This window comes from Poromitra crassiceps, assembly GCF_964638095.1.
Source record: "Poromitra crassiceps genome assembly, chromosome: 2".
Taxonomy (NCBI): domain Eukaryota; kingdom Metazoa; phylum Chordata; class Actinopteri; order Beryciformes; family Melamphaidae; genus Poromitra; species Poromitra crassiceps.
Genome location: NC_139624.1, coordinates 86,263,872 through 86,408,050, shown reverse-complemented (window position 1 = coordinate 86,408,050; position 144,179 = coordinate 86,263,872). Strand labels below are relative to the sequence as shown.

The following is a 144,179-nucleotide window of genomic DNA, read 5'->3' as shown; positions in this document are numbered from 1 at the left end:
CCGTTTACATGTAGAAATTTCATCTGACTACTAGTGTAATTGCACCCCCAGTAAAATCACCAGTGACCGGGCGGTTGGCTCCCTCCGGGTGGACAGCCTCCTCCTCCCCAAGGCAGAGAGCTGGTCCGGGTCTCAGTGGCGTGCCTGACCAAGTTGGTGCCCTAGGCAAGATTTTTGCTGGTGTACCCCCCTCCCCCCTCCCCCAAAGAAAATATAATAAAAATGATATCGCAGCTAATTCCACCACTGCAGTGCAGGCTCAGAATGGCCCTTCCCCAGTGGCGCTGGAAGTACTTTTAGGTAGGGGTCCTGGGGGTGCTGTAAGAAAGGGACTCTCGGTGCTGCCCGCGAGGGCAGCGGCGAAGAAAATTTTACGTTTTTTGGACTTTCATCCATATTTAGAAGAATATTTAATTTTAAATTAACATTAGGATTATACTGTTGTGATGTCATTATTCAGTATCTTCTCCTTTTCTCACTCACTTTCATGTAAGCACCTGCTCTCCCTTTAGACGTTTTACACTACAACAGACAGCAACACAGGCATAAACACTGAACTTATTATTATTATTATGGAAAACCAGATTATGATGAAAATCAAACACTTTTGAAGAGACAGCGTATGAAATAAGATTAGAGCTGGGAAGCACAAACTGTTTTTTAATGCATCTTGTTGGTGGTATAAACACAAGACAGCCAAATCCAACAATTTCGAAAATCCCATTTCTTGCCACCAGGGGGTGCTGCAGCACCCTCAGCACCCACCTTCCAGCTCCCTTCCCCCACTCTGGGGAAAAGCTCAGAGCAGGTAGAAGGGGGCCCGGCCGCGCAGGGGGTGGGGTGGTATGGATTAGGGACCATGGTGAAAGTGCTGCAGCCCAGGTAGCCAGAAAGCCAGAATTAGAAAAATGATTTCACTATTATTTAAAGACTTAAGACGTTGTTCTGCTTATTTTTGGTCTACTATTGTAAAATAATAGTAGGCCTAAGGCCTATTATCATGAAAAAGTATTTGTAATTTTTTTTTTTTTTTTTTTTTTTTTTTTTTTTACCCTCTCTGGCGCCCCTAACGGCTCAAGCGCCCTTAGCATTTGCCTAGTTCGCCTAATGGATGGCACGCCACTGCCGGGTCTTGAAGCTTGTGACCAGAGATGGGCAGTATTTGAAATACTTGTATTTGAAATACGTATTTCAACTACTTTTTTGTATTTTGTAATTTGTATTTGGCTGGGCAGAGAAAAATGAGATGTAATTTGTATCAAGATACTTTCAGATCTTGTATTTTGTGTATTTCAAATACATAAAATACATTTTTCTTTTTATTCTCAAATTGACACATGTAAACATTGACACAGGTTTAAACTAAAGATGGAGAAATTAGTTGTACTAAAAACAACTAAGTGAACTAAACTGAAACCTGATATGAATAAACAGAGAAATTACTTGTACTAAAAAACAACTAACTGGACTGAACTGAAACCTGATTTGAATAGGAGAAATTAGTTGTACTAAAAACAACTAAGTGAACTAAACTGAACTGAAACCTGATATGAAAAGATGGAGAAATAAGGTGTATTGAAAAACAACTAACTGAACTGAAACCTGATGTGAAAAGATGGAGAAATTAGTTGTACTAAAAACAACTAAGTGAACTAAACTGAAACCTGATATGAATAGATGGAGAAATAAGTTGAAAAAACAACTAAATGAACTAAACTGAAACTTGATATGATTCAGAATAGATAGAGAAATAAGTTGTACTGAAAAACAACTAACTGAACTAAACTGAAAGCTGATATGATTCAGAATAGATTGAGAAAGAAGTTGTATTGAAAAACTAACTAACTGAACTAAACTGAAACCTGATGTGAATAGCTGAAGAAATAAGTTGTACTGGAAAAACAACAACTAACTGAACTATACTAAAACCTGATATGAATAGATTGAGAAATAAGTTGTACTGGAAAAAAAACCTAACTGAACTAAACTGAAACCTGATTTGAATAGGAGAAATTAGTTGTACTGAAAAACAACTAACTGTCATAAACCTGATTTGAATAGATGGAGAAATTAGTTATACTGAAAAACTATAACTGAACACCAAAGTACCCTAATGAAAATCCAAAATTTCTTTCTGTTGCTACAAGGATGTCTGAGCTTCACTGTGCATAATGATGGCTGTGCAGATTTTGACACTAGAATGGTGTTACCACTGCTGATAGTGGAAAGGTGTATTCAGTGAGTGATTGTTCGTTAGTAATTATGTTCTAGATAGCCAGGTTGTTTTGGATTTTGTTTATGAAGCAGAAGGAGGGGAAGTCATTTTAAGGATGTATGGATTTGAACAAGAGTCCAATTTCATGGAAGGCCTTTTTTGTTTGAGATGCAGTTTCTCATCGTTCCTCTCACCGATTCACAATTTCACAACCTTAGACAGGATGTGCATCAGGGCATTCAATTCCTGAAATGTAACCTTTTCTAGTTGTATAAATATGTTTGCACGTTAAATAAATACTGTGACGACAAGTTACTGACATGGTGGTGAATGTGAAGTTGTTTAAAGGGGACCTACTATGCCTTTTACCTATTTCAGTTATTTATATATTGTGTTATGATGTCAGATATCTATGGCTAAACATAGTCAAAGTTCCAAAACTTGAGGTTAACATGCAGAAATGCTGCCTTTAAGTCAAAAGCCCTCACAGAAGGTGATTAACAGCTGAGCTGAAGGAGAAATTAGTTCTACTGAAAAACAACTAAAACTAAAATGGAAGAACTGCAGTGTGTTAGGGAGTAGGCCTACACATACTGTGACAGAGGACTAAAGAGAGGATTTACTGTCTAAGGAAACCAGAAAATTTCACTTTTGAATAGCTGAAATCAGAGAATTAGGACATTTTCCTTAAAGAAATGTCTCTAAATGATTAATAGATCATCAAAATAGGCAATTAATTTAATATTTGGCAATTCATCTATGAATTGACTAATCGTTGCAGCTCTTTATAAGTTTTTATAAAATGTATTTTCATGTATTTTCAAAATACAAAATACGTATTTGTATCTCAAATACATTTTCAGACAGGTATTTTGTATTTGTATTGTGATAAATTTTTTGAGCAAGTATTTGTAATTTGTATCAAAATACTTTATGATGTATTTTCGCCCATCTCTGCTTGTGACCAGCCGTGGTAAATAGCAATATTCCTGGAATTCGAGTTAACGAGCCAATTACATGTCATTTGCATCTACATTAAATGAAGAGTAGACATGACCGTTGATTTTTATTTTGTATGTTACATTCTTATTGGCTAAGCAGCATATTAACATTTATGGGCTAGCAAAGTCTGCCTATGTAGGCAGCCATGTTGCCTGCTCGGAATTTTCTTCCAGCCATGAAGATTGATTGACAGCTGTCATGTCATGATGTTATTGGTTGAAATTGGTACACTGTAGATTTCATTATGAATGAAGACAACATGGTTGACTTTTGATGTGAAAAACCAAACAAATTAGATTTTTGTTACTTTTTTTGCATACATTGTTAAATAGGTGCATTTTATGAGGAGGGATGTGATCTAAAATAGTTAAAAAGTAATTTTTCATTTCAGCTCGACTTTAAAAATGAGAGAGCAGCCAAAATACCAGAAAATAAGTAATTGCCCAAATGTTTTTGGAGCTGTATCTGGCACTATATGTTGCCAAATTCTCCTGCCATTCAAGTAAATCCAGATGATACACTAACTCTCCCTTTTTAAGTGCTTGATCTGAAAGCAAGTATTGTTGAGAATAATAACGTGGATGTGTGCTGGATAACGCTGACAATGAATTAGGTGACCTGAATGCAATGCAGTAGCATGCCCTCCTTTCCATCCAAAAGATTGATGTCACATTGCACATATTGGTGGATTACTGGCTAGTTCAAAGAGCTTAAGATGAGTTCCTCTGGTGTGCGATCAAGTCTGAGCAGTGTGCCTTATAATGCACCACTAAAAGAAGAAAAGGTCCTGTCACACACACACACGCACGCACGCACACACACACACACACACACACACACACACACACACACACACACACACACACACACACACACACACACACACACACACTCACTCACTCACTCACTCACTCACTCACTCACTCACACACACACACACACACACACACACAGACACACACACACACACACACACACACACACACACACTCTCTCTCTCTCTCTCTCTCTCTGCTCTCAAGGTCTCTCGTCGGTCTGAATGGCTTTGTATGACAGCTGGAGCTACACTGCCCTGATTGCAGACAAGCCAAATGGTGTTACCATGGAAATGGCATCCAGGTTACTTCTTTTCTGCAATGCCTTGTAGCAAACTATAACAGTCATACCTGCAATAAATGTCCACATTCATAGCTGCAGGTTCAATGCACAATTATATACTTGCAGTAGAAATGGTAGATTCCCTGCCTAACAACACGAGGGTTGTAGGTTAGCGCCCCCGTGTTATTGTACCTCCGGCTTGGTTGGGCATCCATACAGGCAGGATTGGCTGTGTCTGCGGGTGGGAAGCTGCACTAACACCTCCTCTGGTCGGTCGGGGCACCTGGCCCAGGCGGAAGGGAATTGGTGGGAATAGCGTGATGCTCCCACGTGCTACGTCCTGCCGGTGAAGCTCCCCGCTGTCAGGTGAAAAGAAGCAGCTGGCAACTGCGGATGTGTCGGATGAAGCATGGTGCTAGTCTACAGCTCTCCCCAGATCGGCAGAGGGGGTGGAGCAGTGACCAGGCAGCAGTGGGGTAAAAAGGGCAAAATACAATTGGGGAGAAAATGGGGGAAAATCAGAATAAATAATAATAATAAAAAAATATATACTTGGAGTAGAAAATATGCCTCACATGCTAATTGGCATCACTACATTCTTCAGGCATATTGCTTCATGAATTTAATACGGATCGGATATATATTTCTGAAAGCAGATAGATTAGAACAGTGGTTCTTAAAGTGGGGTCCGGGGACACCCAGGGGTCCTTGACGGGCTTCCAGGGGTCCCCAGCAATTTGATGAATTGTTAAACTTCAACATTATGTAGAAGAATGAGTGTTTTGATCATAGTTTCACTGTTATCGCTCTACCTACAATACAGACGGTCAGAATTCTCGACAAATTTGATTATAATATATATATATATATTTTTAATTAAAAATAATAAAACATATTCTCATATTTGAGTTTTCAGAGACAAAATTCATGGGTGTAATGTGGACTAAATTAGGGGTCCTTGATATGAAAAAGGTTGAGAATCACTGGATTAGAATATATAAGATTAAATCAAACAATCAAACAACCCTATGAGAGCACATAGGATTGATCATGTCATACCATTAGACACACAGGTCTACTTAATGGTGTCCACAGGTCTCAAGTTCATACGTTTGTGGATGTAATCCCCATATTAATCATTTGCATTCCAGACAGTGTGAATATTTACCTTCGGTCTGAGCAATGCGTCACCGAGACGGCCACTAAAGAACACAACAGCATGTCATCGTTGAGTGCCTTATAAGTCATCACTAGCCATGCTTAACATGATCTTGAATTTGGAATGCTCTGTTTGAAGTTGTCTGTGGGAGAGAAAACGTGGAGGGACAATTATCTTGTATGTCCTCAAGAGGTCTGGCATTGTGGAGGAAAGGCTGAGTAAAAGAGATCAGAGAAGGAAGGTATATACAGAATTACATCTGAGGGCTTCGTAGATCCCAGGTATTACCAACTGTCTGAATTAACAGGATACACATACTTGACAGAACAGTCAACATGTCACGTCTTAACAGCGTTCGGCTTCACCTATGAGCCAAAATTCTTACATGAAGCCCCATGAGCCCCTTTGCTGTTTCGCAAGCTTAGATGAGGTCTTAAGCTTCAACAGAAGATGAATGCCGAGTGCTAAATTAATTTGAGGCATTTTCTTTTGTGCGCTGACAAAAGCGACCAGGTTGGTGCTGGTTTCCATAGCTGATGACAGATCATTGGGCTGCAGTGTTTGCCCAGGTGTCAGGCCTCCTGCTGCAGACAGCAAAGGGTTTGTCCAGGTCTCCGAACTTCACGTTGCGAAGCTTCTGTGCACTAATTGTACAGATTGCCTCATTCAATATCGCACCATTGAAAGACCTCTTTAAAAAAAAATATTGTGACCATAAATGTGACGAAATAATAGTGCTCCTTGTTTAAATTGTTTAAACATGCCACAGATTCAATACAATTCATGCTGCAGATAGATAGGAAAACTAAATAAAGTTCTTTCAAAACAGTGTGTTCAAAGCGCTGCTTCTAAATAACCATCTGCTCCTAAGCAAACTTGCTACCCCTAAGCTGTCATGATCTGATGCTTGACTAATATCCTGTTTATGTATTGTGTGCGCAATGCTTTTAAGCATGGCACTTATACTCTTTCCAAACAACGTTAATCATCAAGGACACCATTACCCTAGCACGGTATAATTTCCCTACATTGTATAGTGCTGAAATAAGGTGTTTAATTGCTTAGTAGCGTATAAAAAGCCATGCCCTCGGGCATTTGGCAGATGACTCCGGTGTGGTGTGGTCAGGAATTTCTTGATACATAAATATCAGATGGGAAAGTAGTATATTAGTATTTCTATGGTTTGATCTGTGTGTGATTGAAGTTTGAACTGTTTGGCTAAGGTTAAGCTTTTTGTGTCAGCTATATAGAGGCCAGTCCAAAATTTGTATCCCATCAGTCAAGCAGCTTGTTATGTCTGCATTTGGAGGGTTGGGCGGAGTGATTGCTGCACAGCTGGCAGGTAACAGTGTGTCTGGTGTTGAGTGTGTGTTGATGTAACAAACCCAACATGCTAACCCTGGCACTATCTCGCTAATCATATGAAACGTCTACTGCTAATCCATGACGTGTCATGATTTCATACAGAGTTAGCTGCATATTTGTGGGCGACTTTTTTAGAGTCAAGCTATTGCAACGTATGAACGACCATTGGGCAGGCAGGCTTTGAATGCACATTGTGCTCATGTAGTGAAATCACAGGTGCTCTAAATCACCCTCTTTGCCTAGGTTGAGGGAGTGTCATTTGCACTTCTCCCACAGTCGGTTTCTCCTATGATGTTCAGCCCTTTTGAAAAACACTCACCTCGGACCCGATCGTGTGCTCACACGCTGCGCCTGCAAGTTTATATTTGTCCCCCTTTTCACTCTTAGAAGTTGATATTAGAAAAAAAAGGAGAAGAAATTGACAAAGTTGAAAAAGCGCTAACGTTTCTCTACATTGCTATGGCTTACTGGACAAAAGAGTGAGGGGATTCATTTTTCCACAAGACGAACGGGGTAGAATGAGAAGCCTCCGCCACTTAATTTGGCGGCTGAGACTTACCCTGCGAAGTTTTGTTTTTCTAAGCCTCCAACATAACAGAGTGTGCCTCGCCGTCAGCACCTTAAGCAAGTAAAAGCGCTTCCTTTATGAACTAAACCCGCCAGATATTTGCTTTGCGAATCTTAGTGAGAAGAAAAGAGAAGGGTTCGCAGTGAATAACTTTTAAAACACTGTGTGTACGAAGGGAAAGCGGCAGGAGACATGAAAGAGCAGGAGAAATGAATTGAATGTTGTTTTTTTCCAACTCTATGAAAAAGAGGGCGATGGGATCTGAAGCCTCCTTTTCCAAAAGCCTTAGCCAGGTGATTCATCACAGCGCTCTGTCAAAAGAGCTTTCCACAACATGACACGAACAATGACACTGTGATTGCAAGGACAGGAGAGCTCTTGATTGAAAGATATCAGCTATATGTTCACCTTCCCAGAGAGGAGGCCAAATGCAAAGGGTGGGGTGGGGGGGGGGGGGGGGGGGCAAGTCACAGATGAAAATCGAACATCTTAACCCTTCGACATGGGTGTCAAGAGTGCTGTTTCGGGTGATCTTGCGTAACGATGGAGAGCTTCTAGATATAAATTAACCAAAACAATTTAACAGCTCCTTAACCGTGAACAGAGGAGCTGCCAGGCAGATTGATTGGAGATGTAGCAAAGTACAGCAACTCTTAGATTGTGTTCTGCTCCTCTGTGACGGTGAGGTCTCAGCTGTGGAGTGATGCTGAACAGATCATGGATCCGTGCCAGGTCCCTTGATCGCATATTCAGATCTGGTGCAGAACTACCTACCAACATGATTCAGAGGAGACAAATAGACGTAGTAGCTCCTGTGGTTTCAGAACTTCATAGTAGATGTTGTACAAGCTTCACACCTGGCTGGAAATAATAGTGCGGCTAATTGTATTTCTCCTGATATCTTCACCAAGCATTGCTTCTTCTGCAGTGCACATTTGGCTATACCATAAAGATTGTGCTTGCATACAGCTTGTATTATATATTTCTCTCAAACATTGACAATAGCTGACAAGCAATGAAGGATTCGACAAACACTTCCAGATGCCTCCCTGTTATCAGTTCTGTTGCTGGGCAATCAAGATGAAACAAAAGCAGCATTAGTTTGCTCAGACTGTGGCCCTCCCTCCCATGTGTGGTTTGCAGGGCAGCCTCAGACTGTGGCCCTCCCATGTGTGGTTTGCAGGGCAGCCCCACACAGTCCCATGTCAGGTAGGGCTTCTGCCTTCACCTAAGTGCTTCTCCACCTTTTTCTCCACATGATAAAAGAGTAAATATCACCTTAGATACTATTTACACTCAGGGCCGAGGACTACCATTACCCTCCCATCAATATCAGCACTTAAAGTTCATAAAACTGTGAGGTAGACCTCCAACCTGTAATTTTCATAGTCCTTAATTCATGGTGAGAAGAAATAATATTACAGGGTATTCAGCTAAATAGTGATGATACTCACACATAATAAGTGGCAACAAGTATTTTCACTGCTACGTAAGCCTCAATACATTGAAGCCTATGTTATGAAAGGAAGTGCATGCATCATGACAATAGAGTTAGGAAATTATTTATATGGGAAAATGCTGGGTGGGTCATAAACACTATAGACAGATATGCACTTTTCCTCTCTACATACGGAACAGCCTGTTTACACACACAGCTCCATCCTCCAGACAATGAGTCAGCATGCAAAGTATACAGACAGTGTTGAGTGGTTTAGTTACTATTCGACTAAATGTTACAATGGGCATGAAGGTGTGTGATTTAAGTGACTTAGAATGTGCAAAAGGCCATTTCAGGACACACAACTCATCAAACCTTGAATCCAAAAGGCTAAAGCAAGAGAAGACCATGCAGCAGCAGCACCACACGTAGGCTACTGGCACCAGGCTGGTGGTGGTGCGATGGTAAGGAGAATGACACCAGGCTGGTGGTGGTGTGATGGTAAGCTCGGCCGCTGCTTGGCCTTGTGGCCTGTGTGGCCTTGCCTGCCCTATTGGCGCATGTACAATGTCTCCTTCAGTTTCTCTCTCCCTCAGTCTCCTCTCTCTCTCCCTCTCCCTCAGTCTCTCTCATGACTTTCTGTGTGTGAGTGAATTTATGACATCACTGATGATGTCATCAGTGGGATTTATGACATCACTGATGATGTCATTAGTGGGACTGACAGAAACAAACAGAGCCCTATAGCTCCCATTTATATACTGACTGATGATGATATATTAATCTAGCACGCGTGGGTGGATACTCTAGAAACAACCTTTTCCCCTTAAGCCTTGAATACGAGGGATCATCATTTTGGTAAACAAACGGCGTCACTGGGTGGAAACGGCAATGGGACCCCATGGAGCCTGAGCTTGAGCACTCTAGCCGGCTGTGCTGTTTACATTTTAAAAACTGCGATAGTTCATCAAACTCTTGAGCTACTTCTGCTCTCACTCAGAATGTAAAAATATAAGCGTTGTGATGTATAGTTTTTGAGATATTAACGTTTGTTTGGAATTGGCACAACTCATACTACTTCACTGCTGCGGGGTTCCGCATTTCTGGGTGGTTGTGACATCACACTGATTCGTCCTATACTCCCACCACTTCTTCTAATGGTTTTCCGGCAGACTCGATGCTATACTCCCACCACTTATATAGCCTTAGCCAGGAAGGATTTATTGCATCACTAATGACATCACTATTGCTCGAGTGACATCACTAATGACATCTTATTGCTCAAGTGACATCACTGATGACATCACTGTGACAGACACAGTACAGTAACGACCCGGGAGAATGAGGTGCGAGAAAAAGGAGGGAACGATCAGGTTTTAGATAATGTAGGGAAACAGTGGATGGATAAATCCAGAAGGAGGCGGTAATGCAACATAAAGGATCCCAACTGCCATAAAACACACCAGAAGAAGAAGAATCACTGTGACATCACTCCACACACCACTGACACAGACAGATAAGATTCCTGAGAAGGAGGAGGTTTCCACTGCTCACATTGAAGAGACTCCCAATGAGATAGTTAGAAGCCCTTACTCTTTCCACCACCCAATGGGCAGGACGTGTGTCTTACAGTTTTGTGACGATCAGGGATGAAAATATGTTGCAGGCTCTGACAAAGCTCACAGGAATGAATGTCTTATTGATCCTGAATCCTGGCGTGCTGATATAATTGATAACATCTCAGATTAAACTGTAGGTATTTTATATTGTGATTTACTGTCTATAGGCCTACTGTAGATCATTGTGCATTCGATCCTTTCCAAGAAATATTAAGTAGAGTAGATAACAAACTACAACTTGGCTGAGAATATGTGACCTGGGGTGATTCCTACTGTGCAAGGAAAGTACTGACAGCTTTCTGATTGGTCCAAATGAATGAGTCTGAGAGCCAATTGAATGCTACAGCAGATTCAAGTAGAAAAGTAAAAGAATATTCAGGCTATGACTTGACCATAACATGATATCAGCATGATTTATAGCTAGTATATATTGAACTGTTAACAAAAATCATACAGAATTTATTCAACTATGCAACGCTTAGTTGGATGCATGCATTTGTTTATTATTTAAAAACAGGAAATGATAGCAAACTACCAATGAAATTGATATTGATTTTAATTACATGTACTCTTCATTAAATAAATGGACTTGTTAGAGAGTATTTGCAGTTTAATTATGCACAGAGAGACCTTTCATTTATTAGATACAATTTCAGGGAAGCTGTATTGTGTAACTTGTACATTGGAGGCTTACTAAGCAGGGATAAGTAAATATTTGCTGTCCTGGACTCCAATATGTAGAATCTCCATCTTTATTGCTTATGCAACATCAGTAAACAGCTGCTGCTAAGGTAGAATTGTATTCCCTTTTTCAACTGTAAAGCAGGAAAGTTACTAAGCACATTGGTGAATTTTTTTAGTAATAAAGATGCTCATAAAATATGAAAAGTATAAGCTAGGTTAGGTTTTCAGTCCTCCATTGGTTAGCATATATATTTCACTGTTGAGTTAGTAAGTGTTATAGCTATGATACTTGCAATTCTTGAACAAGTAATGTGAGATTTATAGATTCGATTTATAGATAGGGATTGACATTTACTAGCATAGCAAATCATCTGCATAAGTGTAACGGCAGCCAACTGGTAGTGCCGTGCCGTAAGTAACCTCACTCTTTGAGACCTCAAGAGACGCTCTAGCGACAGATGCTAGAGCTCATGGTCTTTTAGCCTCCTTGCTAGAGCACCCATGCCGATCCCCAGCTGTGGGGGGACTATACAACGCACATTGATTATACAAGTCATAAACAGCATTTATTTGTGTCTGTCTCATTTTAAACATATAGGCTAAGAACATTGAATACTCTTAAGTGTGTTATGACAAAAAGAGGCCAACACTTTCTTTACACCAGTGTGAAAACAATGGCCCAATTACATTTTCATCCATGATATTCAGTCATTTTCCAAAGCACAGCATTAATTATTGAAATGTGTTTTCGAGGAACTAATGGCCGTCTTTTCCCCAGACATATGTCGATATGGAGGATAGAGAAAATAGATGTTGGACTATAAAACTGTCAAACAACTCTTCAGGGGATCTAATTGCTTCTTCCTGCACCCTGGTCTTGTCATTCCCACCCATGCTGTAGAGACATTGAAAGCTTCCCCATTTCCCCCAAAATCCAGCGATCCACCAACAACTTACCAAACTCCTCTAGACTATCCTGCCATGCTCATTTTTCCCACAGCGTTACACGTGATTGAAAAGCATCTGCTACATCATAAGCGGTGCCATCGTTGACAAATCAGCACCACATTCAAAAGTTCTGAAAGGCTGCTGAATGGCAACAATGGACACTGAGCAGCAAAAGTGTAATTATCCTAAATGTGTGTTTGTGTGCATGTGTGCGCGTGTGGGTGTGTGCGCACGGGTGTGTGCTCTCGACCCAGGTTTAATACCAATGATGTAATATTATGTCTGCGAACGAGCATTACATCATCGACACCTCTGGCTTACAGTCACACTGAGGCAGAGATGCTGCACTGACACTGGGCTCATCAGCAGGGAGGAGAAGCCCAGCCAGCCACAGGAATCAGTTGCGGTAGGCTACCTGCAGCTGGCTGCTCTCCAGTGGCTCCCTGTGGCTTTGACAAAAAATTATACAGAAATGAATAACGGTTATTTTTACCATCCGTGACAGTGTGTGGCTGGTATTGTTTTCACCTTGTGAGTCTGGGGTGTGTGCGTGCGTGCGTGTGCGTGTGTGTGTGTGTGTGTGTGTGTGTGTGTGTGTGTGTGTGTGTGTGTGTGTGTGTGTGTGTGTGTGTGTGTGTGTGTGTGTGTGTGTTCAACATGGCAAAATGGTTCCTGAAGACACCTATTGTAGCGGGAACTACGACAGAAGCAGTTTTGAGTACTTTGCCAAGTGTCTGTTTTTGTCTGTGGACAGATTTTGTGAACGCGACCACAAGACTGCAGTCATGAAACTTTACATGTGTGTAAAGTGGTAGCACTGTGGTATCACTGTCGTCTCACAGCTAAAAGGTCCTGGGTTCGATTCCCGCCTGGGACACTGTGGGTGCTGAGGGTGTGTCGTGTCCTCCCCATGTCTTCAGTGCCTACTGACAAGGTGGGCTATCTCGTCAAAAGGGTCTTCCTGTGTATTTGCATGTTCTCCCCATGCTCCCCTGGGGTTCCTCCATACAACATCGGTATGGACCCCCACTAAAAACATGCACAAGATCGTCACATGTAGGGTTGCCAACCGTCCCTTAAAATAAGGAATCATCCCATATTTGGAAACTAAAAGACGTGTTCATTATTGAACTGATGAGGGATGCACTTTGTTCCGTATTTTGGGGAAGCAATCAATGATGATGTCATCAGTGAGTGATGTCACCAGATGATGTCATCATTGCTCGAGTGACATCACATCATTAGGTAATTAGGGCAATTAATCTGACCTAATTACCTAATTTAAAAATCCGGGGCCGTTAGGAGTGGGTGTGCCGCGTGTGCGCTTTACACTTGCTGAAAATGTATGTATAGAATTGGTGATGTTACCAGTGATGTCACTCAAGCACTCAATGATGATGTCATCAGTGATGATGTCAACAGGTGATGTCATCATTGCTAGAGTGACATCATGATTAGGTAATTAGGGCAATTGGAAGGATTCCTCACCGAAGGCCGTCGAGCAGGATTCGAAGCAGGAGCCGTCGGGCAGCGAGGGAGGTCAGCCCACTGGCACGAGGGCCGAGAGGTCCAGGAAACGGCGGTCGAAGAGGAGAGCGAGGCGGCCAGAGGGAGGAACATTGAAGAGGGGGCGAACCCCCGAGTCTGGAATTTGTGTAATATTCTGTGAGAGGCAGCAATGTGCCGCAAGGCATTCAGTCTGCTGGAAAGCCATTAGAAGAAGAAGAATTACGGCAATTAATCGTCCCTATTTACATAATTTTAAAAATCCGGCCCCCGCAGGGTTGCTCTTTACACTTCCTGAAAGATTCAGCCTGATCACACGTAAAATGGCATAGCTGTGGCCGAACACAATTCCACTCACAGACACTTAGCATTCTTATTATAAGATCATAGACCAGAATGCAAATGCAGCCACAAGACATGTTACGTTTTGAGTGAGGAATGCGACTCACTTTTTCTTCACTGTAAAAACTCTTAGTCTTTCGCTGTTACTCTGCTATTGCTATCACTATCGCTCTAATAAAACCAGCAGCTGAATGCAACAAGCTCATGCCTGCTCTCCGTGGGGTTGTCGAAAGGCATTCTGGGAAACGCAGGCTGAGGGAAAGTGGGTGCAACAAAAAAGTTAATTACGACACTTCATCACAAAAGAACTCCTGGAATGCAATGAACATCACAGATTATGATATATAACAACAGTGTAAGAGGATCCGAGGGGGGGATTTCCACACAAAGGCAGAATGTGTAAGGATGACTGTTTTGATCAAAGGTTCACTGTTATCTCCCAACCTACTGTATTGACAATTATCCACCCCTGCACTAAATCATATCTAAGTATTTTCTGGCCTAATCAGGTCAAACCAGGGTCCGTGGTCAATTGGTACGTGTTTTGGGGGCCATGATGTGGGTGCTATAGGGTGCTCTGATGTCTGAGGAAGGGGCTTTGCCCCGAAATGTCACACGCTTTTTTTGTGGTCTCTAATTAAATATTTGGGAGCAGCTACCAGTGTGCGGACTCTACGCTTTTATCATTCACTTGCACTGCGGTCCTGCACCTGGTTTTAACTCTTCACTGCTGGATGTGCGTGCCTTTTTGTACCTTTTGCTATAGGGTGCCTCAGCAAATTTGTGTCTGACCCCAGGAAGACTAGCTGACATCATGGCGTTAGCTAATGGGGATCCTAATAAACGAATGGAAAATGCCCCCTTCCGCCCCCATTCAATTTTTACGTGGAGGGAAAGGATTCAATTATATTTCGATTCCTAGGGTGGAGATTCTGGAGACAATGCGCCATGGCTGCAGTTTGGAAATCGCCTGCTCCGCGGGCTCCCAAAATTGTGACTGACAGACAGACAACAGACACTGCACACCCACCTAGGCGGCATTGTGCAACTGTGCGCCATCGGCTTATACTACATCACAATTTGCTCGAGTGACATCACTGATGACATCACTGATTACATCACAATTGCTCAAGTGACATCACTGATGACATCACACTGACACCACCACAGACACCGCCGCAATAGACACCACCCACTTAGCCAATTTTAATTAAGAAGAATAAGAAGATACTACAGTATAATAGAAGAAAAATAATATAATATTGTTCTAATTGCCTGTCAGTTAAAACGTCATCACATTCATTTTCATTGTTGACCTGCTAGTGGTTCGCCCCACAATGTTGCAGTTGCTGTGCTCCGGAGAATTGCCCCTGGTGTGGGTAATAGTCTGGAACAATGTTTTATAATGGAAAACATAAATATTGAATATGAAGAAATTAGAAACGATTTGAGATACAAATGTAATTATTGTTAACCTATTACATTAATAAAAGTAAGGAAGTATGGTACCAGTCAAAAGTTTGAACGCACCTTCCCATTCGCTTAAATGAGAAAGTGTATCCAAATGTTTGACTAGTACTGCATTCATAAGTTGTATGGATGTGGGGTTTTTTTTTTTACATATTAGTATTGTCAAAGGGTTTATAAAGACATATTGCAATAGGGGGGCCGTAGGCAGAGGTTAATGCTATTTGGATGTCCTTGGCATGGAAAAGTTTTGGAACCCCTGTACTAGCCAATCAGGATGGCAGGAGGCCAGGATGGAGCTGAGACTTGGGGACCTGGAGGTGATCATATGGTACCATGGACCTGGTCAGGAGGACATGGATCTGTCAACAGCAACACCCAGCCCAAATCCCTGACTCCATCTGACTAACAATCTCTGCACCTCTGTCCTGCTGAATGCATCTGTCCCTACCTTGTTCTCTGTCTGTCTGCCTCTCTCTTCTCTTCTTCATCATCAAAGACTGTCAGAGACCAAGAGAGAGAGAGATAGACAGAGAAAGAGAGAGAGGGAAACATAACTCTTGAGACACGTTTGACAGAGGAAGCTGTTCGTCAAGGAGCCTGAAACTGTCTCTTCAGCTCCCGTATCGAGTGACAATCTGGCAAAGTTACAAGAGGCTCCGCGGCTCTCCTGCCCGAGCGGAGGAGGAGGGGAGGGGGAGGGAGACGGGAGGAGGAATGCATCGACTCCAGAGTGCAGCTCACTGCTTCACACCTGCCTCACTCGCACCTCAACCATCAAACAGGAAATGAAAAAGTTTGATTGACATGCTCTGATCTCACTTCATTACCGAGGCAGACGTAACCCTTCAATGGCAAAATTAATGCAATTCTCAAGAGGGCTGGGCAAAGTTGGGCAAAATGACACACACATACGCACAAACACACACACACACACACACAAACGCACAATCTCTCTCTCCCTCACACGCACACACTTATTTCAGTCCAAAAACTGCTTTGTCATTTATTATTTCTGCAATTTATAATCCTTAATATACTTTCCTCTTTGGAAATGCAGAGCAATGGCTTTAACTAAGGCTTTCACTGAATTATGAGCCGAGCAGAAACGGTTTTAGAACTTGGCTCAGATTAAGTTTCGATGACCTCATTACACAATCTAAGTAATCGCTGCAACTGACTCGCACACATTCAGAATAATTTAATTGGGAATGTAATATTGGAAAGTATCGATCTTTCATTTTAATCATTTGGTAAATTTGGCTCCAACATAGAGACATAATGATTGGACAGACTGTGAATGAAAATGGCTATGCCCTGAGCTAATTACTTGACTGAGAAAGACATCCTGTGTTCAAAGGTTGGAGTGAAGAACATAAAAAAAATCCGGCATGATCATCTATGTAAAACTTCACAGGGACCCTTCATCTATCCGACAGCAGCCAGCTCTACTTAGTAAGCCACAAGAAAGTGTGGTTGACAGTGTGCAGGAGCCCTCCTGTAATTCCTACTGATACCTGTGCATTAAGCCACCTCTCTCTCATCCATGGAAGAACACATCAAAAGGAGATTAAAATTAAAACTAAGAACAAGGTGATCCAATGTATAGTTAAGTCAAGGCAGATGATAAGCTCTAGCCCGGAAATTCAAAACGCAACCAAGAATTCAAAATCATTTGATTAGCGCATGGGAACAGTACAAAACTCTCGCCCCTGGTGAACCACAGAGCATGCGTCGTTTGTTTGTTCTACAGGTGCCATGGGTGGTGATGTCATGTGGACAACCACCAAATATCAAATAACTCTATTATCATGAGATAATACAACCAATTCAGGATTTAGAGATGACGCAAAAGATCAGAGAGAGAGGAAAGGGCTTAGCAACACAACATGTTTGCCTGGTGAAGTGGTGATCTGATAGCTGGTGCAGCACACTGGACTCACAGAAAGGCTCATTGTTATATTGTGAATAAAATAATAATAATAATAGAAAGAAAGATGTAATGTTTCAGGGTTCGCTCGTATCAGCATCATCGCAGGCCGTAAACATGCCCCGTCCTGCATCGGACCTCAAACATAGCTACGATGAATTATGAAGGGCAAAAATTAAAATGCGCTGCCACACTGATACCCCAGACACCATTCAACCACACAGCTATAATTAATACTTTATTCCCAAGCACTTGCCTTCATGAGAAGCAGATGCAGGCAAGATGACCTGAGATTGGGAAACCACATGTGAGGAGGCAGCATGGAAGCACAGTATCATGTTTACTTTCATAAATATGGCACCCCCACCCTGCACCCACCCCCATCCTCGCTCCACCTAGCAATTAAATCCAGTTAGAGATGACATGCGCTCTCAGCTGCATCCCACTCTTCTTCACAGGAGTCTCCACAGCCAGCGTGGCCCTGATAATAACTATGGTCTGCAGTGTTTCAGCGTGGCCCTGATAATAACTATGGTCTGCAGTGTTTCAGCGTGGTCCTGATAATAACTATGGTCTGCAGTGTTTCAGCGTGGTCCTGATAATAACTATGGTCTGCAGTGTTTCAGCGTGGCCCTGATAATAACTATGGTCTGCAGTGTTTCAGCGTGGTCCTGATAATAACTATGGTCTGCAGTGTTTCAGCGTGGCCCTGATAATAACTATGGTCTGCAGTGTTTCAGCGTGGTCCTGATAATAACTATGGTCTGCAGTGTTTCAGCGTGGTCCTGATAATAACTATGGTCTGCAGTGTTTCAGCGTGGTCCTGATAATAACTATGGTCTGCAGTGTTTCAGCGTGGTCCTGATAATAACTATATGGTCTGCAGTGTTTCAGCGTGGCCCTGATAATAACTATGGTCTGCAGTGTTTCAGCGTGGTCCTGATAATAACTATGGTCTGCAGTGTTTCAGCGTGGCCCTGATAATAACTATGGTCTGCAGTGTTTCAGCGTGGCCCTGATAATAACTATGGTCTGCAGTGTTTCAGCGTGGCCCTGATAATAACTATGGTCTGCAGTGTTTCAGCGTGGTCCTGATAATAACTATGGTCTGCAGTGTTTCAGCGTGGTCCTGATAATAACTATGGTCTGCAGTGTTTCAGTGTGGCCCTGATAATAACTATGGTCTGCAGTGTTTCAGCGTGGCCCTGATAATAACTATGGTCTGCAGTGTTTCAGCGTGGCCCTGATAATAACTATGGTCTGCAGTGTTTCAGCGTGGCCCTGATAATAACTATGGTCTGCAGTGTTTCAGCGTGGCCCTGATAATAACTATGGTCTGCAGTGTTTCAGCGTGGTCCTGATAATAACTATGGTCTGCAGTGTTTCAGCGTGGTCCTGATAATAACTATGGTCTGCAGTGTTTCAGCGTGGTCCTGATAATAACTATGGTCTGCAGTGTTTCAGCGTGGCCCTGATAATAACTATGGTCTGCAGTGTTTCAGCGTGGCCCTGATAATAACTATAGTCTGCAGTGTTTCAGTGTGGTCCTGATAATAACTATGGTCTGCAGTGTTTCAGCGTGGCCCTGATAATAACTATGGTCTGCAGTGTTTCAGTGTGGTCCTGATAATAACTATGGTCTGCAGTGTTTCAGCGTGGCCCTGATAATAACTATGGTCTGCAGTGTTTCAGTGTGGTCCTGATAATAACTATGGTCTGCAGTGTTTCAGTGTGGTCCTGATAATAACTATGGTCTGCAGTGTTTCAGCGTGGTCCTGATAATAACTATGGTCTGCAGTGTTTCAGCGTGGTCCTGATAATAACTATGGTCTGCAGTGTTTCAGCGTGGTCCTGATAATAACTATGGTCTGCAGTGTTTCAGCGTGGTCCTGATAATAACTATGGTCTGCAGTGTTTCAGCGTGGTCCTGATAATAACTATGGTCTGCAGTGTTTCAGCGTGGCCCTGATAATAACTATGGTCTGCAGTGTTTCAGCGTGGTCCTGATAATAACTATGGTCTGCAGTGTTTCAGCGTGGCCCTGATAATAACTATGGTCTGCAGTGTTTCAGCGTGGTCCTGATAATAACTATGGTCTGCAGTGTTTCAGCGTGGTCCTGATAATAACTATGGTCTGCAGTGTTTCAGCGTGGTCCTGATAATAACTATGGTCTGCAGTGTTTCAGCGTGGTCCTGATAATAACTATGGTCTGCAGTGTTTCAGCCATTCATTTGATAAAGTGCCTTTCACCTTGCAGCTTTCATTATCCACACACGTGGAAGGGGTGTTGGTGTGTGTGTGTGTGTGTGTGTGTAGCCTATGTGTGTTTGCGTGTATAAGTGTGTGTTTGTGTGTGCGTTGGCCTTAGAGAGTCAATTAAACGAGCGTTGGCATCATTATTGTTTAATCAATTTTGCAATTATGATTCAGGCTCTGCATTGCTGGAATTGCAGGTTAACTCACATCTATTAGTGGGGGAGCAAGGTGATTAGAGATCTCTGGAAGCTATCCAGAGAATAGAAGAGGGAGAAAAGAGTGTGAGACTTTTTTTTAAGTTAGATCGATCCTGTTGACTGAAACGGCCTTGGTTCATAACAGACCATGTCTGCTAGCAACAGCTTAGCTGGTCCACTGAGGCGTCTGTCCGCACGTCTTTTGGTGGGTTCTTTAAGAAGGTGACTAAAGCAGTCTCTCTGAGAAAGCAGAGGGGAAAAAATGTTTATTGTGATGACCCCGCTTGACACTGTGAGGCTGCTTCCATGGTACGAAAACATGCTACTCCAGGGCTAGACTTTCAGGACGAGGGCTGTCTGCTAAAGATTGACTTCTACCATGTCAACATGGCATGCCTATAGGCTATAACATGATTGCCTGATTTTTCCATTCATGTAGTCTATATTCATTTAAAGTAATAAAGGGTCCTTAAATGACTTTCTTTCTTAGGCTGCTTTCGCACATGGGAACGATTGCCCCCTCTCCCCCGCTGGTCAGCTTTCACATTACAATATTTCTTCCACGCTCGGAAACGGAACAGAGTGCACTTGCATCATCAACTATGCCTGGAGTTTATCCTCGCCCATGTGTTGTCTATGTGGTTCGGAACGGTTGGCTTTCACACTCGCAAGTTTTCCGTGCCCGGGCACGCCAAGGCGCTCCCCAGACCACCTTTTCAAGTGGATCCTGTCACAGTTCCCTCTTGCTCACCCGGGCGCGGAACGGAACGCAACGTTCACACTCGTCAAAATGTTCCGAAACTGGGGTCAATTTGGGGACAAGTGTGCTCGGGAATGGTACCTGGGCGCCAGTGAGAAAGCACCCTTACTCTACCAACCACGTTGATGAAAAGTATATCCCAAGTCAAGTATACGAAATAGCAGCCATTAACATTGATCATATCTAAAAGAAAATACCATTTCTTACAGGACTGAAACATTATTACACTGGAAAATAAGTTAAATAGGCATTGCAATGTACACAAGAGTTACCTAAGGACTCAATCTCTCACAATCCACCACACCCACACATCTTCCCACACACACCCCAAACCTGTAAATAAATCATCTTAAAATATATCCGAACTAGTACTGTGGACTTGCAGTCTGACTGCTGGTCAACCTGCTGCGGTCCAGGGCCAGCTCTCCAACCCTGAAGTCCGGATGTCGGACACCTATCCAGTAGCCTGCTCCCACCTGCAGACCAATCCTCCGGTGCCAGCTGCCCTTCCTGACCTCCAGCTTTGTCACCGACCTCCTGTGTGGGCCAGCTCTCATCGCCGATCTCCTGAATGGTCCAACCAGCGTCCAGGCCAGCCTCCTGAATGGTCTGGCCTACATTGTCAGCATCTAGTACTTGCATCCAGGCGGTCGTCCAGGGTTGCTCTGCCCTTCAGTCCTGTGGCCTGGCCACCCTTCAGACTTGCTGCCAAGGAGGTTCTATATAACTGGAGGCTGAATGGAAAAATGGATGCATATATTTGAACGTAAGCTGCTGAGCAGCGCATGAAGCATTTTGAAGGGTTTTTCTTCCTGGTTTTACTTCTGTGATGAGCAGCCCTATGTCATGTGCTTGCATTCATGAGCGAGCCCAGACCCAGGTAGAGTTACAGTGGTCAGAGCCATAGAGAGAGAGAGGGAGCTCCAGAGTTACAGTGGCCAGAGCCATAGAGAGAGAGAGAGGGAGCTCCAGAGTTACAGTGGTCAGAGCCATAGAGAGAGAGAGGGAGCTCCAGAGTTACAGTGGTCAGAGCTATAGAGAGAGAGAGCTCCAGAGTTATAGTGGTCAGAGCCATAGAGAGAGAGGGAGCTCCAGATTTACAGTGGTCAGAGCCATAGAGAGAGAGAGCTCCAGAGTTATAGTGGTCAGAGCTATAGAGAGAGAGAGGGAGCTCCAGAGTTATAGTGGTCAGAGCCAAAGAGAGAGAGGGAGCTCCAGAGTTACAGTGGTCAGAGCTATAGAGAGAGAGGGAGCTCCAGAGTTATAGTGGTCAGAGCTATAGAGAGAGAGAGGGAGCTCCAGAGTTACAGTGGTCAGAGCTATAGAGAGAGAGAGGGAGCTCCAGAGTTACAGTGGTCAGAGCCATAGAGAGAGAGAGGGAGCTCCAGAGTTATAGTGGTCAGAGCCATAGAGAGAGAGAGCTCCAGAGTTATAGAGAGAGAGAGCTCCAGAGTTATAGTGGTCAGAGCTATAGAGAGAGAGAGGGAGCTCCAGAGTTACAGTGGTCAGAGCTATAGAGAGAGAGAGGGAGCTCCAGAGTTACAGTGGTCAGAGCCATAGAGAGAGAGAGAGAGCTCCAGAGTTACAGTGGTCAGAGCTATAGAGAGAGAGAGGGAGCTCCAGAGTTATAGTGGTCAGAGCCATAGAGAGAGAGAGCTCCAGAGTTATAGAGAGAGAGAGATCCAGAGTTATAGTGGTCAGAGCTATAGAGAGAGAGAGAGAGCTCCAGAGTTACAGTGGTCAGAGCTATAGAGAGAGAGAGGGAGCTCCAGAGTTATAGTGGTCAGAGCCATAGAGAGAGAGAGGGAGCTCCAGAGTTACAGTGGTCAGAGCTATAGAGAGAGAGAGAGAGAGCTCCAGAGTTACAGTGGTCAGACCTATAGAGAGAGAGAGAGAGCTCCAGAGTTACAGTGGTCAGAGCTATAGAGAGAGAGAGCTCCAGAGTTATAGTGGTCAGAGCCATAGAGAGAGAGAGCTCCAGAGTTATAGTGGTCAGAGCTATAGAGAGAGAGAGGGAGCTCCAGAGTTACAGTGGTCAGAGCTATAGAGAGAGAGGGAGCTCCAGAGTTATAGTGGTCAGAGCCATAGAGAGAGAGGGAGCTCCAGAGTTATAGTGGTCAGAGCCATAGAGAGAGAGGGAGCTCCAGAGTTATAGTGGTCAGAGCTATAGAGAGAGAGAGAGCTCCAGAGTTATAGTGGTCAGAGCCATAGAGAGAGAGGGAGCTCCAGAGTTATAGTGGTCAGAGCTATAGAGAGAGAGAGAGAGAGAGCTCCAGAGTTATAGTGGTCAGAGCCATAGAGAGAGAGAGAGCTCCAGAGTTACAGTGGTCAGAGCCATAGAGAGAGAGAGAGAGCTCCAGAGTTATAGTGGTCAGAGCTATAGAGAGAGAGAGAGAGCTCCAGAGTTACAGTTGTCAGAGCCATAGAGAGAGAGAGAGCTCCAGAGTTATAGTGGTCAGAGCCATAGAGAGAGAGTGGGAGCTCCAGAGTTACAGTGGTCAGAGCCATAGAGAGAGAGAGCTCCAGAGTTATAGTGGTCAGAGCTATAGAGAGAGAGAGGGAGCTCCAGAGTTATAGTGGTCAGAGCCATAGAGAGAGAGAGCTCCAGAGTTATAGTGGTCAGAGCCATAGAGAGAGAGAGCTCCAGAGTTATAGTGGTCAGAGCTATAGAGAGAGAGTGGGAGCTCCAGAGTTACAGTGGTCAGAGCTATAGAGAGAGAGAGAGCTCCAGAGTTACAGTGGTCAGAGCTATAGAGAGAGAGAGGGAGCTCCAGAGTTACAGTGGTCAGAGCCATAGAGAGAGAGAGTTCCAGAGTTATAGTGGTCAGAGCTATAGATAGAGAGTGGGAGCTCCAGAGTTACAGTGGTCAGAGCTATAGAGAGAGAGAGAGCTCCAGAGTTACAGTGGTCAGAGCTATAGAGAGAGAGAGGGAGCTCCAGAGTTACAGTGGTCAGAGCCATAGAGAGAGAGAGTTCCAGAGTTATAGTGGTCAGAGCCATAGAGAGAGAGAGCTCCAGAGTTACAGTGGTCAGAGCCATAGAGAGAGAGAGCTCCAGAGTTATAGTGGTCAGAGCTATAGAGAGAGAGAGAGAGCTCCAGAGTTATAGTGGTCAGAGCCATAGAGAGAGAGAGGGAGCTCCAGAGTTACAGTGGTCAGAGCCATAGAGAGAGAGGGAGCTCCAGAGTTACAGTGGTCAGAGCTATAGAGAGAGAGAGAGCTCCAGAGTTACAGTGGTCAGAGCCATAGAGAGAGAGGGAGCTCCAGAGTTACAGTGGTCAGAGCCATAGAGAGAGAGAGGGAGCTCCAGAAAACAGCTCTTGGTGGATTCTGGAGAAAAACTGGCTCATAAAGTAAAACTTGATAACTCAGAGTCGTTTTTGACTTTGAGTGACACCCAGAGTTTTACAGCTACTACTTTCCCCATCTAAGTGGACAGGAGTTTCTGTTTCTGGGCTGCAGGGCGTCACGTGACTTGCAATACCGAGCTTCATGGCCACCATGTTCAATTTGCTTCATGGCCCAGAGCTGTTTCTTCCGCCTGATGTGACCTACTTGGCCTCTGCCTGCCCTCCAGGCTGTCCGGCTAATTGAGTTGAGCTGGTTAGCGGAAACGTCATCTCAACACCAGACCCATGAGAGTTCTTACACTGATACACTACTGCATGCTGCAGATCTCCCTCTGGGTCTGGGACACTCCTCGCTCCAAACTGGTGTGGAATCCTGGCCAGTGATTGGTGGGTTCGGAATGCTGAACCCACCCATCAGTAACGATATCAGCGATTAGCGCACCCACCGCCCACCCAACCTGACTCTGTTGACTTTTGAAAATGAACCGCTCACTTATTGGTGCTATGACCTGTCCGTCATTCATTTGTTCTCCCCTCAAAACAGCAACAAGGGCTGTGAAGTGGCAGAGACTCATTAATATGTAGTATGCAGAGCGCAGCGATTCAATGTAATATTTGTGTCTGGGGTCAGTGGGGGAGAGGAAACTTTTCTTTATGGGGTTGCATAATGTCTCACTTTCCTTTGTTGTTCACTCAGACTTCCAACTCTTCTGCTCACGGTAACTCTTTTAGGGGTACGTATTGGCTTTGTGAATGCGGGGGCGGCTGTACAAAAGAGTTACCTAAGGACTCAATCTCCCACAATCCCGCACCCCCACACATCTTCCCCTTTGAGCAAACACATTCTTTTTAATTGTGTTTCGCACACAAAACCTGTGAATAAATCATTGTAAAAATATATCCGGACTGGTACTGTGGACTTGCAAACTGACCGTTGCACCAAATGGTGATGATGACTACATCTCCGAACCTCTTTTCAGCAGGCATGCTTAATTGTGTATTGGTTAAATTTCCTCGGGTCTTATACTGGCATAGTCTATCACTCAGTAAACCTTCAAATCAACTGCAACAATAACATGATTCTTCACTGTGCAGGAAAGGCTCTGATGTGGACATGATGTCCTAATACTGTACTGTAGTAATATTCATAAAGCACTTCACACACGTACAATGAACTGGGTGAAGGAGTTTATTCTTCAAGAAGAAAGTTTTATCTCTGCATAACAACAAGATCTTGAAAAACTAGAAAAAGAAAAGCTGAGAAATTGCATTTATACACAAACACTGTACTTTGGGGTTATCTGAAGTTCTCTGGCTTGTATGTATTGTATGTATGTATGTATTGTATGCTTGTATGTATTCTCTGGCTTGTAATGTACTGTATGTACATTGTACACACATGCACACTCACAGGCGCGCGCACACACACACACACACACACACACACACACACACACACACACACACTCGCCTCACACATTTACCTTACACATACAGTACTTCCCCTGAGAAATGCTGCGCACTGTACTGCCATGAGTTAGCAAATAATTGCTAGTCAGGGGAGGAGGTAGCTTATAATATGCATAGGGAATTTTAATCTTGACTTTTAATAAGCTTTTGACCTTCTCGTGTCTGCGGCCTATAATTAGAAATTCTGGCTGGGCCAGATTGACAGAATGCTGTGTCTTAGGGGAGGTAAAACCAAGTGCGACTGCGGTCAGCAGACCTTCTAAATCATGCGGCCCGCATGAGAAATGTTTAATCTAACAAATTGGTTTCTGTTTCGACTCCTTTTTTTCACTCTTTCATGCAGTAGGTATTCTGAATATGGAGGTGATGTCATCATCTCATCCTTTTAAGAGTGACTGTGGACCATATATTCTGAGGGGGAGGCAGAGAATCAGGACCTAATGGTCTCTCCTCCTCCAGCCAAATCTAATTGTGCCCTTATCTGCTCAAAGTTTAACAACCCCATTGAAGAGTATTGAGCTCTCAGTAGTTTAACTGTTGAGTTGCCTGTGTGTGTGTGTGTGTGTGTGTGTGTGTGTGTGTGTGTGTGTGTGTGTGTGTGTGTGTGTGTGTGTGTGACCTTTTCAGAAGTTGGTGACTGTAACCCTCTGGTCTAGGGTGCACCGCAGTATTAAGACGGTGTGCTGTGTGGGTGCTTGATTTTGGGCATATCTAACCTGGTTTGAACCAGCACAAATAGCAGCAGTAGCAGTCTTCTTGTGTGTGAGTTAAACTCTCTCTTCTTTGCCCAGGAGTGGGCCATTGCATCTGTCAGGCAGCACTAAATTTAGCGGCTGGCGTTTATTTACCTTGTGTCCTTGCTGGTGTGTCCTTGCTAAATGAAGGCGAACAGAACTGTCACCATCCAGAGGACAGCGCTGCCCGGCCCCTCGGGAGTTGATGGATAAGGTGGGGAAGCGTGTGCGTGCGTGTGCGCGTGTGTGTGAGTGTGTGTGTGTGTGCGCGCGCACGTGTGTGCACGTTGACACAAACAAGAACATACATGTGCCTATGTGAGCAAATAACTTATGCATGCATGCACATACACACACACCCCTCACTTGGCAGAGTTACTGGTTGCAGTAATCCTCTCAGGTATTACAGGAGGCAAGGTGTATGAGCAGCCATCATACGTTTCCTATGAACAACGGGCCTGTGTGTCCCGGTATAGCGCTGTTTGAGTTTGCAGTGTGTGCAGGTATTTGGAGTTCCGTGTGGCATAGTGGTATTTGCACCTTTGGTGTTTCAGTGTGTCGGTGTTGAGCGCTACACAGCCCTATGGATCAGTGCCTCTCTATAGAGCCTCTGGAGCAGCCCTCTTGTTGCTTTAACATTCCAGGTACATCCACAGCCGCTCCTTCCTGTCGCTCCCCTTGTGTGGCGCTGATTGACAAGCGTCCGCTTCTCTCAGGCGCGTAATCAATCTACTAATTGGTGTCCGAGGGTCGGTTGCTGTTGAAGCGTCGCCCGCTCTTTCTTTGGCTAATTTATCTTTGTCACCGCACACTCACAAGGTACATTAGTTTGGAAAGTTCAGCCTCTCCTCCAGTCCATTCTGTCTCTCTCTCTCTCTCTCTCTCTCTCTCTCTCTCTCTCTCTCTCACTCACTCACACACACACACACACACACACACACACACACACACACACACACACACACACACACACACACAGTTATGCTACTGTGCTTTGTTCATCTTTCTTTTTTTTACAGCAGTACATCACACAAAAGAGTAAGGGTAAATGTTAGCCTTGCACCGTTTCCATTGGTAACCACAGCTCGGGAGGGAGAGAAAGAGAACAGGTCAGCCTCCTTCTCTCTATTCAAGATAATTGCTTACATTAATGTGCCGTACCAGAAACCATAATTCACTGTAGCGGTGTAGCCTACGAACATACTTCAGATATATCACAGGAGCAGAGTAAAATTATTATTTAGTGGAATGGCTTCTCGAAGTTACATTCCGTATGCAGCCCACAAATATAGATAATGCACAGATCTTCAAAATTGTTCAAATGGTATGAATAGGTTTAGTGTATAGATAATACTCAGGGGTGTAGATTCAGAGGTGGGTAAACTATCCATGGTGAGGAGTTTACCAACCTTGTTTCCCCTCTGATTAATATAGTTAATCTGAAAATAGGTGAGTAAACTCGATCAGCCTAATTTCAAAAGGTGTGTAAACTGCGTTTCCTTGGGTTTACCCCCCACTACGCGGCTGATAATAGTGCATCTTGTGTATTAAAATGTGTGTCATTCCACTGGCAGAAGCACTGGAGCAGCATCTATGCTGGCATGCCAGAGAGCTGACTTCACATCTGATTGTTTTACAAGCTCTTTCTACCCATGGTGCCAATCAAGCTCTGATTGGATGTCAGTGACTTGTTGGAATTTGACTGGTTTAGACAGCAGATTGATAGCATGAAGCCGTTTGACGCCAGATGTATCTCTTCAAATGACAAGAGTCTTGAAGTTTCATCTTTCTCGGCTTACCAGTTAAAAGCTTCCCTGTACGAGCGGTGAAGTACAAGAAGGCATGTGTGCCACTTTCATCAGGACTCACTACCAAACTTGTGGATTAGGCCCCCAGTGCCCCCTATTGGCCCCCAAATCATCTGTTGATCCTTTCACACACTCTTACTCCACTCTCCTCCACCCTGATCACAAGAAACAAGGGTGCACTTTGAACAGCTATTTGAATTTTGTGTGACAAATGATAGCAGGGCCGCTGAATCTGATTACATATTATTTAATGGTCATCTTAACATAAATACACCTCCAAATGCTCTTTCCATTTGACTATACTGGGATAAAATAATTATGTGTTTCCTGTTGTCTTCTGTCTGCATCTCCCTTCTTTGTCTCTTCATCCTTTGTTCCGCTGTTCCCCTCCCTCCTCTCTGATGCAGTGATGTATAGGTGCAGCGAGGTGAAGTGCTCTGATGAGAGGGAATGATGGCAAACAGCAGGGGAGAGGTCCATATACAGTACTGCCCCTGCCTGCCTGCTGGCTCACTACACCACAAGAACACCCACTCTAATTCTCACACATTGATCACAATCCCATGAACATTATTCGCTTTCTCTTCTCCCCTGCTCTTATGCTTTCTTTTCATGCAATCTCTGCTCTCTAAGTCCTTCAAGCACCGCAGCAGACTCTCCGAGCGGTTAGCAACCACCTTTTCCACAATGTCGGAATTGTCAGAAAATGATTTTATGCAAACTATTTTCCATCCAGATCATTCCTCTTACATTCCAGACAAAATATACATTTTAGCCTCTCTGGTGTTTGAGAGTTTTGGGCTCCTGGTATTCCAAATGGACCTGAGAGGCTGATAGCACATTCGTATTTGCTCGTTTTTATTGTCATTCAAATCCTGGGAACAACAATCTCCCAGGACCTCAGGTGGCAAAAGAACATCACTGTCACCACCAAGAAGGCCCAGCAGAGGATGTAGTTCCTGTGGCAGTTGCGGAATCACAAACTGCCGCAGAAAAGCCATCAGCCATCGGTCTATCAGGACCAGAACCTCATGCTACCTGAACAGGTTCTATCCCATGGATGTGAGGTTCACAAACAAGCCCCCTGCCCCCCCCACTGACTCTGATACTTCCAAACCCCCCCCCCCCCCACTCTGTTACTCATACACACACACACACAGACACACACACACACACACACACACACACACACACACACACACACACACACAATGCACTGTGCTCCTGCACTGATGTTGCACCTCCCACCACCCTAGGCAGTTAACATGTGCAATACAATGCAATTATAACCTGTGAATAGAACCTGTTAACTCTTATTTGTATCGTGTATATATTTTGCTAAAATTGTCAACTCTGGAAACTGTACTATTGCCAACCTTGTACTTATAACTGTCACTTTGCCTTGCTTAATTTGTACTCTGCCACATTTGGCTGTAAATACTCTGTCCATATCTTGTATAATGTTTATATATGTTTTGCGTGTTTTTAATGTTTTGCGTCTTTGAGCTATGGAAAAGCGCTATATAAGCCCCATCTATTATTATTATTATTATTATTATTATTATTATTATTAAACATATGCCTATTTATTGTGTTATCGTATTTTTTTTGTATTGTACTGAGTGGTTTATATCTCATGTAATATGTGCACCTTCTACACCAAGACAATTTCCGTGTATGTGCAAACATACTATGGGCGAATAAAATAACTGATTCTGATTTGAAGTTAGTGCCTGACATGTCTTTTCAATGCAAAATAAGTTTCTATAGTAACATAGTTCAGGGATCAGGCCCAAGGAATACTAGTCAGTCTGATCCTTACATTATAAATCACAGTTGTCATGTGAAAACCTCTCAACTTCCAAGTTTTAATTTTAATTGAAGGTTATAGGATCTTCTCTGGGTTGAGTAACGTCATCAATCCCTTTGGGCCTAGGAACCCTTTTCAAAACCCACTGGATTCAAAATGCATCATGGTCAATCTGAGAACAAGGGTGTTTTTCTATTCTGCATATCATTTCCTGAAAAGTTGACATTTGGGAGATAGACGGTTTTCACAAAATAATGCCCAATCTCCAACATGCACTTTCAAAGCATGTCCACTAGATGTTGAAATCACAAGTATTCCTCTCAAACAGTAGGCACTGAGTACAAAAAGAGAAGGCAGAAATGGAAAATACTTGTGATGATCAGATCTCCACCATCAGATTGTGGGACAAGCCTGTGTCATTTTAATGTAGTCACTGAAAACGGCTTTCAAAAGGAAGTCAAGGCGCTTCCTGTCTCACATCAAATATCCATGGAATTGGATACAAACGACCTCAGACGCCCACAGGTCATGATCAATGCTAACAGGCCAGATCGCACCAAGACAGGTCTCATCGGTCCATCTGTAGTGCTGTGTCGCACATGGGTCCGCTGTGCGTCACGCTGCACGTTGTTTCAACCCTGACCCACACAGGCAGCCGGACAAACACAATGACACAGACCGAGGGAGAAGGCTGGTGTGCAGGCTGAATCTGAACACAACAAAATGGTTGTTTTTCTGATATCTTCCCCAATTTAAGCAGGTTTAGTGGCGTTTCTCCCACGACGCTGGGCCAGCGGGCCCCACCGGGATCAGAGGAAGGAAAAGTCAGGACACTCACTCACTCAGTCATTCACTCACTCACTCATGGACGTTTAGTGAGTTTAGTGGGGTAAAGGGGCCGTAGCTTGGGTTAGGAAGGTGGTAGAGAGTCAGGATTCGAGGGGTGGGTATAGGGGGAGTATATGGGGATGTGGGTGGTGGTTGGGGGGCAGCGGGGGGGGTTAAAGGTTTGCACTTGTTCATGTTTTTAGACCAAGAGAATATGTTTTGGAAAGGCTTTGCTTCTTGTCATTTTATAGCACAGAAGGTCAGTTCAGCTAAACTGCAATATGACGACAGAGAAACAGCCGAGTGCTATTTCTGTCGTTATAACAAATCAATGTCATACCTGAGTGCGGAGCCTGTCGGGACAATAAGCCCAAACTGTGAGACACAGTCCCCTCTGTGTCTCACAGTCCCCTCTATGTCTCACAGTCCCCTCTGTGTCTCACAGTCCCCACACAGTCCCCTCTGTGTCTCACAGTCCCCTCTATGTCTCACAGTCCCCTCTATGTCTCACAGTCCCCTCTGTGTCTCACAGTCCCCACACAGTCCCCTCTGTGTCTCACAGTCCCCTCTATGTCTCACAGTCCCCTCTGTGTCTCACAGTCCCCTCTATGTCTCACAGTCCCCTCTGTGTCTCACAGTCCCCTCTATGTCTCACAGTCCCCTCTGTGTCTCACAGTCCCCTCTGTGTCTCACAGTCCCCTCTGTGTCTCACAGTCCCCTCTGTGTCTCACAGTCCCCTCTGTGTCTCACAGTCCCCTCTGTGTCTCACAGTCCCCTCTATGTCTCACAGTCCCCTCTGTGTCTCACAGTCCCCACACAGTCCCCTCTGTGTCTCACAGTCCCCTCTGTGTCTCACAGTCCCCACACAGTCCCCTCTGTGTCTCACAGTCCCCTCTGTGTCTCACAGTCCCCTCTATGTCTTAGAGTTTCTGTATTTGAAGAAAAGCATTTGGGCCAGTAAATTCAACACAGTCTGCGCAGGAGCTACTTGACAATGTAGCGAGTGGGTGAGTTTTTACGCACTCCCCTGTCACTTTTCAGGGAGCTTCGCAAAACAGAGGATGTGGCAAAGTCTCACACCGGCGGCCCCAAACGTCCCGAAGTCCAGAGCTGGAAACGGGCCTCAGTTAGTTTGCTGAGGTTAGAAGTCCAGAGCTGGAAACGGGCCTCAGTTAGTTTGCTGAGGTTAGAAGTCCAGAGCTGGAAACGGGCCTCAGTTAGTTTGCTGAGGTTAGCGGAGGAACAGAACAGGAAAACACCTCGGCAGCACTGACTGTCCGTGACATTGATTCAAACAGGCCATAAACAGCAGTCAATCCATCTGACTAATGCATAACATCCGGAACTCCAGAGCTGGAAACAGGCCTGTGTTAGTTAGTTTGGTGAGTTTAGCAGAGGAACAGAACAGGATCGAACCTGGAAAAAAGAATAGTATAGGGAAACAGCTCTGCAGCATAAACTGAGCATAAACATCAATTTGAGTCACACTAAACAGCAATCAATCCCTGTTACTATCTAATAATGAGAGCCTTGAGTGAGATCCTCTCTGTGAGATGTGGCTAGAGATCATCCCGGGAAACCACTGGGAATAAGTCCGTTTCCGGTGCTTTTTGATCTGCAGATATAGTCTTCACACAGCTGACAGGTCATGTACCATATGATATTATGTTCGTATGTAACACGCCGTTAAAACAGCCTTCGGTACACTCCTCAAACACACCGCACCTGCACGGTCTCCTCTGTGATCCCCTAGCCTGTGATCTAAGCCTTTTATAAACTTCACCCCCCCCTCCCTCCCTCCCTCCTCCACCCCCAGCAGCCTACAGTAAGCACTGTACAAAAACTTTCCAGCAAACTCCTCCCTCCTCCCTCCGCCCCACCTCTGTTCGTGATGAGGCAGCCTTTTCTCCAAGGCAATAAAGATAAAGGATGGGGTGTTTCCCACCTGCGAAAGGGGAAGTAGAGTCAAGTTCACTGGCACTGGAACTGTCACTCCCATCAGTGATTATCCTGTCAGAACCATATCCTATCCAATGCAATGCCATTTCTCTGTTGTAACTATATGTTTGTGAGCTCCCATAGCTGCATAAGGTCTGACCTTTTCTGATGATACTAAGAAACATGGTAAATATGACTTGTATGACGTCTGTTCTAACATGCCCGTCCCATCCCCTTCCTCCTCTACGTTCTTCCCCACCTGAAACCATGTTCCAATTTGTTGATTGAATTGTTGAAAATGTATTTATATTTTATTGCCGTCTTGTTTGTCGGGGCCACCGCAGGATTAGTCCCAGCTTACTGAGCTGTAAGACACAGTGAGAAGGAGGAGAGGCAGGCACACACACACACACACACACACACACACACACACACACACACACACACACACACACACACACACTGCTCTAGACTAAGATCCCTGCCGGAGTGTGAAAGAATGTGTCTTGGCTTCAGTCTGGAGGTATTGTGAAGGGGAGTTGGACAAACAATATTAACAGAGGTATCAATGGTAGAAGCCCTGGATGGATGGGGGAGAGAGAGAGAGAGAGAGAGAGAGAGAGAGAGAGAGAGAGAGAGAGAGAGAGAGAGAGAGATTTCCTCTTCATGGGGTTATTTTTAGCAGCGTAAGAGGTGTGGGTCTATTTTGTAAATAGAGACACCTGACAATGATGCTGCAAGCCTGTTGTTGTGTCTGCATGTCTGCATGTCTGTCTGTCTGTCTATCTATCTATCTATCTCTCTATCTATCTATCTATCTATCTATCTATCTATCTATCTATCTATCTATCTATCTATCTCCTTGTCTGTCTGTCGGTCTGTCTGTCTGTCTGTCTTTCTATCTATTGTTCTGTCTGTCGGTCTGTCTGATTTGTTTGTCTGTCAGTTTAATCTGTCTGCCTGTCACTGATCAGACATCAAAGGAGTTGTAATGCAGGTCACTGCCCCACATTTTCTCTGAGGGGATGCAAACAGAAGCTGTTACCACATTAGACAATCAATGCAGAGCCACACAACCACACAAGTTCAACAAATAATCAAAGCAGGTATGAGAGGCTGATTGTTTGTCTGGTGTTTTATGAAGCATCATAAAGGGATTTGGGTCAAGCTGCGTTCCATGTGAAGTTTCTCTGAGAGTTTCTCTTGTAAAAACTGAAGGCGAGGGAAGGAGTCGTCTGTGGACACGTGGTGGGGAAGGCCTGGAGGGAGAGCCTGTTATCAGTGTTGGGGAGTAGTGAACTATATATTGTTGAACTACGTAGTTTAACTACATTTTGCAGTAGCTTCCCGGTAGTTCAACTACATTCATATTTGCGTAGAGAGTCAAGTAGTTAAACTACTTTTTGGTCATTTTGTGTAGTTTAACTACTCAAACTACAAACTACAATTTTGGGCAATAAAATGAAAGGAATATATATTTATTTATTTGACCATTATGTTGAACCAGAACCCCCTTTGACAGGACAGTCCCTATTTCTTTCGTCCTGATTGCTTTGAAGGCAGCATAGACAGTGAAGGCACAGAGGATCCCACTAATGTTACTGTACTTCTTGACAAAACACGCTGCCTCTGATTGGCTTGCCCTGATATTCTTACCCTAACCTTAACCAATCCTAGTCAAGTATTTACTGGCCATTTGTCTGATAAAACAAAACCTAGAAGAACCCAGATTTGTTTACAACTAAAATATAACATTGAATGTATTGGGTGTCAACTATTGCAATAAACTCAATTGAAAGGCATATTTTTGTTGGCATTGTGCTTTTTGTAGGCTATTGTATTTTATTTCATATATCACACATAGCTAATGAGTAGCTAATGAATAATTTGTCATTAGTCAATCACTAGTTAATCATAGTTAATGAGTAGGTAGTCATTAGTTAATGATTAGTATCTAAGTTCCTGAGTAGAGTAGTTAATCATTACTTAATGATTACTAAATGTCAGCACGTGAATATAGTAGTTAATCATTAGTTACTGATTAATTGGTCAGTTACTTGGTAGAGCCATGCTATGGATCTGTAGAGCCGGAGACCAAGTATTATAGTTTTGAAGGTATATTCCACCCAAATACTACTTTCTATCCAAGTACTTATAGTTTTGAAGGTATATTCTGTGCTTTAAAACACAAGTACTTAGACATAAGTAGTATTTGGCTGAAGCATACCTAAGTACTTGGACATTAAGTAGTATTTGGATGGAATATACCTTTAAAACTATAAGTATTTGGAGAGAAGGTAGTATTTGGGTGGAATATATCTTCAAAACTATAAGTACTTGAACAGAAAGTAGTATGGATAGAACGTAAGTTCTAAGTACTACTTAGTCTCTGGCTCTACAGATCCATAGTATGGCTCTACCAACTAACAGGCTGGTTAGCTCAGATGGTAGAGAACCAGACTTACAATTTAACAATCTTGGGGCTGAGGGTTCAAATCTCACCTGGAGCAAGTGTTTATTTGATAAGGATATCTTTCACTTTATATTAGGGTACACAAAAAGAGTAACAAATCGACAGGTAATGATTCAGTACTCATAAACTGCTGAGTATGATGCACCACTTTACAATAGGATACACAAAAAGACTAACTAATAGACAGGTAATAATTAAGTAATGAGTAACTAACAATTAACTATATACTCACAAACTGACCATTGACTAACCATTAACTAATGAGAACTACTCTACTAAGGAACTAACAACTAATCATGAACTAATGATTAACTGCTATACTCACAATGTGACCTTAACTAATGATTAACTAATATATTCACGAACTGACATTTATTAATCATTAACGAACGATTAACTATTCTACTCATGGAACTGACCGACTAATCAGTAACTAATGATTAACTACTATATTCACGAGCTGACATTTAGTAATAATTAAGTAATAATTAACTACTCTACTCAGGAACTTAGATACAAATCATTATCTAATGACTACCTACTCATTAACTATGATTAACTAGTGATTGACTAATGACAAATTATTCATTAGCTACTCATTAACTAACTAGTAGTTAATGATTAGTTTACTAGTATCTACTACATTATTTGTGTACGTTGTTGTAAAATGTTACGCTTTTTTCTTCTTTTTTTACTACAGTAAGTAGTTTGAACTACTTTTTCTGCATGCGTAGCTTGTAGTTTCCTATAAACTACATTTCTCCCAGGGTAGTTTTGCTGTAGTTACTTCTAACTAATTCCATGGTGAAGTAGTTGGTAGCTCCTATCCACTTTTTTATACAGTGTCTTGTCTTGTTTTCCTTGTACTGACTTGTATTGACGTGAATTTGTGGACAATAAAGTACAACTAACTAACTAGCTTCCTAAGCTATGCTTTCAAAGTAGCTTCCCCAACACTGCCTGTTAGAGCAGTGAATCTCAACCTGCTTCATATCAAGGACCCCTCATTTTGTCCACATTAAAGCCATGGACCCCTGTTTGTTTGTTTGTTTGTTTGTTTTTTCTCTCAGACCCAAATCTGGGAATATTTTTTCATTATTACTTGATTTTGTTCAAGTTGAGCTCAAATGAAAAATGACTTTTCTATTTTTAGATCACATCCCTGGTTATACAGCGCACCTATTTAACAATGTATGCCAAAAAAGAACAAAAATCCAATTTCTTTAGTTTTTCTGCTCACGCGTTGTTCCCGAGGCACAGATCACCGCATTATTATCATGGATGTATTATGGATCCCACTCGATTTGGGGGCAGAACACACGCCATCCGCAGCATTCAAACGCCAGGATTGGCCAATGCCAACTCCAGTCCCTAATCTCAGACACGCCCACTTTACAACTGTCAAAGCAAACTCCTCCACACGCTAATGTCCTGCCTCTCTACCCCGTTTCAGTCAGAATACGTCATCACAGACCCTGAGATCTCATTTCACCTCGACTTTAAGTATTCAATGTAATGTAGGTAGACGGGTAACAGAGAAACTATGGCCAAAACAGTCATTCAAATACACTCTCTAATTGTGTTGTCTTCTTGTAAATGAAATGGTGAAGTTTGACAATTCATCAGTTTACTGGGGATACCCTGGAACCTCCTCAAGGACCCCTGGTGGTCCCCGGGCCCCATGTTGAGAACCACTGATTGAGGGTGTCGGCAGTGGCGAGTGGCAGGGGTCACCGCCGAGTGCGAGCAAGAGGTGCGGTGCAGTCTGGGTGCTAATCAGACTCATCCTCTATGAGTTTGAGCGTTTGACATTTTCCATCAACGCTGGCTCCCAGCTCGCTCTCCTCACCTGGGCTCCACACTCCACTCCCAACCAGACGGCCTTCCACTCTGTTGACACAGGCAGGCCGCTCCGTCACTCACTCGCCTCATTAACTGGCGTTTGGCTGTTATTCTGACTGCTACAGTCATACACACACGTGCCTTCACATATACACACTAACACATTCACAGAGTCAGAGTTTCCCCACTCACACTCACTTTGCACATTTTGAAATGTTTTGACGTTGGCCGTTTTGCCGCTATAGGGTGAATGACGTCGACGACAGCAGCAGCCATGGTGTTCTGTCCACTGACCCCTGATCACATGCATTGATCTTGGAGATCCAGCAGGATAATGGGGCATTCCTTTTGTATTGGGAAGTAGGAATATCCCAGTTGAGTGACATCATACCCGAGTTGACTGGGTTCCAGTAAAGCAGACAGGAAACCAGCCAGGGTTAGCTGTAGCCAGGCTAGCCATTGTTAGCAATAACAGTTGATAACAACAAACACCATAGCAACATGTCCACAGATAGAAGTTAGTTATGGGAGCACGAATTTGGGTTCAGCAGGATAATCTTCACAAACGTAAATAACTTTTATGACTTTTGGAATGTAAATGCGTTTTTTTTTGTAAACGCGATTTTTAGAAAACGCTTCAAAAGGCATAAAGGTGGTGAACCCAAATTTGCGCTCCCCTAAACTTTTGTTAACCACAGACCTTATTTGATGCATTTAAAGCAGCTACGAGCAACTTTTTCGATTGTTATTAAACAGTATAATTACAATATTGATGCATCACATCTTACCTATAATAGTAGCTGAGACCAAAGCCGTGTGAATCGGAGATTGCTCCCTTAGGTGATTATTAAGTCTGTGTCTGTCTAAACTCGCGTCAACAGGGGGCTCTCTCTCTCTCTCTCGTTACCGCCGGACCGGCTAACCCGGAAGTGAAATGCGGAAGTGAAACCCGGAAGTGAAACGCAGCTGCGCTGCCTAGCAACATAGCATAAACAATGTGAACGCCACGCATACTCTCGGGAACATCTCTCGTTATATTCTAACAGGTTTTTTGGAAGTTATTTTGTCGTTATGGCCGAAGTGGCTGCTGCAAACCGTTTCATTTCACTTCCTGATCTTCCCTGGCCACAGACAGACTACACTGGCCGATTCACTCGGGGTTCAAGCGAGACTACTCTGCGTTGGTCTCGTCGACTATTAGAGGTAAGATGTGATGCATTGATATTAAATTTATACTGTTTAATAACAATCGAAAAAGTTGCTCGTAGCTGCTTTAAGTGAAATCCCCATTCTAAAACCCCATAGACTTTTCTCCTGACGAACCAAAATGGCGGCTATTTCTGGTTAAGCCTACAACTGTATTTTTGCTACTTATTTGTATGTGCTGGAATCAAAATCAAAGCACAAACATTCATGTAGATAATTGAGCTCTGGTCAGCATCTAGTTGATGCACAATTAATTGACATTGTAGTTAATAAAGAAATGGGTGTCAGAACCAAACAGCCAAACCCAAAATCCATTTGCATAATCCACATGTCTGACAATAAATCAACAGGTATACTTTGCATATTAGAATAAAATACGTATATTATTAGTCATGCTCATCTCTATCATTTCTGTTACTTCAGACGCACAAAGGCTATCAATCAAAATGCACCAGCACACTGTCAGCCAAATTTATAGCTGCTTTCAGTTTGAAACGCCATCAAATATCCAGCTGACAGAGATGGTGTCCATCTGAAGCCACAACTCATAATAACACATGAGTCAGCGTCACTTTTGTCCAGGGAAATGGCTTCCTTGTTCCTTTCAGGCAATAACTTTGATCGGTGGCAGCAATTTCCAGGATTAGTAAAGTTTGAATGCATGGACAAAGCAGGAAGTGTATGTGATGGAACTGATCGCTATCAGCTTTGATTTAACACAAATTGTGCGGGTGCCAACACTTCCTCTATTCTGGCAAATTATGATATCTGCAGCAAATATGTTTAAATTGAAGAGGCCTTGTGCCAAACTATAATACCAGGTCAGGGCACACTGTGGGAAATTATATTTGAATCGTGTATAACAGCTTACTAAGGAAATGAGGCAAAATGGGAAAAACGCAAGTTTTTCAAATTTTACGCAACCAAACAAATAAGGACGTGTTTTTTTTTGTTTGATGACAGACACAGTGTTTCTCAGATATCATTAAAGGCAGATGAGAAAGAGCTGATTGAGAAGAGGTATGCCGGAGAAGCATGCTAGCAAATCATAATTGACTCTCAGACACAGAGGTGGTTAGTGTGGTTGGGATGGGTAGAGTCGTCGCCTGCTACTGGGGCATGATTACAGTAGTGTTTGTTGTGTTCCCAGGTCTCATTTTACTCAGAGGGGAATTATAACCTCCATTTTCTTGGCCTGGGGTAAAATGGCACACACTTAAAGCACTCAGGGCCTCATTAGAGAGATAGAATCAGTGTCCTCGGTTTGATGAAAAACGTCGATTGAACAGTTCGTGTCGAAGCAGATTGCTCACCTCTAACAGGTATGGTATTTGCATAGCCAATACTCTCACACCAATGTGATTATGTTTGCTCTTTAGTCAATATGCTCGCCTGACATTACACAACACGGCTTATATGCCTCTGAGTCACTCTGCTGTTTTGATCTTGAAGGTTTCCCTACTCTCTGAGTAGGACTTGTATTAAAACCCTTTCTGAGAGGAATAAACCAGCTGTACTGGACAACATATTAGCAGGGGCCTTTGAGCTGACATTCTGTGGTTACTCGCGTTATGCAAATATCTTCCGAAATGTTGAGTCGAGTTATGAATACAGCTGAACTGAGACTCACGTCAGCCATATTGACATGTCAGTCTGTGGCCCTGAACCCTTCCCCTCCCTGTCACCGTTGCCTAAGAGTGCGACGGTGTTGCACCGGTGGACATGCGCTGACTCACCTGGTGAAATATCACACACAGGCCCCCGCTCCCCACTCGCCTTCCCCTCCCACTGGCTTCACCCTACACTGCAGTTCAAAGTGGTTTTGCCTGTCTAGCCTTGGCGTTTAATGTTTAAGTATTGGGAGCGGCTGGCGAGTGCAAATAAAATGCCTTTACAGACTTCGGGGCAGACTGAGGGCTGTGATTCTAGATACTGTATTGTGAAATTCCCATTGTGCTCCCACAGAATAGCCTTGGGACATCTGAATCTGTTCACTTCAGTTTGACTCTTTACTTCTTCATAATTCTCTGATGCATTGCGGCTTAGATAAACCATTTAGAGTGAGATCATTCAATCTTCATGTGTTAACAAAAGGGTATGTTCGTGGGATAGATGGCAATGCGTCCGTGCTATAAACTGCTTGTCAAAAGTTCAGTGCAGGATAAAGATTTGAATGCGGACCCCACCTGCAAGAGAAAACCACAAACAACACAATGTCTTGTGGCAGGGATGGTTTTCTATTCGGCTGGGAAGAAAGGAACCCCCGTTTGGCTGCAAACAAAAATAACACAGAGTCCTGATGCGACTTATGTTTGTGCGTGATTATTCTGTAGTCCTAATCCGTCTAACGATGTTACAAAACATTCAGACAGGAGGAGGCATTAGAGGCGTAATTGAGGGACTTACACATGGCAAAACTCAGTCCAACCACTTCTAGTTGCATCTCGCTCGTGCTTGATCAAGACTGTGGCACGAGAAATCAAACATGGGCGTGGATTTGAGTCCAATGCTAAAGTGTATCTCTTAATTCCTTCAAATGTCAGGCAAACTGACATTTGAAGGAATCAGAGTGTGAGAGAGAGAGAGAGAGAGAGAGAGAGAGAGAGAGAGAGAGAGAGAGAGAGAGAGAGCATTGTGTGTCAGTCAGATGGAGGGGTAGGGGTGACATGATGGATGTGAGGTGGTGGTGGGGGGGAGTTTGGAGTCTGGTGTGATCTTAAAAACTGATGAGTCATTGGCCATTTTCACGCCTCACGTTGGATTAGCCATCACATGCAACAGGCTTCCTAATATATTGAGCAATTCCCTCAATCCCTCCTGAATGATTTCATCAAGAGAGCCTGCGTTCTGCAGTGTCACCCTCATATGCAATGGCCAAGGAATATGAAGGAATGAGAGAACATCACACACTTTGTACACATCTGGGATTTATTGTATAGTAAAGGCATGAAAGACTCAACTTTGTTTCTTATATCAGATGATTCCTGGGCCTGAGATGAATCCCAGAAATGGTAAGACTTAGACTTTACAATAAGGGTTAATTAATTAACAGTGAGCTTAATAGTGCTTAAGCATAAAATTAACTAACCCTTTGGGCTGGTACCCTAACCTTAACTAACCCTAACTCCCCAACTACTAACCCTAAACTATTAAATAATGTATCAATTAATACTTAGTTTATTTTTATTTTTTTATATATATATTTTCTTTTTTACTGATTTTTTAAATCCCATTTTTACCCCCCATTAGTGCTAATTTTAATTTATTTATCCTGGTTCCTGCTCCACCCTCTGCCGATCTGGGGAGAGCCCGAAACTGGCTCGATGCTTCCTCCGAGACATGGGCAGTAGCCACTAGCCAGCCGCTTCTTTTCACCTGACAGGAGAAGCTTCACTGGTAGATCATAGCACATGGGAGGATCACGCTATTCCAACGAGTTCCCCTCCCTCCGAACAGGCGCCACTAACGACCAGAGGAGGCACCATTTCAGCGACCAGGATATTGCATGTTTTGGTGAGGGGTTCCTATATGAAGGAAACCCCCAGGGGGCACGGGGAGAACATGCAAACTCCACACAGAAAGGCCCTTTTGACGACCCCACCCGGGCGGTGGGCACTCGAGGACATGCGGACGGGCATGCACTCCTTCAGCGCTCACAGCATCCCAGGTGGGAATCGAACCCAGGACCTTCTAGCTGTGAGGCGACAGCGCTTACCACTGCACCACCATGCCCCCCAATGAATACTTAGTTAATATGAACACCATTAGTAAATGATATAGACACATTAGTTAACCGTTAATTAAGGCTTAGTTATTAAGGGTTAGTTCAGACTATTTAGCATTAACTAACCCTTAATTAATGTACTCTTATTGTAAAGTGGTACCCAAGAAACTATTGCAGGTTGCAATCAGGTTTATAGGTTATCCCTAAATAAGTCTAAATATCTCTCTTCACCAGGAGATATGCACATTGTGACCAGCTGCTAGCAAATCTGGGTCAAATAGTATAAATAATTCTTAGTGTTTATTTTAAGATGGGTGGGGTTTTACCACATCAGGACATTTCAGGCATTGTTAGATATGTTTTAAACCACAGAGACATATACTAAATTGACGTCAAATATTTTTGATTGATTGTCTAAACAGCCTGCAATGATTCGTATTGCCCTTTGTGAATGCCACCCATCTGGCAGTGAAGAAAGCTAAACCAAACAATGAAATGTAATATTTGCAAATACTATTTGACCCTGCAGGGCTGGCTGGTAGATGGTTGGCTTCCAGTTTGGAAGACTCAAGTTCAAATCCAGTCGGTCACACCAGCACACCTTGCTCCTTGGCTGCATTATTAATCGCTTTGCCTGCATTATTCATTTTGCTTACAATTTTACACATTCACACATTTTGTCAAACAATTTACAAGGAGTCATTCACAGCTCTTTTGGTGTGATTTAGGTAGACTAAAGCAGTAGATCTCAAAGTGGGGTCCGGGGACCCTCAGGGGTCCTTGAGGGGGTTCCAGGGGGTCCCCAGCGAAAAGGGGAATAATTTGTCTTCACTAATTCCATCCATAAGTAACACAATGACAGAATGTATGGCTATTTTGGGCATGGGTTTACACTTTCTGTAATACAACAGAACACGTCCTTGACGTGAAAAGGTTTTGAGAACCACTGGGCTAAAGTGATATGGATATATGTACATCATCCATAGAGGACGTATAGGACGGAGAACTGAGTGTCTCACCGCCTCCCCTCTTCCCTTCTCTGTGGTTTTGAGACGTTTGTGTGGCATGCCAGGTTTTTATCTCAATGCTGTGATACCTGAACCAAGACTCTGACCCCAGGCCAAACAGAGCCTCCGGTGCCCTCCAGGGTACCACCGCCACTGTCAGTGCTGTTTGAACAGGAGACTGCTGAGATGACTGTTGAAATGTGGCTGAAGAAGACATCTGGAGAATTTTGTCATGACATTTCACAAGGGAGCCAATTCAGTTACTTGTACACTGCCGCCTTGTTATTTTATTTCTTCCATTCCAATGCTGTCACTGGAGGTGTCGATATAGAGAGATAGCAGCTTACCAAGTGTGCCGGCCACAGTGAGTGGCAGGTAGTCTCACCTGCCCCGGTAGAGGGGCCATAAGCCTGGCACAGACTGAACGCCAGACTGGAGTGAGTATTAATGAGACCAAAGCCACACCAAAGGCTGTCATATCTGTCCTCACTTTAGAGCACCTGTGCCACACTGTCAGTCTGATGAGAGCTTACCCTAAAACAGACCCTTTTCCTGTAATTATTTTAACAGGTGGCTTGTTATCACATCAATAATTGGTCGTTGTATTATCTTCCTGTTTCCATGACACACTTTAGATATCTTGTATGTCTTAATTGGCTATAATGCCTGAATGGGTTTCATGGGTGTTTCATGTATGCTGCTGTGCCATGACAGTTCATCATCAACATCCATTTCACACATCAACACCAAAACATTTCTAAGCTACGACAGCTTTTATCAGACGAATACAAATATCTACATGTCTGTCTTTAAAATAGACTGGAAGGCTGATGACTGACATGCAACCTGATGAATCCCCAGCATAGCCTATATGGGTATTGATTATCCTTAGTTCACCATGACCATTGTGGACAGTACCCACCAAATCATATTGGGTGCAGAATTAATGACAAAAGTCTTGGGTGAAAGAAGAGGTGTTAATATATCTCCTGCCATCAGTTTAGGGTCCAGCCCCTCCCTGCAAACGTGCAGGACAAGAGAAAGTAAGACAATTACGCACATACCTCGGCCGCTGCTATGGGCCAGTGAATACAGTGGTTACCATGGCTTAATCTGTCAATGAAGTGGACTTTAGGAAGGAGGGAGGGTGTGTGTAGGTGATCCTTGGCCTAAACAGACTCACTCACTAAATGTGTGTACACTAGTAAACATGCTAGTTCCAATAAGATGTGGCCCAGGGTGAGTCGGAAAGGCCTGGGGGGGAAACAAACTTCTAGAGCCTCAACTACTTTAGATCTGTCCCCGATGCTCTTTTTCAAATGGGAAACTTCATGATGTGGGTCAGTGTTGTTACAACATGCCACCATTTGTATCATAATGTGTATAAAGGCTTGGATGAAAAACGGGGATCAGGATGGAGTAAAAAAAAATCGCATCCATGTGGTGACGCACAACGGCGGACGAGGTGCGCACAGTGCGCGCATGGCACAAACACTATTTTAGGGTTCGTTTTTTAAGTTTCAGTCAACTTCGATAGCTTTGTAGACTTGTCCTTAATACCAAATTGCAATAGGTGGGCAATTCCGTTATGCTTGCCCAGAACTCACGAATTGGGGTGCGAGACGTCTCCAAACGCACAATCACATTGGCATATAGGCTATAATAATGACATGAGAAACGGCGTTAGAAGCAAACAGAATTGAAATCCACCAATCTAATAATCTGGTGATACATCTCAGTAAATTATCCGTTGTTTGCTTGTTCCTCTAGTTCACACCGTAATGATCCAGCACGCGTTCACAAGCAGGTATTCTCCCAGGAAATGTATTCTGCACAGAAAGTTATTCAAGGCGCATTCAAATCACCGGTCCTCAAGTAACTATTGCCTCATATTTGCGCCTTTCACTCTGCCGGTGCTTTTCTGCCTATACCTTTCCTGTGAAATCTGGAATATGGGAGGGTGAGGGGGGCGAGACAGCGTGTAATTGATGTTTTCCCATGGAGCAGCCCCTCCTCCCTCCAACACAGACAGGCTAACCCTCAGGTGGAAGAAATCTTTTAAGATTTTTTTCTGGGATAACATCAGGAGGGTTTGTCTAGGCGAGCCAATCAAGTCCCTCCCCTGCTATAGATCGGGTGCTATAATACATAGCAGTAAAAGCGGTCGCCTCACACAAGCGGCTGCAGCTCGACTAGAGATCCCGTGGCTTTAAATCCCCCTCACTACTTTTTTGTAGCCCTCCTCCGATGTGCCCCGTTATTACCGTTTGTCTGAGGCGTTCATTTCCGCACCTGCCACGGTACGGTAGACACCAGGCGAAGGCGAAGTAGAGGAGGAGACAAGGACATTGCGAGAGCCAGGAGAGATAGACGGTAAAGAGACAGCCGCAACGACTCGGTTGAGATATTAAAGGACAAGAACTAAATAAAATAAAATGCTGCTCTGGACCAGAATCGCCTTGGTCGGTCTCGTCTGCTTGTCCTTGGTGTCCTCGGGGATGGGATGCGGACCGGGCAGGGGCTACGGCAGGAGAAGACACCCGAAGAAGCTGACACCTCTTGCGTACAAGCAGTTCATCCCCAACGTGGCGGAGAAGACCCTCGGGGCAAGCGGCAGATACGAAGGCAAGATCACAAGAAACTCCGAGCGATTTAAAGAGCTGACTCCCAATTATAACACAGACATCATATTCAAGGATGAGGAGAACACCGGTGCCGACCGGCTAATGACTCAGGTAAAGAGACCGAATAACCTGTTTTCCTCCACTGCCTCCTAACGCACCATCACTGCGCACTGCAACATGATTGCGCACCATAAGTGAAGTCAGTTTCACCCGGTGCTGAACTCAATAGGCTACTACTGCGCCTATTAAACTTCAGTGTACGCTTTGTGTAGGCTATAGCATAGGGGTTTTGCGAGGTTTCAGGCTTTAGGCGAATGTATCCAAGTGGAGGCGTGATGTGCGGGCAGGCGGATAGTCAGGACACTCGGCCTTCATGGTTGTGGCAGTGATTTGAAATATTAATGTAGCTCTCTCCTCATATCTATATTTGTATCCGCGTGTGAGGCTCTATTTGTTGTTGTATAGACGCACATCACCGTGCATGCAAAAGGCTATATTTCAGGCGTATTTCAGCCTGTTTAAGGTTCACATGCACCTTGTTTTATTGTCTTTATTCCAGCCCTGCAATAGGCAACAGGGATGCGAACCGCTTCCAACAGCCGGGCTTATTCATGCGTGGTGTGGCTCATTCAGACATCTTCTCGCTACTGTAATTTAGCCGCTCGCATGGTGTGTATCAGTGCATGAAAACTGTGACATTTCTTTGAGTGTTAATACTATCAGGACTTCATAAATGGGTGAGACTTGGTCAAGCAATGCGCACGGACTGGCTGTGCCTTATAAAAGGTATTTTCTTATTAAAGATGACATGGAATGACATCATTTTTTATAATATAGTCAGTGCAATGGCTATCAAACCTTACAGCCATAAGAGGAGACTCGCAAGACTTCGCAGATATTCTTTTATTTCTTTTCTGTCTGCAGGATGCCATGTCTTTTAGCACTCAGATGTTGGTGAATAATTAAAAGCGCTTGTGTGATATATTGACTCGGTAATAATAAAATGCCGGTGGCGGTGATGAAGCCAGGCGCGCGCCGGAGTCCCTGAACCCGTACCTCGCGTCATGCTGGGCACGAGCCCCGATGAAATATTCACTGTGCGTGCGGTCTCAGCATCCCTCTCAACGCTCCCCACGTCTCCTCTGTGATACAACTATAGCTTATTTGAGACATACAGAAATTGGCTAGTCTGATGGTGTCCAAAGTGGGGTCCGGGGACCTGCAGGGGTCCTTGAGGAGGGTCCAGGGTCGCGCAGCAGAACGAGGGTTAATCATGTAAAAATCCCACGCTTATTTCATTCATTTGAAGTTAGGACCGAGAGAGAAGGACATGCATGGGAATGTCTGATTGGATTGTCGGTTTCACTTTCACCAGTGATATCACCCCACCTACAGTATAAACAGGTGTGCATGCCTGTATCAAATCTGTTCAAACAACAAAATGGAGATCCCACTGAGAAAATATAACCAGATGGGGGCCTGTGTCTATTTTGTTGGCCTTGAAATGAAGTATTTGGGAACACATCTAATTCTCTAGACGAGTCTACACGCTCTCTGTTTTACAGGTTTATAAGAAGGGCAGATGAAGTAGCTTCTGATTCACCATGCGTTTCCTATTCAGCTTCTGAACATTAAAAGATAACCTACAATACAACAGGCTCTCAGTGTGAGGGCGCATGAGACCTACATGAGAGGATTTTTAGACAAGCCTCACTGGGTCTGGGCCACAATATGAACTTATGACCTGAAAAGAGAGGCCAACTTAAAACAGTCGAGACTTGCATAAGATATTGGGACTTGGCTTTGTGAAGTCTGATGTTTATTACGGGATTTGCAAAGCCACCAAATGAAGGCATGTAGCCTACCTGGAGAAGAGGGCAGCAGTAGCTGCTGATATAAGCATTATCACGTGGGGGTTTATGCTGTGCCAGCGGTCCTTGTGCTGCTATCCCACGGTTTTACGCACGGATCCAGGGGGCTTTTACGCACAGATCCAACGGGGTTTTACGCACACATCTTTTGGACTATTTCCACTGATACATGTCCAGTTCGTTATCATCATAGGTTTCACTACACAAAGGCGACGATGTTACGGTTATTTGTCAGACCGGGCACGTGTCTGCTGTGGTTTCCTCAGATGCAATGCATGAATAACTAAATAAATAAATAACTTCAATGAAGAAAAGTCTAGTCAAGCCAATAAAACTTGATACCCGCAGGCTGATTTGAAGGATCGTTTGAACCATTCATCCAGTCCCCTAAACTATTAAGACACAGGTCACTTCGGGGAAAGTTACCAAGAGCGGCGTGTTTACAGACATGTAAGCCTACACACACCATTCCCCAAGTAGCCTAATGGAGCCTGACGTGAATACGAGCATCACTTTGACGGCTGCGCTGCAACAATGTCCATCTTAGCAACGCATTATAGCCTCAGACTCAGTCTTAAAATGTTTTAAAATAAGTTATAATTTCTTCCAGTGGAGAAGTGAGATAATTCCACTCGTTTCCAATGAAGTTTCACTTGCCAATAGTTTAAGGGATAAGGCGAATCAGCACCGGTATCAAGAAATTAGCTTACTCTAAATTCAAGATATCTAATTAACGAGTTGATTTACATTGAAAGCAAGTGGCATTGTGGTAGATCCATAGCCAGGTTTTTTTTCACGTGCTATAAGAAGACTCAATATTAAACAAGATTAAAAGGTGCATGTAGGCTATAGTCCAGTGTAATCGGTGAATCATGCATGCCCACTGCGCAAACGAGGCGGAATAAAGATGGGCTGGCGCTTGCACTGACAGGTAGCTGAGAAGTGTTCCCTCTAAGCAGTTAATTTGTGAACAGATTAAGAGGGAGGCTGTTGAACAACTTTACCCTGAGTACAAAGCGCACAGCGACCCAGGCGTCCTGCTGGGCTTCACGGTGGCTGAGCAGAATTTGGCGTGATTTGCGGCACACGACCTAATGAATTAATAAATAGGTTAAGCTTTACGGCTGTTGACTCCGACAATCCCACTCAGAATGTGGGAGGTTTTTGGCCCGTTTTTGCCCACCACATTCTACAAGTGGGGTCCGCACAAAACATCTATTGCATGAGGTCTGTCAAATTGTTTTGTTGTAGCCTATGCATTTCTAGGTCTGTGTGAGCATTGCTTTTGGACACATACCCGAGTGGAGCAGGGCAGAGGGTCGCTCATAAACGTTCGTGCGCCCTATAGCCTACACACTATCCTTGAAAGATATTTCACAAGTCTGTTTAACACCGACTTAAGGATGCATGTCACGTTTCCAAGACTTTGCAGGAGAAGAAGAATGAAACTTTCCCTCTCCGGTTGGACTGAAAAGACTCTTTGTGATGTTTTATTTGACTTATTGCTTGAGTGTTGAGAATAGTTGTCTTGGAGAAGGCCAAGCATCTTCCCTGAGAGAGCAGAGAGGCTGTGCGGTTGGGATGCGACGCTTTATTTATAGGACAGACTCCAGATATGTCAACGCAGCAGCAGCTGCTCTTGAAGATCATCTTCATATCATCTGCATATCAATTATTTATTTAAAGAAAACAGACAACTTGCGACTAACAAAATTCGCATTGTTAAGGCCTAATTCAAACTAATTAATTTATAATTCCATTAATTTATGCATATGTTGAATGTAACGTTTCTGAGCAGCTTTGAGAGTGAACGACCGTGGTCGCACCTTTCTAAGACCACAGATCCATATGTTATAGGCCAGTGAAGCGAATGCGGTGCCTTATCAATATTTCATTAGCAGCTTTCTTATCCGAGATGTGCCCTCTGACGCTGCTCCTCTCAGAAAATAGCTTGCAAGCTCAGGCTCAGTCGGGATCAGAGCGTGTCCACATCTCATACACTCAGTGATCCACCTCAGCCAAGAGCAGGGGCGTCAGGGAAAGACAAGGTGGGCGAGTCTACCATGTGAGTCAGAATGTCCTAGCTGTTTGTATTATAATGGACATCAGAGATCAAGCAAAACTGCCACAATCCATTGGGAAGCCATATCTATAGTAAAGCAAATCACATCAAGGAATCATCCTGCGCCAGTGTTCGTCTATGCGTTTAATTGGTGACATATAGATCTATCTAATCAAATAATTGTTCACTTTTATCAAATATCATTTTATCAGTAATCTGCTTGTCCACTACAGACATGTAGCCAATTGATGCGGGTTTGGTGGCAAATGATGATGGCTAAGTTGGGACTTTGCCATTGTTTAGTGCGCCCTGGTGTATCTGCGCGCTATATGAATTGTGATATAGGCTATAGGCTATATGATTAGTATGTGACTAATTGATCCATTTGCCACGCCTGCAGAGATGTAAAGACAAGCTGAACTCGCTGGCCATCTCGGTCATGAACCAGTGGCCCGGGGTGAAGCTGCGGGTCACTGAGGGCTGGGATGAGGACGGACACCACTTCGAGGAGTCGCTCCACTACGAGGGCCGGGCCGTGGACATCACCACCTCGGACAGAGACAAGAGCAAATACGGAACTCTGTCCAGGCTGGCGGTGGAAGCCGGGTTTGACTGGGTCTACTATGAATCCAAAGCCCACATTCACTGCTCTGTCAAAGCAGGTATGGCTGTAAGACTTCATTGTCCCCAGAGGAAATGTGTGATGCGCGCTCTGATTCTTGCCACATGAGAAAATCATCAGACCAATTAAAGCGAGCGATTATAAGGCAGTATATCATTCACCAGTGCGCAGCATGTGCGTTTAAAACTGTTTAAACGGACTCAAATAGCACATGCACAAACGCTAAAGGCCTGGGGGGGAAACGTTTCTGCTGTTTTCAACTATGGGAAAATGTCCAAAATTAGGTGGAATTTAATCAGTCTGTGAGCCGGACACGAATTATAATGAAAGGAACCGAGTTATAGGCTAAAGAGAAAAATAGAATTAGGATTTTGGTTAATTTCCAAGTGTGTTTTGGGAAATTCAGCCACCAGATGATGAACTCAATAAAAACCTGATATCAGTGACATTTCAACTGGAAGGAGTGGGCTGGACTAAGTCGTGCAAATCTGAAAAATGTGTTTCATGGATTTCAGATTTTATTCCGCTAATTTCATAACGAATTCGGAGATAAGTGGCAATTTTGGTCAATTTGGTCAGCAATTAGCCTATAGGCTATCAATCAATCAATAAATCGATTAACAGTGACCTTGCAATATTTAATTAATGATCTCAAGTAGAGTTTTAGAACGCAGACATTTTGGAATAATTTATTTTTTTACCAATTTTGTTGCAATATGCAACCTTATATAAAGGTATATTTCAACTGCTGTATGGAATCATCCCGCCCTATGAGCATTTGCCATGCAGTTTATTTCCTGATCTTACATCGCCCCACACTGTCTCCTGGTGGGAACCACGACCGCAATCTAACAAGGCTCCTCGGTGTGACCTAGAAAAACAAATCATTTTGTACTATTCACTTGCACTGCACCAGCGGCAGCCAAAGCTGCAAGTTATGTTGGGGTTAGTTTTAAATTAGCTATTAAAATAAAGATATTCAAATAGGCCTATCTCTAAGAAATTCAAGAATTGGCCTATTCTACCCCAGTTTTGTCAAATATCAATCAGAAATCCAAATTTCAATTTAAAGAAACCATCAGCTTATGCTATAATAGCGGGGCACCTATTGGGCTTGGAAATTATTCCTTAACTGAAAGACAAACGATGCCAGCTTCTTTTCTCGCTTAACTCTGAGTTTATTGATAAATCCCTTATTTATAATTCAACGCACACTTCTTGAGATCACAGTATATAGGCTGGTCCTACGTGTCATTAGGGTCATGCGACTTTACCAAAAGGATTTGGCCGAACAATGTTCAATTGGTTGGGCTAAATCTGGTTTTCAGTTGTCACCTTATTTCATGCTCGGGAATCTTAAAAGAAGATTAAAAGCCCAAATTCTGGGGAGGAACCCCCCCGCCCCCTTTCTTTCTGTGTGCTGGACAGTGTGATCCTAGAGACTGGTATGTGAAGAGCTCCACCAAGGCCAAAATTATTGTCATCAAGACTGACAACAAAGCAGGGAGAGGTGGTAGAAAGAGGGACATTGATGTTGCACAACAGAAAGCATTTAAGAGTCTGGGCCCTCATTTAAATTCAAATCTACAACTCGAGAGGCTCGGAAAAGTGGCTCCACTGGGTAAATAGTAGTTGTGAGTCGCCTATTTGTGTGAATTGTCACATGGAGGTTTCTGCACCTGAGCAAATATGGAAGAGTAGCTGGGAAAGGCGTAAGTGTTCTTTACCAAGAGTAGCTCGATCCACAAGCTGATTTAGAATAACAATGCCTGCTCTTTATTGGGTTTTTTAATTAAGAATAGATGAGCCAAGCCAAAGCTTTCCGTTTTCTCGTCTCGGACAACGTGGGCCAAGCCAATACGCATTTGGCACGGAGGAGCCGACACAGGCATCATTATGCAAAATGCATATGGCCCACCGTGATGTGGAGGCAGAGAAATACAAATAGACGCAAAAGGAGGGTCCTTCAATGGTTCTTTGATTAGGAAAGTGTACGGTCCTATAGAACTGTATTGACTCAAACAGAACTCTGATTATCTATTATAAAAACAAAAATAAACCCCAAAGCAACATGATTTCATGCGCCATTGGGCTCTTTACAGCAGTGGTTCTAAATGTTCAAAGGACCGCTAAACTGACACAAATTAGACCACGGACCCCCCAATTGATATGATTTTGTCCCAGGATATATTTTGTCCCATCTCATATACGATTTTGGCCTTTATTTTATTAGAGAAAGTGTATGAACTGCATTGTCATTGGATGGAATTATAGTGAAATAAATTATTCTTGCTGGGAGACCCCCTGGAACCCTGGTGGTCCCTGGACCTCAGGTTGAGAACCACTGCTTTACAGAACCAAAGTGGGTTTTGATATGGTACAAGTATACGGAACCATTTCGTGGTGGTATGGTATCAATAACCTGTTTGTTGTCAAGAGTGCTACCTGTTCACTCAGCTAACAGCATCATGTTTTATTTCAACAGAAAACTCAGTGGCAGCCAAATCAGGCGGCTGCTTCCCCGGCTCCTCCACCGTCACCCTGCCGGACGGGAGCCAGAAGGCGGTCAGAGACCTGCGGGTCGGCGACAGAGTCCTGGCCGCGGACTCGGAGGGGAACCCCGTTTACACCGACTTCATCATGTTCGTGGACCAAGACGCGACCACCAGACGGCTCTTCTACGTGATCGAAACAGACTCCGAAGAGAAGCTTGCCCTAACCGCGGCGCACCTCCTCTTCGTCGGCCTCAACTCCTCCGCGGATGACCGGATGACCGCGGTGTTCGCCAGCCAAGTCCAAGCCGGGCAGCAAGTGTTTGTCTTTGACGATTCAACGCATCAACTCAAGCCTGTGACCGTAAAACGGATTTACACGCAAGAGCACCAGGGCTCCTTTGCGCCCGTGACCGTCCAGGGAAGCGTGGTGGTGGACCGGGTGCTCGCGTCCTGTTACGCGGTGATCGAAGACCACGACCTGGCGCACTGGGCCCTGGCACCTGTCAGGCTCGCCCACTGGGTGTCATCATTGCTTTATTCCCATCGCCAGCCTCATGTTACTGCACAGAAAGACGGAGTGCACTGGTACTCCAATATCCTATATCAATTAGGAACATGGCTCTTGGACAGCCACTCGATTCATCCACTTGGGATGTCAATATACCCGAGTTGAAACCTCTGCTACAGGAGCAGACAAGACTAAATGTAGGACAAATGAACAATTCAGTAGGTTGAAAATAAAATAATAAAACAAAAACAAAAAACAAGACAAAGGCCCCAGCGGAGTTGGGATATTTATTTCAGTGACTTTTCCATGATGTGTCCCCTTTCAAAGAATGAATGGAGCCTTAAAAAGTTTCTCTTTGAATAATTTATTCTCATGCGAACTCGCTGGTGTCACACAAATGGACTCTGAAATGGTGTGACCAGCAAACTGTGCATAATCTATTTTTGTATATCTCAAGTTAAAAAAAGAAAAGGCGCAAAGAGAAAGAAGACCATGTAGAAAGGAGTTAACTTTCTTGACAGGTTGTAATGTTCATATGTGCATATATGTGCAACTGACTGTTATATTTTGGGGAGAACAAACTTCGTGGGGTTCCATAAATTATATTTTTATACACAGAATTGTAAATTAGATTTTGACAGATCGCTACCGAATCACATTTCGTTATTTGAAATAGTGTAAGATATGAGAATATATTTTAATTTAAATACAGTAGTTGGGAAAGTATTGGAAATCTTGTACTGCTTGGTTTATTAAGAATTTTATTATTTTGGAAACTGTTCGTTTAAGTTGTCAGACTTGGACAGATATTCTGCCTCATGTCTGCATCCTCTGCTTTTTGTTGTTTCTCTTTTCTATGTGTTTTCCTCTGAGAAAATATAAAATGCACATTCTGACAATTCAGTAACAGTAAAAGTAGCCTAGTACAGAAACAGTTTTGTTGAATAAATTAATAAGTAACTCCTGTAAATTTACTAAAATGTATTTTTCTTTTCATATTTTGTAATAGGGAAATAGTTTTATAGAAATTACATGCGGCAGATGCACAGTTTGGATAGTATATAGCCAGACCATTCCAGTTAACTTTCATAACAGGGCGATGTGTCAAAAATGTCTAGAGTTTATTATTTATATGTTTATTACAAAATGAGATAAAGAAAATATTCAAACCTGCAGTTGTTACATGTCTTTGTCTCAATTAGCTCCACAGGTAGCCTTTGAAGTGTTCTGGCCAAAACAGTTTAGTTGTGCATGAAAGCATTTGGAGCAGATCAACTAGGCCTATATCACTCAAGAAGGATCAACCAGGCCAATAAAAAAAAAAAAACATCAGTCCGCCAATAATCTGTATTTAACGAATGCATCCGTGTTGTTAGAAACAAACCATTCATTCAGTGTAAATCCAAATGAGTTTAGGCCAATATAATTTCGTTCTGTTTGGTCGCTTTATACCTGAACAAAATGGAGAGCTTTGAACTACCTATTGCATGCTTGCGAAATGTTGAGAGCCCATGTCAAATTTAACGAGGTTTGCCCTCCGCAAATAACTTCTAAAAAACTTGCAGACAAATTAAACAGAAGTGTGTTTGTTGGCCCTGAATCGCCTTCACGGCGGCGGTTTGGTCTCCTGGCGAGGTCAGATTGCTCTATCAAAAGGCTGTCACCCTCACTCAGAGTTTGGACCTGTATGATATAGACTGCAAATAGGCTTTTATTTTGAAAAATAAACAAATAAATGCATTGGCCAATTCTCTTTGCATGGTTCCCGTCTGGTCCACAAGACCAACTTCTGAGTTACCAAGGAATCAAAGTCTGTACTCAACAGTGAGTACTTTAAGGTATTTATATCTCCTATGGTATCACTGTAATATTCATTTAATATCCCAATAGAGTTTTGTTGTGGTATTTGTATAGTACCCCTCTCAAATCCATTACAGCATCGCCTGCTTTATCGCAGTAGGCGTGATATTAAGTTGTACAAGTGCGACACCCAGTGGAAAACAACTGGTAGGGTTGTGTGACACTGGCTGGATTGGCTGTGATATTTGACAGCTGAGTGTTGTGGTCTTGTATGGAAACTGACTGAAGCCACAGAGGAATAAAGGGACAGTAGCTGCTCTGTATAAGGCAACTACCAGATCACCATCACGACTACATTAATATAAACCAAGAAAAGTGGCATTCCTTTGAGATTTAGGGGTAATCATGAAATTGCAAGGGCTCTCACTTAAATTGATGATATCCTGAATGCAACACTGAATAACTGCCCAAGTCTGGTGAGTAACAAGTCATGGAAAGGAAAACACAAAGTAAATATTTAAGTAATTCAATTAGAAATTCATGAAAATAACTAATACCTCATCCTACACCCAGATTGATCAGAGGCAGAAAGGGGCCCGTTGAACCTGGGTTTCTGAACACTGTTGCAACATGACTAGGAATTCCATTTCCTTCTCCCAGGTCGCCCACATTGTGTTTTGTTGTTGATATTGTGAGGTGGAAACTTGGGAGGGACAAAGCGGCCCGTCTCTGCCGGCACTGTGACCTTGGGTCCCTGACAGATACAAAAGCGTCCGAGCGGGGCGGCATTCCTCAGAGCAGGTAAACAGAGCCTCCTCTAATCCCTCTGGGGCCCTCAGTCTGCTGCAGCTCAACAACGGCTTCTACAAATGTTGACATTTGCAAACATGAACAGTCTGGCATTCTGCAAAACAAAAACTCCCCGTTTCTAAGGAAATTCTGCTAATGGCAGCATGCAGGCTATCTCTCGCCCTCTCTCTTTCTAGTGAACATCAGATTTGTCTGTGGCAAGAGCCATGCGAGTGCTCAAGCTGTAAGTGGTCAGTTGTGGCAGAAAGAAAGAAGGTCCAAAACAAGCCATTACAACTTTCCCACTGTATCCTCACTCACTATGGTTGAACTCCGACCAGCCATATACCAGCTGTATTTTGAAATAAAAATGCAAAGATGACAGAATCTTGATTTAGTCACAACCCAAGAGTGCTCAAATCAAGAACATAAAAAATATACTGTATACATTTATAGAACATTATTTGCACTATTAATCATTGAACAGAGAATCACTGGGCTTTATCAAACGAAGTATCGCATTTACAAGATCAATGTATACTAATTCTCCAAATTATGTTGTGGATCTAATTTCATGCCGAGACAACACAAAACATGAAGTTGTTTGCTACATTCTCAGTTTTTTGCTGCTTTGAGTAGAACACTGATGTCAGAATATCGTAGTTTTTACATGGGTATACTAGTCTTTTCTTGGCTTCAGATAACACTCGACTAGATGTGGACTGATGTTTTGATTAAAAAAAAATCAATGACATGGTGCGTTATCAAAAAGTTTATTTTCCTTCAGTTTGTGGTGTCAAACAAGTTACAAAGTTTCCATTTCTTCTTGAAAAATCAGTTACAAAGTTTCCATTTCTTCTTGAAAAATGACAGAACACACAGCATGGAAAACAGATTGTGATCTCAGGATATTTCACACAAAACATGGTTGCTTCATGTCACAAAACATCACAGTGTGAACACAGAACAGGTAGGATTGACAACAGTTGCAATCAATATTAAGAGGTTGGATTTTCAGCATATTTCAGTCATTATTATTTAGCGCATCACATTGTTCAAGATGAGGAAATGTCTTTTTTTCAAAATCCAACCAAACAATGAATGTCAAGGAGCTGGTATGACCTTTGGTGGAGTGGAAGCCTAAAGCGGCTTGAGAGTTTACGTGTCTGCTCTGTGCACCCGGCTGTCGTCACACAGATGGAAACCTCCATCCACTGGGCTAACAAACAATGGTAATCCAGGTAGGCCACCCTGCTTGATATAGAAGTAAGTCTTAAGTTCATTCAACAATGGCACCATCGAGGAAAAGGTGAGCAACTGTTAAACATATGGAAGTTGTAAGGAAAGATGACAGCTGAAAAAGCAGTAATGAAAGGAGACATAGCGGTCTGTGAATGCAGCAACATCTATATAAGTGAGGGACATAAGCACAAGTTAATTCATGTCTTCAGGATACGCTCCCGGGCCACGACGTGCCTAGAGGACCAATAATGTTAGAATTGAGAAAAGGCAGGTGAGCCACAAAGCAGGATCACTTCTTCAGCTGGGAAACAACCTCCACCCCCCCCCCCCCCCCCCCCCCCCCGCATGCTTCCCCTAAGGTTTTAAATGAAATGAAAATGGATACAATTGGAGGAAGGCCTTTGGATGAATGGTTCCCTCGGTCGCCAAAGCTGTCCAACACAGTAGTGTAGTTTTTGTGTTGTGATTGGCTCCAAACAATGGACCCCTCTCTCTCTCTTGGTTGTAATCCCTGTTTTAAGCTCATTCAGTAGGATGTTTAGTCATACGGAGCTGCATCTACAGAGCCATTTCCACCATACAGTAGGCACTGGCCAAAGGCAACCGGTCTTTATCTTTATTTGGTGGTTATTTATCGTTCCGCATTGATCCCACAGGGGGGATATAGTATAATATCGTAGAAAATAGACAGTGTGGGAGTTACAGGATGGAAGAAAGAGCTCCAACACACTTTTTTTTCTTCTATTTTTCATATAACAACAAAATGTTCAAGTAAATGTTTTTGTTCTATGTTCTAATAAAGCCGAAGTGCCACTTTAAAAAATTTAAATAAAAAATACAATCTACCTACAATTTAAGCATTTGTCATGCTCTTAAAAACTGTAATCACATAATTACAATTAATTTTGTTGTGAGCAACTGACAGTTTGTGAACGTGAATGAAAGTTACATAGGCCTACTGCATTAGCTAAATAGATAAAAAAAACTGCAAAAAAACATACAGGTACCGCCCACCTTCACATGTGCAAGAAATGAGAGCACGATGCTTAAATGGTGGACTTAAGTCTTCACGCTCACCAGAAAACTTGGACATAATGCAGTAGCTATGTGTGTGCCTACAAGTTAACTGTAATAGTGCATATTCTTGATGTAGCCTTCATTGGCATTTATTTTATTTTCAGTGGTTTGTAGCTACAGCAGGATGGAATATACAGATGGTTGAGTAATGTCAAAAAATAAACCATTTATGTTATTCACGTTTCATTCACGTTCACAATGTAGGCTACTGTCATAGCCGCTGCAAACTCTCAAACATTCAGGGCGACACATCAGAGCATGAACGTTGTATCGGCCAATCATCAGGCGGAGCTTCTTTTCTGAATATATTTGTCACATTTTCTCCCCAACTGTACTTGGCCAATTTCCCCTGCTGTCCCGGTCGTTGCTCCACACCCCTCTACGTTCATTTGGGGAGAGCCGTAGACCAGCACATGCTTCCTCCGATACATGTGCAGTCGCCAGCCGTTTATTTTCACCTGACAGCGAGGAATTTCACCAGTAGGACATAGCACGTGGGAGGATCACGCTATTCCACCCAGTTCCCCTCCCCCTGAATGGGCTCCCTGAGTCCTGCGACCAGGACTCGTACCCCACCGGCTTCCCACCCGCAGGAATTGAACCCGGGTCTCCGTGAGCTTTAGATTTTAGAGCAAAGATTCATCGATTAGTTGTCAACTATTAAATCAACCGCAAACTATTTTGATAATCGATTACTGTAATCGGTTTGAGTCATTTTTTAAGAAGTGACAGTAAACGGAGTATCTTTGGGTTGTGGATAAAACAAGACATTTCAGGATGTCGTCAACATTTTTCAACATTTTATAGACCAAAACTACTTATCAATTAATCGAGAAAATAATCAGACAGATTAATCAACAATTAAAATAATCATTAGTTGCAACCCTAGAGTATTTATCTTACTATTTATCAGCACTTTGTAACTTTGTGCTATATAAATAAAGGTTATATACTGTATATGTTGAGGAGCAGGAATTTAGTTGACTAACAAATGAAGCGATGTATTCTTATTTTTAAGCCTGCAAGTTCATTTATCCTGCTTTGTGACACTGATCTGTTGCATCAATGAAGAGGATGTGACCTGAAGAAAATGGAAATAGTGAATTAAAGATTACTCCAGCCATGGACCTACAAAAAAAAATAAAAAAAAAATCAGCACGCTTTGCTGTCAGATGTACCTGTAAAAAAAACAACTTTATAAGTTAGTGTTGTGCGGAGACCCACCGCTAGTATAGCCATTGTGAACCTCGTAATTGGCAGCCATGATGAAAGTCTCTTAAGCAAGCACAAGAAAAAGCTCAACTGAAAACAACTCATATCACCTATTTTGACAAGACAATACATCCTTTTGAACCAAGTAGCACAATAACCCACTGTAAACTATAGGAGATAAAGTGGTTTGAAAAAACATCTTGCTAGTAAAACAGCCGCCTGTGAAGCAGTCAGAAGGAGCACTGTTGCTCAAGAATAAATTACTGAGATAAACAGAACAGCATATCTCTAAGTTCAAAGTACATATAGACTACCGTAGTTTCTTAAAAGTAAGGTACAAATAGATCCAATATGAATCTGTTCAGGCTTTACAAGACCATTAAGTCTTATAACGATATCACTAGAAGTGGCATTGCCGATACTTTTTAAAATCCACAGGATTTACTAAGGCACTAAAATTAGATAAGAGTTTTGATCCCAAGTGTAATAATGCACAGCATGCAACACAGTAGATAGAGACGAGTCACATTAGGCACAAGAACCTCGACATCGGATTAACCCAAAACATAAAAGGAATAAAACATGGCAAACAAAAAAAGTCCAATTTTAGGAAGCCACCAGGTAACATCCCCAAAAATATGGCTACATTTTCAGAGACCTCATGTATCCTCATACCCTTCAAACTTAAAGTCGAGCTGAAACGCCATTTGCAGTCGTGATTTCCTTATCGTATCGACGTATTTCGAGTGAAACAGGGTAGAGAGGCGGGACATAGCGTGTGGAGGAGTTTGATTTGACCGTTGAAAAGTGGGCATGTCTGGTACGAGGGACTGACTGAAAGCGAGTGGAGTGCCCTGCTGCAGTGCCTCGGAGCAGAAGGAGAGTGGAGACAGCAGTCCGCTTAATAATGTATTTTACCGGACAAATCTGAAACCTACCAGTCACGTTTCAATAACAGTCTATGTTACAAACACAATACAATGTAAATATGGTAGTACAGCAGTGCGTGCTCGCAGGCTGCCTCAATGCACCGAGCCCCAGAGCAGGAACCGGCGGTCGGCTCCCTCCGGGCGGACAGCCTCCTCCGAGCCGAGGGAGAGAGCCGGCTGCCGGTCTTGAAATGGGCACGAGCCGCAGTAAATAGCAATATTCCTGGAATGTGAGTTAACGAGCCAATTACATGTCATTTGCATCTACATTAAATGAAGATATTATCGTTAGTTTTTTTTTATGTTACATACTTATTGGCTAAGTATATTAACATTTATGGGCTAGCAACGTCTGCCCATGTAGGCAGCCATGTCGACTGCTTGGAATTTTCTTCGAGCCATGAAGATTGATTGACAGCTGTCATGTCATGATATTATTGGTTGAAATGTGATCGTACATGCTGACGTAAGCACACTGTAGGTTTCGTTATGAATGAAAACATGGTTTAAATTTTGATGTGAAAAACCAAAGAAATTTGATTTTTGTGACGTACATTGTTAAATAGGTGCACTATATGACCAGGGATGTGATTTACAATCGTTAAGTCATTTTTCATTTCAGCTCGACTTTAAAGCTACCTGAATATCTAGCGACTTTTACTGGTGAGGTTTACACTATGTGCATGTGCAGTCTAATTCAACTAAGTAGTCATTTAAGGGGAATACCACTCAATGTAATAATTAAATTCACATTGTGCCGTGTAGGCAAGCCCAATCAGTAATTGTGAACATGAAGAACTCTATCCCAAGGCTCAAAACCACAGAAGCGACAGTCTAATCTGTGATGACGTCCAGATGCACAGCCTGGAATTTATTTAGTGCCAATTAACCCCCAAATTAACTTTATAGTAGGGCTTTACTCAAATCTACTCCTATCCCAGGCAAGTTTTTTCAGGTGATGTTACAATGACTATCCATCTCATGTCCCTTTGAGCTGTACATTAGTATGACATCACAGGACATATTTATCTCTTATTTCTGACTGTGGGAGACAGTTGTGAACGTTTGCTCATCTCACACAAACTGAACCTGAACCATTAAGTTATAACAAATCATTTCAAAGCCAAAATTCAGTGGCATTCCCCTTAAACAACCTAAATGAGGTCGTATTACCTGCCATTAAAATATTACCTTTGTTTAAAAAAGAATTGCGAGTAGAAATATAGTGGAGTTTGTAAAACTGGCATTTTGTGCAAGAGGATACCCGGGAACTTACAAAATACTTAAAAACAAATTAATAAAACCTGGCACAAATAATAAACCTATGTAACCTTAAAAGCACTGGACCGATGGACATCACACACAAACACACATTTGTGGGCTAGAAAGTTTAACCGGCTTCACATACCTGCATGTTGACGGTATATTGGCCATTTTTTTATTTTCTCGTTTCCTCTTAAAATGTTTGTCAAATATCTTATGAACACAAACGTAGCCCAGTCATTTTGCATTTTGTTTTTTACATTCAAATGAAATACTTGTAAAATGATTAATGTCCGGACACATCAGCATATTCCTATATAAAAAAGTTAGCTTGATACATACAACATGTGTAAAGGACAACTCAGATATTTGGAACAGGGATAAGCATTGGGATAAAGTTCTGGCCTACTTATTTACATGAACACTAATACACAGATAATGGTTGCCCCCTCACCTTCTTATGAATTATGTACAGCAATCTTGCATCTGACATAACTCCAGTGAGTTACTCTTAGTACTTACACTTAACTTAGAGAACTCTCAAATGCATTTGTTTTTTAACATTTAAAAACCCATAATAGACAAAAATGCCATGTCTTGGGAAAAAAAACAGCGTTAGTCAGATATACATATATAAAAAAAAAAGTGTAGATAAACGACAGATACCATGTGCTATCAGGGAAAAACTAAATGCGCTGAATTTCTCTATTAAATCTTGATTAGGTTTCATCAAATTTGGAGAGCCATGGACTTTAAGAATTTAGGCAATTTAAGTTATCCTCAGTAATGTGATCGCACTTCCTAAACATGGGTGCATGCTCAGAGAAAACCAAAATGTTAGAGGTTTATCAAAATAAATTGTTCTGATGCAGCATATGTGGAGATGCTGTACAAGTGCCTGTAGTGGCTTACAAGCTCTTCTTGAAGCAATTTGTCCCCATATGCATATATGACATCATCTAATTTATGTATAGTTTGAAATATACATTAATATATCAATATGCCGAAGAGCTTGAAACTGAAAGGGACACTCTATATTTGGGGAAAAGCATTTTGGAAATTTGTTTACCTCTTCTGGTCTTCTACACATGCCAAACATCTACATTAAGAGCTCAGCATGAACATAACTTATTCAAAGTACTAGTTCAGGTATGCTATGCAACTCAAAACGCAACTACGGTAATTGTCGATTGATGTCACAGACTCCGATCAATTATGCCAGCCAATATGCACATTTATAACCTTGCTCAAACGCTACACAAATGTGTGTAAATCCTGAAGGGAAATGTAAGCCATCCTTACTGATCTATCAAAATGTGAAATTATGATGTTAAATGGCCAACCATGCACATTTTTAAGTTCTACTCATAAAACACCATCTACAAAATGCACATACAGTCAAAACAGAACAGAAATCTAAATAGGTAACTATTGCAAAACCAAAGACATACAACTAAAAGATTAATCAAAAAATCCTAATACCAGCCGAAACACATTCCAAAATCCATTCGAGGTAACAGCTAAAAGCCCGTATTACATTTAGAACAAGGGGCTATTCTGTAAATGACCAAGAGAATCTACTATAGGGCGATAGGTGTAATTAACAGATAACCTGACCAATTTATCGGAGGAACAGCACTTTAACTGAAAAGCACCAGGGAAATCTATCAAACACAGTCACAACATTCACCATTCACCAAAACCACTTTCAAACAAGAAAAAAATATCCCATGCATGTTGCACACTATGCCAAATGCATGTCAGTCTTTCAATTACTAAATGATCCTAAACACAAACTCAGACGAGCACTGTGCCTGTATACAAGTTATCCACTAGGCAGTGCCATTCACCCAAAAACTGCTTAGAGACTGGTCTCTACCTGAAAGCCATCTCGAATGGGGGGGGGGGGGGGGGGGGGGAGGATATAAGACCCCAATAGTGATGCAATACTGCCATCTACAGGGGGGAAAACACACTGCCAAAGAAGAGCCCATGTGAATAGGCTGGCCACAATCTGCCACAACCGTTCCCTGCATCCAAACCAAACAGCGAGCCGCAAATATAAGACGAATCGGAATGACTACGTCAGAACAACGTTCAGCTCTCAATCCTTTTCGTTTTTCATCATGAATCTTACTACTGAGGGGAGCAACCATTATCCCATGTAAACTGCTACTTAGTGTCCATGTAAGATCCACAAAACAGTATTCAAACTACGTCAAAGTAGGGTTAACTGTCCAGTGCCTCTCCGGTGCCATTGAGCAACATTGGACAATGGTAGACAATTTCAACCATGGGTATGTTTGCAACTAAGGTTGATGCATTCACTGTTCCAAGTCGGTAGGCGATGGATGAAGATCGGTGTTGTGTGCCGAGCAGATGACTGTCAGTGACCCCAAAGGACTGAGGAATTGTTCGTATGCCTTTCTAGAGCTGTGCAGAGGACTCCCGCGTCAGCAGAAAAGCACTTCTTGTAAGCGGACTCGCTTTGTGCTATTGCTCTCCTCATCCATCAATCAGCGATCAGCGAAACATCAATGTGGGACAAATCAATCATGTGCCTGTGTGGTAATTGTAATAATACTGATTAAAAACACTGTCTCAGTTGAGTTGAGATACTAATAAAACACTTATGTTGTGCTAGTGCTTTAAGGATTTCGTACTGAACCCAAATTCAAAGACCATCAAAGGGCCAAAATATAAGGTGCTACCAGAATCTAAAATGATCTTGCTTAATTATCAGCAATGAATATCCATGTTTACATTTGAGATGTGCATGATGAGTGTTTTGGGGTGTATGTGATCATTTAACTTGTAAGTCAAGAGGGGAAGAAGTGTATTGATTACCTGTGGAAGCTCACTTGAAAACTGGCGGCATGCTGGGGGATGGAAAATGTGGCGATGGCTTTCCGCTGCTGGGGCATCATTTGGAACATCTACAATAATGCAAAACAAAACACGGAGTCAAATAACGGCGTGGCATCACTGATCACTCACTGATGATGTCATAGACATCATTGGCGACCTGGCCACTTTCTTTTGTGGGGAGATAGAACTGTATGACATCATCGACCTGGCCACTTTCTTTCTTGGGGCCACGTATGACATCATCGGTGATCTGGCCACTTTCTTTTGACAACCTGGCCTCTTTCTTTCTTTCTGGGGGACATGCATACGGACAGCCTCTTTTAAAGACGTCTCGACGTATCAAAAAAAAAAAGATACAACCAAAGCAGGGGTGGCCAAACTTCGGCATCATCATGCCGGGTAATTTGAAGAAAGAAAAAAAACCTTTGACCGTGGTCCGTGACATTTCATTTTTAGTCTGCACCAACAGTGACTGAGAGTGACAAGAGACGGTCTTCTCTTGGCCTAGTGTGGCACGCTGTGGATTGAAAACCAACCACAGATATTCAGAACGCAGTAACATAGGGTATCTCTTACGTAGTTCTCTGGCTATAAGAGGCCACGATTTGTAAGACATCTTTTGTTTCAATGAAGACATGAAGACAGAAACAGGAGTGCTCTACTGTGTGACACACGACATCACTGTAGAGGTGCACTTTTTCTTTGGGGGGGGGCGGGAATTATAGACTTTGGGGGGGGATTTTTTCAGCTGATACTATAACCCACAAATATCTGCTTCTCCTGTCGATAAGCGATAATTTCACATTTTTGTATTTAAAAAGGAAGTTCTTAGACTAAGACTAGCAGCCATAGGCTTTGGGTTCTATCAAAGCCCATATTTTTGTATTGGGTGATACACTTGACTAAAACACTCATCATATTATATGAGACGTTCTCTTTGTTTTGTGTTCACAATAGTAATGTCAGTTAGATTTGGTTAGGTTAGAGCTATGGAATATTAAATCCTCCATCTTTGCTCACTACAGCTGCCTTTCTTACAGTCATGTTACTGGCAACTAAACCTGTTTGAATTTTTGAAATTTGCATTGGGGTGTGTTCTATTGAAGTGAATGGGCAACATGGAAAGTCACACTATAAACCATTACCTGTCATTTCACTTTTTATTGAAAATGCTTCCACCAGATTAAAGAAATAAATATGTGATGTTGACTAATGTTTTTATGTAAATGTGTTAAAATAAATAAATAAATTAGTTTTGCTTATTGGTCTCCAAACAGATCATGGCTCTGTCTAGCAGCTGCATAGCTCAACTCAAGCTCCTGTTTGGTCTCAAATAGAGCTAGATTAGCTAACTAACTACACCACGATACATGAGCGAACAGGGCATCAGTAAATATCACATTGTTTTCTTTAATCAGGTGGAAGCATTTTTCAATCAAAGGTGAAAGGACAGATATGATGGTTTATAGAGGGACTTACCCTGCCCGCAATTTAACGTTAGCTCCAGGTTATCACTGTAACGTTAGCTGGTTGTTTTTTGAGCCACCGACCAACACAAAACCTGGACGTTTCATTTCGGGGTAAAACATGAGGGGTTTTTATATGGATTTGCTTTGAATGTGGGGACGCTTGGTCACAACAAGTGGCTTGCTTGCAGAGCGGGGAGGCTACACCACTGTCTGAGCTAACGTTCATTAGCCACAAAAGCAAAGACGATGGGATTGTAATGGACCATCTCTGACAACAGCTAACAGTCCACCGTGTAATGTGTCCGACGAGTCATCTGTAATCAGCATCGTCCGTTCTGCACCTTCGGCTTAAGATATAGACATTGACGCCAGGGATTCCGTTAGCCTGTAATTGCCGGCTTTTAGCCGGTATTTGTTGCCGTGGGCTGTCAAATTGAAAGGTCGTCGGCTCAAGTAGCCAGTTGGAAATGTGCCAAATAAATAAATTCCTTGTATAAAATAGCCTAATATTGTGTGACCTATAGCCAGTGATGTTGCCATAAACTACAACTTAAATAGACTTAAATATATTATATATTTTTGCCCCGCTGTTATGTTGAGTGTTTGGTGAAAAAGGGGGGAAAATACAGCAGACGCTCTTTAACTGTAACGTGCCATGCAAAAGCACCTAGAGCATCCCGCGGCTGACAGCGCTTTGGCTTGACACAAGAGACCGAAATGTCAACGCAGAGGCGCAGACATCCCGCGGCCAGTACTTTTTATCTAACGATGGTCCAGAACATGATCCAAAAAACCATGAGAAGCCGCCTCAGCGAGGGAAAGTTGGGTTGATAAGAATGGCAAGTTGGCTTGAGCTTTGCGCTTATCAGTGAAGAAACTGCTGCGGGAGTATTGCGAGAAAAGCCGCAACAGAGAGGTCCTCTGACAGGTTGTAAAGCTTATTATTATGTCAGTTAATTTAGCCTGCCAATGTCAACGTAGTTTCAGCATAAATAGCCTACTATAACCTCAGTTGATTTGCCATTTAAGGAGGAGTATTTATTTATTTTAGCTTTCATTTATTTGTCTGAACGACTTTATGGCGCATCATCTCAAAGCTCACAACACGCAACAATGGATTTCGTTCTCAGATGTAGGCTACAGGTATCACAAGGCTAATATTCTTTGCCCTTCGGTTTAAAGTAAAGCAAATATTCTCATGTTGTGAAGTAGGCTATAAGCCCGTTCTGAAAGCGAGTTGGATGCGCGCATGTCAACCAGTTGCAGTCGGCTTTTAATAACCTCATCATCATTGTCAATAGACCCGCTTCAGAAAATATAGGCTACTAGCTGAACGCAAGTTCGCTCTTAAGTTAGGGTGTAAAGTCCACACTAACTGCTACGTTCAAACTACCGTAAATTCCGGACTATAAGCCGCGGCTTTTTTCCCGTTTTTTGGCCTTTTTTGCCCCCTGCGGCTTATATAACGGTGCGGCTTATCTATGGATTTTTCCAGCAAACGGCCACTCGGGAACCTCCAAAATCTATGGATGTTGGTATGAGGCAGAACGAGAGCAAGACAGACATTATGAGAGCGAGACCCTGATTGGATGATGTTGCAAAAAATGTGCCTCGCGACCTGATTGGAGCACTGTGCCACTACTCTCTCTCAGCCACTACGGTAAAACACCCTCCCTCCTCCCTCGCTCCGGGGGGAAAAAGGCAGCGATTGAGCCTGAAAGACAGTCTGAATGAAATTGAATGTAACATTCCCAATTCTATGTATTACATTCTAAAAAACTAACAGCAACATTTTGGAAGGCTAAGCCACACAACTAGCTCGTTGTAATCTAACATCATGCTTCAAAAGATGGAGAACTGGCTGTGTTACGACGATGGCGGCGATTGAGCCTGAAAGCCATGTCTGAGACAGTAGCGAGACAGGAACAACAACAGCAGCAGCAGCAAAGGATCATGCACAAACCCGAGACGAAAGGGACTGTCCGTCAGGGCGCGGACGACTGTGTCAGCAACTCCCTCCCGACTACCAGGAGAAAATTACAAACTTCGGCGAATTCACACAAAGAAAGATCAAGGAATATTCCATCGGACCGGAGCAGATCATAAATATGGATGAAGTGCCTTTGACGTTCGACCTGCCTCTCACTAGGACTGTTAACAAGAAAGGTGAATCGTCCATCACGTTGAGAACCACAGGTCACGAGAGAACGAATTTCACTTGTGTTCTTGGCTGCACAGCATCTGGAGTAAAGCTCCCGCCGATGGTGATTTTTAAGCATCTCACAATGTGTGATTTTGTCTGGGGATTAGTGACCTGACTTTTGTTTTATTGAAATGTTAATAAATGGGAGCTTCCCCAAACAGCCATCTCTTTCCCGACAATCCCCTCTGTGCACGAAGCCTTACATATGGTAATTAAACATCAAAACACCCGCGGCTTATAGTCCGGTGCGGCTTATATAAGAAAAAAATAGTCAACTCTGAAGGTGCGGCTTATACACCGGTGCACCTTATAGTCCGGAATTTACGGTAGTTAGTTTGACACTAAAGTTGTGTCTTTGTTTAGTTGCACCACGAAGATGTAAGGTACATCTTAACTAGTAGTCCTTAAACCTCACACTAGCCAAAATAGTGTCGCAGAAAATGACGTGTACAGTATCTGTGACCAATCAGTGAAAAGCACGGTGGAAACGGTGTTTATTTACCGTTGTTTAATTAAGTGGAATGAAAACAGCCCCCACCGCAAATTGGTGCTTTCATATTTCATCAACACTAACCAAATGAGAACGTTATTGAGTAACGTTCGTTTACATGAATTACGTCATTTGGCAGACGCTTTTATCCAAAGCGACTTACAATAACACGTTTAGGTTCATAATAGGCTACTGTTAACGTTTATCTGTGAGCTCTTCATCAGCATTGTAGGCTAATTTACATCCTGCCTCGCTAAATTGTTGCTGTTATTTTAATTTGTATGCAGTGACGCAGCTTGTGGAAAACAAAAGCGTGAGTCATAAATATCAAAGGGTGTAATTTATCACGGAGAACACGTTACCGACGCAAAACAATGCTGTGCCATGGTGCCAATATTGCCAGCTGTGCCAATTACCTACTTTACGGATGACTTTACACCTAGTAAGACGTAGGTGTAAAATTTAAGTTCTAACTTATGCCTACGTTGTAACTATTTCACTTGGTGCAACCCAAATATTTTTAGTAGTGCGTAAACTCGGACTTAAGCGCAAATGATGCTCGAGCGAAATCAACGGCGCTGACTGCGCCGAGGGCGTCGCCGCAGCTGGGCATCCTATCGGCAGCTCGGCGTAGGGGGCGTGCAGCTCCTCAAAAATGTGACTCTGTGGCGTCAACTCCTTGTTGTGAAGAATGAGGAAATGCCATTTTCTCAATTAACAGTGCTTGTCCCTCATCTAGCAAAGCCTTCTGCAGGCTCACCGGAATGAGTTTTGAAATGGAGGGACAATAAAATGTCCCCCCACCGACATGATTGCAAGTTCTTGGTAAACGACACGATAACGTTTTGGACGTGTTTTGGACGAGTTACATTTGAGTATACACAGTCTCGCTGTCGCCGCTCATCGGCGGCAAGGCTCCAAGTCGAGGCTGCGCAGAACCATGCCGGGCGCTTAAGTGAGAGTTTACGCTCAAACTAGGTTACGTTTCAATTTACGCACAGCTGGTGCAACCCACTGCTGGTTCTTAATTTAGATTATTTTTCAAGTTATTTAATTTCACGTTCGGATGCAAAGAGACATTTAATGTAGGCCCGCCATTGTCTTTCTTTAGGCTTAATTAAACAGGAATATATGACAAACTGTTCAGTTCACAAAGTTTGTGAAGAGTTCATTCACTATAATAAAATACATTTGTTGGACGATTGGATAATAGCTTTTGTTTTTTGTGTTTTATTGTTTAATCTTAATGGGTCTGCAAACCCGAACCGAGTTAATTAATTAAATAAGGAGCGGTGTGCGGCTCGCTCCCGTTGCACTCGCAAGCACAGACACAGTGAATAGTAAGATAATTATTTTGAAATAAATGCCAACAAAAATGATTTAAAATGAAGATTTCGTTTGCTAAAAATATACAATAATATGTTATGTATTTAAGAAATGATTACATCTATCTTTTTTCAATACATTTTGACTGGGCCAGTAAATATTCTATAAGGCCGGAATTCTGGAATGTTGCCAGCTCCATTGGCCCTTTAGAGTTTGGCCATCCCTGAACTATAAGATCCTCTCATCCACAAGAGGCAATGGGGCAGTGAAGAGAAGTTCATTCATTCATTTTCTGTAGCCGCTTCACCCTTAAACTACAACAGAGGGCGCTAAAGGACCATAGAAGGGATATTTCATTAGTGCCAATAATAGACAGCAGTGGTGGGTAAAAATTAACCTCTAGTCTTTACCAAGGGGCACTTCTCCTAAATATAAAAATGATGGCTAAGTATATGGTATGTTTACAGTTTCAACTCTTGGGTGACAAATAATTGTTACTGTTTCCACCAGCTCAACCAACACTTTACAAACTAATTCTTGATATAGAGGCTAGGCTGAATTTGCCAAATCATCTGAAAAATATCAAGCAGTGCGGCTGGTACCTACTTCTATGGGACCGATGGAGCTGAGAAGGTTTGTCAGCTGCACTTCAGTTGTGGATGAGGAGAGGCCCTCTATGGACACTGTGCGGGGTTCTCTGACGGCACCCCTTTGGTTCTGTCTGGTGGCCATCGGACGACCTCGTGCCATCTGTCCAACCCCTGGCCCTGCACCCCCTCTGCTTCGGCCTCGTCCTGGGACAACCACCTACGCCCAAAACAAGAGGGAGAAGAAAGGGAATTCAACCACGTGGAGAGGAATTATGTGACATAACTACTAGGGTCTACGGTTTCTCAGCACAAATGAAAATGAAAAAATCCGACCCGACCCCCCCCCCCCCCCCCCAATACCTTTCAGATACCCCAAGGTCTCATTTGATTGACTTATCACATTTCTACATAGAACATCAACATCAGAACATGGGTGTGTGGCATGTGCATAGGTTGTATCTTCATATGAGCTTGTGATGGAGAGGTATGTTTCTTCAGCTGCAGAGGAAGAGGAGGAGAGAGAGATCCCCCGAGGAGAGAAGAGGAGGGAGCGTGCGAGAGAGAGGGGAGCCAAGCAAACGTTATGGTGGGCTGCCTTACCCCGTCAGCGTCAGTGAGTATGGTGACTGTGACAGCAGCCGGGTGGTGACAGGCATGCAGAGAGGCCAGGGGACCCTGTGTAGCCCCACGTGTTACACTGCTTTCAGCTTGTCAATACCCCAGCACCTGGCATACTGTCCTGTCTTATTACCACTGCTGCTCGATTGGTATGTCTACTGAATGCCAGGGTAGCGCCAGCGGCACAGGACAACTTTACAGAGGACATTTCAGCTTATCTTATTTCAGAACTGCCATTACCACACAGTGTGTACCATTCATATTTTTAAGGTGGAATGGATGCAGGTATCGGCTGTACAGAGGGTGCCAAGCGCTCATTCACGACATACCCTGTTGTGTTGTGGGTTGCCCATGCCCCCTCGGCTAGCCTGGGGTGTCATAACCTTCCTTTGGGGGCCCTGGTTGAGCTGGGATATCGTCCGGATGCCCTGCTGTTGCACAGGAGCGCTGGCCTCGGGCCCCTTTCCACCCTGGATGGGGATGATGGAGACTCATTTAGCACCTCAAACAGCATTCCAGCCTTTATCGCCATCTGATCACAAATTCCACTAACTATTTAGGCAAAGTGTCAAGTTTACGGACAACAGGGAGACATGCGAGGCCACATCCGCAAAGCAAAGTGAAAATGTGCTGGCGTCGGAGGTGGATCCCTATCGGACAGGCTGTGTTCAAAGATTAACCCAACAAGGTGATGGTCTCATTATCAAATAAAGTCACAGCTCAGCTGTGTCGACATGCGGGGAGGAATTGAAGGTCGTCTCTTCTGCGACTCTGCGGAGAGATGTGACAGATCAATACAGGGGAAGAAAAGCAGCCATATCTCCCACCTGTCCCCAGTTGAGAGTAAATGGATTAATCCCTCCTATAGAAATCACAGCTCCTGATTGCACCCATCAAATGCTAAGCTGTATTACGCTGGAATGACAGCAGCTTGATGTGTAGACCATCCCCCTTACACCACCAGCCCCCGCCCCCCCTCCCCTCCACCCTCGGGCTTTTGTGCCGCACGCTGCTTTGTATTATTCCTGGTGAAAATATCATTTGCCTCTTATCTGTGTGCCTAAGCTATACAAATCCAAATCCTCAAAAGTGGCAACTTTCTTACACAGGTATTAGGGTGCCCTCCCACCGAGGAAGATTAATTACAAGGGTCTTGGACTGGCATTCTTTTGTTGCCTCGCACCTGAGAGATGAGTTGATGGAGAGAGAGAGAGAGAGAGAAAAGAGAGGAGATAACATTGTCAGGCTGCCGTTGATGACAGAACAATGTGGAAGAGGGCGCATCTGGAGCATCTTTTCACCCCACAGCTACGGGCCTGAGCTCTTTCTCTCCGTTTCCATCTCTCTCTCTCTCTCTCTCTACCTCACATCCCACCCCCTCTTTTTTTCTCAGAGATGCGGCACATCAGATAGCTCTGCACAGGTTTCCATTAACGCAGCGACACCCGGTTATCTTCATCTGCAGCCAGCCTCCGATTCCGCCTCTGCAGCTTGATCCTCTGGGATGGAGTGGGAAAGCGGCTTATTCCAAACACTATCACATCTCACCGACGTGCCTCATCAATGACAAGTATGCATGTTTAACATGCGCGCCTTTGTGCTTTTTCAATAGAGATTAATGTGTCATTAAGGCCACGGCCGTAACTTATCGAATGAGTGTGAAATAGCCGGCAGTGACAACTTAAAGGGGTGGGAATTCTGGACTTTGTCGGCGTTACTGTCGTTCTTGTTTGAGCCTCTTTAAGATAATACTCTTCTGCCCTTAAAAAGAGGACACCAACCTTTAAGAGTAGCAACGAGATGAGAGTCCAACTCTACAGATAAATGTCATAGCGCTCTCTTTAATGTCTACAGCCTTTCTGTGGTCTAAAGGTAAGATGTGTGTGAAGGCATCTTGGCTTTAATAACAGTTCCCCAAGCTTAAAAGAGGGAACTCTTAATCGATCAATTTTGTCAAAATGACACAGACACCACCATGTGTCATTCGCATAGGTTAGAAATCCTCTAGATTACAAAACACAAGACACTATAAGGGCAATCAGTGGCATTTCAAACCATTTCAAAAATTATTTTGATTGAGATCAATTCCCTCATGTGTGAATCTGTTCCACAGTTATCACATCATGTGGGACCGAAAAAAAAGTGTCAGGTGAAAGAGAAAGCATACGCTCACCGCTCCTGGAAGTTTGACGACTCGGACCTTTTGTGGAATCTGCAGCAGGCCGTCACCACTAGCGCTGCTGGCTCGCTGCATCACAGTTCTTTTCACTCCAGGTTTAATCTCTTCAGTTTGAGCCTGAGCCTGAGCCTGAGCCTGAGCCTGAGCCTGGCCTGGCCCTGGACCCACTGAGGTGGCACCCTGCATGGGCATGCGCCTTTGGGAGACCTGGGTAGTCTGGATCTGAGCACCGGGCCTGTTTAGGTTCTGCGGAACACTGTTGAGCCTCCTCTGTTGCTGCTGCTGTAGATTCTGTTGTTGTTGTTGCCACTGCTGGTTTGGACCAGGCCCAGGACTCTGTTGCTGCAGGCGTGTCTTGACATTGGGGCGTGGTGAAGGGGTCTGGGGGGTGCCGTTGGGGGGGAAGGGAGAGCCTTGGTTAGGGTTCATTTGGGGTGGTTGTGGTCTGTGTGGAAATTGTCTCTGCTGTTGGTGCTGTAGTGGCTGCTGCTGTTGTTGTTGTTGATGTTGTTGTATGGGGCGCGGGGGTTGTTGTTGTATGGGGCGTGGGGGTTGTTGTTGTATGGGGTGTGGTGTTTGCTGTTGTATGGGTTGTGGTGTTTGCTGTTGTATGGGGTGTGGTGTTTGCTGTTGTGAGGGGGGGATCTGGGTGGGAGCTGGGCCTTGACTCTGGGAGTTTGACTGGGCATTCATCCTCTCCAGCAGCTCCTTCTTTCTGACGCCAGCCTGCATCTGCCTTCGCATCTCCTTGTTCTTCAAGACCTCAGCTCTTAGCCTCTTCTGCTCCTCAATCTTCAGACGGTACTGTCGCGTCTCCTCATCCTCATCAGGGTCCTGTGACACAAAACACAAATTGACAATATCACTGCCTATCTCCTCCGAGTGGAACGGGAGCTGTTGGCCATTGCTCTCTATTTGCACCATATTACTTGGCATGACACTCAGTTGTAATGAAACTCAACACCCCAGAGAAATATGTGATAGTATTGATCTTTTCTTGCCAATGGACTCAAACCGCTGTCATTAACAACCTTATGATTGGACCATTAATAAATGGGAATCCTTTTCCAGCAAACTAATAAGCTTGGTCGAGCTTTCTGATTCGCTGAATTTAACAGAGAAAAAATAAAATAAATAAATTGTTGAAAGTAACTAGCATACTTCCCAGTGCCAATTTAGAAGAACATTTAAAAACATTAATGTACAGTTATCTGGCAAAATGTCAACAATTCTAACATTTTTCACATTCCTTCTTTGTGCAGGAGTGCAAAAAGCTGACCTGCGGTGCCGTGTTGGATTGTGCGCTTGGGATTTCCTTGCAAACCACTGTCCTGCCTGGGGCTGCTACCCCAGGCTGTGATGCAGTCTTGGCAACGACTTGGCCTCTTCCTCTGCCACTGCCAGGCACTGGTTGAATGTTCTGCCCGGGTCGCACCCCTTGTGTTGCCTTGGCAACAGGCCTGACGTTAGAGGCAGGGGGGGCAGTGGGGCGGGCATTGTTCATGATTGTATTGCCAGGTGCCACAGGGAGCTCCCGCAGGTTGCTGTTGCGCTGAGGAAGGATCTGCATTTGCGGATGCTTGGAGGCGGGTGGGCTCTGTTGAAAAGGCAAAAAAAAAAAAAAAAAAAAAAAAAAAAATCATGTTGCGTCCAAAATCAATCTACCGTATTCTTAATATAAATTCTGTTATATCTGATTTCCATTATGTTTAGTGACATCTTTAATGAGCAATGATGCTGAGAGAACAATGCACAGTAATTAGAGTCAGCGATTACGTACGGACCCAATTTGACCACTACAGTCATTATCAGTGTGGACAGAAAAGAGATACATCTTATATGTTAATCTCTCACCATCCTCGGCCTGTTGGAAACATTGCGCTGCTGGGAGTTCTGAGGGCGGGAGTTCATCTGCCTGGGGCTGCCATGCGCCTGCTGCTGATGGAAGGGGTTCTGGCCGTGGTGCATCATGGAGCGTTGCTCATTGAGACTGAGTTGGTGCTGGTGATGCTGCTGTTGATGGTGCATGTCCTGCCTGTGATGTTGCTGCTGTTGGTGCATAGCCTGATGAGATTGCAGCGGTTCGTGATGCGGGAGCTGGGAGGGAGGAGGGCCATGCATTAAGCCCTGAAATATCAGAAAACACAACATGATTGAACGGGCAGAATGAGAATTCATGAGCACCGAAGCACAGAATAATGCAAAAATGTTCATATATATCCTGTTTCAAACAAAAACAACATTATCAGTCCTTATGTATGCTTTTCTCACTACTCCTGGATCAGGAAATGTTCTGCATATGATTAACCTCCAATGGGTGTCCTCATATAGCCGCATAGTAGTGCTACTACAACAGTGACTCAACCACTAGAGGGAGCCCTTGTCTATGCCTCTCAAAAGCAAAATAGAAGGGGGCCTCTAAAATAAACATGAGTCTTTCTCCTCAACGCTTCACTAGCAGCGAATATGGAAATAGTCTGGTTTATTTATATGTTCATTACTCTAGTCTCAACTATTTCAATAATCTAGAGCAAACCCGGCAAAATTCATAAATTCATGATAGAGGATGCATGCGTGTTGTTTTCCAGGTGCCTTTACAAGAATTCTAAGAGGCAGAATTGTGAGGAAGCTAAGAAAACATCATGGTAAAAAGGATAAAATTATTTAGCAGGCAAATTCATGCAGGATTGTGAACAGACAAATAAACAGCACGTCATTTGTGTGTAAACATCACAAAGCACAGAGCACAACACACACACACCTATTGCTTATAAATATCACTTACTCTCAGTCGTACCTGCATTCCAAACGGGAGTTGTGGAGGGGGGAAAAGGCCTCCCTGCTGCTGGCCAAAGGGCTGGCGGGGGCCCATGAAGGCCCCCTGGTGGCCCTGGTGGGGAGGGAGGTTGGGTCTGGGAGGTTCCCTCTGAAACAGGCCTAGCGGGCCCTGGCCCGGCTGGTTGAAGGATGGCCCTGGTTGGCCAAAGCCCATGTGGCCCTGGCCGGGCAGCTGCTGCTGCTGGTGGAGGTTGTTGCTGCTGTTCAGAGGGCTGGGGCTCTGGTGGTCAAACATGTGCTGGCCAGGAAACCGTGGCTCTGTGCCAACAGCAGTAGAGATCCAACATCAATAACAACGCAACAACAAAGATGTCAATTTCTTGTTTGCTGCCTTGAAGAGCCAGTTTCAATACATCAGTGACTCCCTCTCCAGGTGTATAGGGTTATGGCACACAAGCCAATATCTCTATCAATTTAATTCTGCATTAAACCACGAATGGAAAATCAGGAATATATGTCGAATGCAGGTCCAAGGCTCATTCAGATTTATATATGTATACATGCATATAACATGAGTGCTGCTAATAGAGCAGCAGCAGAATGCTAGCAGCATACCCTGTAGGTATACCCTGTAGGTATACCGCCAGAGGTGAGCTGATGCCCAATAGGGTTAAATATGCTAAGAGAGCATCTTAACCCTTCTCAGGGCTGGGTGTAGGACTCACCGCCGATAAAGAGCGCCTCTCTATCCTGGGGGGCTGGAGGTGGCTGGCTCCTAAAGGGCTCCATGTGATGAGGGGGCCGCTGGGGCTGACCAAAATTACCAGGCATGTGCTGCTGGAAGTCTCCCGGTCCCTGGGAAAACACCAAACTCATGAATTATAGGCCATACTGGGAACTTGATAATCACAAACAAATTAAACTAATGAAATATGGGATTTTGTGTCCAGTATTGCATTGGACAGGGAGTACTTGTAATTGAATGGCTAGGGTCATTAACACGATGCTGAATGTGGACTAGTAAACATCAATATGCATGCCAATATTTAAGAAAACCTTGAGCATGGATTCAAGAGCAAATGCATTGATGCTAGTTGGGGATTTGTTGTCTAAAAGCCAAGGAAAAGCTATTTCAGATGGGGATCACTGCTTGTTTATGTTGGATAGCTTTCTCCTCACTGTATGCACGCTACTCCCCCATCTACCTTCCAAGGAAAACTAGTTAACCCTATAATCCCTCCTTGGAATACGAATCATCCTCATAACTATCTCCTTTATTCTTTTAAACATCCGTCTCTGTTGAAAAATTAACCTGCTATTCAACACGTGGCACTTGCACAAATGGGCTGCTTGCCTCCTGCAAGCCTATTGTCAATTACTTAAGATGCTATCAAGGTTTAATCCATCTTTATTCCACCGCTGCCTGGCAGTACTTAGAGAGAGGGAGAGGTGTTACAGGGCCAGGCTGTCAGAAAGTTGCTTAACAGAAAGTTAATCAGAGGGGCTTACACGGAGCAAGGATCACATTGTTATTGTGGGCACTATCATACTCTTCTAAAGGGCAGACACACAGGTTTGCACAATGAGGACTCTAGCGTCCACATAATAGCCCTGAAATAAGGCAGCTCATCCTAATCCTTGATAAACAGGCTGCAGGGTGCTCCATATGTAACTGACGCTGAGATAGCTCTCAGCAGAAAGGGGCCCAATGTCAAACTCTTCAATTGGGAATGGAAATTTTGGTTTAGAAGTGATGCTTTGTTTCTCGGTTACATGTTAAAGTCTCCCTCCATTGAATTTTGTCATGTTTAAGGTATTTCACCTACCTGGGTTTTGCCCTGGTCTCTTGATTAGCCACACTGTTCGCCACTGTATTTTGTTGACAAATAACCTTATTTTGGGGCTCAAAGTCCTAAGAATAAGCTGTTAGTAAAAACTGGTGATGACGTCAGACATTATGGTTGTTTAATGACTGATGTATGATATTCAGATAATAATAATTAGGGATGCACGATAATTATCGGACCGATAAATTATCGGCCGATATGGCCATTTTGCGTTATTATTTATTATTCCGATAATGGCCTTTTTCCGATAAATTAACAGCCGATAATCAGGCTTTGTTTTTTGCCTATTGTTGTCGCACTAGAGCTGTCCCGGCGAGTCGACGTAATCGATGACGTCGACTACGCACGCTACGTGCCTCGACGCGTCACAATCGTCACAAAACAAAAAAGATGGCAGCGATGGCCGGAGAAAGTAGTGGACGCATGGCTGTCTTGGCTGATCCAACAAACTATATATTAGGGCATTCACAGACTAGTCGACTAGTAAAACCACTAGTCGACACTGTGCTTAGTAGTCGACTAGTCGTTTTAGCAAAAAAAAAAAAATCTTTAAGAAAGAACATGAGGTATTTACACGACATACATGGACTATCATATCCCATATCCCCTACAAAGAACATCAAAACACAACAAAACAAAACAAGAAAACTGCATAAAATACACAATAATCCAAGAACAAACAAGACTATTGGACAAACAACCAAACAAAAACAATGCATTCAAAGTAAATGCATAGATCTTGCCCTGTTGGCAGCTAGGAAATGCATAGCTTTAAATTGGAAAGCATCCAATCCCCCAGCTGTAGTTCACTGGTGGAATGAACTCTCAAGCTACCATACGTTGAATAACATTTACTACAAGAGCAAAGGCAGATTCTTAGACATCCCCAAAATATGGCAACCACATACAGAGTTTGACTTTAAGAACTTTTTACCCCAGTGTCATTAGGCTTATCAGGATAGGAGCTGAATGCATTGTTTTTGTTTGGTTGTTTGTCCAATAGTCTTGTTTGTTCTTGGATTATTGTGTATCTTATGCAGTTTTCTTGTTTTGTTTTGTTGTGTTTTGATGTTCTTTGTGGGGGATATGGGATATGGGATATGATAGTCCATGTATGTCGTGTAAATACCTCGTGTTCTTTCTTAAAGATTTTTTTTATTTTTTATTTTTTTTAAACGACGAGTAAAATTCACTAGTTGTGAATGCCCTACTATATATATATTAGGGGTGTCACGATATTTCGTCGCACGATATATCGCGATATCAAAACGTCACGATATGTATCGTCAGAAAAAAATGACGATACAATTTTTTTTTTTTTGCTCCTGAATAATAATAGAACAAATTTAGCAGAATCAACACGCATGAGTGAGGGGGTAGACTACTACTGGCATGGCAAAACAGCTCAAGGGGTACATAAGATTACACAAGTTTAGGGACCATTGAGCATGAGTTATTTAAGAAATAGATTGTATACTTTATTTTTCTTTCACCATGCAACAAACATTTAGTTTGTGACAGTGTGACACATTCTATTGCAAGAGAAGCATTATCTTCCATGTTGTTTTATAGTTATTATAATAACAATTTCCAAAAACAGCATTTGTTTTGTATTTTGTGTATTTCAAATGAAAGACTATTTTTCCAGTATTTTCCCAGGGCTCCCTTGAAAAGAGGTTTCGATTTCAACGGGACTCACATGGTTAAATAAATTATAAATAAATACATAAAAATTATTTACTTTTGTTAACACGTTCACTGCCAATGATGAGATATCTCGTCTTAAAAAAATCCAACGGTTGACTGCCATTGACGAGATATCTCGTCTTAAAAAAAAAAAAAAAAAATTGACGGTGGGACGTTGATCTAACCCTTTTACATCTCCTATTATAATATGGGAGCCACCGAACGTGTACAATCCATTCCACCGACCCACTAAGTGGCGACAGTGCTCTCCAGACTATTGAAAGCCAAGCAAAGACAGCAGCATGAGGAAGCCATTCTCATGAAAATGGATGGGGCGAAAACGCTTTCGCTTTCGCGCTGGGTGCTGGCGGTGGGGGATTGCAAATTTGCATAATAGATTATGAGTGAAACGCACTTTGAAACACCAGCAGAAAGGCCAGAATCGCACGCAGCTTCATTCCAGCTGAGCTCAACCGAAAACCCAGAAACGAACGAGCCTCATTCTCATACTGTAGGCGAAAACGCGTTCACGCTGGTGCACAACGGTGGGGGGTTCCAAAAATAGACTGGGTGCAAAACACACTTTGAAACACGCAGCATAAAGCCTAGAATCGCACAAAGCTTCATCAAAGCTCTCAATCGAAAACCCAAGAAACGAGCAAGCCCCATCCAGACTCGCCGACGAGGGGGCCGCCAGGGAGGGAGGCTGCTCAGACAGGCAGGAGAAACTCGCTTGTGACAAACGCTGCTGAAAGCCACCAGAGACACGCCCACGGAGGGAGGAGTTTGAAGGAGAGTGGGTGCGGGTGCTGATATGGAGGAAATTACTGTTCAGAACTATATTGTTTAGATGTCTGATGTGTTACTGATGCCAAAAATAAATGGTTAAAGTGACTGTTTGATTGAATTTCACAAAACTGCGATTATCTCAGCTTTCTGTCTCAGACGCTGAAACCATGCTGTACTCAACGGCTAATATCTACATAACTACTAACTCTAAAAACTAACTCTTTTAGACAGAGAAAGCACACATTCTATTAGTACTTTTTAGATATTTTGTGTTCACAAAGTCCAAGCAGAAAATAATCCTCGGGTCTTGAAAGATGAGCCAGAATCCTCAAAAAAAACCTTTGGCAGAAGCTACCTACAGTAAAAAAAAAACGGCTGGCAGTGAATGTGTTAAAAAAGGATATTGTTAAAATATCGTATCGTAATCGTTATCGTGAACCCAATATCGTGTATCGTATCGTGAAATTAGTGTATCGTGACACCCCTAATATATATACATATAATATATATGTATATTAGCATTAACATGGAACGTGTTTCTGATAGTGGTAGTCACTTACATTGACTTAGCGTAGTTTCTAAACCATCACCGTCATGTTGAAAGTAATTTCTGCACCGCAGCGAACATAACATTACACCATTTAACGGTGTTATTCGGCCGTTTAACGTTAACGTACATATTTCCGTTTGCTTTCACGGCTAACATGTAGAAAATTGATTAAACTAACGTTACAGACCATTGTTAGTCTGTTGCTGCTCATGTTAATTTACTGCGTGCATCATTTAACACAGTGCTATTCGGCTGTTTACATTCTTTTGTTTGCGTTCACGGCCATGTAAGATGAGATCAAAACTAACGTTACAGACCATCTGTAACGTTAGTCAGTCTGTAACGTCAGTCCATCAGTCTGTGACTGTTAGTCTGTAAATTGTTTGTATTATTTATTTCCTTACCCCCACACTGATGCAAACATACATTTGGCTGAGTTAGCTGCACATTACTCCAGTGATTAAATAAATCCATGTCCTGTAAAAATACTGATCCTCCTCAGTTTAGGGAAAGGGTTCATACATACAGTGATGAATCATGATGATGATCAATTTAATCTATGTGTCAGGTGGTCCAGTATTTTCGTGACGAGAGCAGGCAACTGACAATTAGGCAGGCACTATCTATTATAATAATAAGATTAATATGAATAATAATAATAATTCATATAATCATATCAATGATATGAGCATATGAATTATGAGATGGTTAAATAAAATACTGAAATTGAGAAGTTTTTGGTTATTTATTTGTTTTGGGTAAATTTATTGTTATATAATAAAAAAATTAAATAAAAAATAATCGTTGGATTAATCGACTAATCGAAAAAATAATCGTTAGATTAACTCATTGAGTGCCAATGACGACAATCGTCGTCAATTCAAATAGTAACGTAGAGTGCCAATGACGACGATTGTCGTCAATTGCGTTTTTTGACGGTGGGACGTGGATCAAAGCCTGATGCATCTCCTGTGAAAGTATGGGGGATGTCGAATGTGTAGAAGCTATTTTACGGACCCATTAGGTGGCGACAGTGCTCTCCAGATTAGAGAAAGGTGAGGAAAAACAGCAGAAGAAGCCCCGTGATGAAAGAGAAACCGATGCATGAGCCAGAGCCGTATAGATTGCTCTGGCTGGAGCTAACGTTAGCTGCGAACAGCAGTCAATCCGCTCCCACAACTGAGCCCCTCTGTCTCTGCTGCATAGTTTCTCCACACGATTAGCCGCCAGAAAAGCAGCACCCGACGCCGAAGGGCCAAACCATTCTCAGCAGTCCGGTTTGGCTTTTCGGTGTCGCGCTGGGAGCCGGCGCACAAAAACGGAGCGCTCCGAAAATAGACGCTGGGTGCGTGTTAGGCTGTGTGTTAGTGTGGGGATGAGTTTCTCCAAGCTCCGCCGGCATGCAGGCTGTGTGTTGGTGTGGGGGTGAGTTTCTCCCAGCTCTGGCATGCAAGCGGTGTGTTGGTGGGGATGAGTTTATCCCAGCTCCATGCAGAGATTCGTCGCCTGTCACACGCAGCAGTGCGAGCAGAGCCACCAGAGACACTCCCACGGAGGAGGAGTTTGGAGTTGAGGGGGGAGGGGTTCTGCAGCTGAGGGGGGGGAGAGGGGGGTGGGGCACGCAGGGCACCACAACTACACCATGTCACTACATCAGAAAATATTAGCTTCAGAGTCAGTGAATGTGCTTGAAATGCTTCATTTCACAAAAGGCTGATTATCTCAGCTTCTAATTTGAAACGTCTGTTTTTGCTGAAATCAACCTATCTTCTCCGGCTGATAACTAAAGAACGGAAAATGATATCAATAAACTTTTTTTTGCTGATGATACAATAGACTCATCGTTCTTTGTGCGTGTTCGGTGTTTACATAGTAATATCACACAATATTCTGTGGGCCTCGAGAAATCACTGAAAACGCTCTGAAACTCTGGCACTGGGAGCGTCCGTTCTCCAAAAGTGGCTGGCACTCAATGAGTTAATCGATAAGAAAATAATCGTTTGGGACAGCCTTATGTCGCACGCTCGTGACATCACAGCTGCGACGGCCAAACATGGCTGCTGCCATTCAGTAAGTTGCCGTTTTTCACAGTTTAGATGATCACAGCTATTGTAATTTGCAATCCATGTCCCGCACGGGTTCCGAGAGGAGGGCAAACGTCTATTACGTTAAACCAAAGCTGGCGATGATGCAGCGGATTTGTTTGTTTATGTTAGCTTAGCGAGTGTTAGCGTTAGCTCATAGCGTAGCCTACACTTCAGGCTCGCCCGCTTGGCAGACACACTGACACTGCTTGTGATCAACCCGAAATGAAACATCCAGGGATTGTGTATTTAACTCCAAAAAACAACACGCTAACGTTAAGCTAACCGCGCTAGCCGGGAGTCCCACTATAACAAAGGGACTTTGGAGCCATCTAACAGAGCCAAAACAAAGGTGCAGTCGCGCACATTAGGCTACATAAAAAGCATCAGTCAACATAACATGACAATAAGAGTCTAAATTATTATGCCTTTTGTCATTGTGTTTTATCTGCAGACTAAGCAGTCATTTGCTACCCGTTCTATAAAAGCCTTTATTTTTGTATTGACTATAATTGAGTGATACACTTTATTTAAAAAATCATATTATATCAGAAGTTTTTTTGTTTTGTGTTCACAGTGATGTCAGTTAGATTTGGTTAGGCCAGAGCTATGCTCACTACATCTGCCTTTTTTTTAACCCCAGGTGTGCATAATTGTTTTTTTTTTTTTTTTTACATATATTATAATAATTATCGGTTATTGTATCGGTTATCGGCCAGGAGAAGCAGATATTTATCAGTTATCGTATCGGTTGAAAAAATCCATATCGTGCATCCCTAATAATAATTACAGAGTAAATTACAGTAAATAGCTGGCGTTAGCTAGCTGTTAGCTATGTTACTTACGTGGCAGTAAAACGCCAGTGAATGACCAGTTTGATACAACTGTCACGCACTTTCCATAAAGCCCACCAGCTTTGACATCTGTTGGCTGGTTGTGGATATTTATAACAATATTGTGGCTTCTGGACGAACATTTTTGCGGAGGTAAACGCAGCTATACTGTTTCTGGTCTACTGCCTGGAAGGGAGACAAAGATCGTATATTGAAGGCAGGTGCGAGGCTCTTATATCTTTTTGACAACAGCGCTGTAGCCATGATGTTGCAGAGGAACAAGGTATAAGCCTTCGGTTCTTATCTGAGCCGATTTGTCAGTCGACAAAGCGGCATCAGGGTTACCAGGGGCACGGCTAGTGGAAACTGCAAAATTGCACGCCGCAAAACCTCTTTCGGACAGTCCGCGTTCTCCATTAAGGGGTCTCAAATGTGGAACACACTGCCGGAGGAAATAAAACTAAACCTAGAAATTAAGGGTTTTAATAAAAACGTCAAAGACTGGTTGAAGCTCCAACAGGTTTGTACACACTCTTAGGAGTGTGTACAATAAGCACACACTTTTAACTAAACTGAACATAATTGGAACTGTCTTAACTGTGATATTTGAATTGTTACTGTACTGACATTTGACCTGAATTTTACGTTTAGTAGCCTATCTGATCTTTGATATGTGTCTTTTTATTGTATTTTGCTGTATTTTTGTGTATTATTATTTTTATTTTACAGGAATGTCGGGTTACATCTAGGGACTGGCATTGCAAACTAGCCCTGGGCTATACATGCTTTGGTACAACTCATCATAGGTTTATTGACATTTTATGTTGTGAACACTATATGTACGTGTACCTGTCCCTATTCAAATAAACAAATAAATGAAATGAAATGAATGAAAATCAATATACAATCTTTGGCGCAAATCAGATATATTTGGATGTCATCTGATGAAATTATAGATCACCAACGTTATACAGGCAGGAAAACTGACTGGAGGGGTGCTTTAAGACTTTTTACAAGCTCTACAATATCGCCTGTTGCCATTTAAAAATATTTATTGTTTTCAGGACAAAGTACCTTTGACATGAGAGTAACAGCTATGGTGCTGAGAATGTCACCATGAATGAGATATTTAAGATTAAAACATTTAATTATCAGAATGTGCATAGCAAATAGTGTTTCAAAAAGGTATTGACCACAAAAGAGTATCGGCTCAGACTGACTAAATTATCAAATACTGCGGGGGGTAGCATCTTCATCTACTTTGGTTCAAGAGAATGTCATTATCAAAATTGATTAAACATTCTTAACTTTAATTGGCACCCAGATTAATATTTCAAAACCAGTCTCCACTAACAAAAATGTAATGCAGTAATACTAGAGGCTATGACCCCCATTCCCCCAGTCTTTAAAATGTAATGCAGTAATACTAGAGGCTATGAGCCCCATTCCCCCAGTCTTTTCAACAATTAAATTTGATGGGATGATAATATATGATAATCATGAGTAATCAGGTGCCCAGTGGTAAATGGAATGTTGCCGGCTGGTATGTCACCTGCATTTCAAATTGTGTCCTTGGCAACAGCAGCCTAAATGTGATTGACAGCTGGGAAATCCAACGCGATGCTGTACATCAGCCCAGACCCCTCCTCCTACTTTCCCATAAGAGCTATACCAATATCCACCACCACCACACACACCTCTGAAAAGAGGAATTGAGTGATACTGACATTGAGGGGGATGAGAGCTGAATAAAATTGCTATTTTTTAAAGAGAGATGGACTCCAATATAAAAGCCTAGCTCATTTGTCAACAGGGATGGTCAATTCAGATGAAATGCAATTGGATGCAGCTATTTTCCAATAGCTGATTTGCATAAATCCATATAAAATGTGCTTTCCAGGAAGGTGTCAGTCAGTACCAGCGCCACCTGATGCCTGGGCATAATTAGCTATAAGGACGGAGTAACTTGAGGCTATCTGGCCATTTCCCCCAATACAGTAATCACTTTAAAGGCATTCCTGTCCTCTCTAGGATGGCTTCTTTGTTAGTGAAATAAAGAAGCTTTGCTTCTGAGTTAAGATCCCTTTTCTCTGACGTGAAATTTGGCCTTTAGAATAAATATGGTGCAAAAAGGCAAGAGGCTCACGGTCACCCCATGCCCACTGAAGCATAACCATGTTTCAGTCATCCAAATAGCGTGCACAAAAAGCTCTTCTTGGCTTTGGGACACAAACTTGAGGAAAGTGAAATGTAACTGGGAGTATATCCTGCTTTTACAATTCCATGATGTGCCAAGCTGGCTTCTGAGCCAAGCTGGCTAGTCTGAGCCCCAGCTCCATGATGTGCCAAGCTGGCCAGTCTGAGCCCCAGCCCATCCATGAAGAGCTGCTAACTAAGTCCCACTATTGCAGCCCCGACCTCCAAAAGTCTACTGCCTAAAGCCCCTATCAAGCATTTCCAGTTGTGCAGCCAGACTCGTATCAGTGTTTACAGATTTGCTCTAACAGTATTTGGCCAGGGCAGGCGGTCTAATTGCCATAATGATATTGCCCTCACAAAGAGGCACGCTAACCGTGTGGTGGGGGAGAGAAAGGGAGGCGAAAGGGAGGGAGAGGAGCAGCTGCTACTCACAGGGAACCTCTGAGGACCCACAGCAGGTCTGGGCTGGCTCTGAGCAGGAGGCATCAAGGGCACTGCAATGAGAAAGAGAGACAGAGAGAGAGAGAGAGAGAGAAGGGTGTGTTGAGAGGGGGAGGGGGAGAGAGATTAAAATGAGGGGCAGTAGAGAGAGAGGCAGCGATAGTAGAAAAGGAGAAAGCCCATTAGACACCTCTGTTACACAGGCATGCATGTTACATGTCACCTCGGAGATGTTGCTGACATCTTACATACTGTAGCTGGGCATAGGCCAGCAGCTAAAGACAATATTAAAACGTGTGAGGTTCATTTCTCAAATTCGCCATTGAAAATAAGGGAGTTGAGACATTTGCCATTTGACAACATTCGGCACAATACGTTTCAAACAACAAAACAAACATGCAACTGAACAGGATTTGTCCTGGTACAGTAGCACAAAGCCAGGTTTAGTATACCTCTGATATCTGGAAAACCTTCAATTGGACTCAATCCCTAAAAGAAACCTCTCACACATTCAAAGAAGTCATAACACAAACTCATAACCAGAGGCCATCCCTCATCTTCCAGTACATGTCTTCCTCTCAGGAGCAAAACCTGAACCCCCACCTGACAGTGCAGTACAGCACAATACACACACACACACACACACACACACACAGACAGACAGACAGACAGACACGCGCACACGCACGTGCACACACACACTAGACAAAAAATGTACGGTAATCATCATCATCCTGGACAGACAGGCTAGATAAACCCATCTCAGGAAATGAAATGGTGATGCAGCCAGATTTTTTTGAGGATAAACCCATTACTGGCTGAGAGCACTATTCACTTGTCATTCAACCCAACAACAAAATGACATTCTAGTCCAGACACCTTTCAGGGCAGTGCAAGCATAACTGCCAAGCAAAATGGCATCATGTAACTGAGCAGCCTATCACCTCGATGGTGAACCCAGAAAAGAGGGGGAAATGCTTTTACTTCCATATGAATTAAATCTCTCTAAACGTTTTTCGTGCAAAATGGCAAAAAAAAGGCCTTTGAGTGAAAGTGGATACGGGCCTACCTTGCACGGAGGACGCGGGGCCTCTGAAGTGGGGGTTGATGTGGATGGTTTTGGGCTGCTGTGGAGGCTGTGGCTGGTGATGCTGGGGGAAGTTGGGTGGCGGGGAGTTCATGATGCGTGGCGGCGGCTCCATCGGAGGCCGCACTGGCGACGAGCGGTGAGCCATGTGGGAGGGGATGAGGGGCTGGAGGGGCTGCTGGGCCAGCGGGCCCCCGTGCTCCTGGAAGGGAGGAGGCCCTCTGGAGGCCGGAGCGTGGTGGTGGTGGGACTGAGGTTGCTGCTGATGATGATGAGGAGGAGGCATTCTGGAGGATGGCGGCTAATTGGAGATGGAGAGAGAGAAAGGAGGGAAACCCAAAACAACCTGTCAAGACACATTGCTTTCTTGGGGGAATCTGCTATCCTTGCTTGCAGTCATGCACTGACAAGCCGACATGTCAATTCACAACCGACGGTGATGATGGTTTCCTAGAGTAATTTCTTGTCAGGGCGGAGATATACTTGCTTACTATATACTTTTGACTAGGCGCTCATGTTCACTGTACGCATGATGGCTGCCTTGCACATCTTGTGTCCGCTTGGAGCGTACATACGCATAACGTTAATTTGAATAGGATGTGCACGACAGACACGCCAAATGGGAGTAAAGTCTCCACTAAGGATGAACTATAGACAGATTCTTTAGCAACTATTTTTAGCAATATAAAAATGAAGACTCAAACTACTTTGAATTCAAATGTAACCTTCAAATGAACTACAGCCCCTGCTAATGCCGTATTTCATTATTTCTCTTTCCTGCTGCTTTTAATGTAGAATTTACAAGCCTAGCATAAAGCTGGTTGAGGAAACCAAACTTGACCGAATGAATGCATGAAGCACTGTGACTACGGTTTGTAAGACCAACAGCCATCTGCTTGCATTAGGATGGATCGACCAAGGGAGCAGCAGCGATTGATCGGCCACTGATCATAATAAGCATAGATATTATATTACTATAGATGGGCCGCTATTACCCCCAATTCTAACAAATGGTAGCAGCAAGTCTCCTACATGGGCGTGGTCAACCGTTGACTCAGACCTGCCGAAAGTCTCCTAAGTGGGCGTGTCCGTGGAAAGCCATGGGCAAAACCCACGTGACAAAATGACAGGAAGTGAGTTGAAGTTGGGCCGTTGCTTGAATCCCATCGTCTTTGTAATAAGTCAGTAAATGTAGAAAGAACATGAGCGATCAGTGGATCACTGTTTCACCTGCCTACTGTAAAAGGCCTTTTACACAGCTAGCCACCATCAGCTAGCCTCGTAAACCGCCCGTCACGTGAACTCACATTTCATTTGGTTCTCCGTGACGGTCTGGACCCGCACAGGCAGTTAAGATGATTGGTCGAGCCATGCCGGCTCGACGAATCAGCGGCGGCCGTAGGCGGGCTCTGGCTCGTCTGGGCAAGTAGTGGGTACATGGTCTTTGTAGTTCTTTTCACTCTCAACATGGCTGCCGCCGCGGAAGTGACAGGCAGTCTGAATGAAATTGAATGTAACGTTCCCAATTCTATGTATTAAATTCTAAAAAACGACCCTCAACATTTGGGAAGGCTAAGCCACACAACTAGTTCGTTATAATCTAACTAAATGCTTCGAAGGTGACTTTACGACCGTGAGGACTCAATCAATGAATACCACGGAGATCATCCACACAGGCACCTTCGGCGATCTGATTGGTTGAAGTTAACGCCCACCAGCGGTGATAGACAGATGGGTCATCCAATCACCTGCCAAGTAGCTTGGACAAAGTGCCCGCCTCCGTCAGCGGGTCTGGTGACTTCATTGCCAGATCGACTGGTTTAGTGAAACCTATGTGGAGCTATACCGTCCATCTGGCAGCGTCAGGTTAACCATCAGCTGCTGCTCGCTCAATTTCATTGAGAGGTGCGCAGGGGTGACTTGGAGGAGCAGGTGGATTGAAAATCTTGTCCGTGCTGGTATTTTGTCCGTGCTGGCTGCTGGTATCGCGGGCAGCGCACACGACCGCCCGCTTGGCCAGAGGTGAATCGCCTTTAACTTTGACACCACAACGCAGCGTTTCACCACACAAGTGATTATCAGCGGACACCATGTTTGAAAAAGTGAAAAAGAGTTTGAAAAATGGAGATAAAGTTGATTCTTGAGGTCTGTGATTTCCCAAAACTTAATGACTGCTTTCTAATCAACGCCCAGGGCATTAATGGGAAAGCCCCAGGTGTCGGTGCAAGAGTGGGTGTATGAGGTACGCTATGTCGGCTACATTACAATTCAGTCGTTATCAGGAAACAAAGGAGGGACTGGAGTACACGGATAGATTTGCAGCTTTTATTAGTGCAAACAAGACCCCCCGTCTGAAGCCCACTTCTTTCAGTGTCTGCCCCTGGGACTTTCGCTCTTATGACATCACTGATGACATCATCAATGTGACTCTTATGACATCACTGATGATGTCACAACTGCTTTTATGACATCACTGATGACATCACAACCTTTTATGACATCACTGTTAATATCCAATGCCTCTGACATCACTGATTATGTCATACTTTATGACATCACTGATGACATCAGTCATCAGTGGGACAGACAGAGCCCTAGCTCCATTTTTAGTCCTGCAGCTCGCATACCCAGCTTGGCCGCTGCGCAGCCTTCCCACAACTCTGCTGCGGTGTGGCCAATGAGACCAGCATCACTGATGATGTCAGATTTATGACATCACTGATGATGTCATCAGTGAGATTTATGACATCACTTATGATGTCACAGTGGGATTTATGACATCACAGATTATGTCACAGTGGGATTTATGACATCACAGATTATGTCACAGTGGGATTTATGACATCACAGTGGGACAATCACAGTGGGACAGAGAAACAGAGCCCCAGCTCCCATTTATATACTGATGATTATGATTATACACTCCGTCTGTTATGGCACTGGGGGTGTGGCACTTGGGCATTGACTGGCAAGTGGCAACTCCCACTATTTTAATAGATATGAAACTCTGTTCAACCTATTATCCAATAAGGACTTCACACCTGGTTTAGGTTGATTATATAACCAGTTGCTTCATGTCTTTGTCCATTTTGACTGATGAAGACACAGTAGTGTCGAAACGTTAAGTCACCTATTTGCTAGTCTCGCTGGCCAGCCTCCTCTCCCTTCCGTCCGAGGAGTCTGGCGCCGCAGGTCTCCATAGTGGGATTGCGATGGGCGGCGCTTAGCGGCAGTGCCCTTGGAACATAGTTTCAAACAATCCAACGTTTTCAGCGTGTAGCAACGAGCTAGCGTGTAGGTTTCTGCCGTTAGCTTGCTAACTAGTTAGCGTTGTTTTCCCTGAGGCGGCAGGGGACTATTTACAGCGACACACAGGGAGGAGGGAGCGGAAGCCACTCTGATTGACATGGTCGGAGCCAATGACAGAGCTTCTTAAGTCATGCGGCTGCCACTGAAACCGACGCCTCAAATGGGAGAGCAGAGTAGAGCAGGGGAGGGTTTATCCCAGTTATGGAGACCTGCGGCGCCAGACTCCTCGGACGGAAGGGAGAGGAGGCTGGCCAGCGAGACTACCTATTTGCAGTAATAAAAGCTGCAAATCTATCAGTGTGCTCCAGTCCCTCCTTTGTTTCCTGGAAGTTTGCTGTCCTCTAACCTCTCAAGACAGACTTTCGACTTGCATCGAAAATCTGACAGCAAGCTCCGTGAAAAGCCGAATAACAGCACTCGCAGGGGGCAGACTCGCATGCTGCGTTTTACCCGATCAAAATGGAGTGGACATGACCGGTCAAAACTTGCCATTTTCAGCGTGTAGCAAGTTGCTACTAGCAACGAACTAGCGTTTTTGTTTCATAGCGACAGAGAGATCTGAGAGCAACACGCAGGGAGGGGAAAGGAAATGGATAAAGGATCAGAGCCGGTCGGTTGGAGCCAATGGCAGAGCTCGCAGGGAGTGGAAAGGGATTTTCTTCCACTGCGGAATGTGGATGGAGCCCCTTGACTTCCGTTTATCCAGACATTGAAACAAGCCTGCATGCAGAGGTTAGAGATTTTTTTTTGTTTAACTGATGGGTTCCCAGATTGGCTGTCTTCAAACTGAGAAGCACCTGGTTCAGCTGTATTTTGCTGGATGATGGGTGGAGAACCCTTTTTCTATTAGAATTGAGTAGTTATATTTTGGCTGTGTAAAACATACCCAAATGTTAGCTAGCTAGCTGTAATTACACAGCTGTGTGTTAGGGCAGTTTCTATGGTTACTGTGAGTGAAAATCAATAATTTTACCACACATGGAGCACCAGCAGTTTTCCCCTTCACATGGGGCATGGTGGGTGCCACGGACAGGTGGTGCGCAAGGAGGCGTATAAATCAATCAATCAAATCAATCTCAGACCAAAATGGCGCCGTTGTCAAAAAAGCTGCATCACTTGCCTTCAATACTCCTGCCTCCCGTGTAAAAAGTCCTTAAATTGCTGTGCACTAGGGGGCGTCTGGGTAGTGTAGAGGTAAAACTTTTGTGGACATTTTATTTATTTTCTTCTCCCCATTTTCTCCCAAATTGTACTTAGCCAATTCCCCCTGCTGTCCCAGGTCGCTGCCCCACGCCCTCTTCCGATCTGGGGAGAGCCGTAGACACTAGGGATGGGCATTTCTAGCAAAAACACTATTCGAAATTCGCTGGCCAAATTCGAATTTGATTCGAAATTCGAAAATAAAAATAAAAATGTAAAAAAAATTAAAAATGTAATTTTTTTTTTTTTTTGTGAGTGAAATGTTGCATTGTCTCCCCTGATTCTAAGTCTACGGCTTTATTAATTAATATAAAAAGCTTCTGCTGTGGATTTTTAGCTCAAACAAGCATTGCACCACTGAAGTAAAGAACATGTTACATGACATTGACATTTTCGAAAATAAAAAACAGTTTTGACAATCATGAGTGGTTCATTAAATATTTACGGTAGTAGGCTCAGGTCTGAGTGTCTAAGGGGTGCCAAAGTCACCCCCTCTCCCTCTTCATGGGATTTCATCCGCCATTCATTTTTCCATAAACCTTGCTTAAAATGCTTATAAAAATTGTTTTACTTGCTCAAACCAAGCGATTTGACTATACTTAGAATCAGGGGAGACAATGCAACATTTCACTCAAATTTCCCCCCCCCCCCCCGAATTTCGAATTTCAATAATAAAAGTCGACCTTGATAATAACAACGATTATTCGAAAATTCGAAATTCGATGCCCATCCCTAGTAGACACACACATGCTTCCTCCAATACATGTGCAGTTGCCAGCCACAGGGAGCTTCACCGGCAGGACGTAGTAGCACGTAGGAGGATCATGCTATTCCCACCAGTTCCCTTCTGCCCCGAACAGGCTGTGGACTATTACATTATGTGCCACTGTCAATAGAAAGTGTGGGTTAACTACATCATTTAAAGTGGAAATCGGAACGGTGATCAGCTGATCATAAAAGACAGAAAATATATCTAAATTCAATTGGGAAAGGAACTGGCACAAGAAAACTTGATCGGTGCATCCCTAGTATCAACGCCACTTTAACAGTGATGACATGTTTATGAGACAATGAATATTACATGTAGCATCACATTGAGATTCACAAGACTTGTAATAGTGAATAATCATGGCCCAATTCATAACTCACAAATCATTTCCCACTGCTTTATTAAAGATCACCACCACTAGTCTTAATTATGTAGGTTACATGTTTAAAGTGACTTTCTTTTCCCTAGACCTTCAAAAAGGTGGTGTGTGAACTGATGAGCAATGTAAATGAAGGGATTATATGCTTGGAGAGATAGCCAATAATAAAAGCCCACAAGAAAATCAAATCCTGGGCAAAGAACAGATTTAATTTGGTATAATGCTGTCTAAATGGACTACTGCCAAATGCTTTGGTGTAATCCATATATCAACATTGATAAGGGGAGCAGAGGAGTGCTTTAATTGACTTTTTTCATGAGCAAACGGCCACAGCTCCAGAGGTCTTAGACAGCAAAGAGAGAGCACTAGTGAACACAGCTCCAGAGGTCTTAGACAGCAAAGAGAGAGCACTAGTGAACACAGCTCCAGAGGTCTTAGACAGCAAAGAGAGCACTAGTGAACACAGCTCCAGAGGTCTTAGACAGCAAAGAGAGAGCACTAGTGAACACAGCTCCAGAGGTCTTAGACAGCAAAGAGAGAGCACTAGTGAACAAAATACATGTCAATACAAATACATTCAGCATTGTCACAAATGTGATGGATTCAAGAAGGTATAGAGTAAAGTCAGAGAGAAGCCATTTCAAATCATCTTATCCAGTGAAGCCCTTATGTTCCCTTCAGCAAGAATAAGGCCGGTGTCTTTTAATGCATTGCTCACCATCAACAAATCCTATGAAAACAACAAAATCAACATACGTTTGGAAATATGGATTTGGAATATGGAACATAATGGAAAGTTTGGAAACATGGATTTATGAATGAAGAATTGAGTATTCCATCCACTGACAGGAGCTCCTCCACACCTGTTCCACCAAACAGCGGTGTTGACCCAGCGACACACAAGAGGGTCACCGCCCGCCAGCACATAAGCCTGTGACATCTTCCCACTGAGTCAGTGGGCCAGTCTCTGCCTCGACAGGCAGGGGGCTCGCCGGCCACTCCTTCTACATAGCACGCAAAACGCTGCTGTGTGCGCCTCAGCGTCGCTGTGTGTAGCACATAACATGCCAACGCATGCACTGGCCATAAGAGGAGTGGGCTGAGTATCAAGAGATGCAATATTCCATGTAGCCAAATTAGTAGATTAGTAGGCATTCAGATGGATGATTCTGCAACGGTTTACCTGCATGCCCATCAGCGGGAGCCTCTGGTTAAACATTCTTCCTCTGTCACCTCGGAAATCCATCATTCCGAAACCCGGAAAGCCTCCTCTTCCTCTACCGCGCCCTCCTCCTCTCCCTCGCCCTCCGAAACGGTTTCGCTTCTGCTGCTCTTGTTTCTCGAACTCCATCAAATCCGCCTTGGCCTGCTCTGACAGTTCTGATGGTAGACGGGACAGGAAAGCATGAGAATGAACTGCTTGGAAAAATACAACTTTTGTTTAAGAGTGGAATTCATTAAGCCCCCCCAACACATGACATGATCTGTGATAAACAGCTCTGCGCCCGCTGTGCCGTTGTTTTCCTATGGGTAGAGCTGTGTCTGTGTCTCTCAACTATGCGGCACTCGAATTTGCCACCTTGCGCTGCACTTAAAGTTGTATCAAATTTGACCTAATTACCGCTGACCTTTCTCCGCTCTACCTGAGAGAACAGAAGAACAGAAGATCGCTTATCATGTGAAGGTGAAGGCAGCTTTATGGTCTTGAAATGATCAGCAAAGCATGCAAAGAGATGTAAACCTATTACAGTCTAGAGAGGGGATGTAAGCTGGGAAATTATTAGGGGATTCAATCTGGCTATCACTGTATTGAAGATGACTCATGACAGTCAGGAATAATTAGTACCCAGTGTTTCGGGGATGTTCCTTCTTTTACTGCCCGCGTCCGCCAACCGCACAACAGAGACATCCTTTCTCTCCGATTTGAACCGTAAGCGACCAGATTCTTCATCATCATCATCCTCTTCATCAGACTCCTCCTTTGTTGCTTCTTCAGGCTCAGCATCATTCTCAACCTGAAGAAGACATGTTCTCATGTTGACAACAAAATCCTACAATTCCAATACATTTCCTTCAACATCACATGCACATTGAGCTCTTAGATGTCAGGGCCGAGACACTTCACTCCTACCTGTGCAGCACTGTCACAATTTATCAGTTTACAGACTCCTACCTGTGCAGCACTGTCACACTTGATCACAGTTTACAGACTCCTACCTGTGCAGCACTGTCACACTTTATCAGTTTACAGACTCCTACCTGTGCAGCACTGTCACACTTTACAGACTCCTCCTACCTGTGCAGCACTGTCACACTTTACAGACTCCTCCTACCTGTGCAGCACTGTCACACTTTATCACAGTTTACAGACTCCTACCTGTGCAGCACTGTCACACTTTAGCACAGTTTACAGACTCCTACCTGTGCAGCACTGTCACACTTTATCACAGTTTACAGACTCCTCTTACCTGTGCAGCACTCACTGTCACACTTTATCACAGTTTACAGACTCCTCTTACCTGTGCAGCACTGTCACACTTTACAGACTCCTCCTACCTGTGCAGCACTGTCACACTTTATCACAGTTTACAGACTCCTACCTGTGCAGCACTGTCACACTTTAGCACAGTTTACAGACTCCTACCTGTGCAGCACTGTCACACTTTATCACAGTTTACAGACTCCTCTTACCTGTGCAGCACTCACTGTCACACTTTATCACAGTTTACAGACTCCTCTTACCTGTGCAGCACTGTCACACTTTACAGACTCCTCCTACCTGTGCAGCACTGTCACACTTTATCACAGTTTACAGACTCCTACCTGTGCAGCACTGTCACACTTTATCACAGTTTACAGACTCCTACCTGTGCAGCACTGTCACACTTTAGCACAGTTTACAGACTCCTACCTGTGCAGCACTCACTGTCACACTTTATCACAGTTTACAGACTCCTCCTACCTGTGCAGCACTCACTGTCACACTTTATCACAGTTTACAGACTCCTACCTGTGCAGCACTCACTGTCACACTTTATCACAGTTTACAGACTCCTCCTACCTGTGCAGCACTCACTGTCACACTTTATCACAGTTTACAGACTCCTCTTACCTGTGCAGCACTGTCACACTTTATCACAGTTTACAGACTCCTCCTACCTGTGCAGCACTGTCACACTTTATCACAGTTTACAGACTCCTCCTACCTGTGCAGCACTGTCACACTTTAGCACAGTTTACAGACTCCTACCTGTGCAGCACTGTCACACTATCACAGTTTACAGACTCCTCCTACATGTGCAGCACTGTCACACTTTATCACAGTTTACAGACTCCTCCTACCTGTGCAGCACTGTCACACTTTATCACAGTTTACAGACTCCTACCTGTGCAGCACTGTCACACTATCACAGTTTACAGACTCCTCCTACCTGTGCAGCACTGTCACACTATCACAGTTTACAGACTCCTACCTGTGCAGCACTGTCACACTATCACAGTTTACAGACTCCTCCTACCTGTGCAGCACTGTCACACTTTATCACAGTTTACAGACTCCTCCTACCTGTGCAGCACTGTCACACTTTATCACAGTTTACAGACTCCTCCTACCTGTGCAGCACTGTCACACTTTATCACAGTTTACAGACTCCTCCTACCTGTGCAGCACTGTCACACTTTATCACAGTTTACAGACTCCTACCTGTGCAGCACTGTCACACTTTATCACAGTTTACAGACTCCTCCTACCTGTGCAGCACTGTCACACTTTATCACAGTTTACAGACTCCTACCTGTGCAGCACTGTCACACTTTATCACAGTTTACAGACTCCTCCTACCTGTGCAGCACTGTCACACTTTATCACAGTTTACAGACTCCTCCTACCTGTGCAGCACTGTCACACTTTATCACAGTTTACAGACTCCTCCTACCTGTGCAGCTAGGGATGCATCGATTATAAATTTTGATGTACGATTATAGTCTGAGAAAAAACCACGATTATCACGGTTTCACGATTATTGTTATGGACGTATAAAAATCACATGAGCATTCTTTAAATAGAGGTTTTATTGTATTTCCCCCACAATCTTAACAGTTGCTGCCTTCAGATTAAAAAAAGAAGAAAGAAAGGGCAGATGTACTCAGATGTGGCTCTGACCTAATCAAATCTAACTGACATCACTATTGTGAACATAAAACAAACAACATTTCTGATATATGATTGTTTTAGTAAAGTGTATCACTCAATAGTCAATACAAAAAATATTTTATTATTATTTTATAGAAGCGAAAGTCTATAGCTGCTTAGTCTGCAGAAAAAACACAAAAGGCATAGTAACTTATTGGCATCTTACTGGCAACTAAATGGGCCGTCTGAATTTTGCATTGGGGTCAGTTCTATTGAAGTGATGATGGGGCAGGCATGGAAAGCCTCACTATAAGCCATCATGTGTCGTTTCACTTTTTACTGGAAAATGCTCCCTCTAGATTAAAGAAAGGACACTCTGTGGTGTTGACTGGTGTTTGTTATGTAAATGTGCGCATTTGTTTTCGTTGTCTCAGTCAGATCATGACTGCCAAGCAGCTAGCTACGTTAGCTTCACGTTATTAGGCCTACATGTAACGTTAGCGGGTTGCTTTTGGAGTTGACACAAACCCTTGATGTTTCTTTTTGTGTAAAGCATGAGGTTCTCTATGGTTTACGCCAGCTCTGGGAGCATGAAGTGCTTTAAATGCGGGGATGTTTGGTCACAACGAGCTCGAGGACCGCTGCCTGTTGAACTATGTACGCTAGGCCATGGCCAGCTAGCTAACATTAGCCACAACAGCTAACGTTAACGTCATTGACTGTATGTTAACGGTAAACAAATCCGCTGCCTCCTCCCCATGTTTGGTTTAACGTAACACCAGCTCAGACTTTCCCCTAATCTCAGAAACCTTGCGGGACATGTATTGCAACATTTATTTTGGTGCTGGCGTCCATGGCTAGGCTACCGACTGACTACTACTGGGAGACATGGCAGCTGCCTGTGTTTGGTGCCTCCGCTAAATAGTCCGTGCGGGAAACGAAGCGAGAGAGACAGGTTCTTCACGGGAGTTTTAAACTGACGAACTGTTGTGAAACAAAACACTCGGTGTAGCGGAGCCTCTGCGGTTATATAACCGTGACGTTTTAAATCGTGGTTAATAGTCAAACCGGTTAACCCCTGCATCCCTATGTGCAGCACTGTCACACTTTATCACAGGTTACAGACTCCTCCTACCTGTGCAGCACTGTCACACTTTATCACAGGTTACAGACTCCTCCTACCTGTGCAGCACTGTCACACTTTATCACAGTTTACAGACTCCTCCTACCTGTGCAGCACTGTCACACTTTATCACAGTTTACAGACTCCTCCTACCTGTGCAGCACTGTCACACTTTATCACAGTTTACAGACTCCTCCTACCTGTGCAGCACTGTCACACTTTATCACAGGTTACAGACTCCTCCTACCTGTGCAGCACTGTCACACTTTATCACAGTTTACAGACTCCTCCTACCTGTGCAGCACTGTCACACTTTATCACAGTTTACAGACTCCTCCTACCTGTGCAGCACTGTCACACTTTATCACAGGTTACAGACTCCTCCTACCTGTGCAGCACTGTCACACTTTATCACAGGTTACAGACTCCTCCTACCTGTGCAGCACTGTCACACTTTATCACAGGTTACAGTGCTTGAGAAAATATTTCTCTGCAAATATTGGCTATTTTTTACTCAGCAGTATCTACTTGGAATTAAATGTTTGACTGTCGTGAAAACTACACTTCGCTGCCATGCATGACTGTACAGAAGCTTACTTTCAAACAGTGAACTATCAAAAGCACAAATCAAACTGGTCTTATGTATGGATGAAGAGCAGAAAGTAGGATAAATTATCTGCCGATAATGGGAAATGTATCTTTATTGGCTGTTATTGGTATCTGCTATATATAGCTGATATATATTGCCTATAATAATATCTATACAAAACTAGTTGTTTATAAGGAAAACTCCTTTGGATACCTTTAAGCATAAACAATAATGATGTCAGTTATAGATTTGGTTAGAACAGAGCTATGGAATATTACATGATCGATCTTTACTCACTACTGCTTAGCCTTTCTAACCCTCAGCTTTGCATAAACTACAGGTTATTATGAGCTTATTTTTAAAATACAAAAATGTGAAATTATCGGTTATCGTCTCGGCCATGAGAAGCAAGTAATTATCGCTATCGGCTGAAATGAATCCATATCATGCATCTCTAGCAGAAAGATAATAAATTAGCTCTTTTCAAATGTGTAGGGTTCTGTATTCTGAAATCAATGTACACACAATGTCAGTTGGGTGATATATAGAGAAAACTCAGCCTACTGTACCTCCTCTGAGTCAAAGACCTGAGAGCCTCCGGCAGTGTCTTCCTCCTCCTGCTGCTGCTGCTCTTCTCCCCCCATCTCCCCCTCCTCCTCGGGGGCCTCCTGATGGACTCCATGCTCATCTCGTGGCTCATCAGCATAGGTTGTTGTGTATTCATCATCCTTAAAACACATGGAAAACACAAATTCATTAGTGCAAGTAGTGCCAATGCTCTGATAATGGTCCATTTTATCCGGAGGGGGGGAAGGAGGGGTTACAATAAAAAAAAAAATGCTTATGAGGTATACAAATATACCTACTGTAAGCATAAGGAGTAAATGGAGGTATAGTCTACCAACTGAAATCCAATAGGAAAATGTATTAATTATGAATGTATTGTCTTCGCTGTACGGTTTCAGTTATGGCTAAGAGAAGTTTAGCAACTGGGCCTAATGGTGAAACAACCTTGGGGTTGGAGACGGATGGAAATGTAAATTTGTTTATGAAAGAATTCATACAGCGCATAAAGGAAAACATTGAAATGTTATCGGGCGGATTTTGGGGAGGCACCACCGAGCCCCTCCAAATTACCATAACAGTGGGAGCAAGGCTTCATTACTATTCCTCCTGACGGCATTTGAAATTCAATGAGATGTAAATGTTTGACATGATATACAGAAATGCGGGCGCAGAAAAACACTCCTCTCCGGTTCAATGACGGTGAAAATATCATTGACTGGCTCTTTCACAAATCAATCCTTTATTGGGCCTACTGTAACGTTATGACTCAGTGCCAACATCATCACGCGCTGAGACACAAACATTCGGGGGGATGACAAGTCACTTTCCACAACTCCATAACACCATTTTCACATTGCAATCACTCCCTCCAAACCAGTTGCATCAATCTATGTTTGGTCCATCTGTCTAAAGTGAATCCAGCACTCAAACAAGCTAAAACAAGTGCACACGTGGTGATATATCTAGTATACGGGAGCTGCTAATAAGTCAAACATGGCGATAACAGAAATGCATTCTAAATAAGGTCAGTTTGTAGGTCAGAGAATGGTGTTTGGTGTCGCGCTCCATTAACCTGCCAACCAACAGCACATATTATTAATGCAGAAAAAAGCCTCTGAGCAAACGAGACGGATGGACAGGCTGCCCCAAGGGGACACAACAGCTTAATCCTTTAGACTGTTCTGCACAGTACTGCTGCTGAGCGAATACCACAGCAAACACTAATGTCAAGCCCAGGCAGTTTAGTGACCTTGTAAAGATAGTTATTACACATAAGAATACATATGCACGTTCACCCCTGTGCACATTTTCCAACATCCCAAATAAGCATAGAGTAGTGCGGCGCACCCTCAGTAAGAAGGTCAACATCTTATCTTGGTATAGAAAAAGGGAGGTAGCCTAATATATCTATGTCAGGTGCCAAATGCATCACACCTTGGTAAATGGACCATAACGGACATTTGCACATGGATCAGCTCTTATCTTTGATCCTCTTAGCCCAGGCTAAGAGGGAAGGGAAAGGAATCAAAGGGAAACTCGCATCAATCATTAGGAAAGTGTATGGGCTGTCCTGAGGAAGGTCAAGAATCTTTTCACCTGCGCCAGACTTGATCAGATCCAGTCTAAAGCCCCAGATAAAAGCCCTCCACATTAACCTCCGCCGATTGGCAGCACATCTCCACCACACAAAGCAGCCTCTTACTCCCCCAAAGATAGCGGGCCCAAGGTCACAATGGCACAGGGGTTTGGAGGCGACAGCAGAGCATTACCTCACGCCAAACAAGCTGTCAACACAAACTTTGTCAGCAAGACGGGAGAAATTAACTGGCAGGAAGTGATAATGAAGCTAATCCTCCTGTCCCACAATGGCAGCCAGCACCTCCTTCTCTTCAATTGATTTCAATCCTCACCATGTCCACACCAAGACAAGAACATTGACGTTATCTCTAAGATACAATAGAGTTAGATCGACAAGGGAGAGGGAAGGGGGTTTGATGTGTGTGCGTGTGCGTGTGTGTGTGTGTGTGCGTGTGCATGTGCACGCATAGTACGTGAGGGAGCAAATGTGAGGACTCACTTGGAATTCACTGTCTATGGGCTCATTGATTTGTATGTCTAGCACTTCATCCTGGTAGCCTTCAGCTGATTCTCCAGTGTAATCCATTTGGTCTGCAGGCATCGGTGTGTCGTTGCCCTGGCTGTATTCCTCTGTGTACGCTCCTTCCCCCTCTTGCTGATATCCCCCCTCCTCTACATCCCCTTCGTCTGTACCCAGGTTCACAATGTCATCTGTGTAGTCTGCTTCCTGCAAGTTGTCCTGCTGGTTATAGGTTGTGCCCAAGCTGAATGTGGCATTGAAGCTCACATCCTGGCCACTGAAAACAACAACAACAACAACAACAACAACAACAAAAACTCAGATTTCCAGAAAACAAACGTGAAGTTTGAAGCTACAATTGATAGTATTCTGTTACATCACCACACAGCCATCTTGGTAGGAAAATAACAGGTGGTTGTAATCAATTAACAGGTGATTAAAATCAAATGACACAAACAGCCAATGAGCTGTGTGTATTGTACTAGCGCCATATTGGGAAGAAAATGCTTGTGACATCATGGGAATACTATGAATATGCACACATTGGGCCTTATACTTTGTCGGATGAACTACTAAAAACATGAAACAAACTTGAACACACAGCATGGAAATAGTCATCTTACGTCATATCTTGATCTTCATCACTTTGGAGAAGGTCGTCATTCAGCTCTTCATCCGACGCTTCTGAGGGATTCTGAAAGAAAAAGGTCAGTCAATTAGGGCTGTCCCAAACGATTATTTTCTTATCGATTAATCTAACGATTATTTTTTCGATTAGTCGATTAATCTAATGATTATTTTTTAATTAATTTTTTAATTAGATAACAATACATTTACCCAAAACAAATAAATAACCAAAAACTTCTCAATTTCAGTATTTTATTTAACCATCTCATTCTATTTAACAGTCCAACATAAAATCTCTCAAATAAAATTAAAGCAAGAGCTTGTCCTCAAATAAAATGAATATAGTGCAATTCAAAATAAAATTGTAGAATAAATTAAATTCAAGTCACTTTCAGGAGGAATACCAAAAACCTTGTGCAAAGTCAACTGAGTTTAGCAGCAGTCCAACATAAAATCATCATCTTACAGTACAATGGTGTGCAATTTTCAGTAACAGTGCTCTTAATTTTGGAGAAAGACAAAATGCTCCATGCAAGATGGTCACACATCCAGACACAAGACTGTGTCTGTAGCATCCACACCCAACATGGGGCTTGGCTTGCACCAACTGGTCTTAACTATGCCTGGTCGTAACTCCTACGTCGGTTAAGACCAGTCTTTAGAGTGGACTACTGCACCAACAGGGCTATTACTTCTGGTCTTAACTAAGTGATTTCCACTTTCCATACGGACCCCCAGTATTGGTTAGTTGTTTATAACGTGACTATATTTATAACGTTTATGTACTCCGGTTTCCAGTTTATAACTCGGGTCTACAGCCAGAGTGCTGAGGGGTTGTAGCTATTGCGCAACACACAGATTCAGCCCGCAAACCGGAGTACGTTATAACGTTATAAATATAGTCACGACGTTAACAACTAACCAATGCTGGGGGTCCGTATTGAAAGTGGAAATCGAAATGGTTAAAAGTTAAATAAATTTGGTAATTCAGTGGCGTTTTACTGCCATTTAAAGTAACGACAAGTAACAGTTACGGTACAGCCACACCTCCGCGTCATTTGACGCGTGCTGACGCTTGGCTGTATGGACGCTCGACGCTTGGTAGGCGTGGAAATCCGGAAGCAGCAGCTAGCTCCCAAGCTAGCTGCTGAAAATTGGTGGTAGAGAGGAAGTGGAAGAGGACAGGAAGGGTAGGATAGGTCCTAGGACGAGCTCAATTGGCTAGCTTTGTACTTTGTCAAACTCCACCCCGCCCCCTCTGTTGCCCACTGTCGCTTCACAAGCCTGCTACGCATCGTCTGGTATCCCAGCATGCTTCGCGAGGCGTCGAGCAGCATGTTCAATACAAAGTGGATGGGCAGCAGCGTCAGCACGCGTCAAATGACGCCCTAGTGTGGCTCCACCGTTAGCCGCTAACAATAGCCACACGTGACGCGTCAAAGCACATAGCGTGCGTCGACGTAATTACGTAGTCGACGTCATCGATTACGTCGACTCGCTGGGAAAGCCCTACAGTCAATACAGAGACATTTGATTCTATTATTCCTCAAGCACAGGCTTCAGCATGGCACGGGCCACACTAGTGCATACTGTATGCATGCACTTTTTACTGTGTTTGAGGCAAATGCTTCAAGTTAGGCTCAAATTCAAACTAAAATTGTGCATGTGTGCGTGCGTGTGTATATGTGTGTGTGTGTGTGTGTGTGTGTGTGCATGTGTGTGTCAGGGATGGGGGCAGGGGATCTCCAAAAGGATGCTGTATTCCCATGTGGTGAAGGCAATCTGGGCAGGTTAAGTCAGTTCTTTTTTGTCCACCATACTTCCTCCTGGTTCACATCAACAAATCCCCCTGTGGAGGAGCCACCTGCTACATGCCCACTGTTCAGTATTACAATTATCTAAATGTGCCACCATCAACAACAGATACGGTTTTGGATATTATTTACCGATGTTCTATGTGTAATCGATGGAACACCCACATGTTGGTTAGACTCTAACCAACAGACTATTTTTGTAACCAGTGTGAACAAAGCAAGTAGAAATGTGGGCGATTTTGTTTCTCTTACCTTTTTACCTGACAGCCAATCCTCCTGCAGTAAATCCTCTTCCAGATCACTTTAGAAAGAGAAAAGACAAGCAATAAAAGGTTAGCAAAGCCGGCTAATAGCGCAGCATGTTATGTCTATTCACCAAACACATATTGCTTTAAGTGTTACTGTCAATCCCTGCCATTCACAATCTCTGTAAAAATCATTTTTGCTAGAATGGTAGCCTAGGCTATGACTTCTCGCCATAAATGCTCATGTTTAACAAGCAAGGATTGATTTACAAGGAAGAAAAATCATTGTTTAAAGCAGATAATAGTATGTCACCATTTTATGTTTCCAAGATTAATAATTCTGTAATTCGCTGATATTGAAGTATTTTTTTGTACTTTCAACTCCAGTGACAGCCCGGTGTGGTATATTTAGGTGTTTCCTCTAAAGTCTAAATGACCTATTGTAACCTTTGAATTCATAGTGTGCCCATGTGACCAAAACAAATGTGGGCGGGGGGGAAACCATAGCAGGAAGGTCCTGTGTCATTTGGAGATACTTTGGTTTTAAACCATTTAGCCCTAGCTCAAAGTTTGCCTGAGGGCTTTGCTGTGCCACATAGTAATACAATGATTTGAATTTGTAAATAAGGACCACAATGAGAGTAAACGAGGAAAAAGCCTGCTACCTGAAATGAGAAAAACAATCGCGATCGCAATATTTAGCAAAATCTGGATTATTATTTTTGCTATAAAAAGGTGCAGCCCTAACTATAGAAGATCAACTCAAGACAAGAGTTCTGTAAGAAAAGAGAACACTTTTGAAATGTGTTTAAGTAATGGCATCGATAGAGGCCTAGACGTTAAGAAATGAGCTTGAAAGGTCAATGGTTGGAATCCTTGAACATCAGAAAGAATCTGGGCGGAGACAGTGAATTGATAACACCCTCCACTCCCACCACACTTTCAGTGCCTTTGGGCAAAGCACTTGCATCCAATTACTCAAGTGGAACTGTTCAGTAGCCAACAGAAGAATGTGGCAGTACTGTGGAAAAATGAATTAAAGAGCACACATCCAAAAAGGTGGAGGTCAACGGTTTGTATATGTTGAAAAAAGAAAGATGAAGACCGCACCAACATGTTTGGGCTACTGCCTTCTTCAGAGTGTAGCCAAACTGTCAGAGCAACATACGTAGGGTTCACAGAAAAGATATCAGTCCAATCAGTGGATTACTCCACTGTACTCCAGACTAGGGCTGTCACTTTTCATTCGAAATTCGAATGCAACTTCGAATGTGGGGGAGGGGTTCGTGTTCGATATGTAAATTGACTGTTCGATTTTTATTTTATTTTTTTATGAACCAAAATTAACCAACTGCTGCTTGCTGGTAATGTTAATCCCATGTCAGAAAAAGTCTCCAGATTTGTCGCGTTAGTCTCTTCTGAGAAAGATTGTCTCCAGGGTCTGAAAAGTTGTCCTGAGTTGGATGCAGCCAAGTTTGTGAGGCAGTGTTGTGACTGTGAGCGTCCAAGCTAACACGTCGGGCTGATGCCCGGTGGCCTGGACTGAAAAAAAAAAAAAAAAAAAAAATTGGTTTTAATTAACCAAAAAACTTCGAATATATTCGAACGAATTTCGGGCAATTAAAGTTCGTTCGAACTTTATTTTGGGAAAAAGTGACAGCCCTACTCCAGACGTGAACATGGCTCATGTGTAACTGTTGATGATAGTGACGCACAGTTGCTAACGCCCGCGTGATATTAGGCTGCTACATACATACTAAAGACATCAATCACCAACAGTATGGCCACTGATTCCTGATTCAATATCGATTCGGGATATTCCAGTTACAATACCAATTTTGATGGATATGAAAGAGATTCTCAGATAACCAATGCTGTGTAAAAAAAGGAGTAAAACAAAAGGAACCCTCTAACCTGGTGCATTTAAAAAATATATATAAATGTTTACTCCAAAATTGACAAAGATTGGCCCCAAAGCAGTTATACTAATGTCATTTTTATTTAACATGACCAACACACTGTGGGCGTCCGGGTAGTGTAGTGTATCCCCTGCCTACCAACACAAGGGTCACAGGTTCGCGCCCTCGTGTTACCCCCGGCTTGGGCTGTGTCTGCGGGTGGGAAGCTGGATTGAGGGTAGGGTATGTGTCCTGGTCGTGTTATTTCGAATCCCACATAGGTTACGCAAAAACCACGCCCTGTGCCCGCCTACGCAGCAGTCAAGCGCAGGGATTGGCCAGGCACTCATGCTCATGTTGGGCTCTCTGTTACAGGGACACCATTCCTGTGAGAAGCAACAACACCAAGCGAGGCTGCAATGAGGATATTGAAAGACAAAATCCTACATCGCACCAAAGCATACAATGTATTTTAATGTTATTTGACTTTCTGACCACCCGCCTCAGTGCTTATTATGAGGCCAGAATAACAGATGCTGCCCTTGGCCATTGGGAAGGCTAACCCTTTACTTTTGGTTTTATTGATTGTGTGTGATTCAACTTTTTATCTATGATTTTATATTATTGCATGTTTTTGTAGATTGTTGGGACTTCACTGGCCTGGAACAAACGGCTGGACTGATACACTAATAATTAATTTCAATGTCCGCTATCAAGAGCAATTCAGTTGGTTCATGAAATCGCTGGGCTGCGTGCCCAGCGATTTGTGGTGTGGGAGATTCCAGCTGTCAAAAGAAGAAAAAAGACTTGCTCCTGGCCAATCCGGGCGCTTGACTGCTGCGTAGGCGGGCACAGGGCGTGGTTTTTGCGTAACCTATTATATGTGGTGGAAATGAGCCATATGTGGGATTCAAAATAACGCGTCCTGGTCGCTCCACTAGCGCCTCCTCTGGTCAGTCAAGGCACCTGGTCAGGGCGAAAGGGAACTGGTGGGAATAGCGTGATCCTCACATGTGCTATGTCCTGCCTAGGGCTGGGTTAAAAAAATCGATTCTCCAATTTGTTATCGATTTTTATTTTAATCTTTTGATATCGATTCATATGTTCAGAAATCGATTTATTTTTTATTTATTTTTAATAAACAGGCTATAATATTATAGGCTGTGTGTGGTGGTTGAAACATAGTTTCAAGTTGACGTTTATTTATGTTTGTAGTTGAAACAAAAACAAATACTGTAGGCTACATAAATGGAAATGTTTGATCATTAATATCTACTTTTAGAAATTATATAGGCTGAAATCAAATCACTGTGTGCATAATTGTGAAAATGTCTTTATTGACAGATGAAAAGGCTGTTATTTACCCTTTGTCACCACCTGGTGAGTAAATATATGTGTAACTAAAACCATTAAAATTGACAACCGGTCCGCAACTTTTTTTTCCCATGTATCTACCGGTCCTTGGCGCAAAAAAGGTTGGGAACCCCCGTGTTACATAACTGGACAATCATGTAATTCAGGTTACAGCTCAAAAAACATGTTTTCGTATCACTAACCAAATCGATATTGAAATTAATCGAATCGGAATCGAATCGAAATTAATCGATTCGGAACCTTGTGAATCGGAATCGAATCTTGAAATTTGAACCAATACCCAGCCCTGCCGTCAAGTCTCAAGTCCAAGTCAAGTCTCAAGTCTTAGAGCTCAAGTCCAAGTCAAGTCTCAAGTCTTTGAGCTCAAGTCCAAGTCAAGTCTCAAGTCTTAGAGCTCAAGTCCAAGTCAAGTCTCAAGTCTTTGACCTCAAGTCCAAGTCAAGTCTCAAGTCTTAGAGCTCAAGTCCAAGTCAAGTCTCAAGTCTTTGACCTCAAGTCCAAGTCAAGTCTCAAGTCTTTGACCTCAAGTCCAAGTCAAGTCTCAAGTCTTAGAGCTCAAGTCCAAGTCAAGTCTCAAGTCTTAGAGCTCAAGTCCAAGTCAAGTCTCAAGTCTTTGAGCTCAAGTCCAAGTCAAGTCTCAAGTCTTAGAGCTCAAGTCCAAGTCAAGTCTCAAGTCTTAGAGCTCAAGTCCAAGTCAAGTCTCATGTCTTAGAGCTCAAGTCCAAGTCAAGTCTCAAGTCTTAGAGCTCAAGTCCAAGTCAAGTCTTTGAGCTCAAGTCCAAGTCAAGTCACATGTCTTAGAGCTCAAGTCCAAGTCAAGTCTTTGAGCTCAAGTCCAAGTCAAGTCTCAAGTCTTAGAGCTCAAGTCCAAGTCAAGTCTCAAGTCTTAGAGCTCAAGTCCAAGTCAAGTCTTTGAGCTCAAGTCCAAGTCAAGTCTCATGTCTTAGAGCTCAAGTCCAAGTCAAGTCTTTGAGCTCAAGTCCAAGTCAAGTCTCAAGTCTTAGAGCTCAAGTCCAAGTCAAGTCTCAAGTCTTAGAGCTCAAGTCCAAGTCAAGTCTCAAGTCTTAGAGCTCAAGTCCAAGTCAAGTCTCAAGTCTTAGAGCTCAAGTCCAAGTCAAGTCTTTGAGCTCAAGTCCAAGTCAAGTCTTTGAGCTCAAGTCCAAGTCAAGTCTCACGTTTTTGAGCTAGAGTCCAAGTCAAGTCTCATGTCTTAGAGCTCAAGTCCAAGTCAAGTCTCAAGTCTTAGAGCTCAAGTCCAAGTCAAGTCTCAAGTCTTTGAGCTCAAGTCCAAGTCAAGTCTCAAGTCTTTGAGCTCAAGTCCAAGTCAAGTCTCAAGTCCAAGTCAAGTCTCAAGTCTTTGAGCTCAAGTCCAAGTCAAGTCTAAAGTCTCTTATGGATGGGCGTATCATCTGCTGCATGCCATCCGGTCTACTTAGAACACTGCATAGCTAAAACTAAGGAATTCAAAGCATGTACTGCATTATCCTCACTCCTTTATTAGAATAGAATACAGTATCAGCATTGATTAGATGAAATTAGTAGACATTTCCTTAATGTTGTTAATGCACCCAAAAAAATAAAGATTGTTCACAAGTCCCCAAACCTCAAGTCCAAGTCAAGTCTCAAGGCTTTGGGGATGAGTCTCAAGTCAAGTCTCAAGTCACTGTGTGTGCGACTCAAGTCCAAGTCCCCATCTCTGGTCAGAGGAAGCATGGTGCTAGTCTATGACTCTCCCCAGATTGGCAGAGGGCAGTGCAGCGACCGGGGCAGCAGGGTGAAAATAAATGGGGGGGGGGGACAAAACAAAACCAAGAGACTAAAGACAGTTAAAACAATATAGTATAGGTGTGAGAAAGTGTAAGCTCTGTAAACTGGTATGGGTTGGTACACTGTTAAAATGATTACTCTCAGAGAATCCTTTGTTGTGGGAGGGTTTATTTCCATGAAATAAGTTTAACAACATCATCCTAAATAACCTACATTAGCATGATAATAAGGTAACTCCATCTACACAGTATTTAAACCCTCGGTCAACTGAGCTAGCAAGACCATCTGCAAGTAAGTTATGCTAAACGAACAACATAACAGAATGAGGTAGAAAATTATGTAAGTTAGAAGGTCTATACAGGCAGAATTATTCACACCATAAGTGCTACGGCTTACATGTATGTCCTTCACGTCACGACACCTCAGGGTTATAGACAGTCCATATTGTCTCTGGACAGTTTTTCACTGTTGCAACAGCAGGAAATAAACTCTGCTCGTTAAGACTCGTTAACTACTGCAGCATCACCTCATTAGGGGCAGCTGGTGTTTAGGTCTTTGGGTGATACACAAGCTCCAACAGCATCAACATGTTCTACCTTTTTAGGGTTTTTTTGTGTGCACCACTCGTCTAAGTCGAACCTCTTCTTAACATTATTCCTGGTAGTGTGTCTGCACAGTCAGCATATTTAGAGATATTAGGGATTGTTTTCCTCCCTTCAGAAGAAAAAAAAACTTTTCGTTGACATTCATTCTTGTACAATATGAAAAAACAACTTCCAGAGTTGAAAAACACCCATGCTAGATATTCCATCACAGTAAATGTCAAGTTTTGATTTGTTTCTCTCTCCATTTTTTGTTTTATTGTTATTTTATTGTGCCAATGTTGAGTGTTTTCACATCAGTGCATCCATTACATTACACTCTGCTCGTCATCACCTGACACCCACAGGGGGAAATGAAATCTCCACCATTAAATTAATCCCTCAAAACATGTCACATCATGTCTTTTAATGTATCTTTGTTAAGAGGGACAGCAGTTAATTTTCAAGATAGGTTTGACACTATAAAGTTTGTATAAAAGAAAAAAAATACACAGCATACATTTCAAAATGATTAGGTGAAATATCAACTAGATACTAAATGGGCTATATGGACTCTAATGACAGGTATTCGCCTTTAAAGGAGAATTTAGTTTTTTTTAAACCTGGACCCATCTCCTGGCAATAATTATGATTTGGCCACTCACCCAGCGATGTCCGCGGCGTTTCTGGCCGTCCTAGCGTTGTTTTGAGATCAATAGCGTCCAAGTCAGTTGTAAAATGGAGCTGATTTGGGGCCAAGTGTGAGCCTGTCCGTTTTCGCCACATATCGTCATAATGTGATCCCTCAACATCCACCAGAGTGATATTTCGCCCCAGGCCATTTCCTGGAGTCTCCCAGGGATCAAATTGCCTCAAACGTGATCTCGGTCACCAAGTCTCGTAAAGTCCTGCGAAACTTTCCTGCCGACTGGCCAACTACAGGTAGGACGCTTTGCGGTGGTGGTTTTAGCGTAACCTATGTGGGGTTTGGCGTAACCTATGTGGGATTCGAAATAACGAAGGTTATGCCAAACCCCACATAGGTTACGCTAAAACCACCACCGCAAAGCGTCCTACCTGTAGTTGGCCAGCAAGATAACTTGAAATAGATTGTGAGCTCCCAAACTCCACAAAAACCACACATATAAACACAAAGCTGCCCCTTAACACGTTGAGTGCCAATGACGAGATATCTCGGCTTACAGGATCCAACCGTTGAGTGCCAAAGACGAGATATCTCGGCTTACATAAAAAAAAAAAAATTTGACGGTGGGACATCGATCAACCCCTTTTACGTCTCCTATACCAATATTGGAGGAAGAGAATGTGTATAATCTATTTTACCGACCAGCTAAGTGGCGACAGTGCTCTCCAGACAGAGAGAAAGCCGAGCAAAAACAGCCGCGGGTCCGCGGGAGAAAGCCATTCTCAAGGAAATAGCTGGGCGAAAACGCTTTCGATTTCACACACACACACACACGCGCGCGCGCACACACACACACTCGAGTACCTTTGAGCATAAATAAGACCAGAATCGCAAAAGCTTCTTCAAAGCTCTCAGCCGACACCTCAAGAAACGAACGAGCCCGTTTTACAGTAATCCAGACTGCCCGAGAGCGGCCGCGGAGCCAGCAGCAGCAGCACAGACGGAGGGAGGAGTTTGGAGACACACACACACACACACACACACACACACAATACAGTATACAGACTTGCCCAAGGGCACCCATAATCACAGGCACGTGAGGTGGTTCTAAAAATCCATTTATCTCAAAACTCTCTGAAAATCTCTGAAACCATGCTGTACTCAACGGCTAATATCTACATAACTACTAACTCTACAAACTAACTCTTTTAGACAGAGAAAGCACACATTCTATTAGTTCTTTTTAGATGATTGGTGTTCACGAAGTCTTAACAGAAAAGAATCCTCGGCTCTTGTAAAATGAGCCAGAATCCTCAAAAAAAACCTGGCAGAACCTACCTACAGCATTGAAAAAAGGGCTGGCAGTCAATGTGTTAAGATATTCCAATAAAAAATATTTTTTCTAGCCACAAATTTAGCTACTATATCAACGAACTTCACATGTAGCTTTAGCTAATCCGTCCCTGCTAACATGCGTTCCTGTTGCCAAATCTCGCAAGAGTGTGTTGCTGAGATAGAGACAGGTCTTGAACAACAATTTTAATGTCCGAATATTCAGAATAGGGATGGGCATTTCTAGCAAGAACACTAGTCGAAAATCGACTTTTAGTTGAAATTCTCCCACAAAAAAAATAAAAAATCCAAGTAAAATTTTACATGGTCTCCCCTGATTCTAAGTATAGTTGAATCGCTTGGTTTGACCAAGTAAAACAATTTCTCTAAGCATTTTACACAAGGTCTATGGAAAAATAAATGGCAGATGAAATAATCCCATGGACAAGGAGAGGGGGTGACTTTGGCACTCTTATTGTCAATAGGCAGCCAGACCTACATTAGCTGTTAGCAACGTTAGCATTCGCGTAGCGCCGAGATGGCTCAGGGAACTAGGGTTGCCAACCGTCCCTTAAAATACAGAATCGTCCCGTATTTGTAAACAAAAAGACATGTTCCGTATTGAACTGATACGGGACGCCCTTTGTCCCGTATTCGAGAGACACTGCAGTATAAAGCTATTTGTATTAGCGAGTAAACTCTCCGAGTGAACGAGTCTCCACTCAGTCCGCTGGTACCGCTGCCCCTCCCCTGGCCTATAGCCGGTGTCATGTTACAGGCTTACAGCAGCTTAGCGAGTCTGTGGACAGTGTGCAGGACACAGGGAGCAGTCAAAGTTCCTCACTCGCAGGCATCACAAAGCCATTTGTTTTTTCACATTGTCAATATATTTAGATGTGATAATAAAGGCTTCGAGAGCCTTGAAAATGCTTGAATTTTACTCTTAAAAGCTGTACAAACCCTGCTTACAACAGTAGGCTATTGTTGCAGGTGTAAGACTTGTTATATGCTACAGTAATCAGAGATATCCTCACTCTAAATCCATACTTTTCAATAGGCTAATTGTCCTTTTATTCAGAAGATTTCATTTGAAATCTAAAATGTTTTTTCACTAATGATGTAAACTCTTGCAGTGTGCAAATGCACACTGATGAAGGCCGGACGGCCGAAAACGTTTTGTTGCTAAAGAAAATTAAAACGATATTCCTCGAGTGCGGCCCCCATCTTCTCATTTACTTGTGACATTTCTACATTGGACTACGCACCTGTCTGAGCGCAGTGGTTACCTCCTCTACTTTTAATAAGACATCCTCACAGAGACAAGAAGTAAACAATAAAAGTGCCATCTTAAATTAAAATCATAAAATCATAAAAGTGCCATCATAAATGTGCCAGTGCAAGTGTCAGTGTCAGGAACTGAAACATCACGTAACGATTTCTACCTACCTCTGCCAGCATTGACTGCTCGGATCGAGGCAGGGACGAAGGAATGTTTGTACCTATTTTTTGTAGTCCTAGGGGCACGAAAATGAAGGCCAGAAGGCAGTAGCGTATACTCTGTACTGAGTGGGTGGGCACTGTCGGAACGGATGGTCAGGGCTTTCTTGAGGAGCTGTCGATTATAAAAGAGATCGAGGCTTTCCAGTTGGATGCCAGTCATTTTTGAAGCAGTTTTCACAATTCTCCAAAGAGAGTTCTTATCTTTGATAGCGAGGTTACCGTACCAACAGATAGAGGAGAAGGAAATGACAGAATGAATGTAGGCACTATAATACAGTTTCATCAGGTTTTTGTCGACATTGAACCTGGCTAGTTTCCTAAGACAGTAAAGGCGTTGCTGGCCCTTCCTGCACAGCATGTCAGTGTTTACATCAAATTTCAGTTTATTGTCAATAATCATGCCCAGATACTTGTAACTGGATACGATTTCCACTAGGGATGGGCATTTCTAGCAAAAACACTATTCGAAATTCGCTGGCCAAATTCGAATTTAATTCGAAATTCGAAAATAAAATAAAAAATGTAAAAAAAAAAATTTTTTTTTTTTTTTTTTTTTGTGAGTGAAATGTTGCATTGTCTCCCCTGATTCTAAGTCTATGGCTTTATTAATTAATATAAAAAGCTTCTGCTGTGGATTTTTAGCTCAAACAAGCATTGCACCACTGAAGTAAAGAACATGTTACATGACATTGACATTTTCGAAAATAAAAAACAGTTTTGACAATCATGAGTGGTTCATTAAATATTTAGTAGGCTCAGGTCTGAGTGCCAAAGGGGTGCCAAAGTCACCCCCTCTCCCTCTTCATGGGATTTCATCCGCCATTCATTTTTCCATAAACCTTGCTTAAAATGCTTATAAAAATTGTTTTACTTGCTCAAACCAAGCGATTTGACTATACTTAGAATCAGGGGAGACAATGCAACATTTCACTAAAAAAAAAAAAATTTTTTTTTTTTTTTTGAATTTCGAATTTCAATAATAAAAGTCGACCTTGATAATAACAACGATTATTCGAAAATTCGAAATTCGATGCCCATCCCTAATTTCCACTGGCTGGCCATGGACGACACTGTTCTGGTCTGTTTCTATAATATATTCAGAACAGTTCCCATTGGCCGCTGGGGGAGAGCCCGCCAATCAGACTAGCGTCCGTGGACCAGCACGCTAGGTTGTGTCCACAACTAACGTTAGCAACGAGCTATCGCTAACTTAACGGTTGCTATGCTAAACAGGACATCTCAAAATACCTAGACTTACCGAATGCACCTCCGCAGTTGCTGGATCACGTACAGTTGGCGTTGCTCCAGCTAGAAGTGTTAATTTTGTGGCTAAACCTTGATTGTACTGCCCCAGATTGTTGAAACATTCTGGGCTGAAATGGTTAGCACAGACAAACAGGCCATGATGAATCTTGCGCAGGGAACAGCGTGCAATGGTACACAATAGAGAAAATGGCGCAGGTAGGTTGTGTGAGAGAGACCGCGCGCAGCATGCTTAAGGCTCGCGTGACGTAACATGAAACCGTCTGGGAGAACAGAGTGTAAGGGGGCGTGGCTTGAAGGAGACCGCAGGGGGAAGCTGGATAGGGACAAATTCAACTCTGACAGTTCTGAAGTTGTGAGCACTCATTACAGGGAGGGATGACAGCAGTATATATGCATTTAGAAGTAAAAACAGCTTTTGCACAGAATGGGACCTTTAATAAATATGGGGGTGAAAGAATCTGTCATAATCTGAGATCACACTGACTTTTCCCAATGACTCCAATAGATTCAGACCTGCCGAAAACCTCCTAGTTGCCGTGTCCGTGGAAAGCCATGGGCAAACCCCACGTGACAAAAAGACAGGAAGTGAGTTGAAGTTGGGTCGTCTTGCTTGAAATCCTGTCATCTTTGGTCATACTGTATTTCAGTTGTTCGATCAAAACTATCAGTGAGTCCAGAGATTTGAAACCTAAATGCTCTGTTGTATTGCATTATGCACAAAACCTTTACCTGTCTAAATCGTCGTCTTCACCCCGTCTCCTGCGTGACCTCTCCGCGCCTGGTTTGTCATATTCATCAAATTCATCATCTGCAAAAGACAGACAGTAGTTTTATTTACAGCCTGCAATCAGTGCAATCAACCATGTTCATCATATATGCCAGGCTCCTGGGCTGACGTCATTCTGTCCTATTGGTCTGTTGGGATTTCTTGAAGGCGGAAACACGCAGAGTCAACAAGCAGACATACAAAGACTGTATTTTAAGAGGTTTATCACCGTTGCATCAAAACGGCAAACACAAGCACCAGCCTTCTTCTGACTGTTGAAGGCCAGCCAGGCAGCCTATTATAAATTGCTGGTTTCTATATATTATTTTGTTTTCTGTGGACTCCTACTGTCAACGTCTTTGAAATGAAATTATATTTATTATATCAATATTCATCTTCCCAAGAGAACACAAGTTGGTTTGTTTTTCAACTCCATCACGCCTGTCCATGCAGCTCCATCAATTTTATTTATAAGATTAATTTTTTTTCCCCCCTCATAGAGCAACAAAACATACACACATTGTCACCCCCCCCCCCCCCCCCCCCCCCAAAGGACCCCAACTTGTCATCACCATGTACACACTTGGTCTTGGTTTGTCAACAGAGCTTGCATACATTTCATCATATGCAATGAATGGGCACAGTTCTTATTAATAAGAAGAATAGGAAACAGAAATAGAGAAAAAAAGTACAAACACTTACAGAAGTTTTGTCCATTCATATATTGAGACGTTTAACGAGAAGCATGCAACTCCCCCCAGAATGCAGCGCATGTCAAGAGCCCTCCAAGAAGTTAACACGTTCACTGCCAATGACGAGTTGACTCGTCAAAATAAATCCAACGGTTGACTGCCAATGACGAGTTGACTCGTAAAAAAAAAAAAAAAAAAAAATTGACGGTGGGACGTGGATCAACGCCCCCCACGTCTCCTATAAAAATATTGGAGCCACCGAACGTGTACAACCCATTCCACCGACCCACTAAGTGGCGACAGTGCTCTCCAGACTAGAAAAAGCCGAGCCAAAACTGCAGGGGAACGCGCGAGGAAACCATTCTCATACTGTAAAATAGATTGGCGAAAACGCTTTCGCTTTCGCGCATTATCGCGCTGGGAGCTGGCGGTGGGGGATTGCAAATTTGCATAATAGATTATGCGTGCAACACACTTTGAAACACCGGCAGAAAGCCCACAATCGCACGCAGCTTCATTGCAGCTGAGCTCACAACCGAAACGACTCATGCAGACTCGCCCAAAGAGCAGCCGCCAGCAGCCAGGCAGCACAGACAGGCAGAGCCTCGCTTGTGACAAACGCTGCAAAGCCACCAGAGACACACCCACGGAGGGAGGAGTTTGAAGGAGAGGGGGGTTTCCTGCTTCTATGGAGGAAATTACCGTACTGTTCAAAACTATTGTTTAGAGTCTGACGTCTTACGCCAAAAATAAATGGTTAAAGTGACTGTTCTATCGAATTTCACAAAAAGCCATTTATCTCAGAATAAATTTTCAGACGCTGAAACCATGCTGTATTCTACTGCTAATGCCTACATAACTACTAACTCTACAAACTAACTCTTTTAGACAGAGAAAGCACACATTCTATTAGTTCTTTTGAGATAATTTGTGTTCACAAAATCTTAGCAGAAAAGAATCCTCGGCTCTTGAAAGATGAGCCAGAATCCTCAAAAAAAAACCTTGGCAGAACCTACCTACAGTATTGAAAAAACGGCTGGCAGTGAATGTGTTAAGCATCTGCCCCATTTACTATTGTATACCTCCAATCTATCAAACCATACATAAGAGATCTTCTCAAACGCTGCCACTTTCGCCAATCCTCTCACGGTTCCCTGTTGCGCGCCTGGGCGTGGAACGGAACGCAACGTTCACACTCATCAAACGTTCCGAAACTGGGGTCAAATTGGGGACAAGTGTGAGACCAGTGAGAAAGTACCCTTAGAACCTCTCATTCTGCACCTGGAAAAAAACACGAAATAATGTTGAACACTACTTTATTTTTTAAGTTTCTCTGTCATATTGTTGGATCCACGTTTTTTTTGGGGTGGGTGGGGTGAGGGCTAGGGGCTTTATGTAACAATATTTTCTTTATTCTTATTTTCTCTGTTATTATTACCGTAAATTCCGGACTATAAGGCGCACCGGTGTATAAGCCGCACCTTCAAAGTTGACTATTTTTTTCTTATATAAGCCGCACCGGACTATAAGCCGCGGGTGTTTTAATGGTATTTTTTGTTTTTTTTTACAGTGCACACAGTGTCCGCGGTGTGGTGAAAAGAGGGCAAGAGAGGAAATTAAAACAGAAGTGGATTTATAGTTAGAAAGAGTGCTAAAGAAGAGAGAATTCCGTTTTTTATTTTTTTATTTTAGTTACTCACAGTACTATTGACCAGTCCAACTCAAAAGATATTCGGCAGTTTCACTTTGAGCTCTTGTTCCGCCGCTGTCCATCAATGGTTATGACGAGTCTCGCTGGGTACAGTACGCCAAAGCGATATCCATTGACTTTAACCTTTTCGATGATGCTGTTGTATGTTGCGCGTTTCTGTTGCACCAACGCGGAGAGGTCCTGCCGGACGAAAAAGCGCGTACCCTCCCAGGTGAGGGGCTTCTTCCCCGCAGCCTGGAGGATGAGTTGACGGTCGGGCCAGCGGAGTAGGCAGATGAAGATGGCCCTCGGTGGCAGGCCGGGGTCTGGACGTGGCCGAGGCGCCCGGTGTGCCCTGTCCACCTCTGGTGGTTTCTCGCCTTCCTTCAGGTCCAGGATGTAACACAGGATTTTGCCACGAAAGCGTCCATGTCACCAATCTCAGCTCCCTCTTTTACATTGATCAGGCGAATGTTATTTCTTTTACTCCTGCTGATTAAGTCATCAACCTGCGTGTGCAGGGTTTCGATTTGTTTTTGCATTTTATCCACTTTCGGACTCACTGTGTTGTTTTTGTCCTCCAGTGCGCTGATGCGCTTTTCCGCATTAGAAACTCTGTTCACGGTTGCCTTATTTTATTTAGTGATTGAGTGGATGGACTTCTGCACGTTTTCAAACTTGTTTTCAAGCTGCTCAAACCTCTGAGCGATGTCGGACTTAATCGATAGTGTTTCACGGAGTAAAAGTTTAGCCCAAGCCGTGTATCTCCAGCCTCCAGCAGGTGAGTCATTTCCTCATTCATGGCGGTGATTGCTTCGTCTTTTTCTTTCTGCTTACCTGTGTTGTGTTATGTTATGTTATGTTATGTTGTTAAAAGAGGGCAAGAGAGGAAATTAAAACAGAAGTGGATTTATAGTTAGAAAGAGTGCTAAAAAAAGAGAGTTTTTTTTTTTTTTTTTTTTTTTAAATCCATAGATAAGCCGCACCGTTATATAAGCCGCAGGGGCCAAAAAAGGCCAAAAAACGGGAAAAAAGCCGCGGCTTATAGTCCGGAATTTACGATTACTAGTATTGTTGTATAGATCAATACATATATCGTACACTTGACGATTTTTGTGTGTTGTTCAGTTGTCGTTGTTATTGTTGTTTTGTTTTTGTCCCCCTATCTGTCACATGGTGTTGATGTTTGTCTTTTGTTCGTTATAGAAAAGAGATGGTGTCTGACATAATACTGTGACCGTATTTGTAATAGTACTGTAATGTACAGATATTCGCCATTCTCATTAAAAAAAAGCACCCTTAGGGCCTGTGTCCACCTAGCGTCTTTTCCTCAGGTCCAGCATCTTTTTTCAGTTGTTTCCAATGGGGGGAGAGCGTATGCGAGCGCACACGGACGTCTATAGAAAGTGCGCTGCACCCAGCACCCAGAAACTATCGCAACAGAGACAGAAAGGCTCAATTGTGGGAGCAGATTGGCTAGACACTTAATATTTCTGATGAGTGCTGTGCTTACTGCTTTTAATAGCGTAGCCTACCTGTGTTGTTAGCTTGCTAGCTGTCAGCTATCAAGCTCCTACCGCACTGAACTAACGTTGCATCCTTGTATATTGTGCGCTGGGATCAGCGCTCCCCAGCGCACTCCCAGCGTTTAACATCGGAAAAAGACGCAAGGTGGACACAGGCCCTTAGTGGGGATGCACGGTATACCAGTACTACAATGGTACCGCATTACCATGTCGTTAAAAACTGTACTATACCACGTTAATTTAGTACCAATACTTTAAAAAATGTCATGAGTTGCGTCAGTGTGAGACCGGCGCTGTTGCCGCCGCTCACCAAACGTCTGGGAGCCGAGACTAGCGGAGCAGCGAACATTTAACCAAACTCCATTAAAAAACATGCAGTTTTAACGGAGGAAGAGAGCGAGGAGCGAGAAGAGAGGTGACTCACAACTAGAGCTGTCGCGATTACTCGAGTACCTCGAATAACTCGAATAATTAAATTGATCGAGGCCAAAATGATTCGCCTCGACACGGCATTTAGAGAGACTGTTTCTCACGGACGCTTACTGGTGTGGCACAGCGCTCTTCCTGTGTAAACACGTGAGGACACAGACAGACCAGAGAGCAGCGACTAGCGAGCGGACCCCGCAAAAATGGAACGAGGCGACGGTGAAAGCAGACAGGAGGAGCCGGGAAGGGAGGAAGAACCAGGGCCGAAAAAGCGACCGAAACTATCTAAAGTGTGGGATCATTTCACGCTGAAAAAGGACACGAATTCAGTGGTGTGCAAGTACTGTAAGACGATACTTGCATATCACAACAGTACGTCGTCAATGCTGCAGCACCTGAACCGTAAACACCCAGTCTACACATCCACCAGCGCATCTACTTCGAGCGGAGCAAGGTAACGTTAACGTAACGTTAACTATACACAACGCTAATGTGTATGCTAATGATTGCTACTTGATATTAAGACTAGTAGTAGTTGTGCTGCTGGCTTGCCACGTTGCCAATATGACTATTAGTAAGTGCATTCACGCTGCATTTTTTTGATGTGGCTAGCTAGATGTGGCTAGCTCAACCTAACGTTAACCTAACGTTAGCGGCTAATTTAACAGCGTTGTGTGTGTGTGTGTGTGTGTGTGTGTGTGTGTGTGTGTGATCACACTAGCCTGTTGGTGTGTGAGAGAGAGTGAGTGTGTGTGTGTGTGTGAGAGAGAAAGAGTGTGTATGTGGAGAATGTACATACATTTACACACCCTAGACCGGTCGACTCTTCTCATGATGATTGCAAACAACTATTTAATTGGTGCATTTTAGGCTCCAATTATTACACCACCTGACCTGTTATCTTGCTATTCTGATATTTGTGTCAATAATAGGCAACAGGTCTAGGGTGTGTAAATGCGCATTCTCCAGTTTTGTTATGAACTTACCTAATAAATATCAATATTAATTATTATTTCACCTCTTTTTCAGCGGATCACAGCGTACAATGGACAGCTTTATAAGGACGGGTCCATCATGTTCAAGTGAACAAGCAGCTGAGTTCAGCAATAGCATTTTGAATATGATTGTGACAGACATGCGCCCTCTGTCCATGGTGGAAGATAAAGGATTCAGAAAGATGATTGCGAGTTTCAACCCGAACTACACACTTCCCTCAAGGACCTTCTTCACGAATAAGATGGAGAAAAAGTATGAGGAGGTCAAAGGCAAGTTGATCGAGAGGCTTAAGACGCCAAACATGATGGCACTCACTACTGACATTTGGACAAGTGTAGCGACAGAGGCCTATATGGGGGTGACGTGTCACTTTCTGAGAGAGGATTGGGAAATGGAGTCCCACTGCCTTACAACCATGCCCCTTGAAGAGAGACACACGGGTGCACATATTGCAGAGTGGATTGAAGAGGTTATTGCCAAATTCGAAATTCCACCAGAGAAGATCAAAGCTGTTGTCCATGACAACGCGTCCAATGTCATATCAGCTGTGGCCATTCTGGGGAAAAAACATGGATGGGCATCAGTGCGATGTGCAGGTCACACCCTAAACTTGGTGGTGCAGGCTGGTCTCAAGAGCAACCCAGCTATCTCCAAGACTGTGGGTGCTTCAAGATCCCTTGTCGAACACTTCAAGAGAAGTGAACTGGCATGCACCAAGCTAAAGGCTAAGCAGAAGCAAATGGGCTCAGGGCACTCCAGTGATGAAAAAATGCTGGTGCAAGATGTAAGTACTCGCTGGAACTCTACTCATAAAATGTTATCCAGGCTGGTGGATCAAAGGTGGCCAGTGGCTGCTACACTCTCCGACCCAGCAGTGACACAGAGAGGGAAGCACTACCTTGACCTCAAGAACGAACAGTGGGACCTGATTGGGGAGCTGAGCGAGGGCCTTCAGCCATTTGTTGGAGCTACCGAGTTTCTGAGTGGTGAAAAATATGTTACTATCTCTGTTCTTCCAAAGATGGTGCAAGGCCTTACGAAATCCATCAAGAGTATTGCTTTTGAGACTACACCAGTAAAGGCATTCCAGGCTCATGTGGTACAAGAGATCGCAACACGATGGGAAACAAACCAAGAACTATTTAAGTTTAACCCTGAATCGCCAAACACCATCCTGCTCGCTGCTGCTCTGGACCCCAGGTATAGAAAACTGAAGATCTTGCCTGATGACGTAGTCTTCAAGGTCCAAAGCACAGTGCAAACCATGGCACTTGCTGCCAAAAGGGAACAAAGGGCTCCGCCCTCCGGCACAACACAAGAAGACGGCGACACAGGGGCACGCGCCACTGCCAAGGATGCACCATCCTTCCTCGATAACATACTGGGATCAGACTCCAGCACCAGTGATGAAGAGGATGAGCAGCAGCAGTTACACCAAGCTGTGCAGAAGGAGGTCTTGATGTATTTTGGAGAACGTGCCCTGGCCAAAAAGGAGGATCCGCTGTTATGGTGGAAAACAAACGCAGCACGGTATCCAACGCTGGCAATGCTGGCAAAGTCCCTCTTGTGCATTCCAGCAACATCTACGCCATCAGAGCGCCTGTTTTCTGCAGCAGGAATCATTGCATCAAAGCGCAGGGCAAGCCTCAGTGCTGAGCATGTCGATATGCTCACGTTTCTTCATTGCAACCACGCATTACTTTAAAAGGTTACACCAGAGAGTGTTGTGAGGGACTTGGATTTTTTTTTTTCAATATTTTATATATCAAAAAATCAGCCCTCAAAGTCTTGGGACTTGACTTGGACTTGAGCTGAAGAAGACACTAGTTTAATACACACCAGTATGTAGAGACATTTATTTTTATTTATTTTATTTTTTAGGCACTGTTTAGCAAGGCAAGGCCCAGATTACGTCACTCACCGCCGCGCTCAAATGTACAAGTCTTTAACAGTGTCAAATTTTTATCTTGTTCAGGTACACTGTAGTGGTGAAGGGCTAAAGGAAGTAGGCAGTGAAGGAGAGAGGAAGTGAAGTGGTGAAGGGCTAAAGGAAGTAGGCAGTGAAGGAGAGAGGAAGTGAAGTGGTGAAGGGTTAAAGGAAGTAGGCAGTGAAGGAGAGAGGAAGTGAAGTGGTGAAGGGTTAAAGGAAGTAGGCAGTGAAGGAGAGAGGAAGTAAGGTGGTGAAGGGTTAAAGGAAGTAGGCAGTGAAGGAGAGAGGAAGTGAAGTGGTGAAGGGTTAAAGGAAGTAGGCAGTGAAGGAGAGAGGAAGTGAAGTGGTGATGGGCTAAAGGAAGTAGGCAGTGAAGGAGAGAGGAAGTGAAGTGGTGAAGGGTTAAAGGAAGTAGGCAGTGAAGGAGAGAGGAAGTGAAGTGGTGAAGGGCTAAAGAAAGTAGGCAGTGAAGGAGAGAGAGTGTTGTGAGGGACTTGGATTTTTTTTTTTTTCAATATTTTATATATAAAAAAATCAGCCCTCAAAGTCTTGGGACTTGACTTGGACTTGAGCTGAAGAAGACACTAGTTTAATACACACCAGTATGTGTAGAGACATTTATTTTTATTTATTTTATTTTTTAGGCACTGCTTAGCAAGGCAAGGCCCAGATTACGTCACCTCGCTCAATAATGACAGAAAAAAGAAAAAAAAAGCACTGGTTCATGTTAAAAACTAAAGCAGTAAATATGTGCAATTACCTTCCTTGAGTTAATAAATACAGTTTTCTACAATTTAACTTGGTTGTGGTTTCCCCCTTTTTGCATGCAAGTTTGAAAGTGTTCCAATATAAACCACTAATGTGTGTACTCTTCCATTTTCCTTTGTTGTGAAGCTATCATACAGCGACCAGCGTGCTTGTGCACAGTTTACTGACATCACATTACAGGATTTCTGGGTCTTAAAGTTCAAATGTTTCAGTTATCTCCCGCTGCCATTTGGAAGCAGCAATGTGTGAAGTTGCCTCATGCAGCTGTAAGGTAAATGAACGATGTAAACTAGCTAGTAAGCCATTCATTCATATTATTTAACGGTTGCTGTACACTGGAAGAACTCAAACGTCAGGTTGAAAAGATGACACTGCCAGTTCTATGCAATTTAAAAATAAAAATGTTGTTTTTTCTAAGAAAGAAACTAATGTAGTTGTTTATTTGAAGAGATTTATCTTATTTTTTGGTGTATATTTACGATAAGCCTTTGAAAACACAAAAAAGGGTTTTATCCGATTACTCGATTAATCGATGGATTATTCGGTAGAATACTCGATTACTAAAAGAATCGATAGTTGCAGCTCTACTCACAACCAGAATTGACATTTTATTCACTTACAGTAACCTCTCCGTGGATTATAGGGGTGCTCCAAAAAATCGATTCTGAAAGGATCGCGATTCTTAATGCCACGATTCCTGGATCGATTCCAAACTCCCAATAATCGATTCTTAAAATCGTAAAAAAAAAAAAAAAATTTTTTTACAGTGTACCTGAACGCAACATGCAAGATACCGGCTGAATAAGTGTCCAAATGTTCATGTCATTTGTGTACTGTACTGCCACGGTGCCACCACCTCTTGCACTTAAGAACTCTGGTTAATGTATATATATGCCGAATTGAAGAGTGGCGTTTAAATTAATAGGCTATGTGATGTTTTTCATAGCGAGACAAATGCACGCACGTGTAACGTTAGCAGCACCGCAGAGGCAGACAGCAGTGTGCTCTCTCTGTCACCAAGCCATCATGATTCCCTCCACTTCAGCTAGGATGCTTTCACATCAGAGAACGGGGTTAATTTCCCTAGTTTGAGGGTTTGACTGGCGATGTTTTAATCACGTCAATAATTGCCCCTCCTCTTCAACATTCCTGATATTATGCATAACGGTAGTGGGTGGGAAATGACGTGCATAATAGGCTACCGCATTTTCTTTTGCCAACTTTCTGAAAATTTGATTAAAAGTTGCAATACCTTTGGATGGAAACCCAGCGACAGGTGAACTGAACGGATCCAACACATTGAACCAGGCTATTTCTCTCCGACAGGCAACCCCGACTTTTTCAAAGAGTTCAGTTCAAAGACCGACAGGTTTAGCGAATGTGATGGACAACATGCATGCCCTCATAAGTCAAACGAGTGTAAACAAGTTCGCTCCGTGACAAGGAGTTTGACGAGGCAATTAAGGCAATGGATATTAGGGGTGGGAATCTCTAGGCACCTCACGATTCGATTTCGATTCAGAGGGCTACGATTTGATTATAAAACGATTATCGATGCATCGATTATAGATGCATCTTTTTTTTCAATACATGCTTTCTTTTTCTCACTATGTTACTACTTTTAAAATAAAGTGAATTTAAATTGCATTGTAATGATCCATAATTAAAATAAACAGATTAATTTACTTCCATTATCTTTTATAACAAAGCAAATGGAAGAGATGTGTCAACTGTCAACTGGAAGTTTACATTTGCCAACATATTTCCCAGCATTGTAAAGAACCAACAGGAAAATAAACAAGTGTGCCAGTTGTGTCTGTAGCAGCATCCTATAGTAAATTAACTCCACTTCAGCATATTCTGAATCACTTCTTCTACATGTTGTAACAGCTCTGCCACATTTGCACCAGTCACTCATCACTCTTGTTTGGAGTACATGAGAGTACATGAGAGTACATGAGACGCTAGCTGCCACTGTGAGTTCAGTGATGATGTGCGCAGTAACAATGCATGTCCACGCATCACAAGTTAGAGATATCCTACCCGCTTTCTTCAATAAGTCCATAACTTCAGCTTTGGTCTCATTGTACAGTCTGGGGATCACTATGTCGTTAAAAAACCGGCGAGATGGGACGTTGTACCTCGGCTCCAAAGCGCGGAATCCCTGGTTCTCAGCGACTGAGTACAGTACAGTATATCCTATCCATCATGGCAATAAAAGTTGCGATGGATTTTGTGATTCGTTTCGCCCTTTGCGAGTTCAGTGGATGCTTTAACTCATTCATGGCCAAATACGTCTTTAACGTCTTATCAGGAATGTGCCTCCACGCCAAAGACGTGTTTGACGTGTTTTTGTTTTTATTAGTGCAGCGCGTAGTTCAAAGACTTCCCCAGCCTGTGACATGGTATCAGGTCCCTGGCCTCAAAGGCAAGCCGACAAAACGTGAACAGAAAACGGAGAAACGCTTCCCTGTTGCAGAGAGGAGAAACGCCATTGAAACGCCCCTCGGCGCGCTGCACGAGCTGGTCGCCTTGCTGCAGGGCAGAGCGAACATGGATGAGTTGTTCGCGGTAGTCAAACCCGTGACCAACATGATCGATCCTGGTCCCGGACCCCGTTCCTGTGTGCCAGCCCGAAAGAGACGAGACGGAGTTACACGCAGCGGGTCGGTCATGGAGGGGCGAAGCAGAAGGAGTCCAGGCAGTGAGAGGGAATGATAAATCCAACGGGAGAAAGTAATCCAGAGATGTGTTGATCAGCGGAGGAATGAGGAAATGATCGATCAGTTTGACGGGTAATCCAGAGGGTGGTGAGGACGTGTTGAATAGCCGAGGGGAAAACGGGAACGATCAAACAGCAGGGAGGATAGGACAGGGAGACATGGACGAGGACGGGTGGACCAGAACAAAACAAAATAAACACACGAACAGCTAACAATAACGAAAAGTAAGCATGCGGGCAGAAGCGGCAGTCACAGCAGCAGACGCCAGCAGTACTCAGACCCGGAAACAACGTAACGAAGATAAATGGGGGATCGTGTGTGTGTGTGTGTGTGTGTGTGTGTGTGTGTGTGTGTCTGTCTGTCTGTCTGTCTGTCTGTCTGTCTGTCTGTGTGTCTGTACACTCACTCACACTGAGTAAACTGTATTGTTGAATGTAAAAAAAGCACTTCATGTCATAACGAATAATATTTACATGTCTGATGTCAATACAGTTCAAAATAAAAGAATTGAGAGTGAGTTCTGCCTGAGATTGTGTCCTTTACAAAAATGGCCTTTTCTCCTGTTTCTCTTCTCAGAGAGACCTTTTTGGTGAAAACAGGGTGTATATAAATGGCTATAAGTAGAGTACAGAACATGCTAAAAGCTCACTTTTTTTTCCTGGTGAACCCAGAGACGTACATCTTCATTTTGAGGTATTGCAAATCAGTTTGGTGCTAATAGATAATTTACTGTGGGTCTTGAAAGATGACCAACAATTATGAAAATCTTTGGCCTGAGCTAAATATTGGCAGTCCAAAACTGGCCATGAATGAGTCCTCACAGGGGCCATTTTGTGTCGAGAAGGCAGGGTAAACACAGGTGCAAGCAAAACACTAATGAGGGTTTCAAACTTCCATGATTGGAATTTGGTAACCCTCATTAGTGTTTTGCTTGCACCTGTGTTTATTCTGCCTTTTCGACACAAAATGGACCCCGTGAAAAGGGTCTATTCACCTTATGTAGCCACGCCCATTTGACCCAGTTGTGTGGTCGTGTCACGACTTCCGGCTAAAAAAAGAAAAAGAAAAAGGCCGGCTGCTCCAATATCATCTAACTCTGATTTAACTAATAATTTAGCCAATTGTATGTAACATACCAAATAAAAGCAAACGGCAATGTCTAAGAATGCAATGCCATGTAACTGGCTCGTTAATTCTCGCATTCCAGGGAATTACATTAACAGGTTAAATCTACGCAAGATCGTCATGTGGATCTGGCAGCATGAACTGCACGGGCGTCAAGTCAGCCAGAATACAAGCACGTCATCCGCTTTGTTGCTTTCAAAATAAAACGCTTATTGTAACGTAACCTTATTTATTTTGAGTAATGCGTTACAGCCACAGTTTCATGCCATATAACATCACGAGTATTTTGATACAAGGTTTGCTGCTTCATTCGTTGAAATACCTTTTTCTCCTCCAACGTGCATCTATAAGCTATTTACTTTTGTTTTAACCGGAAGTTTACCAGTTCATCCCGTATCCGCGAGCTCGAAAATGGTGGCTGGAGTGGAGATATGCTCCCGAAAGAGACAGATGCACGCTTCTTCATAACGCACACCCGATAAAACTCATTCAAAATTTTGCACTAGTTTACTGACGACACTGTCGTTTCCCATAACGTTAGTCACAAGAAATGTGGAGAAATAATCACTTTTTGGGAGACAATCGCTTCATGGTGATCACTGATCACTATTTAGCTGCAGCTCAGCAGCTGTAACGTTAATCACACTGGTCAGTTTTAACTTTTTGGCAGAACACCGGACCTTGTAATCCGTGGATTTACGTTAGTGTAACAGTGATCATAAAGTAAAATGGATGATACTGGACAATGGACATGTATTGGAAATGAGCCTCTGTTTGTTTCACAACACTATTGTCTGCTCCGAAGCGCTAATGCCATCCCTCCAACCATTGGAGATACTGTCTGAGGTAGGCTTTTAGATGTTAGCTTCACCTAGCGTCACCTAATATCACAGTCAGTCCCTCTCCTCACAAAAAATGCTCCAGGTAGTGCTTTTTCCATGCAAAAATGCAAACGTTAAGTGTGAACAGCCCCATACACAGCAGATTACCCCTGCTCCGTCATTACCATAGTAATCACACAGGACCCCCCCGCGCACGCGTGCTTAAAATGCTTAAAATGCCCATCCCTAGTACTAAATAATTAAATCAAGGCCATAGAGTGTCATTAAACCCTTACATGGCATGGAGCAATCCCATGTACCGCATACTAATATTTACAATAATCCAATTATTAATAATATAGTAATTTATTGTCAAAAACACACCTGACATGTAGGGTAGGGGTGGGAGAAAAAATCGATTCACCTAAGTATCGCGATTTTTAATGTCACGATTTTTTGGATCGATATTTTATTCAAGAATCGATAATCGCAAAAGCAAAAAAAAAAAAAAATTTTTTTTTTTTTTTTTTTTTTTTGGTGCTGCAGTCAGGCCACTCACTGAACAGCAGGTCAGGTGCCGCCTACTGGTTTACTAGTGGTTGTATTACTTTATTAGTTAGTCTGAAGTAATAATTACACTTCAGGGTTAAAGTGGGTGCATCTCATTGTAAAATTGGACTTGGCCCAAATTAGGCTTCAAACGGCCCAAATTGGGCTTCAAACGACCGACATTGAGCTTCAAACGGCCCAAATTTCACGCGCGTCGGCCCATATCGGCCTGGCCTGCTTGGTATCTAATGCCCAGCCTGAATTATGATCCCAGTCCGCCCCTGTTTTTAACTATATCGCCCAGCCCTACTCATGATATACAGTCTCTAGTGTATGATTCAACTTTTCCCATGTTCTAATCTAGTGTAAAAAAGCAAACAAACTGAAAAAAGAAAAGAAAAAAAGAAACAAAAATCGCAATAAATCGTAATATCGAATCGCAATAATCGTAGAATCGCAATACTTAAGAATCGCAATATAAATCGAATCGGCACCCAAGTATCGTGATAGTATCGAATCGGGAGATAAGTGAATCGGCACAGCCCTAATGTAGGGTATGAAAAGAATTACACCACATATTAAACTACCACCATAGCAATAACCTATTTATTGTGCATGCAAATAATAAACATAATGACATTCATAAATACACAGGACAAGATGTTACTATCCCTTGTGCCAAAATCTGAGGTAAAACACATTTAGAAGCCCAGGATTAGATTATTAGCCCACATACAGCACACTACAGTTGATGTGCAGTGTACTAAATTAGACTGAACACAAAATGAAATGACTGGGCACATTTTTCCTGATGGTTTAGGTTTTTGTCGTGGTATCGTTTCAGTATCGGTATCAAGCTACTTAGGCAAGTATCGGTATCAAACTCATAATTTTGCTATCGGGCGGGGCATTTTCAGTTCCAGATGATCAGAAAAGGGACTGTAATTTGCTATCCATGTCCCACACAGGTTCCGAGAGGAGGGGAAACCTCTAAGCTGGCATTACGTTAAACCAAAGCTGGCGATGATGCAGCGGATATGTTTGTTGTTTTTGTTAGTGAGCGTTACCGTTAGCATTGGCTCGTAGCGCGGCCTACACTTCAGGCTCGTCCGCTTGGCAGACAAACTGCTTGTGACATTTACAGTCTGTGGCTTGTGATCAAACAGCCCCGCAAAAGCACTTTATACTCACAGAGCTGGTGTAAACTTATAGAAACTAATGGAACCCCCTCTACCCCAAAATGAAACATCCAGGGATTCTGTATTTACCGTAAATTCCGGACTATAAGCCGCGGCTTTTTTCCCGTTTTTTGGCCCCTGCGGCTTATATAACGGTGCGTCTTCTTATCTATGGATTTTTTCAGAAAAAAAAAAAAAAATACAAATAAAATCTCTCTTTTTTAGCACTCTTTCTAACTATAAATCCACTTCTGTTTTAATTTCCTCTCTTGCCCTCTTTTCACCACACCGCGGACACTGTGTGCACTGTAAAAATAAACAACGGTGGTGTTGTGTTATGTTGTTTTGTTGAAATGTTACGGTAATACGGTAAATGTAGGGATGGGGCCGATCCGATCCAGTATCGGTATCGGGTTCCGATATCGACCTAATTAATGGATCGGAAATGTCCGATACTCAAGCGGAAAATTTCCGATCCACAAGCCATGTCTGTGCTTTCATGGTGTCTGCTGAAATGACTCCACTGGCACAAGAGATTCCTGCCTGCTGTGGCTAGTCTGCGAGCGGTATGCAAAATGTGGAATGGATTTCCTGAACGGAGGCGTGTCTCAATGAGACGCATGAGATACGCCTCCGTCTAGAAAATCCACTCCACAGTTTGCAGCCAGGCCAGCTAGGGAAGCGCATGGCACTGGAGGGGAAAAATACAACAAGAAGCCAGCTAGCAGGCTAGCATTTTAGCGGCACTGAAGCTATCCAACTTTTCCACACAACATGTCCGCTGTGTGGAACTTTTTTACTGTCGAAACACCGCAAAGCAAGACAGCAAAGTGCAACGTTTGCAAAGCCGTTGTTCCGAGAGGCGGAAGAACCATCGCGACGTACAATACCACTAACCTTATCAAACATTTGAAAAGGCACCACCTGAAGGAGCACGAAGATTTTTTAGAGAGAGGGCTGAAAGACGAAAGGAGCCGCCAGGAATCACTTCTGGAATCATTTCAAAAGCAGGGTAAACTTCCAGCAGACAACGTGAAAGCTAAATGCATTACGGAGAAGTTGCTCAACTTCATTGTACTCGATGACCAACCGTTTCAAGTGGTGGAAAATGAGGGCTTTCACAGCCTGATGGAACACTTGCAGCCAAGGTATAATTTACCATCCAGGAGGTATTTATCAGAGACTGCGCTACCCGAACTTTACCTCCGAGTGTCAAGCAAGTTAGCGGAGAAGTTAACACGTTCAGTGCCAGCGACGCCATATGGCGTCATTAGAAATTTACCGTACAGTGCCAGCGACGCCAAATGGCGTCATAACTCCAAATTGTTTTTTTGACGGGGGGGTGTCGATCTAAGCTTCTTACGTCGCCTCTAACAATATTGTAGCTATTGGAGGTCGATAACCTATTTTACAAACCCATTAGGTGGCGACAGCACTCTCCTGATCAGAGAAAAAGGAGCCAAACACACAGAAATAGTCACTGGTGAAAATGAGGAAATCGCATTGCATCCGTCCGTATGCATCGACGTGCCTCCATAAACGAGCACAACGCCAGCTGTGCCCCCAGCAGCAGCATCCGCTGTCACAACTGAGCACTTCCATGTACGCTGCAACAGCACATTCACATAATCAGCATTATTATTCCGAACTGGAAGCATGCCAGCCCGTGACAAACACACGCGGAACCAAAAAGCTGAATGTCGCGCACCATTCACTGTGTGTGCGCAGCAAACTCAGCAGAGACTGAGAGCCACCAGACACATAAGACACACCCAGGAGGCGTGTGCAGTTGAGGGGGGGGGGGGGGGGGAGCACGGAGAGCAGCAGAGCAGCATACACTTCACCCAGACAGACCCAGACATCAGAAAATTAGCTTCAGAGTCAGAGATGTGCTTGAAATGTTTAATTTCACAAAAGGCTCATTATCTCAGCTCGTAGAAAAAAAGGTATGTTTTTCGTTCAATCAAGCTATCTTCTCCGGCTCATAACTAAAGAACGGAAAATGGGATCAATAAACTTTTTTTTGCAGGTGATAGAAGAGAGTCTCATCGTTATTTGTGCGTGTTCAGTGTTTACATAGTAATTATTAAAAAAATTATATGACTGTTTTAAAATGCATTGCGGCCTATGTGGCACAGCAAGCAACCTTTTGCCCAAGGGCCGTGGCACTGAAAGTGTTAAAAGGTGTACCAGCCCTGAGCTTTACCACAGATATTTGGACGTCAGATGTCAGCCCAATGTCGCTGATAAGCCTCACAGTGCAGTGGATTGACTCGGATACATTTGAAAACCTTGATTTGTTGCTGCTACACGAACCAGAATGTACTTAATTTGTGCTGATTAGATGCACATTGTTTTATTGATAGTGTGAATGTTTACAGTATTTATTGCACTATTCTTTTATTTTTCAACTATGATTTGTTGATGCTACAAGAGCCAGTGAGGGTACTTGATTGTTTGTGCTGATTTATTGGAGAGGGGCAGTGTAGAGAAGTTTACACTTTATTTCATATTTGACACTTGAAAACCATGTTTGTTGCTACATAGTAGTGTGTGTCTGCTTGATTTGTATCTGCTGTTCAGATTAATATGACAGATGTTTTTTGATACTCATAGTGTATATGGCATTGCACTAGTAGTTTAACACTGTCTTGGAATTTAATAAATATTAACACTCAATTTGAAACCCTTAGTTGCATATTTGTTTTCAGGATGGGAATTTTTACAGGATTTCCTGCTTTTCTGACCTGGTATCGGAATAGTATCGGTATAGTATCGGTATCGGCAGATATCCAAATTCAGGTATCGGTATCGGATCGGAAGTGAAAATATGTGGATCGGTGCATCCCTAGGTAAATGGGAGCTTCCTCAAACAGCCATCTCTTTCCCGACAATCCCCTCTGTGCGTGACCACTTACATATGGTAATTACGGTAAGCAAACGGCCACTCGGCCATCAACTCCCTCCCCCGACTACCAGGAGAAAATCACAAACTTCGGCGAATTCACACAAAGGAAGATCAAGGAATATTCACAACAAGACGAGCAGTAGAAGCAACACTCTCACTTACCATGGGGAAGGTACGCAGAAATTCACACGACGCAGCTTTCAAGTTGAAAGCAGTCAATCTCGCATTAAAAGAGGGAAACAGAGCAGCCGCGCGTAACCTGGGCATCGATGAGTCAATGGTGAGGCGTTGGACGGTGCAGCAGGAGGACAAACACAAAGGAAGATCACGGAATATTATAGGAGTGTGAAAACATCCACAATCACCAACGGGTTCCAAAACGCTGGACTGCTGCGGGATGAAGAGGATGACGCCGCCACAGCTGGCGCTGAGGGCCGTCAGAGGCTTCAGAGGCTGTTCGATGCCGACAGTGATGAAGAGGAGTTCGTTGGTTTTGAGTGACAATGAAGGAGAGAGGAGAGTGGTTGACGAAGCCACCCTGAACCTGTTCGTTTCCGACACTGAAGATGAGGACTTTGGTGGTTTCAGTACGCAGGAAGAAGAGGAAGACGAGGATTAGTGACTTGACTTCTCTGGTTACAGGTTTGCTGCACATATAGCCTATTGTTGTGTGATTTTGTCTGGGGATTAGTGACCTGACTTTTGTTTTGTTTTGTTGAAATGTTAATAAATGGGAGCTTCCCCAAACAGCCATCTCTTTCCCGACATTCCTCTCTGTGCACGAACCCTTTCATATGGTAATTAAACATCAAAACACCCGCGGCTTATAGACCGGTGCGGCTTATAGAAGAAAAAAATAGTCAATTTTGGTCCCGCGGCTTATAGACCGGTGCGTCTTATAGTCCGGAATTTACGGTAACTCCAAAAAACAACTCACTAACGTTAAGCTAACCGCGCTAGCCGGGAGTCCCACTATAAGCCAAAGGGACTTTGGAGTTGAGCTAGCTGCTGGACAGAGCCATTTAACAGAGCCAATAATAAGGAAAACAAAGGCGCAGTCACGCACATTAGGCTACATAAAAAGCATCAGTCAACATCACATAGTGTCTTTTCTTTAATCTGGTGGCAGCATTTTTCAGTAAAAAGTGAAACGACACAGATGGTGTATAGTGCCTGCCCCATTCATTGGGCCCAGGCTATCATTCACTGAGAACTGGAACCAATGCAAAATTTGAACAGATCAGTAACATGACAATAAGAGATGCCTTTTGTCATTGTGTTTTATCTGCAGACTAAGCAATCATTGGCTTTCTGCTCTATAAAAGCCTTTATTTTTGTATTGACTATAATTGAGTGATACACTTTATTAAAACAATCATATTATATCAGAAGTTTTCTTTGTTTTGCGTTCACAGTGATGTCAGTTAGATTTGGTTAGGTCAGAGCTATGCTCACTACATCTGCCTTTTTTTTAACCCCAGGTGTGCATAAAATACAGGTTAAAAACAAAAACAAAATGTGTATATATATATTTTTTTATTATAATAATTATCGGTTATCGTATCGGTTATCGGCCAGGAGAAGCAGATATTTATCGGTTATCGTATTGGTTGAAAAAATCCATATCGTGCAAGACGTGCATCCCTAATCGTGACATCCCTAACCCTTAGTTTCAACCACCTGAAGTTGTGTGAAAGTTTCACCGTGTTAAAGCCAGCCCCCAACACTGACCACAACAAAGATCTTGAGTAGGGCTAAGCGATCCAAAAATATTATCTCTCTGCATTTTTTCCTTTTAACGCCATTGACTGTATATGCACGCACGCACGCAGACACACACATAGCAGGTTGGCATCTTCGAATGAGGGAAAGAATAATGATAATTAGTGCCCAACCAGGGTTTCCGTAGTCCTGTAATTGGCATTACAGGACATTGTCCTGTAAAATTCATCAAAGTCCTGCAAATTTAAATCTGCAGGACACCATGTCCTGTAAATTATCTCCCGATGCAATTAATTAATTGTATTAAAATGTGTTGCACACTCATTCAGTCACACACACATCCTTCTATTAAATAAATGAATATTATTCATGTTTTAATGCCTGTGTAGTAGGCTAGGATGGTAAATGAAACAACATTTAAAATTAGGCTACATGTATTTATCGCACGCGCACTGATTGAATGCAGGAGGCTGCCATAGGCTACCGTCAACGTGCTACAACAAGCGAGCAAGAGACATCATGATGAAACAATCAAGTCTAAGGCGCTTTTTTCACTTAGAACGCTATGGAAATCGTGTTGAGAGCGCTTCCATTGTGCACAAAACACAAGAGCGTTTTTTGTGTGCTTCGTTTTGTTTTCCCCAGCAGTCGCGTGCACTAGAGTTTAGGACACAACGAACGAACACAAGGACGGTAGCCAGCTGGTTTTGTCTGTTTGATGTTGTTCACTGTCTACATGAAAGCTAGATTATTGCCAATTCTGGGAGCAGCGGAGGTTGAGGATCCCTCTGGGAGGAGAAAAGTTAGGATGAGTAAAAAGACGAGCAGCGTGCTTTTCCTCCAAATGTTCAACTTTTTCATCTTAAAAGTTGCTTGAGTAACATCACTGATGACATCACAATTGCTTGAGTGACATCACAGTTGAGCAAATGCAAATGCGTTCAACACACACACACACCTGCCCGAGTGCACCGCTTAAAAAGCACCTCATTCAAAATTGAAAGTTATGAAAGTTAGTTACTTTTTAGAAACTTCAAGAGAACGTTGGGTTGTGATTTTAAACATTTGTTTAAATTGGATAAACGCCACAAACAAAGTTAATACCCACCCCCCCTTCATAAAAAGACGACCGCTACGATAATAACGATAATTCAACAATTCCCAACTGGCAACAATAACTGCATGGGACGTGTGGTGTGTTGTAAGCCAGAGGTTTTCAAGACCCCCCCCAGGGGGGGTCCAAACAGTTTCAGGGAGGCTCATTGAAAGGAAGTGAAAAAATATGACTAGTTATTATATTAGTTCTCAAAATAAGATCACGTGTGTGTGATTTGGTTAAAGAGTTTAGAGATACAGTAGTTTGGGGGAATTTTACAGCTTATCCCACTTTGCGAGTCACAAACAAGTAAATGCCTTAAGACAGACCTTTTTTATGTATTTAGTATAACGTATGTCAAACAGCAATATCAAGCTATCTTGGCTCAATTGAGTAGCCGCTTTCACACACAGATCGTGCAAAATTGCAGTTCAGAAGGCCCGCAAAGCCGGCAGCCTCGCCACAGAAATTGCTTTCACACACAGCCAAGCAGCACCGCCACATTCCCGTCCTGGGGTGTGCTTTCAGGTGACAGCCACCGCTCCCGGATTGAAAGGCGAGCGGAGGCATTTCCACCCAGCTCCTCCTAGCCCAAAGTAATATTTTCATAGGTTAGTGTAGCCTAGGCTACTAGGGCTGGGACGGATCACGGATAATCCGTGACCCGTACGGATCAGCCCCCACGGTTCGGCACACGGTTCGGAACGTCGTGGTCCGCGGACCCCCCCCCCCCCCTTTCGTTTCATTTAACGTTTAACGTTAGTGTATGAGAACGCCTGCAGCGCAGCCAGACACAGACAGGCATCATCATGGCAAGCACAAGTGAGCTTCCTCATCCCTTCGCTGTAAAGTCTCTCTGAAGGCTGTGGCTAGTGGCTACTAAAGACAGCAAACTTATTTCAACACCTCTGAAAAAGCACAGGAATGCGAGCAGCATGTTGCGCGCTGCACAATATAACGAGAGCCACAACACGCACACACACTAACACACGCGTGCACACGTTTCACGAACACATATCACCGGACGGTGAAATGTTGCCTTGGACACATAACAACAAAACAACACGTGGGGCCACCGAGTAGCATAACGTAGCATCAACGTTATGTTTCCAGACTCACCCGGTCTGGTCTGTAGCCTACTCGTGTCAAGTGACTACGTTAGCACGCAACAGCCAGGAAGTTAGGCGCAGTGCCACCTAAAACAGGAAGTTGGGTTCTGCCTTCAGAGTAAAAGCATAAATTGTGTCATGAGAAAAAAATATTTTTTGAGCTGTGCAGGGCAACAAATGGTTAGAGAAGTATAATAGTATTAAAAATTCAAATCGAAAATCTAATTTTGAGAGAAAAAATCTGATATAGCCTATATATTTTTTTTTTGCTGATCCGAAAAATCCGTGATCCGTGGCTCAAAATCCGTCACGCGATCCGATCCGTGGGTTTTCTGATCCGTCCCAGCCCTATAGGCTACTGTATGATGAACGAATTCATTCAACAACCAAACATCGCTGATGTACGCCAGCCAACGACGTGCAGCGGCGGTCGCTAAGGATCAAACTGATAAAACACGAAAGTGTTGTCCACATGCAGCATGGTAACAAGGCTTTCAATATTCATCTGATCGACTTTATGGATCACAGATGCACCATCATGTAGCCTATTAGGTACAAGGCTAATTCTTATCTTTTGGTTCCAGTTTTTTGTAAAGCAAATTTTTCCCATGAAGTAGCCTAATTAGCGTCCATTCTGAAAGACGATGCCCGCATATCAAACAGCTGCAGTCTGCATAACGTTACTCGTCGTCGGGAGAATAGTATAGGCTATAAATGCACATGACTAACGTTAGTAGTTTTTGTAAGGGAATGCACAACTGGCTAGCTAGACAGATTGCAGTTCTGGAGCTGGTTTCCAGAGGGAATATCCTCAGACCAACTCACCACAGACAGCTATAGTCAGTCTGAAGCGTATTATTATATCCGTTAATTTTACGTACTAATGTCAACATCGTTTGAGCATAAAGCCTAACCTACTTACTAGACACGGAGCATTCCTCCTGGCCGCCTTTTTTTACTTTCACGTATGCCTTTCTTGCTGCATGAGGTGATTTCCCTGTATTTTTTTTTATGAATGAGCTGACCATTCACATCGTTCCGGCTTGCCGCTCTTACGCTTTCAGGTGGAGGTGGGTTGCAGGTTACCCTCAGGCTCTTCTAAATTCCGTGTCAACACTGCCAGTTGAAGAGCCCTCCCATCGAGCATAGCATTTTCGTTGTGCGCCATTTGACGAGAATCACAGAGTTGCCTGGAAACAGAGTCCAGACGCATGCGCACTGGCATCATTTTGTCTTGTACATACATTCTACAATGCATTTAGACAGACCACCACCGCTCACTTTTTTCGGCAACTAGGCTTCCGATATAATTAGTTTGCCCCACCCGACCCTACCTGTGACTTCAAAGTGCAGAAATAAGGTGAGTTTAATGCCCAACACAGATTGTCTAACGAAAATGCTATGCTCATTGCTCGATGGGAGGGCTCTTCAACTGGCAGTGTTGACACGGAATTTAGAAGAGCCTGAGGGTAAGTTGCAGGGTAACCCGGCGCTGTGACTAGGTCCACTGGCGGAACAAAAGGCGTACAACAATTACCCACCAACCCGCGTTCACAACTTTCACATCGGAGGCGCGGATCTCATTTTCCGTGCATTTTATGGCTTTCAAGGCCAGTGTGAAAGCAGCTAGTGTCTATTGATAGTATTCTGTTACATCACCACACGGCCATTTTGGTAGGAAAATAACAGGTGATTGTGATCAATTAACAGGTGATTACAATCAAGTGACACTTAGAGCCAATGAGCTGTGTGTATTGTAGCACCATATTGGTAGGAAAAAGGCTTGTGACATCATGGGAATACTATGAATATGGGATCAAATAACATCATCATAATCCCATAGGCATCCGAGAATATAGCGAAACTACGGTAAGTAAGTAATCTCTGAGGCTTTGTCCACAAGGTTTGCCTGAGGGGAGGCCCACAGCCTCAGACTTTGAAAACCCCTGTTGTAGGCTAAAGCTGATTTATGGTAATGGTATGGCGAAGTAGTGGCTGATTTATTGTAGTACTGTACCATAAATCAGCTGGTTAGGTTCCAGCCAGTTAGGTTCCAGCCAGTCAAACCAAGATGTGGAATGATCGCTGAGATAAGCTACCGTTTACTAACACTAGCTACCAAGACAGTTGCTTAGTTATAGCCCCTTTCACGACGGTGTTGTCACTCCACAGTTGTTAAAGGGGCCATTGCTGACAGTATCTCCAGCCGGAAATTTAGGCGGCAGGCGACAATTGCACCTAGCCAAGAAATGTTAACCGTCCTTAACGATACCTGACGTTAGCTAGTCTGGAACAAACGTTACGCGAAACTAACTTTTACTACAATAAACGTATGCCACATTAGCGGTTAAATAACAAGAGTTAATTGGCTACTCCTGTTTACAGCGAAGACAACCAAATCCATGTGGCCTAGCGTTATGTGGCCATTGGCCTAGCGTCCCGTAGCTGCACGTAGCTAATTCGCCTTCCTATCTAGCTAGCATTATAATGACGTGAATAATAGCTAATTTTCCTTACCATGGGCGTTGGCCGCCATGATGCGAGGCGCTTTCCACGTCGAATCTGATTATAAAACTTGGGACGGCATTGGTATCTTTAGTATTTCGCCTTCAAAACGGAACAAAATGCGAAGCTAGCTAACGCTAACTAGCTGCTGCAGCACGGTCCATCCACGACCAAACTGCACAAACATGGCAGTGCTGTGTTATTGCAGTGATGATGCATTGTGGGTGGGAAACCCCAATCCTGATCCCCGATCGGTTTGCTTCAGTGGACTGGGTGACAGTATGGATGACAGCAGGGCAGCAGGTGAAAAGACAGGCTGACTGTGGATCTGCTATGTCTATCTCAGTTTATTACCGAGTATTCATTGTTTATAATAATTATGTTATACATTGTAACAGATTTTACAATTGATTCAATGTTGCAGCAATCGATAACACAGGATTGTTTATCAAGATACTCACTTTTGGTGTTTATCATCATAGACCGTCCAGAGACTCACTAAGGTCCTCCCTTTGTAAGGCCTAGAAAATCTGGAAGGTGCAGGTCTAGTTGATTGATAGCCATTATGAGTTTATTTCTCATCATCCCATGTGGGCCACCAAGCTATATCCAATGCATGCAAACAATGTCAAACAATGCAAACAAACATTTTCAGTTTCAAATGATTTGAAATATGTGTTGAACTATCGGAGAGTGGAAGTGGAAACACCACCAAAAGCACAACCTCCATCCATTTTTGTGGCTGGGCCATCGTAGACAATATAGCCTATTATATTGTGTAAAGTGAGAGCCTGTCAAATCATTACTGTCTTATGCTCAGGTTTTAATGTTTACTGATGGCTTATAAGGTCAACTGACTGACCTCATGTTGATTTTTGCCTCTTTAGGGATAACCTTCATTATAGAAATAACATCAGAGAGGGTGACATTAGACTACATGAGAATAAAACACAGGTCATAATAAAATAGCTTAACATATAGCTGAATGGTTGCCATGCTAGTTAACATGGCAAACCAACATTAATAACGATCTGTCTTACCCCAACATTCTGGTGACAACAGACTATGAAGACATTTTGTGTGTGTAATATAAAGACCGACATATAATTATTCTACTGATTTAGAATAGAATAGAAACATCATGTGGGTTTTCCTTTGGCCTCAATGTGGAAGAATTAACATGAGACAAAATGCTAATTACATACATAACCAAACACCACAAGGACAACATAACAGAGCTTGAACATAGTACATGTTTACAAAACAGTGCAAAATGTGCAAATCAATCATCCTAATTGATAGAGCATCAGGTGGAGAATTGAACAAGGCCATGGCATGGCATGCATGTAGGATAAAAGACCATGGGATAAAAGATTGATTCAGATGTAGAGTGCTAGACTGATTTTAAAACACATGAACATTATTACAATGTTATCACCCAATTCACATATTTGATGCATCACCTATTCAATGTGGTTGATACACTTTAAACAAAGACATCTTCAATATACATTATAACTGATATTGGCTAGCCTAGCTCCATGTTCAATATTATTCTACTCTGTATTTGAGCACAGGATCTTGTGGTCATAAACATCATGTGCTATTTAACCATTTGAACTGCAGGATGATTGCCACTCAATGATCAAAGATGAGACATAGCTAGATTGAACTAGCAGCCAGCCTTGCTGTATGCAGCAAGGCTGGAGACCCAGGGGACACCCCATGGAAGTTTGGGGCAGATGTTTATAGACACTTTGCCTATCAGTTCAGGCAGGTAGGGATTTATGGTCAAGCTTACATCAGCAGCCAGTGGCTCATACTAAAACGAATTGACACTGGTTATGTCCATAAGAAAATCCATCTCATGAGCTGGAAAACGTAATTAATTCTATAGTATAGCTAGCTATAGGCAAGTGGTAGTGGTATACACTGTCCACAGTTCTTGGTGTAGGCCTAATTCCTTTTAAAACAGTGAGGTTTCAGAATGGCTCCGCAGGCTTTTTCCATCCAGAAGCATCAGCCAGACCATTAGCCTTTGACTGTTGCTACAATGGCGTTTCTGGACTGCTGAGCGGTCAGAATTTAGTGTTGAGCCTTCTCGGGGTGTCATGGGCCTACTTCAATGAAACGTCTGTGAAGAGCACCCCGCTTGATATCTCTGCTGTTAAACTCACTCTCACCAAACCACATAACATCAGAGACAAGTCTCACAGGTAGGCTACACACCCACCACATCATGTGTATTGGTAAAAAGCTTAAAAAATGTGACCATGCAGATTTTAGTGTATCAAGTCTAGCCAAGTTGGCATTATGTAGGCCTATAAACGCCTGCCCGGTTAGAATCGTGGTCAATTTAGTTAGAATTCAAAATGGTAGTTCATCTTTATTTAAGTAATTCCTTTGATTTTTCTTCCCTGTAAGGTAAAAGCCCTTTTTTAATATATCTCCCAAGTTTTTTCCCCCAGCCTTTCTTACTGAAGTCTGGGAGTCAAAATTGTTGTCTGACTCTACAGCTAGACAGCAGAAACCCCCAAATTCCTCCAGGGCTGACAAACGTCAACAAAGACCCCCAGAGACACCAAAGAGAGGTGAGCAGTGAACTGAAGCCTCATTGTATTTGGCTCATTATGGGGTCCCGCAGTGAGGAGGAAGCTATTTTGTAGCACCACAAGGTCAATATCTGAAAGCCAGAGCGATGGAGGGGATCAGCCGTGAGATTTTTAATTTGAAAAAGCGTAAAGGGACTTTCCTGGTGAAAGACAGTCTGTGAATTCTAAAGGACTGTGGGGATTGTACAGACAAGATGTTGAGCTGGCAAATGTTTCCCTTTTCTTTTTAAAAGAAGTATGAAATAGAATATTTACAGTTATTAGCCGGTCAAATTGTATGTATTGCAAGTACTCAGACACGTTTATGCATGCTGTTTTTTTTGCATATACCGGTAGTCAATAACACACAAAATGTAATTCAAGGTTATCAGACCTAATGTTTAATAGCCTATAAGAATTGCCTAATCTTTGAAAACCCACCCATAGCTCTAATGAATATTTCAGTTTCACCCCAACTAATTCTTGCTTTATCCCACATATCTAACCATTGCTAAGAAACATTACTGTTGAGAAGAGGGTTAAAAATAACTGTAGGTCAACTCTCAATTATTATACTTTGCTGCAAGAGACAGAGAGAGAAATAAAAATAATAAATAACGATGGCCCAATATGCTGCTGTAAAATATTATGATATTTTTCTCCAATAAGATAATAAATACATACAATAAAATCACAATATTTCAGTAAAAATGTATTTGTATTTGTTATGATGTCGAATGTAGCATATTAGATGCATGTATTGTAGCATATTAGATGCATGTATTGGTGCAATTCAACATGTATCCCATGTTTTATTAAATATTGATTTCTGAACAGCTGTGTCTAAAGTTGTACCAGATATGTCTATGTTCCCTGGATTCTCTTTCCCAAGAATTTTGATTTTACTTCCAAATAAAAGTGAAAGGGGGAGCTGTCACATTCTATTATGGTGACCTCAATGATTCTGTGCCCTATTCCAAATCCAGTGGTTTTCCATAACAATGCAAATTAGAGAGTGCAAAGCTGGAGGAGACAAGACTTTTTTCCCTTCTTCAGTTAAAGGACAGAAGTTCTTTACAACAAACCTGTCTGTATGCCTTGTGTAGACTTTGACAGAATTTAAATGAAACTTGGAAGTTGTTTTGTATGAGACAATGAGTTTGTGCTGACAACTCATAAGGATCAGTAACTATCCTGAGAAAGTAACACTGGAACCATGAGGTGGGGGTGGGTGGATGTGTACAATAGATATTTTTTAAAGAAATATTTCACCCTAATGTATTCATTAATTCATTCTGTACTGCGTTAAGGTGCAGAGTGGGCCTGTCTGAGACCGTCTGAATTTCCCTCTGAATTTCCCTTTGGTCTTTAAGAGGCCCATGATTCAAACTGGTTCCCATGCATTCTGGTGAGCAAAGGAAGACATAACAGAGATCTTGTTAGCTTAATATACTCCTATACTACTAAGATTTGCTGTTGGTACATTTGTAGATGTTTGGCTCAATCCCACTCATGTGGTTTGTATCTGATTCACTATACAATCTAGTCTAAGTTGCCATTCTGAGTAACCTCTGTGCACCAGAAATGCACATTATTTACCCAGAGTAAACAAGTATGGAGACAAGTTGGTGTCCATGGAGACATCAACCTCTCTGCATAAAAAAGGCATATCAAATACATTAAATGGGTTATGATGCAGTCAATTGCATGTAGGCATGTGCTACAAATTAGCTGTATTGCATAGCCTACTATATAATGGCAGGTTCTGACTAAAAATAAATGCACCAGTAAGGATTCAAAGGAAGGTCTTATAACTTTATCATGGGGGGGGGGGGGGGGGGGGGGCGATCTGGAAATCCTAATAAAAAAGAATAATAAAAAAATATATATAAAAAAAATCATTGAATAGCCTATTTATTTATATACTTGCGTCTATACATGTGCTAAAATTACTAGTATCACTAATGTAGGCCTACTAAATATATGGGTCATGTTATGTGATTTCTCTATGTTGCAGAACTTAGGTCCGTGTGCAGAACACAATGCCTCGGTTCCCTTTTCTCTAGTGAATGGGCTGCAGTCAGTGACCCACATCTCTGAGTGCACTGAACTGCTTGACTCAGACTGTTGTTTTATTCAGTGGTGCACTGTCAACAGACGGGCGAGGGGGTTGTACTTATGGACCGTCGTGATTGGACGATAGAATTCGGATTCGCCTCGCCATTGGCTGCTCGGGCTGCCAGTCGTGAAAAATGTTATTGCTGCTTCCCGCCGCCGCGCCATTCGCCGTGCACGCGCAAGACACCAAGGCACGTACCCGCTTACTGGACTGTCTGAGTCTGGAGTCTGTCTGAAATTGATAAAATTGGAGATGGAGTTTTAAGTCTCTGTGAACATTCACAAGGAAGCCGTATACTGGAAATGGGAATTTTCTATCCTGCTAAAATGCCTTCGCCAACGATTTACCACGCTCAAGCCAAATGTTATTTAGATAAACGCTGTGAAAGTTTTTTCTACAGTCTATCAGCACAGTTCTTTATGCACAGGTAGGTTAACATTAAGGCAGA

The 144,179-nt window shown here is 43.2% G+C and overlaps 2 protein-coding genes across 4 annotated transcripts; one reads left to right on the top strand and one right to left on the bottom strand.

Moving 5' to 3' along the window:
• Window positions 1-45,014: 45,014 nt before the first annotated feature.
• shha (sonic hedgehog signaling molecule a) lies at window positions 45,015-54,063 on the top strand. The gene is made up of 3 exons (XM_083652321.1): window positions 45,015-45,479; window positions 49,702-49,963; window positions 52,409-54,063. Exons 1-3 carry the CDS (start codon window positions 45,180-45,182, stop codon window positions 53,089-53,091), a joined length of 1,245 nt encoding a protein of 414 aa, XP_083508447.1. The 5' UTR covers window positions 45,015-45,179; the 3' UTR covers window positions 53,092-54,063.
• Window positions 54,064-61,037: 6,974 nt separating this feature from the next.
• Window positions 61,038-139,094, bottom strand: rbm33a (RNA binding motif protein 33a). Of its 3 annotated transcripts, none has more exons than XM_083652336.1 (19): window positions 139,034-139,094; window positions 115,221-115,299; window positions 104,135-104,183; window positions 102,065-102,135; window positions 101,421-101,718; window positions 99,346-99,504; window positions 94,779-94,947; window positions 94,116-94,312; window positions 87,258-87,576; window positions 86,180-86,241; window positions 76,485-76,614; window positions 75,767-76,077; window positions 74,836-75,108; window positions 74,261-74,578; window positions 72,976-73,815; window positions 71,132-71,272; window positions 70,201-70,401; window positions 64,086-64,174; window positions 61,038-63,799 (listed from the first exon to the last, which is right to left on the bottom strand). In XM_083652336.1, the coding sequence occupies exons 1-19, from the start codon at window positions 139,050-139,052 to the stop codon at window positions 63,751-63,753; spliced, it is 3,774 nt and encodes a 1,257-aa protein (XP_083508462.1). In that variant the 5' UTR covers window positions 139,053-139,094; the 3' UTR covers window positions 61,038-63,750. The 3 variants fall into 3 exon arrangements, with proteins under 3 accessions (XP_083508462.1, XP_083508463.1, XP_083508464.1); XM_083652337.1 differs by having other exon boundaries at window positions 75,779-76,077; XM_083652338.1 differs by having other exon boundaries at window positions 74,836-75,078; window positions 75,779-76,077.
• Between the last annotated feature and the right edge of the window lie 5,085 nt (window positions 139,095-144,179).

Coding starts and splice junctions, on each gene's coding strand:
- shha (XM_083652321.1), top strand. CDS start 45,180: ATGCTGCTCTGGACCAGAATCGCCTTGGTCGGTCTCGTCTGCTTGTCC. Junction 45,480..49,701: donor CCGACCGGCTAATGACTCAG/GTAAAGAGACCG, acceptor CCACGCCTGCAG/AGATGTAAAGACAAGCTGAA. Junction 49,964..52,408: donor TCACTGCTCTGTCAAAGCAG/GTATGGCTGTAA, acceptor TTATTTCAACAG/AAAACTCAGTGGCAGCCAAA.
- rbm33a (XM_083652336.1), bottom strand. Junction 104,184..115,220: donor GAAGACGACGATTTAGACAG/GTAAAGGTTTTG, acceptor CTCTTTCTAAAG/TGATCTGGAAGAGGATTTAC. Junction 75,109..75,766: donor GAATGCAGGTACGACTGAGA/GTAAGTGATATT, acceptor CTGATATTTCAG/GGCTTAATGCATGGCCCTCC.